At 48.7% G+C, this 140,426-nt stretch overlaps 5 protein-coding genes, 2 long non-coding RNA genes and 1 other non-coding gene across 23 annotated transcripts; 3 read left to right on the forward strand and 5 right to left on the reverse strand.

Moving 5' to 3' along the window:
- Positions 1–8,708: 8,708 nt before the first annotated feature.
- Positions 8,709–17,349, reverse strand: MUCL3 (mucin like 3). The gene is made up of 3 exons (XM_043908773.1): positions 17,197–17,349; positions 9,523–10,571; positions 8,709–9,015 (listed from the first exon to the last, which is right to left on the reverse strand). The coding sequence occupies exons 1-3, from the start codon at positions 17,276–17,278 to the stop codon at positions 8,869–8,871; spliced, it is 1,278 nt and encodes a 425-aa protein (XP_043764708.1). The 5' UTR covers positions 17,279–17,349; the 3' UTR covers positions 8,709–8,868.
- Positions 17,350–26,022: 8,673 nt separating this feature from the next.
- SFTA2 (surfactant associated 2) lies at positions 26,023–27,087 on the forward strand. Its single transcript, XM_043908774.1, has 3 exons — positions 26,023–26,403; positions 26,646–26,734; positions 26,872–27,087. The coding sequence occupies exons 1-3, from the start codon at positions 26,343–26,345 to the stop codon at positions 26,956–26,958; spliced, it is 237 nt and encodes a 78-aa protein (XP_043764709.1). The 5' UTR covers positions 26,023–26,342; the 3' UTR covers positions 26,959–27,087.
- An 810-nt stretch (positions 27,088–27,897) lies between these two features.
- Positions 27,898–28,004, forward strand: LOC122697957. Its single transcript, XR_006342277.1, has one exon. It is a non-coding gene; the product is annotated as a U6 spliceosomal RNA (small nuclear RNA).
- Positions 28,005–30,410: 2,406 nt separating this feature from the next.
- Positions 30,411–42,628, reverse strand: VARS2 (valyl-tRNA synthetase 2, mitochondrial). Of its 2 annotated transcripts, none has more exons than XM_043907998.1 (30): positions 42,483–42,628; positions 41,786–42,022; positions 41,570–41,651; positions 41,353–41,453; positions 40,962–41,083; positions 40,781–40,847; positions 40,594–40,691; positions 39,505–39,586; positions 39,217–39,336; positions 38,391–38,502; positions 37,607–37,695; positions 37,019–37,109; positions 36,683–36,810; positions 36,466–36,569; positions 36,200–36,281; positions 35,840–35,916; positions 35,658–35,733; positions 35,294–35,399; positions 35,038–35,108; positions 34,782–34,907; positions 34,462–34,566; positions 34,251–34,319; positions 34,057–34,135; positions 33,822–33,949; positions 33,538–33,705; positions 32,300–32,506; positions 31,481–31,592; positions 31,161–31,336; positions 30,861–30,989; positions 30,411–30,744 (listed from the first exon to the last, which is right to left on the reverse strand). In XM_043907998.1, exons 2-30 carry the CDS (start codon positions 41,984–41,986, stop codon positions 30,640–30,642), a joined length of 3,213 nt encoding a protein of 1,070 aa, XP_043763933.1. In that variant the 5' UTR covers positions 41,987–42,022; positions 42,483–42,628; the 3' UTR covers positions 30,411–30,639. The 2 variants fall into 2 exon arrangements, with proteins under 2 accessions (XP_043763933.1, XP_043763934.1); XM_043907999.1 differs by having other exon boundaries at positions 33,538–33,690; positions 42,483–42,627.
- Positions 42,629–42,740: 112 nt separating this feature from the next.
- On the reverse strand, positions 42,741–50,337 carry GTF2H4 (general transcription factor IIH subunit 4). The gene is made up of 14 exons (XM_043908000.1): positions 50,152–50,337; positions 49,378–49,520; positions 49,009–49,113; positions 48,533–48,664; positions 48,176–48,272; positions 47,995–48,083; positions 47,449–47,560; positions 47,235–47,303; positions 46,951–47,034; positions 46,567–46,699; positions 46,245–46,375; positions 45,140–45,187; positions 44,885–44,963; positions 42,741–43,057 (listed from the first exon to the last, which is right to left on the reverse strand). The coding sequence occupies exons 2-14, from the start codon at positions 49,515–49,517 to the stop codon at positions 42,885–42,887; spliced, it is 1,392 nt and encodes a 463-aa protein (XP_043763935.1). The 5' UTR covers positions 49,518–49,520; positions 50,152–50,337; the 3' UTR covers positions 42,741–42,884.
- Positions 50,338–50,501: 164 nt separating this feature from the next.
- Positions 50,502–54,634, forward strand: LOC122697320. 2 transcript variants are annotated; one of them, XR_006342040.1, is made up of 3 exons: positions 50,502–50,658; positions 51,616–51,728; positions 54,357–54,634. It is a non-coding gene; the product is annotated as an uncharacterized LOC122697320 (long non-coding RNA). The 2 variants fall into 2 exon arrangements; XR_006342041.1 differs by lacking the exon at positions 50,502–50,658 and adding an exon at positions 50,908–50,970.
- Positions 54,635–57,594: 2,960 nt separating this feature from the next.
- Positions 57,595–77,601, reverse strand: DDR1 (discoidin domain receptor tyrosine kinase 1). Of its 14 annotated transcripts, XM_043908012.1 has the most exons (21): positions 73,718–73,740; positions 73,031–73,132; positions 72,086–72,257; positions 71,411–71,497; positions 69,206–69,332; positions 69,013–69,115; positions 68,569–68,797; positions 67,172–67,319; positions 66,803–66,911; positions 66,111–66,297; positions 65,151–65,397; positions 64,157–64,252; positions 63,889–64,040; positions 62,928–63,093; positions 62,061–62,171; positions 60,768–61,012; positions 60,492–60,619; positions 60,105–60,320; positions 59,414–59,648; positions 58,704–58,853; positions 57,595–58,590 (listed from the first exon to the last, which is right to left on the reverse strand). In XM_043908012.1, the coding sequence occupies exons 5-21, from the start codon at positions 69,288–69,290 to the stop codon at positions 58,450–58,452; spliced, it is 2,748 nt and encodes a 915-aa protein (XP_043763947.1). In that variant the 5' UTR covers positions 69,291–69,332; positions 71,411–71,497; positions 72,086–72,257; positions 73,031–73,132; positions 73,718–73,740; the 3' UTR covers positions 57,595–58,449. The 14 variants fall into 14 exon arrangements, with proteins under 14 accessions (XP_043763947.1, XP_043763943.1, XP_043763939.1 ...); XM_043908008.1 differs by lacking the exons at positions 71,411–71,497; positions 73,718–73,740 and adding an exon at positions 75,536–75,553; XM_043908004.1 differs by lacking the exon at positions 71,411–71,497.
- A 12,282-nt stretch (positions 77,602–89,883) lies between these two features.
- LOC122697322 lies at positions 89,884–109,210 on the reverse strand. The gene is made up of 3 exons (XR_006342042.1): positions 109,148–109,210; positions 101,998–102,075; positions 89,884–90,160 (listed from the first exon to the last, which is right to left on the reverse strand). It is a non-coding gene; the product is annotated as an uncharacterized LOC122697322 (long non-coding RNA).
- Positions 109,211–140,426: the final 31,216 nt, after the last annotated feature.

The following is a 140,426-nucleotide window of genomic DNA, read 5'->3' on the forward strand; positions in this document are numbered from 1 at the left end:
TAGATTCTGTGCTTCACAAGAGAAGCCACCGAAATGAGAAGCCCGAGCACCACAACTGGAGAGTAACCCCTGATCTCCACAACTAGAGCAAAGCCGACACAGCAACAAAGACCCAGCACAGCCAAAAATAAATAAATAAAATTATTTTAAAAATTCTTATAAAAGAGAAAATGTATATAATTAAAGTTAAATCCTTTTCTTTCAGATCTTTAAAACTTGGATTGCCAAAAATCACACATTTTCTCTTTTTATCCATTCTTTGTGTGTGTGTCTCTTCCTCTTATTTATTTATTTTTTTCAGCATCTCTGAGAAAGCAGCCTTCCTGATTACTGCACTTATATATTCTCTATGTGAAGGCTACAATCATTGCTCTCTACCTTGGCAAATCCACAGCCAAGAGTAGAGTCTCCCAGAAATAGGGAGGCTTTCATTGTGTTTAGCAACCAAGAAAGTCACATGTTGATGAGGGCAGGTAAAAACAAGAAGCTTATGAGAGTTCATAAATTAGAAGTCAGAATAATACTTGGTTGGGCAGGTATTGACAGGGAGTAGACACCAGAAACTACTCAGATGCTAGGAATGTTCACTCTTTTGAATGGGTTGGTGGTTATTCGGGTACGTACACATTTTTAAAGTAATCAAGGTGTACATTTGAGATCTGTGCACTTCTTGTAAGTTACACTTCAATTATTTTTTAAGATAAAGGAAGGCCCATTAAGAGCTAAAAGTTGAAGAACCAGCTTTAAACACTGAGGCTAAGAGCACAGACTCTCCTGTGAAGTAGACTTGGGTTAGAGCCCCAGTTCTGTCACCACCTCGCCCTGTGATCTTCAACAAGCACCTTCAGTCTCTGACTCCAGTGTCTAGCCTGTAAAATGGAATAATAAGAGTACACGCCCCAAAGGTGGGTAAGCAGAATTAAGGAGGAACAACGCTTTCTTGTACTTTAGACCAGGACCTCGCACCTAGTACATAGTTAATAAAGTACTAGTTATTATTATCACATCTTTACCTTAAACAATTAGAGGATTGTCCATGGCTAGTAAGTCACAATTTGTTCTCCCCACTGGGAGGGATCAGAGAATCTGAAATAAGAAATGCAAGTATGTTGATTATAAATTATGCCAGCCATTTGTGGCTGGTGTGTGGATTTTTCATTTATTTATTGTGTATTTATTCTGGCTTATCCTACATACATTGAAGTATACTTCAGGAGTACATACTGCCAAAAAAGGAAAGTGTATATATGTATATATATATATTTTTTTTTTTTTTTTTTTAATTTTTCGTCTGCACTGGGTATTTGTTGAGGTGTATGGGCTTCTCTATAGTTGTGGCTCATGGGCTTATAATAGTTGCCCTGTGGCATGTGGGATCTTAGTTCCTTGAACAGGGATCGAACCCACATCTCCTGCATTGGAAGGTAGATTCTTAATCACTGGACCACCAGAGAAGTCCCCAGAAAGTATAAATATATTTTTAAAAAATAAAACAAGAGAGAGATATTAGAGGGTTAAAACTAGGATGGAGAATAGAATGCAGAAATGCCGTCTGCCACTGGCATGTGGCTGTCACTCTTGTCCCACCCCCAGAGAACTGTCGGGGGCTTTAGGCCTCCAAATAGGTCAGCTCTCAAAGCTCAGAAGCCTCCTCTATACAAGAACGGGTGTTTCTGGGGCTCTGTCCTTGCTAAGGGTATTTTCTTGTTATCCTCCCTTACTGTGTCCAACTTATTTGAGGTGTGCTAAGAGGTACCCCCTGGTGGCTCAGACCGTAAAGAATCTGCCTTGCAGTGCAGGAGACCCACGTTCGAAGCCTGTGTCGGGAAGATCCCCTGGAGGAGGGCATGGCAACTCACTCCAGTATTCTTGTCTGGGAAATCCCCTGGACAGAGCAGCCTGGTGGGCTACAGTCCTTGGGGTCACAAAGAGTCAGACATGACTGAGTGACTAACATATACACACACAAGAGGCACCTACAAAAGTGAATTTCTTTTCACTTGGGTAAAATCATAAAACAGGAGAAAAGAGCCCCTTACCCTCATCCTGGGAATTAGCATGTGGGGATATCTATGACAGTGAAAAATCTGTTGGGGGCCAAATGTTCATCCCTTTCTAAAGATCCCTTTTTTTAGTGCATAGTTCCAGCTCTTTTTTTTTTTTTTTTTACTGCTAAATGTTATTTTATTTACAGTCACACTCTTGGATAGGTGTGTTCAACATGAATGGCAGACACACTTGAGGATCTACCTGGGAGTACCAAAATGAAAATCACAGCCAAACATCACCTTAAAATTACTGGGATTCAGGTCATAGGGAAGATGTTTTGAATTTATAGTGCTTCATACTCCATTCTAGACTTGCACCCAGATTTGTGCATAAAGGCCAGGTCACATCAGTTATTAAAATATTAAAATTCTTCTCTATCAGTTGATAAATAACCACTGTACACAGCCCCCTGAGCAAAGTCCCTCCAATCAAAGACCTTCCCCCAGGACCCCAGGACTTGCCACAATCAGATGAAAGAAATAACCCTGACACAGTAGGATTCTTCTCAGGCTCTGCACCAAAACCAAGGCCTGTGCCATTCTGCTGGTAAATATTTTAAATATTGCTCCTGAAATGAGAAATGGAGAACTTGAGTGGGCTGGATTTTAGATAAGATCAATTTAAGAAATGCCCCCTTTTTATATGTGCTTTGGATCCTTTACAAAATCATAGTGGAAGACAGACTCTATTATGAGTCTACTGTCTCATTACAGGATTCATGTGATAAATTTCTTGATTTCTTTGAGAGTGCCTTTTTTCTGGAAATGCAATTTGCTTCTCAGGAAATCTCTTGTGTCTTTAGTTTGGCAGACGGAATACATTACAGTGTAGTCTTCTTGCTTTGTCTTTTAGGAATTACAGAATTAAAATTAATACTCAGTTTTAGTTCCAGCTATTTTTTAAAAAAAGATATGTTTTCCTTTGTCCTTGCCTCTATCCACACCACACAGACCCACGTACTTACCTCTCTCTTGGGCCCCCACTTCATCTTTGTTTTCTTTTTTTCTACTTCTTGCTATATAATCTATCATTTATATTTTCTGTTTTGCTCCCTCTTGTGGCCTTTGTATTAAGTCATGTGAGAAAGTAAAAATCTGATGGAGAAGGTAACAAGTCTATCTTACAGTTCACCAGGCTGGGATAACAATGTAGATCAAATGAGATGCAAAGATCACTGAAAGTATTTTTCCCAAGGACACACTGCAGCTATAAAGCATCAAAACACCCCCCTTCTTTGAGTGACTTACTCACTTTCGATGATTTTGTCAATGAAAAATTTAGTTTTGTGAAATCATAGACTATTGCAAATTTGCCATTTGAAATTTTATCAGTAAGAAGGAAATAGCCCATTCTTATCTGGAGAATTTAAGTTACTCTGCCGTAGAGAAGCAGCCTGGAATTCCTACCCCTGGGGGAGATGAGACTTTCTGAATAACATTCCAGGTCTCTTGTAACTTTGTAGTTTCCAAGGAAACCGGGTCTACTTCACAGTCTCCAGTTGCTGTGGATCCTCAAACACACAGTCCTGCTTTGTTCTAAGCTTATTAAAACTGCTTGATTTAACTTGCACCCAAATTCCATGCTTTCCTCAACACTACAGTGCCTCTTCCTTAGTTGGTAAGAAGCTCCTTAGTCCCTCTAGTGTACAGTCTCCTTTGGTGCAACAAGCCAATAAATCTGACTTAGTGAGAATACAAGTTTGCTCCTGCTGCTCTCCCGTGTTGATGAGGCTAGCATTTGTGTGCCTTGCCACACACTGCTTTCTCATTCTGAATGTCTTACTGGTCCCAGTTCTATTATTCCATTCCCATTCATGATTCATCTTCTAGGTGGGTCCCCTCATTTCCATGCACAGTAATTCACCAGACAAAACTCAGTCCTGCGTTAGTCCAACTCAGCCACAGTTGCAGCCAGAGAAATGAGGGTGATGCCTCAGGGCTGCAAATATCCACTTGGTTGAAGCACATATGTTGGCATGTGGATCACACTAACTGTGTTTGTGCCCGTGCTGACAGGGCTTGCTTCATGGGAGATGGTGCTGGTTCCAGGACTGGTGGTTGGCTCATGGGGACATCCTGTCCTGGTGGTCCTAGTCCTTTCCACTGTGGTGGTGGATGATGCTCCAATAATGGATGTGCCCAGGCCAGAGGTATATGGGGCATCAGGGCTATCCCAGGGATGTGGAGTTCTCTCCAGGAGCTGGGGTGACAGCGATGGGGGTATCTGGGTTTTGTTGCAGGGATCCTAGTGCCTAGGAAATAGATTACCCAACATGATGCACTTGTAGTGGAGAAGATTAATGGAGAGGCAGGTGTACTTAGAGCAGAGGGGTTGACTCTAACACAACTGTGGTGCTGGTTTGAGGGGAGGTGTTGTGGTGGGAAGAGAGACAGCAGAAAGTGATTCTCCCAAGGCCACAGTCCCCAGAATAGAGACGAGTATCTTACAGAAGAGGAGGTAGAATACGTGCATGGATGGTACTGAGGATGGTGGAGGCAGAAGATTGAGGAAATGTGATCATGGCTGATGGAGAAGTGGGAGATCTATTCAATTATGGAAGTGGCCACCCACAGAGTAGAGGGTGTGCTGGGATAAAAGGAATAGGGTCTGATATTCTTGTGATCTAGTCACTGGGTATAAGGATGGTGCTGGAGGAAGAGATGACAGAATAAGATTTATCCAGGGATGAGGCAATGGTTGTGACTTGGAGCAGAGGTGATATAATTGTGCACAGTCGTGGTGATCAACAAAGTCGAGCTGAGTGTGCTCCAAATATATGTGGAAGAACCTGACCCACATGAAGAAGATGGTGACCCCAGGGACCGGGGTGGGAGGAGGGGGGACTCAGACAAGGAGGGAGGACCTGATAACAGAAGAGGCATTAGAGATGGTGGTGTCCGCAGCAATGTTGTGTTTAAATGAGAAGTGGTACGCTGATAGAACAGTCTCAGTCACTGGAATAGGAGAAGGAGTCGGAACAAAGTGGGTAGAATCAGTTCCATTATGAGTGCTGATGGCAAGTGCAGAGATGGGTTTTTTTTACAGCAAGTGCCAGAGTATGAAAAAAAACTAGTTTTGGTCTTGGACTAGAACAAGGTTGGCAGACTCTTCCTGTAAAGAGCTAGATGGTAGATTTTTAGGCTATTTGGTCACAGTCTCTGTCACAATTATGCAAAGTAACTGGAAAGCAGCTATAGATGTAAACAAATAGGTGTGGCTGTGTTCCAGCACTTTATTTGGAAAGACAAATAACAAGCAAGATTTGACTTGTGAAGTATCCTTCACATCCCCTGGACCAATACCAATACTCAGTATTTTGAGATGGCCGCAGTAGTTTCAGAGGCCTGGGTGGGCACAGATCCCACAGGGGTTCCTGAGGCTATGGAAGAAGCGATGGTGGGTGGTCTCAAAGCCTGTGGTGGTTTCATTGGTGGAGACCGTGATGGGCACAGATGCCACCATAGAGGCTGTGGTGGTCTCACTGGGCACTGTGGTAGCTGTGGAGGGCACAGAAGTTTTAGTGGAGACTGCTGTGGTGTTAGAGGCTGTGTAAGCAGCTGTCCTCCTCAGGGTTGAGGACGGAGGCCATGGTGCCCTCAGATGTTGTGGTCCTGATGGTGGAGGCTATGGCGGACACGGGCGTTGTTGCTGAGGCCCAGTAGTCTCAGAGACTTTGGAGGAGGCCTGGGTGGATTCAGAGATGACGATAGAGGGTGCTGGAACTTTCCTGGTGGTCCAGTGGTTAAGACTCTAGCGCTTTCAGCACAAGAGGCTGCGGTTCGATGCCTGGTCAGGGAACTAAATCCCACAGCATTCCCACACAGCCAAAAACCAAGTAGAGTATGTCGTGGGCACAGATGTTACGTGGAGGTTGTGGGGCTCTGAGAGACTGTGGATGAGGCCAGGAGAGGGGACTCGCCTGAAACAGCCCCCTGCCCATGTTCTCCCTGGTTAGAGGGGCTTCCGGGCGGTTGGAGGGCATCGGCCGGAGCCCACCAGGCCGGGCGTTCAGCTGGGGGAAGCTAGGGTGGTGAGTCTGCAGCCGGGGACTGTCGTCCTCTGGTGCCGCCCACCGCCAGAAGGTGAGCCGGATTCGATTCTGCAGCCGCAGGTCAAGTGGGGCCTCCAGAGACAGAGGCCTCCATCAGCCCTCCCCGCCTGGGGCACCCAGCGCCCCAGCTGCTCAGGTTCCCCCTCTGCTCTCGCACCCGGAGCCCCCTCCAGCCCTTGGGGTCTTGGGCGCCCCCGGCCAGGGCAGTGCTCTCCTCTCCCCCAGGACTGGGGCCCCGGGAGCGGGGGCAGCGATGAGCCGGGAGCCGATTCCCTGGCTTGCCACTCATTCCGTAAGTAATTTTTCCTAACCCGAGCCCAGCTCCAGAGCTTGTTAAAGGACTTGTCCTTAGATTTCCAAGTGATCATTATCCTGGTAGAGACAAGTGGGAAGGGAGACATTCAAGGCCACACCTTGGGGCCCAGAGTCCCTGTTTGCTTTGGGGAGATGAAGAACTTCCCCACTCCCCCAAACGGGCGCCCTTTGACCCCTAGTGCTCCATTTTGGTGCCTTGAGGGGGAGGCATTGGTCGGGTTGGCTGTTTTGTTTTATTTTGTTTGAGTTCTTTGATTAGGGTCCGGGCTGGGAAAATTCAGTGTTTAAGAGTCTGGGGTTAGCGGTATCTGCTTTCTTCCCAGGGCGGGTGACCTCCTGTCCTGGCAGCTGTCACGTGATCAGTCACCATCTGCCAAGAGGCTGGAAACCTAGCTGCCTCCTCCTTTTTTCCTACAGCACCCCAGCCTTCTCTGGGAACCAGGCATCCCTCTCTGCCTCGAGGCTCTCTCTAGGCACATATGTTGGGGCTCCCTCTGCATCTGGCTTGCCTGCTTTTCAGAACCCACGTTACGGATCTGCAGCGGGAGATACAGAGAGCTCCTCAGGCCTGAGGGCCCTCCCAGCCCAGAGCTGGGTCTTGGCAGATGATCCAGTGACAGGAGGATCCAGACCAGGACTGGTGTCCGTGATGGCCTTCCAGCCTCCCACAAAGGGGGTTGCCAAAAAGCTGCCCAAGACCCTGCTGCTTGATTCTGGACTGAGTCAAGGTTGGAAGGCCTTTGGCAAACTAGAGAGCCTTTCTCTTGCCTTTCTCTTTCACTCTTGCCTTATCCTCTTCTAGCAAGGGTGAGACTCAAAGCTGCATGGATGATGGGCAGGTGTTCTGTTGTGACCTACGTCTGGACACAGAATGATTTTAAAGCAGGGCTGCTGTCTTAATGAGTACCGGACGTGGCAGATGTGCATAAATTTGGGCTTAATTCATTGGAGTCTTATTTTATTTTGTGTAGTACTGCCTTGTGATAACTCTTATTGAATTACTTAATTCCTACTTTCCTGTTTTGGTGTCTCAGATGAGAGCAATGTCTTATACTTCTTTGTAATCCTCAACAGAATGTATAATAGGTACTTAGAAATACTTGCTTACTAACCCATTTTCTCCTCATTTTGTCACCATGCAAATGAGCCAAGCATGAATTCAGACTGACTCTTCTTGAAATCCAGGAATGAGCCATTTTAGGAGAAATGGAAATTCAGCCTTCTCTTCCTCACACTCCAAAGAATCCCTGACATCTAGCCATTCCTGCTTAAGGTTCTCTGCAAGGTCACAGCTAAAGCCAGGCACATGTCAGGACTTTCTCCCAACTGATAGTCCAGTAATTATTATGCTTTACTTTATAACTCTTTTACACTTTATTATAGAAAGACCAATGGATAGAAAGAAGCTATCTGTCATCAGCTGACTCTCCTTCTGCCCAATCAGTAATAGATGAAAGAGCTTTAATAAATTGGAGAGAAAAACCCAGATGAAATGTCTGTAAGGAGAAAAATCAGAATCTGGGGTGAAGGTGTGAGGAGAGAGGATAGGGGCAGTAGAGAAGATGGGTGACTCCTACAGGAAAAAGCCAAGACTTTGGGGCTTTAGGGGAAGAGATAGGAAAATAAATGATGAGTGGGGAACACTGTCAAGGAAGGCGTGGGGTGGAGATTTATGGAAGAGGCTGCAGGCCAAACAAAAATCCCTCCCTACGTGCCCACCCACAACCCAGCAACAGGATGCCCACTGTAGAATTTAGAAAAACTAAGGGATTCAGAAGGAAGAGGGACGAGCCATCTGGGTGGGAGGTATCATTCTGTGGAGTGATCTTTCCTGGAATTTTTCTGAGAATGTAGAGGGTGGAAAAGGAAATTCTCTTTTCTTCTCAGATCTTTTTTTTTTTTTTATTAAAAAAAAAATCAAGGGCCCTGGGAACTGAGAGACAAACCTGTCCACACACAAACTCTAAGTGAGAGGTGGAAATAGCATAGGTTGGTCCTGAAACCCAGAGGCTCTGTCTTTTGACTCCCCCTGCCTGTAATCCTGACTCGGTCAGGTCTGGAGCATTGCTTTCTAAGGCTCCCCAACTGTGCTGCCCCTCCCAGGACTCAGAGTCCTATATTGATCTCCACCCCATACATCCATCAAACACCTTTTCATTTTCAGATCATCATCTTCTTCAGAGAACACTCGCTGGTATTATTCATTCTTTCTTTTCTATACCCCAACCTCACATCCTTTTTGCTTTATCACCTTGCTCCTTGACTGGTTTAAATAAGCACAGCAGTTGAAGTGTTAGCGTGTTAACTCTCAGTTCTTTGCCCTTCTTGGAGTCCAGGGGATAGAAATGTGGGTCTCACTTGTGGGACTCACACTTGTGGGTCCCTGTTATATGGGTCTCATCCAGGAAAGGGAAAGGTCATGGAAAAGCTGGGGGTGGGCAACTTCTGAATGATCATCGTGGGCCAGGGGTCTGGGATGGGCCGAGAGTCTGTTGCTCCATCAGGTAAACTGGGTAGGAATTGGAGCCCCCAACATTCTCCGAGTCATTATTCTCAGTGTTCTGGATCAATGCACGGCGTGTTCGAGCCAAGTAGCAGGCCTGTGATTGGGAGGAGAAAAGAGAAGTGAGTACCATCTGCCATGCCATTTGCTTTTATCAACACCCATAACTCAGGTCCTCAATTCTGTTCTCCCTGACTTTGAACCTTTGACTTGCTCCTTTCCCAAGATTCCATTCAAACCCTAATCCTTATTCCAGTCCCAGATTCAGTATAGAATTCCAGACTTCATTTCCAGTTTCCTCTTCTGTCCTATTTTCTTTATCCGAATGTTGCCTATTCTCACCCCCAGACTCTGTCTCCAGCCCCTACATTTTCCCTGCTTCACAGCTTTTTTTTCTCAGTCACTGCTTGCTTCCCAATTCCATTTTTCATGTCCCATGCATCTTTTTTTTTTCTCCATTGTTTCCACCACCACACTCCCTCTATTATCTTTTCCCACACCATGCCACTTTTCCTTGACTTATCATTCCCTCTAGTTCTGATCCATAACATCATCTCAGCTCCCTGTTCCATGGATTCACCCCCTGGGCATTACTCTCTCTTACCAGGACAATCAGGCCTATGAACACCAGAAGGAGAATCACACTCAACAGGATCACAACCACTATGGCCCATGCGGGGAAGGAATCACTCCCTTCTGTTTCTCCCTCATGGACACCTCCTTGTAAGTCATCTTTGTTCTGCTGTGGATGGCTCTTGTTGTTGGGGACTTCTGACACAATCGACCTGGTGGGTGTAACAGAACCAGTGGATACACGCCGAGAAGCCTCAGTGTTACTGGTACAAGGAGATATAGTGCTGACGGATGCGTCTCCTGTGTGTTTCACTGGAGGTCTTATGTTCTCTGTGGCTGCTGTGTTCTCATGGCCCGATGTGATCTTTTCTCCGTGTCCTGTGGGGCCTCCAAAGGTTTCAGTGGTCCTCTCATGGTTTGATGTGGTCTTTCCTTTGTGTTGGGTGGACTTTTCTGAGGCTCCAGTGGCCCTCTCATTGTCCCCCGTGGTCTTTCCTTCATGTTCCGTGGACTTTTCTGGGGTTCCTGTGGTCCTCTCATGGCCCCCTGTCGTTGACTGCTTGCCGTCAAACCCTTTTCCTGGTTTTTGTGTTGCCTTTTCAGTAGTCTTGTTTGAGGTGGTACTTGATGTGACAACTTTGGCTGGTTTGCTTGTCACTGTTGATCTACTTGTTGTGCTCTTAAGACAAGTGATATTCTTTTTGTTGGATACTGTAGTTGTAAGTCTTTCGCTATCTGACCTTTTATCTGTTTTAGCGGTGGCATTAGACTCAGAAGCATATTTATTCTCGATTCCTTGTTTGCTGGAGTTCTGTTCAGAAGCAGGAGGAGCAACTTGAGTTGTGGCGCTTTGGGAGTTGTTTACAGCGCGGTGAGCCAGCTTGCAGCGGCGCGTGGTAGTGCATCGGTGCTTTGGCTTATGGGTTTCTGTAGATTTCAGGGGGTCTGGAGAGCTGTGTTCTGAATGAAGAGTCGTGTGGTTAGAGGGCGTAATGGAAACAGGGGCTGGAGTCAGAGAGAACAAATGATCAGATGTGGAGGATTCGCCAGTTTTCCGGGGTTCTTGAAGTGTGGCAGCACCTGTGAAGGGAGAGAGGCAAATAAGAAACTTCCTCCATGCTCTCCCCTGCTTCCCTTCCTATGTCATCTGTAGGGCTCCCTTTGTTATCCCAGATGTGTCTCCCCAGCCAGTCTCTTTGGAATACCCTGCTATCTAATTCCCGTTCTCACTTCCAGTCTCTGGACCTCTGTGTGTGGCTGTGCTTTCAGCAGGAATGCCGCCTCTCTCCCCTCCACCTCTGCTCCTTACTCTTCAATTTCGATCTTCCTAGCTTTATGGCCTTTTTCCTGATCTTTCTCAGCAAATAAGCTCCAGCTTCATCTCAGCGCTCAAAAAATTCTTTGTTAGTTACTTTTTCCTGCTACCTGCAATGTGACATGCCAGTTGTTTGTGTGACTGTCAACTTCTACCCGGGCTTCCCAGGTGGCACAGTGGTAAAGAACCCAGCTGCCAATGCAGGACATGCAAGAGACATGGGTTCAATCTCTGGGTCGGGCAGATCCCCTGGAGGGGGAAATGGCAACCCACTCCAGTATTCTTGCCTGGAAAATTCCATGGACAGAGAAGCCTGGTGGGCTACAGTCCAGGAGTTGAGTAGAGTTGGACACAACCTAGTGACTGAGCTTACAACCTCTACCCCTGTCCAGTTTATCGCATTGTAAGATTTTGAGAGGAATTATTGACTGGTATTTTGCTTTGCCAGTGTTGTGCTAGAGTTTATATACTTATGGAATAGAGTTGTCTTTCCACGGCAGAGCTGAGCGGAAAGGGAATAAATGTCCTAATCTCCATCTTTCCATAATAGTCCAGCTCCATTCCAGATGTAACTGTGTGAGAGACTAAGAAAGACTTCTAGCGAAACCTCCCACAGTAAGTAGACACCGGTGACTCACGAGAATATAAAAAGAGGGACAGAGAGTGGGCAGAAGAGGGGGCTGGGAAACTTTCATTATGGTGATGAAGGTGGATCTGGATCCCAGGAAGCAGAAGAGAGGACTCAACCCTTATGGTTCCCCACTGGCTCCCCCTTCTCACACACCTGAAGCCCTCTGAGACAGATGAAGGTGGCCTTTTTGAAAGAAAAAGAGGTTTACTTGGGAGTCCTAGGAGGTGTGAATGAGGCAGCTGGATTGGCAGGGACCAAGTATGTTTAAGGACAGGGTGTGAACCCCATCAGTGAACAGATATGGACCTTAACTCCGTGGAAGAACAACCAATGGAGACAGAGGAGATGTCTCTGATATCTAACCAGGAGAGTAAGGGCCAGGAGAGCACTGAAGAGTGAGAGATAGCATCGTTACATAACTGAGATTTCCAGGCTCTGTTAGCTCAAGGTGGCGACCAGAACCTGGACGCACTCCCAATCACAGGAAACCACAATCCACCCACCTGCCTGCTGACTGCTTAGGAGGGCTGATGGTTGAGGAACTCAGTCCTTGAAAGAAATACGGGTGGACAAGAAAGGGTCAAGAGCGGGAAGGAAGCCCAAGTCCTTTGATGGGATTCGAGGTTGGGGGGAGAGAGGAGGGCTGAACCATCAGGCCCTCTCTTCACTGGCTGGAGTCATTCTCCGACTTTCTTGGCAGCAATACTGATCATGTGTGTGTATGTATGTGCTCAGTCACTCATTGTGTCCAATTCTTTGCGACCCCATGGACTGTAGCTGGCCAGATTCCTCTGTCCTTGGGATTCTCCAGGCAAGAATGCTGGAGTAGGTTACCATGCCCTCTTCCAGGGGATCTTCCTGGCCCAGGGATCGAACCCATGTCTCCTGTGGTTCCTACATTGGCAGGAGGGTTTTTTACCACTGAAGCACAAGGGAAACCCATGGCTATCATTTACTGGGGCCCTTCTTGGGGCCAGGCACTCTGCCAGTTACCTCATAGCCATTCTTTCTGGGTTGTCTTCTAGGGTAATTGATCTCCCAGCTCCCCACAGGCATCTCAGAAACTGTCAATGTCCCTGTTTTACAGCAAAGAAACTCAAGTTTCTTGGAGAAATGATAACTTACACACAATGGTGACTTGGCCATGGCAATGGTCAACCTTTCTAGAACACTTACTGAGAGACAGGCAGGTCTTATGAAGGAGGACATGTATTAAACCATTTACTTTTCACAGCAACCTTTTGAGATTGAGAATTTATTATCCTCTCCTTTTTATAGATGAGGAAACAAGGTTGAGAGAAGTTAAGCAATCTCCCCAAGGACACTCAGCAGATAAGAGGTTGAGCCAGAACTGGAACACATATTCTGGGCTCCCAGGCCAAGGCTTTTACTGGTGAAGACCACACTCAGTTCAGTTCAGTTGCTCAGTCATGTCCAACTCTTTGCAATCCCATGGACTGCTGCATGCCAGGCCTCCCTGTCCATCACCAACTCTTGCAGTTTACTCAAACTCATGTCCATTGAGTCAGTGATATAGCCCATAAGTCAGCCCAGTATCTTGGGGAAGAAAGAACACTGACATTGGTGGGATCCCTGAAGGATGCTGTTCACGTACTTGTTCATTTAATCTTCACCATGAACTTGTGAGGCAAGTATATGATCTTGTTATTTTACAGGTGAGAAAAGGGAGCTCAAAGAGGGTGAGTAATTGGCAAAGATAGGCTTTTCACTACACCCCAGATGCTTTTAAGTGTGATAAGGGATGATTAAATATCCATGGAGTGAAGAAATAGGCAGATGGGCAGTTCAGAACAGCCAATTCCACTGGCCTTAAGGAGTCAGAGGACAGGATGGAGTCCAGGCACTATCCCTCACTAGCTTTGCATCTTCACTCAGGCCACTTAAATGCTCTGAAGGCTCATGGCCTGAACAGTGAATAACGATGTCAACCTACCAGTTTAGTGTGAAGACTATAGGAAGTATGGAGCACTGAAGATTCTGAAGTGTAGAAGACTCTTTAGTAGTCTTTGAAATTGTAGCCTTTGAAACAATCTCAGACTTTCCTGTTTTTCTCTTGGTAGTAAGGGAAGGCTGACCCTGTGGCCTTGCCCTCCAGCCTTCTACAGCCCCAGGTGTCTCTCCTACCTGCCCTGGTTTCTACACCTCTGTGCCTACCTTGACCACACCTTCAAAATGGCAGCCCTCCACATTCCTGAGCTGCTTCCTGTTTTATCTACATAGCACTCATCACCTTCTAACATATATTAAGTGCAGTTTACTTCCCCCAGTGGCAGGGACTTTTATGTGTCTTATTCATCACTATGTCTCTAGCCTAGAACAATGTCTGGGCCATAGGCGGCACTTCATAAATATTTGTTGAATAGATAAATGAAGGAATTTTTTAAGACTGATGAAAACTTTTCAGAAGCCATGCCAATAGATTTTCATTATGCCTATTGAGTAAAAAAAAAAAAAAAAGTAATTGTGACCTCCAAAAGTTGGGAGACTAAGGGTTAACTTCTACTGTGTTAAGTAATGGAGCCCTGAGATGAAAAGATGTTGAAAGAAGACCTCTCACTGACCAGTTTTGGGATATCGCTTATTTAACCACAGGAGCCACATAGTCAATAACTAGACCTAGATAACTAGATTTTAGAATTCCAGATTTACATCACATAGCTGTGGAACCGTTGCTTATAAAATCTGGAGCTGAAGCTCAAGGTAACCCGTGGTCCTGAGTCTTGAGGCAAATCAGTGACTAAACCTCCGGGTTGAGATGATCGTGTCTTCTAGTAGATCTACCATTGGTAGCAACTTGATTTTCCTAGGAAGTTTTCACCATGAGATATTCATTTTGCTGACTATGAAAATGATCTAAAGAGAACTGTTTTGGTCACTGAGGTATAGACAAAGATGAAAATCTGGCTTTAGCATAAGACACTGGAGGTAGATACTCACCCTGGATAAAAGAATGAAAACAAATCTTACAATATCAAAACTGTGTGTACAGTTCCAAAGGTCTGTTATATCTGCTTCTTTCACTAGTTTGAAAAGAATATGGACATCCTACTAAGTAACTTGTGCCATGGGGTCTCTGTCATAACAGCCTCACCCAAAAGACTATTTCTGATATTTCTTAATGTCCCATCCCTCAAAAATGGCTTACTCCATTTGCTTGCTTGTTAAAGTGTCTATATAGTTTAAGCACAACATGTGACCTAAAACACAGACATAGTAAAAAGATGAAAGAGAAATACACTCACATATTTGACTGAGCAACTGGGGTTTATTAGAAGAGATTTTCTATTTTCCCCATTTTTCAGTTTCTAGGATGAGACTATATTATTTTTGTCATAGAAATTAAATCAAATGACACTTACTGTAGGAAAATGTCTTTTTTAGATTCTCCCTAGCACCTCAGCCCTATCTGTGCTTTCTGCAGTGATGATTTAATCTAGATCCTGCACCTGTGGTTCTGTGGCGGCATGATGCAGACTCTGGGGTTCTAGGATCTAGTTATCTGCGTCTGAGTATTGATTGGTCCTGTGGGTAAATGACAGGGCGTTGTGGGCTAAAGGTCTTCATCCACTCCTCTTGACACCTCTCCCTCCCCACCCTGGCCTCACTCTCTGCTGGACACAGCCATGTCCTGGCCCTGACTCACACTCCACTTCCCTCCCAACCTCACCCCAGCTTCAAGCCCTCCCCACCCATTACCCGCTTGTTCCACTCTGCAGGATCCGAGCACCTGGGGGACCTTCCTTCCCCACCATCCCCTCGGTCCCAGCCAGCCAGGCTCTAGCATGGCCGTCTCCCAGACCTCACCCACAGAGCCCCGTGTCCTACTCCAGAACTCACATTTCAAGGGTGCCCTGCGCCTGTCCTATGCCCTAGAGCAGGGGTCCCCAGCCTCTGGGATCTAAAGCCTGATGACCTGAGGTGGAGCTGATGTAATAATAATAGAAATAAAGTGCATAATAAATGTAATGTGCTTGAATCATCCCGAAGCCATGCCCCCTCACCATCCGGTCTGTGGAAAGATTTTCTTCCATGCAACCAGTCCCTGGTGCCAAAGAGGTTGGGGACCACTGCCCTAGAGTAAATCTCCCTCAAAAGTGAAAGTGAGAAAAATAAAATAAGTGAATGTGTGCAGAGCTGATTCGAGACTCATTCCCTCCTGCCTCTACAGGATCCTCTCCCTGGGCAGGAGCATGACAGAGGGAAGGAGAGCAGCAGGTAGGACAGTCAGCCTAATGGGAAGGGGAAGAGAAGGTGGGTGAGACCGGGGTGATGGCTCAGGGCGGCTCTGGTGCCTCTGAGGTGGGGGGGGAAGGGCCTCCAATTACAGCGCTGCGGAGACCTGGTGGAGACGCTGAGAGATTCCTCGGCCCCTGCACCTACTGTCCACCATCAACCCCATCACCTGCTCCTGGCCCCTCCAGCCTCAACGCGACCCTGAGCTTAGGGAAGGAGAAACGTCACCGTCGGTCAAACACCTATTGGAAGGAAAAGCTGCTGCCTCCCCTGCGCCAGAGTGTCCATACTCAGGTCTTTCTGGGCCCTGGTCTGGGATCATCAAGGCTATTACTGTGAATGACTCTATGCAGTACCTAGAGAGTCCCTCGGAACCTATTTCTGCCAATTGTCTACCTTGTAAAGACCCTCCTCTGAATTGCCCAGGCCCCTCCAAACCGCCCCGGTGTTTGGGTCTCCACTCCCCAGTTTCGGTCGCAGAACTCTCTCTTAATTAAGTGAACTAATTTTGCAATTTCACTTTACCTGGTGAGGTCTATTTGGCTTGTCAAACTTTTCTTTTTAATTCTTATTGGAATATAGTTGATTTACAATGCATTAGTTTCAGGCGTACAGCAAAGTGAACCAGATATATCTCCATTCTTCTATTTTTTTTTTTAGATTCTTTTCCCATACTGGCCATCGTCAAACTTTTCTATATTCACTTTCTGCCCAAAGCCTTGGGATGTTTCCCAACTGTAAGATGGGGATAAAACCACACACACCTTATTGAGTTGTCATGAGGATTAAGTAAATAAATGTAGATGAAATGCCTAGAATGACACTTGGTGTGCAGTAACCAGTTGGCCAGGTGCATCCTCCCATTTTACAGAAGCCCAGACCAAGTACCTGGGCCAGAGCCAGGGCTGGAACGCAGATCGGTGCAGAACAGGGAAAGAAATGCTTTTTATGCGCCCTGAGGACAGTGGTGGGGGTGGCATGGCAGGATCCCAGCTTGCCTCTGCGATATTAGACAAGAATTTTACCTCTCTGAGTCTCACTTTCCTCACTATAAAATGGGATATCATTAATCACCTCAGGGGATTTGAGGACATGAAACGAGATGAAGTACTTTGAACACCCGTGAATTCCTTGCACAAAGCAGATGCTCAGGGAGTGTCAGATCCTCACTGCTGCCTGCCCAGGACTGCCAGCAGCCAGTGTCTTCATCCAGACGGAAAGAAACCCATCTTTGGTGTCTGCAGCCTTGCAGGTCAAGTTTTAGCAGAGCTAAGCAGAGCATTGGCTGTGTTTCATCTCCAACATGCCCCTCAGCTGGCAAATTTGAGCAGTGTACACCCTAGACAACCGTATGCAGCAGCTCAGAACCCACCCCTCTTCCCACCACATATTCACTTGCTGTTCATATCTATGATTGGTCAACCATATGCATGCTAAGAAACAACTCCTCTCTGTTTTCTATGTCCCTGTGTGATGGTGACCCCTCGCCTCTGAGGGCATCTTACCTGCCTCCCAAGAGGTGAGAAGGAAGAGGAAGAAGCACTGGAGGCCAAAGACGGAACGGATGCAGAGGGCTGGCTGGGCCATGTCGGAGCTGGATGGCTGCTTGAGGCCGTGGGTTGGGGTCCCCTCAGCTTATATGGGCCCAGCTTTGACGTCACGGGGGCTGGGGCTCCTCAGATTGAAATCTTAAACAAATGGAACTGCCCCGCCTCGCAGGGGAGCCCTGATAACCGGAGACCACAGCGGCTTCGTCATGGAGCAGGGAGCATGGGTGTCTACCCAAGGGGTGGGATCTGGGGGCAGGGAAAGGCAACTGGGAGGGACCGACTCTTGCCCCAGCCCCAGCAGAGGTTGAAGGGGTTAGGTGGGTGGTGTCCAGGGTTCTGGGCTGGTGGGGAGCAGACGGTGGCTTCTAGAAAGACTGAGATCTGGCTGGGGCGGGATGGGGAGGGGGACGGTTGCATGCCTGGGTTTGGGGAGAGATTCAAATTCTGATTCTTCAGCTGCACCCTCCCCTTCTGACTTCTCTTACGTCAGGCCAGCTCTCCACACCCCTTACTCACACATGGTCACTCTTTTTGCCCTGGGTGGAGCTGCCCATGAGTATGAGGTGAAAGAGCAGAGATGGGGAAAGCCCTCCAGTGGCTGGCTCCTGCAAAGACAGGTGTTTCCAGGTGTCCAGAGATGACACATCAAGAAGTGGGGACAGTGGGGACGGAGACAAGGCAGACATGGAACCCCAGGGACTGACGTATCCCTCAGCAGGGGTGGCCGCTGGTCCAGGCCACCCAGAGGCACTGAAGCCAGGGTCTTTGGCAGAGATGCTCAGCAGACAGATGCTCAGCAGACACTCCCCAGCCCCCTCCTCTCCCACCTCAGCACAGCCAATGGCAGGCCCGCTGCTGTCTCTGCCCGCAAGCCCTCTTTCACCCCTAAACAGAAATGCAGATCGCTCATGTGTAGGAGTTCCCTGGAGTCTCCCTCTCCCCTATGTCCTGATTCCCTGCCTGAAGCAAACGTTAGCTCAGAGGTTGTCAAAATTCATACACTGCGCTCCCAGGAGACAGTGCCTGGGGCTGGCATAGGGGGAGGACAGTCTCCCTGGGATTCTAAGGAGAGAGGAAGCTGTGGGTCCGGGGCTCTTCTTGGGTCACTGCCCCTATTGCTCACTTAATTTCTTCACGGTGAGTCTTCTCTACTGGGGAATCAGCAGCCTGCCGGCGAGGTCTTTACCATGATCGCTGCTGCAGCCCCAGCACCAGGGCCAGGGCCTGGCACATGGGACTCGATCAGTCGTGTTGACTCGGCTGAATGGAGTGGAAGCCAGGGCTAGCTCCTACCTCTGGGGGCGAGTGGAGCAGGCAGAGGGGGTGGAGAGGGCCGGACCCGGAGGGCAGGGTGCCAGGGCCCTGGGGCTGTGGGGCTCATGGAAGGACTAGAGGGCCGAACTTGTGAATCCATCTCAGTATTGATATGATTGGTCCCTAGGACCTAGGCAGGGCTGGAATGGAAGGGAAGAGGAGAGGCCACCTGCTCATTAACGCAATTAGTGGGAGAGTAATTAGGCTCCATGGAGTCAGACCAAAGCCTGACTGCTCAGAACTGGGCAGCCTGCCTCCCAGGCAATGCGTCCTGCAGGGTGGGGAGACTCCATCTGGATCCGGGAGGGACTGAAAATCCCCCTTTCCACTAATCTGGCCCCACCTCCATGCTTTCCTTCAGGGACCCAGGTTTCCAGGAGAGTGATTCTCAACAAGGAGGGGCAACTTTGCCCCCTGGGGACATGTAGCAATGTCTAGAGACAGCCTTGTTCCACCTTGGAGGGGGTTGCTCTTGGCATCCAGCGGGTAGAGGCCAGAGGGGCTGCTGGCCATCCTGCAAGGCACAGGACAGCCCCACGGCTAAGAACTCTCCAGCTCACATCAGTAGTGCTCAGGTTGAGACTCTCTGCCTTCGTTGTGTAAATAAACATTCCCCATTCTCTTTTAGCCACAACGTCCCCCAGAGGACACACGCACCAGAGGTGGAGGAACCTAGAGGTATGTGCAGGCTCTTGATGTCAGAAGAAGTTGTTGTGTCTGAGCTATAATAGGTTGTGTGTACATAAGGGCTGTCATGTCCGACTCTTTTGCAACCCCATGAACTGCAACCCACCAGGCTCCTCTGTCCATGGGATTCTCCAGGCAAGAATACTGGAGTAGGTTGCCATTTCCTCCTCCAGGGGATATTCCTGGCCCATGGATCAAACCCGTGTCACTTGCATCTCCTGCATTGCCAGGAGATTCTATACCACCGCACCACCTGGGTTGAGAGGGTCACAAAACAACCCGACCAGCTACTGATGTCTGACCTGTTCTAGGTACAGAGAAACATGCTGAGCACCTTACCTTGTTGTAACCTATGAGGTTAGCAATGTCAGCCTCATTTTACAGCTTGAGAATAAACAAGCTCGATTCAGGGAAGTGATTTAAATGCCTAAGGTCACACATCTGGTAAGAGGCAGAGACCAGACCTGGCCGGTACCTATCCAACGGCGAAGCCCATGCAGTTGGACAAATACACAATGTCTGGGAGACCAGGGGAGCGCTACTGTTTTATTTAGCAAGAGTCGTGTCCACCAGCCACCTGGAGCAGTCTAGGCAGGGGGCGTCACAGAACAGGGTTCCTCACCTGTACTGAGGTGAGAGAATTGAAGGTCTCAAGAGGGTCAGAAGCCAGCCCAAGGGGGCTCCTTATAGAAAGGGGGACCCCCATCCTGTTCCCCAGGGGTCCCAAGCAAAGTGTCCTCAGCTAAGTTCTCTGATAGTTGGGAAAGAGGATGGGAATAGGAAGAAAGGGTGAGGAGAGGAGGTTCCAACCACCCAAATAGGGATTCCATGTAGGCTGGAAGACCCCTGGAGACCATGGTGCCCTGGTCCTTTCTTCAACAGATGAGAAAACTGCATCAGAGTCTTGAGTGACTTGAGTGAGTCTGCTCAGGGAAGGAAGGAGGAAGGCCTTCGGGAGAGGGGCATAGGCGATCCCGGCCGCGCCCCTTCACTTGCCAGAGTAGCTCTGGCTAGTGGCATCGTGATGGCAGCCATAAGGGGTCACAGAGCCACAACCACACCCCATATTCATCTCCTTCCGGAACTCGCAGGCCTGTGAGATGAAGGATGGATAGGAAGCTTAACTAAGCTGCCCAGCTCCCAGCTCTCCCCATGGACTGCGGCCTCCCTCAACAACTCAGGTTCTCAGAGCTCCTCTTTCTGCAAAAACAGTAAGGATAATGAACCAGACTAATTTGCTGAGCACTTACTATGTGCCAAGCACCTAAGCAGTTTACATGTGTAAGCTCATTTTACCCCCCAACAGCCCTTTGAGATGGAATTCTATCAATATCATTCTCATTTTATCCAGGATTCAATTACCTCATCAGTAGAATAAGAGACACTTATATTGCTTATATCACAGGGCTGCTGTGAGCTAAAATATGTACAATACCTGGTACAGAATAAGTGCTATTTGTGTCAGTTATTACTTATTGAGTAATATAGAACACAGAGAGGCTGAGTAACTTGCACAAGGTCACACAGCTGTAATGACAGAGCCAGGATTCAAAACCCAAGTTATAACGTAATTCCATGAAGTTGACTCTTCACTGCCTAGAGCTGAATGTAGTGCCTCCTTGGGCTAGTTAGCCTGCAGCGTTCCCCTGCCTCTCTTTCAGTGGCCCAACCCCCCCATCCCTGCCCAATCAATGTCTCCTCTCAGCCACCCAGACTGTGGCCCTTTTTCCCCTCATCCCTCCCTAAGTGTGGTAAGCTGTCATTTTCCCCTGAAGCCCCTGTCCTTCTGGGGCACCAGGGCCCAGCCCCACTGGCCTCAGGGACTCACACATTTGGACCACAGCTTCACTCACCTTTTTGATACCATACAGTAGGCTGACAATTGCTGCCACCAAAGAGAGAGTGATCAACACGATGGCCCAGTCGGGGACAGAGCCCTTCTCCTGTGGCTTCGGGCCTGGGGACCAGAGGGGGACAGTGATCGAGGCAGGTGGGACCTCAGTCCCCCGACTCCCCACTGCCCTCTGTAACATTGCATCTTTCCTTCTGTGACTCTGATGTCTACGTGACTCTGAGACCACGTTGCTTGGCGGAGTTCTGTCTTGTCATCTTGGGAACAGAATTTCAGTGGAGGGGGTTTCAAAGGGCATCACACCAAACCTCACTCACTTCTTTCCTAACACCTGTGGACGTGTCTGTCAGTCTCTAAAGTCCTCACTGACATCCATGCCTCTCTGTCTTTCTGAACCTTCCTCCATATTCCAGGCTGTTGTTATACCTCTCTCATCTGCAATGCCTCTGCACTCTGACAGTCCCCCGGAAGGTCTCTCAGCTTATTCAGAGGCTGCCCCCTCCGCCTTCCTCACCACCCCACCCTGACTCTGATCTTTAAGGGGAGCCAGAACCAGTCCTCTTGCTTTCCCTTCGCTCATTTCCTGCCCTCAGACTGCCTGGTGGGGAGACTTGGATTGAACGGGAGGGAGGAGGGAGACAGAAGGAGGAGGAGGACAGGCTCTCGGGAGGGGATACTTGTTGCCTGGCAAAGGCAAGTTGGGCCACGAGGAATAAAGTCGAAAACCTTTTGAGAAAGTCATCAGGTGACAGCCATCCAGCTTCTGGTCTGACCAGAGGCTTGAGGGGCACTGAAACCCTTTGAAGAACTGGGGATGTTCTTAGGTGTACTCAAAACACAGTAGAGTGGCAACCCACTCCAGTATTCTTGCCTAAAGAATTCCATGGACAGAGGAGCCTGGTGGGCTACAGTCCATGGGGTTGCAAAGAGTTGGAAATGACTGAATGATGAACACTTTCACACTTTCACACTCCTCTCCAGGAGCTGGGGTGCCTGCCTGTCAGTGACCCAGTGCAAACAAGAGCGCCTTACTGGTCGGGACGCTGAGCCCAGAGGAGGCGGTGGCTGCTCCAGCTGCGGTGGCTGTGGAACCACTTGAGACAGCCACACCTGGTGTGGAAGCCCCAGGCACGGGTAAAGCAGTTCCCAGGGCTGTTGTTGGGGAGACAGATCCTAGAAGTGCAGAGGGGAAAACAGGTGGAGATCTGAGCAAGAACGGAAGCAGAAATTCCATCCAGTGCCCTCTCAGTTGAAATCCTGGCAAGTGTTTGGTAAATGAAAATAAAAGGACTGAGAAAAGCTAAAATAGTCTTAAAAACGGAAGTGGAAGGTTTATACTACCAGACCTTAAGACTGGCTGCAAAGTTGCAGACATTAAGGACTGTGGCCCTGGAGTAAGAACAGACAGAAGAGAGCCCAGAAATAGACTTGGTCACTTTACTTTCAATAAAGGGACTCACACATTTCAATGGTGGGGAGAGAGGAAGAGTCTTTGAAATGAATAGTTACAGGGCAACTGGTTATCTGTAAGAGGAAAAAAGGGATCTTGACCCCTACCTCACTCCATACACAGAAATTAATCCGAGATATGTCATAGGCTTAAATTTGAAAGCTAAGATTCTTAGATTCAAAGATTCTAAATTTGAAATTAAAGTTTCTGGAAGAATGCATCGGAGAATATTTTCATGACCTTGAAGTAGGCAAAAAAAATGTCTTAGGCAGGATATAAAAACACTAACTACAAGAGAAAAAGTTGGTAAGTTGAAAAGCAGAAGGGGGTCCTTTGTATAGCTACCAAAGCCAGGACTGCTTCAGTGAGGCTCTGGGAGCTAACGATTTATTCGTGGCTGAGCACAGGAAGCCCCCACCCAGAGCTGCAGGCAAAGCCAAAGAGCTCTTCAGAGACGGACTGAGCAACAGAAGTGTCACCTGGCAACGCTGATGCTGCTCCTGATGGGCTCCCAGAAATGGTCGGAGTTAAAGTCTGAGGATTACTGGGCAAAGCCCCAGGTGTTGAAGAAACTGTAGAGAAACTCACAGAGACAGTGGGAAGATCAGCAGAGATATCCCCAGAGACAGTAGAGAAGCCAGCAGAGACAGTGGGGAGACCTGCAGAGACAGTGGGGAGATCTGCAGAGACAGTAGGGAGACCTGCAGAGACAGTGGGGAGACCAGCAGAGACATCCCCAGAGACAGTGGGGAGACCAGCAGAGACAGTAGAGAGGCCTGCAGAGACAGTGGGGAGACCAGCAGAGACAGTGGGAAGACCTGCAGATACAGTGGGGAGACCTGCAGAGACAGTGGGGAGACCAGCAGAGACAGTAGGGAGACCAGCAGAGACATCCCCAGAGACAGTGGGGAGACCAGCAGAGACAGTGGGGAGACCAGCAGAGATAGTGGGGAGACCTGCAGATACAGTGGGGAGACCAGCAGAGACAGTGGGGAGACCAGCAGTGACAGTAGGGAGACCAGCAGAGACATCCCCAGAGACAGTGGGGAGACCAGCAGAGACAGTAGAGAGGCCTGCAGAGACAGTGGGGAGACCAGCAGAGACAGTGGGAAGACCTGCAGATACAGTGGGGAGACCTGCAGAGACAGTGGGGAGACCAGCAGAGACAGTAGGGAGACCAGCAGAGACATCCCCAGAGACAGTGGGGAGACCAGCAGAGACAGTGGGGAGACCAGCAGTGACAGTAGGGAGACCAGCAGAGATGGTAGGGAGACCAGCAGAGACATCCCCAGAGACAGTGGGGAGACCTGCAGAGACGGTGGGGAGACCTCCAGAGTTAGCTGTCCCCGATGGGATCAGCAGAGCTGTTGGCAGAAGAAAGATGAGAAGATGGAGTTAGAAGAGCTGGCCCTCTCCCTGGATCCTGAGTCCACATCTTGCCTCCTACACCCGCCGTGCTCACCGTAGCCAGTGAAGGCCTGCAGGCCCAGGAGCAGCACCAGTGCGGCAGCCATGGTGCCCGCTGAGATGCACTTCCAGGACCGTCTCCCTGGCTCTTTAAAGGCTTTAAGGCCCTATTAGAAGACTCAGGAGTGCCAGGTGTGCCAGGGCCTCCATCAACACCAGGATCTTCATTCCCAGGGAGAGGCCACCCAACTGTCCCCAGGGGATTAACCTGTCCCAACTTGATCCCAGGAAGCACTGGGTGAGGGGGAGAGTGAGTAAGAGCCTGAGGATTCTCCTTCCAGGCTCTCAGGCTCTTTCCGGTTTGGGATCTAACCCCCAGGTCAGAGTCAGTCCCCAGTCCAGACCTTCTCTGAAGCGGAGAGACCCAGGTCTCCTATCCCAAGGTCCTCGTGCTCCTAGAAATATGACCATGGCGGGGGGTGGGGTGAGGTATATGGGTCCCTAGGGGACGCAGTGGGTGGAGAATGACTGATGCTGCCCAGGGACCTCATCTGACTCTTCGGAGAGTCCAGGGCAGGGCAGGAGGGCGAACACCTGAACCATCCCTCCTTCACAGTGGCTGCAGCCCATAGAACTTTCCATTCCTTTGGCGGAGAAGGGGTGAGGAGAGGAGAGGGGCACCAGGCAAGACAACCATCTGTTCAAGGGCAGTGGGATGAGCAAGTTCAGAACCCAGCTCTGAATCCACTGCGCTGGAATCCACCACTTCCAAGCTGTGCACTCTCGGGCGAGTCATGTGACCTATCAAAGTCTTTGCCCCTAAAACTGGGGTAAGGCAGTGTCTACTTCAGAGGGCCATAATAAGGATTAAAGCAAATAATGTTTCTAAGGTGCCCAGCACACAGCAGCCTTAGCTATGATGACATGGAAAGAGGAGCGCCCGCTGGGAAAGGCAGAGGCACGCTCCCACTCTCCTCTTAGGAGGACTCAGATACCCCGAAGCACCTCTCTGTGTTCCCTGTTCCTCCCTGACGCTCCTGCCTCCTATGTCTGCTGATCCTTTTGTCCATGAATTCCTCCCAATCTGGGTTCCCTGCGGTCCAGTACACGTCTGAGAGCCCCTGGGTTGCCCGTTATTTACATTTATGGTATAGACAGTGTCTCCTTCCATCTCTCCATCTTACTGGTCCTGGTTTTGGCTTTTCTCCCTGACTCTGCCCTGTACCCTCTCTGTCTCCATCCCTCTGCTCAGGGGCCCACTGGTTTTGGGGGGAAGGGAGATAAGACACATAGGGAGGCAACTAAGATGATAAAAGGGCATGTGCCCGTGTGTATTCTAGAGGGTTTACACGACTAGTTTGTCAGTCTGTTGAGCTTATCCCTGTGTCTGGCTAATGACAGCCTGGTCTGTGTCTAATCTCTCTGCTACTGACTTACTGTGTGACCTTAATAAGTCATTTACCCTCTCTGAGCCTTAGTTTCCTATTTTTTTTAAAGAAAGAGGGTAGGGACTTCCCTTGTGGTCCAGGGGCTAAGACCACACCCCCATTGCAGGGGGCCTGGAGTTTGATCCCTAGTCAGGGAACTAGATCCCATATGCCGTGACTAAGACTCGGTGCAGTCAAATAAAATAAATAAAGAAGAAAGAAAGAAGGTAAATTAGACAGGCTCCAAATTCCCTCTACATCCTGTCCTTGTGTTTGCCATTCTGAGTGACGTGGGAAAGGGCTTTGGCTGGGAGGATGAAGGGATTTCTTTTGCGTGAGCACATGAGGCAGGACGTGGTGGGGATATTTGATGAAACTGCGTCTCCGCCCAAGTAGCTAGGATATGTTAGACTAAAACAAAAATATTCAAAGGTGAAAGTTCCCCCTCACCCAGAAAGTCACTGCGGCTGAGGGAGCAGGACACTTGGGTTTGGGGAGAACTCCGTGTAATCTGCCCCTCCCTTTTGGGCCCACATTCCTGAACCCTTGGGTGGCATGGCCGATAGAAATTAATCACAGTTAATAATTAATCCCTAAAGAGCAATGAGAAGCCCAGGCGTGGGTGAGGCCCAGACACCAGCACGAAGGGACGCCTCCCCAACTTCCCTCCCTGGGGCACCCACTCCCTCTCAAGCTTTGAGACGTGGGGGAGAAGTGGGACACGGGATTGAGGAAAGGGGACCGCCCTCCCTTTCCCCAACAGCCCAGTGAATGGCCCTCTCCTGGGTCCTCAGAGCCTTATTGAAAGAACTGGAAAATCCAGTTGCCCAGCCCCCCTCCCATCACCCCACGCGCACCATTGCTGGGACTGAGTAGGGAGCAGGAAGGCAGGCCCAGTGAGGAGAGGCCAGCAGGCCTGCAGACATCTCTTCCACCATCTGAGAAGCGAGGGGATAGAGCCGTGATGGGGACTGGGCTGCCCCTCGTCCTCCTCCTGACCCTCGTCGGCAGCTCACAGGGGGCAGGTGAGTCTGGAGCGCTACACACCTGGTTCCCCAAGACAAGAAGAGGCCGAGAGGGGGTGAGAGAGAGATGGAGGCGCCCTAGTCCTGAGGTCCTGAGGGCTCAGGGCTGAAAGGGTCTGGAAGGGCATCGTCTGGAAGGGCCGAAAGACCTCGGGTTGGGGGTGGGGCAGGAGGGGCACCCGCACCCCTGAGGGAGCCTGTTCCTGGCAACTGGGTCCTCAGTTGTGCATCTGGATCCCTAGGGCCGGGAATGACTTTGCAACTGAAGTTGAAGAACTCCCTTCTGGCAAATTCCTCCTACAATTCCAGCTTCCTGAACTTTCTCCAGAAGGTAGTCCTTTGGGAGGGAAACAGAGGGGGCTGTGTGAACTTGGAGTGCGTTTCTGAGTCGGTTTGGGCGGCTGGCCGCCCCCAGGTGTGAGTGACAGCCATCTTACACCTCACCCTCTGACCCTCTGCCTCCCTCAGTTCTGCCTCCTCCTCCACCTCCCCCTGGGGACCAACGTCACCCTGCATCAAGCAGGGTCCTCACAGCACGTCACCTGCAGAGTCTGAGAGCAGTCGAAGCCTGTGCCCGTCTCAGCTGGGGCATCCGGTCCCCGGGGAGCAGGCACCACACCCTGACCCTGCCTTCCAGCAGGCCCTCACCCTGTTAAGTGGCAGTAAATATGCTGAATTCAGTGACCTGACTTTGTGGGTTCATGAGAGGAGGGGCTGGCAGGAAAAGGGAACTGGATACTCAAGTCTCTGACTCTCCCTTGTTAAGCAAAGGGTTTCCCCGGTGGATGCACCAGGAAACTTTGGCATTCTCCTAACACCACGCCAAAGGCCTACTTGGGGACACACACACACACACACACACATATACACACGCGCGTGCGCGCACACGTGCACGTGCAGTTGAGTTCCTCAGAGCACCTGGGAATAAACCTTTACTGAATTCCTGCTTTGTTCCAGGCAAGAGGCTTTCCCATGTCAACACCTGCAGCAGGTTCCCATATAGCATAATAGATCTCATTATCCCATTTTACCGATGAGGAAATCGAGGCTTAAAAGATGGTAAGTCACTTACTTGAGGTCCATTAGCAATGGAGACGTCTGACACCAGGCAAATGCCTTGGCTTAAGCAAGATTTTAATTTCCTCTCCCTTTGCTTACGCTTTCGGGCTGGGGGCTCAGGAACCTCAGGCAGGGATGTGGGCAGAACACGCCCAGTCAGGGTAGCAGGTGGGGTGGGGGACTTTTGACGTGAGAGACGAGAGGTTCAGCTTGTGAGAGGATGGCCAGCCTGGCAGAATAGGAGGGGAGACAGCATGGGTGCCTATGGGAACATGTAATCCCACAGGCCCACGCTTATGTCGTGGATGAGTTCCTTATTCTCCTAGAACTTCCTTTTTTTTTTTTTCCTGCTCTGGGTATTAGGTGAGGCATGTGGGATCTAGTTCCCTGGTCAGGGATCAAACCCAGGCCCCCAGATCAGAAGCTCGAAGTCTGGTGCTTGCTTTGGCAGCACATATACTAAAATTGGAACAATACAGAGAACATTAGCACGGCCCCTGTGCAAGGATAACACGCAAATTCGTGAAGCATTCCTTATTTTTATTCATGTTGAGGTTTGACAGAAAACAACAAAATTCTGTAAAGTAATTATCCTTCAATTAAAAAAAGATTTTAAGAGCCATTAAAAAAAAGAAGCTCAAAGTCTGTTAAGACTGGACCACCAGCGAAGTCCCAGTCTCCATTGCTTTACCAGCAAAATGAGGATAATGGTAGTACCTGCTTCCTTGAATTGTCCTGAGGATTCCATGGACAGGCTACTGAGGACACTTGCCATGGTACCTGTCAGATAAGTGGGTCTGGACGGTAGGAACTTTTATTAGGGTGGAAACCTGGCCCCGTATAAAAGTCTTAGACCCCTGGGGCTCTGCCTTCTCCTGCTTTTCCTTTTTTTTTTGGCTGCATGACATGTAGGAGCCCAGTTCCCAGATCAGGCGGTCGAACCTGGACCCCTTGCAGTGGAAACACAGAGTCCCAACCACTGGACCACCCGGGAAGTCCCACCTCCTGCTGTTCTTAAGGCAGGTACTCATCTTACTCCACACTCAAGATGCTCTTGACTTCTTACTGGCTGACTCTAAATGCAAGCATGCAGCCCAGACTTGACCATGAAGGGCTATTGGTATGATTGCTTCCTGCTCTCCACAGTACCTGTCCTACCAACCTGCTCCAACCCCGCACAGCACCACCACCACATGAAAATAGAGACTGGCTCCTTTGGAGCAAGGGAAAGGTAACAGCTCCAAATGGAGTATCCCTGAAGATAAGAAAGCATAACAAAACAAAAGTTCTTTCGTTTCCTTGACAACTGTCCTGGGACTATTACCACTGGAGGAGGAGAGGTAGCTGGGGGCTCTGTAGGACCCCAGTATTTCATGACTGACCTCTAGGCTGCACCAGTGGGCAGATGGGTCAGGTGAATAGATCCCAAACAAGTTGAGGGATTAAATGTCTGGATCTCCAAAAGGATGGAGGAGCAGACAGTGCACTGTTTTTGTTGCTTAATTTTTATTTATTTTACATGTGTATTTTTCTGACTGTCTCTGCTAGAATCAAAGTAAGAAAAAGTGTAAGTGTAGTCACTCAGTCGTGTCAGACTCTTTGCGACCCATGGACTGTAGCCCACCAGGGCTTCTCTGTGCATGGAATTCTCTAGGCAAGAATACTGGAGTGGGTTGCTATCCCCTTCTCCAGGGAATCTTCCCGGCTCAGGGATCGAACCTGGGTCTCCTGCATTGCAGGCAGATTCTTTACCATCTGAGCCACAAGGGAAGCCTAAATCAAAGTACAAAAGAGCAAAGATTTTTGTTTCTCTCATTGATAAACCCAAGGGTTCAGAATAGAGCCCTGCATGTAATAGGTGCTCAAGAAAAAGGAAGGTGCTCACTCCCTCCTTTTCTTTCCCCTCTGGTGGGATGTGGTATACTGGTGGGAGCATTCCTTAGACCCAGAGTTGGGAAGAGTGTATTAAGATGGCAGGAAAGTAAGAACAAAAGGGATACGGACTCCTCCATTGCAGAGTCCTGCACTGCTTCCGCCCAGCAAAAGAAACACCTATCTCATCTAAGCCATTATCTTTGTTGCTTTTTAAAAATAACTCTTATTTTTTATTTTTTAATTGAAGTATAGCTGATTCATAATATTAGTTTCAGATGTACAACATAGTGATTCAATATTTTTATAGATTAGCCACCACTATCTCTGAAGCTTGGTTAGAGCAGGCAGATAACTGGCACCTAACTTACTGGGCTGAACTCCAGTAATTCCAGCTGATACTGTGGACTAATGCCTTTTATTCCCTGAGCAAGTCTCTTCAAATCTAAAATGGAGCAAACACCCGCCTCATGAGGTTCTCAGGAGGAATAAATGGCACCACAGAGGATCCAGCCAGGCCCAGCACACACAGTAGGTTCTCAGGGCTGCTGGACAGAATGTCACTTGGGTGGCAGGCCCCTGAATTCCACCAATGGGACAAGGTGTGTAAGGTGGCTAGGAGGGCATCTGTGTGTTTCTATGTACCCCGTCTGAGGCTGGGCGGTGTGTCCCTAGCACTGTGGTCTCAGGTACACAGAAGCGGGAGAAGCTCAATCCCCAGCCCAGCCTGCAGATCCCCAGGCCTGTGGGAAGTCCCCCATCCCCTCAGCACCCCTGGAGAAAAGGCCAAGAAGCAGGGAAGCTCCCTTTTGGTGAAAAGCAGAGGAGAAAGAGCCTACAGAAGTCGGACCACTGTCAGTAAGTGCAGGAAGTAAGTGGAACCCGGGTCACTGTGTTCAGGCCCTACTCGAGAGCATCTCTCCCGTCCAATGAGGGAGGCTCTGCCCAGCACCCACACTCCCACCATGGCCCAGAGCACTAGGAGGCTGCCCCCCTTCTCCCAGACCAGAGTGTCAGGAACAATCAAGAGGCGGGAAAGTCATGGCTAAGGGAAAGGATAAAAGGACCACAGCAGACATGTTTGGGATTTTAAGTTTATCTGAGTGTCCTCCTTCCCAAACTTCCAGGTGGGACCTCAGAGGAGGGGGGCTAGGGCAAAAATGTGAGCGTCTCAAGGTCACCCAGTCATCTGACAAGCCAGTGTGTTTCCTCACTGACAAAACGAAGGGGCTGGACCACATAACACCCCGATGCTGCCCGGTCTGTCCTCAGAGGTCTCAAAGGCGGGTCTGGGAGGGAGGAAAGTCACGGGGATGGTGAGCCCCCAGGGCTTGGAGACGCATCCATCAGCTGCCGGAGGTGAGAGGCCGCCTTGTCCAGTTTTGACAATTCCAACTGGAGGGAAGAAAGCTGAGCGAGGAGAGAAGTGGGTGAGAATGGAGGTGGGGGGTCACCCCGCCCTGCGTGCCCCTAGCCCTCATTCCTTCAGGGAGTCCGGCGCCCTGAGTGGCCTCCCCTAGCCTCACCTTCTGCTGCCTCTGAGTCTCCACCTCTCCCTCTGACGGGGGCCGGGCTAGGAGGCCATCAAGCTGCTTCTGCAACTTGTGTCTTCGGGCAGCCAGCCGAGGTAGGTGGGTCTGGGGGTCCACCAGGCCCTGTGCAATAACAGAGGAAGAAGGCTCAGCCCTCTGCCATCCACCCAACACCCCCTCTCACTCACCCACCACCATTCCAAGACCCCTCCTCACTTTTAGAGAACCCACCCCTTGCCCGCCTCCCGACATCCTTTCAGCCCCTCCCTGCCCCCTCCAGTCTCCTCTGCTCACCTGCAGCTCCATATACACCTGACTGGTGTCACTGAGGGGGGCCTGGACCCAGCCCGAGGGGGCTGCTGCACCAGTGGGTAGAAGGCCCACCGCCCCACAGTGGCCCAGGGTGCCCAGCGGCTCCAGGAAGGCCTCAAAGAGGCCCTGCTCGCCAGGCTCTGAGCTCTGCAGCAGCACTGGGGAGGAACGGGAGTTGTCAGGTGGAGGGCCCAGGTCCTCCTCCCACACCTCCTAACTCGGGGCCCTGCCCTCCAAGCTCCCCCTCTTCCCCATCAGACCCTCCCGTCTGCAGGGACTCAGGAGCGTGGGGCCCGCCTCACCTCGGGGCCGGGCCTTGGTCAGCTGGTAGGTGGCGCGCAGAGCCCTGAGCGCCTGCACGGACTCCTGAACCCGGGAGAAGCGCCGCTCCAGCTCAGGCTGGTGCCAGTGCTCCTGGAGGTGTGCAACCAGGGTGGGTAAGCAGGCCCCCCCGAGACTCGGTCTCAACTCTCCCGGCTCTGACCTCCATCCGCCCGCCCACCCCCATCTGCTTAGAGCAATGACCTGCTCTCTCCACCACACACACAATTCACCACCTCAAGGAACGGAACATGGCAAAAACTAGGGCATCATCTAAGAAGGTCTTAGATGATCCATAGACAATGTTTAGATCCACGGACAATGACAAACAACCAAAAATACATAGTAATTTAAAAGGTATTATTCAAAGCTCACAAAACCAAGAAAGCAAAAAAGAAACTTGGTTAAACTTGAAAATGATTTTTGGGTGAGTTTGTGGCATTTGAAAGCTTAAAACTACACTAAGATTTTTGGGATATCCTATTACTAAGATCTAATCCTCATCACAACCGTGACACGTACTATTACTGTCCTCAGTTTAAAGATGGAGGAAATTGACACATGGTCACACAGCTAGTGTCAGTCTGGTGACAGTATCCTGCTCTTAACCACTTGCTAACACTGCCCCTGACACCCTAGAGTTATTCCTGCCCTGCAGGAAAAATCCATCTTCCTCAAGACTCCACGGCAAAGTACAGACCAGCACTGTCAATGACCCCACAGCAGCAAGTCCTTCTAGAAGACTTGCCCCCGAGTCTTTACCAGTAATCCCATCCCAAGACTCCATGGGCGTGACTCACCAAGCTGCGGGCACTCGGGTAGGGGGCAACACAGATGCTGGGGGCAGGGGGACCACCAGGCCTGGGGGGCAGCCTCTGCCAGAGCTCTTCAGCCAGGAAGGGCATCAATGGGGCGAGGAGGCGGAGACCGATGTCAGCGCAGAAGAACAGGACCTGAGGCGGCTCCGGGGGGCGGGGAGAGTGCAACAGTACCGGCTTCACGGCCTCCTAGGGAGGAAGCCAATGGTCAGGGGGCAGCCACGGCCACCTCCCTCCTCCACACACTCGCCACCCTGCCAGTGGGGATGCTGTGGGTAAATGGGAGCACCCAGCATCTCTGAGACCATGAGCTGTCCCCAGACACAGAATGGAGCATGTGACAAGGGGAAATCTAGGGCAGAGATTCAGGGGTGGGTGAGGAATAAAACTGTCAGGGATGTTTGTAGTTAGAATGAAAAGCATTGAGTTTTGTGTTTTTTTTAACCACAGAGACAGAAATTTTTTTTTTTTTAGTTGAGAAACAGAAATCTAGGAAGGGGTCCTCAGCCAACAGTGTCAGGATCACCTGGGACAAGAAATGAACACTTTTGCCACCTACCCCCCCGGCCTGCCTGACTGAGCTGCTCTAGAGGTGGGACCTGACACTCCATGGTAAACAAGCCCTCCTTTTGAGAGAACCCCTGGGTCTAAAGACCGGTACTCTTGCTCCCTGTCTGCTCCCAGCCTGCCTAGGGTCCAAACGCAGCAATTACAGGAACTGAAAACAATCTCCATCTACAATGCGAAGAGCTGACTCACTAGAAAAGACCCTGATGCTGGGAAAGATCGAAGACAAAAGGAGAAGTGAAGTGAAAGTCAGTCGAAGGGGGTGGCAAAGGATGAGACGGTTAGATAGCATCACCAACTCAATGGACATGAACTTGAGCACACTCTGGGAGACAGTGAAGGACAGGGTAGCCTGACGTGCTGCAGTCCATGGGATCGCAAAGAGATGGATAATACAACTTAGCAAGTGAACAACAAGCCTCCCAACCCTGTGTTGTCAGACTCAAGTCTTCTAGAAGTGTCCCCTCCTCCTCCCCACTCCTCAGCTGACAGGCAGGGAACAGTGCCCAGGCCAATCCCAGGGAAGAAGGGAACTGGGATTTCTCAATCTCACCTCTCTTCCTATTCTGAGGGAGGAATTAAAAATCCAGTTCAGAGCTCTCTGCCAGGGGACAGGAAGCAGGGCTGCAGGGGGACTGCCCCGTCTCACTCACCAAGTAGACATCGCAGAGGTTGTGCAGCCAGAAGTGGTGCAGGGCATGGGTGACGAGCGAGAGCTCATGGGTGAGGAAGCCCCGCTCACAGTCCTGGGCCGTGCGGGCCAGGCAGCTGAGGATCCAGGCGTCCATGCGGGAGGCAGGGGACAGCTGCAGCAGAAGGGGCTTCAGGGTGGGACGGCTCAATTCCCACCCCTCTGCCTCCTTTCCTTCCAGATGCCTCCTCCAAGACTCAGATGTCGGACTACCCAGCTCCCAAGCATCTCCTCTTTATCTCTTACCTCCTCTGCAGGTTGGGGTATGAATTCCTCCCCAAGAGCATTCAGGATAAAGCGCAGAGCATTCCAGATCTTATTGCAGAAGTGTCGGAAGCTCAGGACCTCAGAGACGGACAGGTGCAAGTCGCCCCCTGGGAGGGAGTGGAGGAAAGGAGTGTGCACCGTTCCCCGGTGGCAGCTACAGGGGAGCCCTTGGCCCACACAGAGGCTGCTGCCCGCTGCCCTCGCCCAGGCTTACCCAGGGCCCCGTGGGAGCACAGGGTGAATCTCAGAGCGTCTGTCCCGCACTCGGGGATCCCATGAGGGAAGTCCTTTCTCTGCAGCAAGAGAGAGAAGAGGGGTGGCAGCTGCCTATGAGGCTGCAGGGCCAGAAGGCAGGTTGCAGAGGGAACTGGTGGCCATGAGCTAGAGGCTGGAACAGGTCAGACTCACCTGCGCCGTGGCCGCAATCGCCAGCTCTGCGGGGTCCAAGTTTCCATCCCTCAGCTTTTCCTGCAGTACCTGGGGTGGGTGAGTAATTCACTGGGCTCAGTGGAAGCCCCTTCCCCTACCAGGGCCCCTCCCACTGGCCCTCCCAGCTCCAGCCCTCCGCCAGCCCCTCCCTTCAGCTCCCCTTCCTTTATCTGGAAAACCCCATCCTGACCTGCAGCTCCACCCCACTGATGATGTCCCGTGGGTCCAGCACATTCCCCAGGGACTTGCTCATCTTCCGGCCCTGCCTGTCCCGGACCATAGAGTGAAGCAGGACCTGGGGGCACGGAGGGGGTCAGAAGTGGGGCCTGCAGAACTTTCCTCTGGAGGGCCTCTGGCTGTCCTTCAGGGATTAGGGGTTAGGTTGGAACGTGAATCAGGATCAAGGAACTGGGAACCCAGAAAACCCCATACGAGGGGTTAGAACAGAAGACAAGGCTTGGAGGAGACTGGGGAGTCTCAGAGAAGGGCAGGGCACCAAAGGGTCGTTACCTTGCTGAAGGGGAGCTGCCCTGTGAGCTGGGTCCCCAACATGACCATGCGGCCCACCCAGAACAGCAGGAGGTCACTGCCCGTTTCCAAAAGTGACAGGGGGTAGAAATGAGCCAGGTCTGGGGTCTAGGAGGAAAGAGATAAACAGTGAGAGGCTCAAGTCTGGGGCCTCCAGCTCTTCATAAGACCCTCTGAGGGGCCGTGGGGGTCATTTCTTCATTCCCACCTTGACTCTCTTCGTCTCAACCCACCTCACCTCTCGGGGCCAGCCCAGGGCAGAAAAGGGGAAGAGAGCCGAGGAGAACCACGTGTCCAGGACATCAGGGTCTGGGAGACAGAATGGGAACAATTGGAATCTCAGCGTCAGGACCTCAGCCCACTGCTGCCAACCTCTACAGCCCAACCCTCACTCATAGAGACCAGGGCTCTGCCCCATTCCCAGCTTCCCCGACCCCACCTTGTCCACCTCAGTACCTGTTCCCTGCCCTGCCCACCTCTGGTGGAGTACCCACCCCTCTCCAAGGTCAGCTCCACCCCTGGTCTCCCTGTTAATTCTGCAGCTACTTCTCTGGCCTCGGCCTCTGTCCGCCCGACCACCCAGCAGTCCTCTGTATCACCCTGCGGAAGTAAGGAGTAGAGGACGTGTATGGGACAGCACGGGGTGTTCAAGGTTTCTGCTGGGCTGAGAAAGGCTGGCGCCCTCTGGTGGTGAGATGAAGAAATGCCAGCTCAGAAGCTCAGCTCACACAAGAGTGGTTCATAGATCAGAAGCACAGCAGGGGCAGGGAGCCCGGACCAGCGCTGGAGGCCCTCTGACTCCTGCGCTGAGGCTCTTCTGGCCAAACCCAGCCCTCCCTTCCGCTTTCTCCTACCGACCTTTGTGTGCTCCTCTACAACCAGGTAGGCTGGAATCCGATGGCCCCACCACAGCTGCCGGGAGACACACCAGTCCCTGCCGAGAGGATGCGAGTGATTTTTTTCTTCCTTTTTCCTATGAGTGATTTCTTAGCGTGACCAGTGGGCCCCCGTCCGCCTCCCCTGAGAGCTCCCCTGCTTACCCAATGTGGGAAAACCAGTGCTGCCAGTTCTTCTGGTGGAAGGAGGGACTGAGCTCCAGGGCCCCGGACTCCACGGCCTGGAGGAGGAAGGACCTTTAGAGGGTTGTTCCCTACCTGCACCCCCGATCCCCATGAATGGGACCAGTGGTCTCTGAGGTGGTTCTGAAACTCAGAAAGAACCTCCCAAGCCTCCTGAGAAGAGTCTGGACTTGAGTGAAGATGCAAGCCAGCCCTTTCTGGGCACCCTGCCTCCACCCCCACAGCTCTCCCCTCAACGAGCACAGCTAGACAGGGCCCCAGCCTCCCTGTTTCTTCATTCCCACCCAGGCATGTCCCAGCTTCCCCACACTGCAGCCTCACCTTGGCGGCTTGCTCCCCCATTTCCCGGCAGCGGACAAACCACTGGCTCTTCAGTAGGTATTCTACCACATCCCCGGAACGGCTGAAAGGGACACAGGACCCGACTCTGTGGCAGGCCCTCAGTGCCCAGGATATGGCAGCCAACAGCACAGACACAGAGCTTGTGTTTTAGCGTGAGGGGTGCACATTCCATCTTGTAGTCACTCTTAAGCTTCGCCCATCCCCTTCCGGGGGCGGTCAAAGGAAAGGAGTGAAAACGGGCTTACCTGCAAATGGGCAGCACCATGGGGTGGTTCTGGAGGCCCCGGAACAGGCCCCGCTCCCTCAGTGCGGACAGAATCTTTTCCCGGGCCACAAATCGGTGAAGACCCTGTGGAGAAGTAGCAGTAGTAAAGCTTTAAGGCTGCTAGAAAAATAAGAGTGTGGGGGAGGGGAGATGGGGCAGAGGGTGCCCCCAAAGGACAGGGTATCACTGGGTATCACCTGCAGCCAGTCCTCACAAAGGGTGGTCATGGTCCCATCCTCTGCAATGACACTCCGGGGGCTCAAGCCGTGTCGGGCCCCCAGCTCAGCATCGGCAGGGCTGTGCGCTGGAGTCACCTTCACTGCCCCTAGGGGAGCAGGACTGCCATTAGCACTGGACCCTGACCAGTGCTTTTCCAGATGTGTCACCATCGCCCACGCTACCCCATCCCTCCCTCTCATCCCCCACGATCCACTGAGACTACCCTTCCCCTACTTTCTGCCTCTTCCTGGTTCTCTCCCCTCCCCTCACCCCCAGAAGCCCTGACTTCCTGTCTCTCCCCTGCCCCCACTTACCTGTGCCCACGTGTGGCTGAACAGTGCAGTCTGTGATAAGGGGGAGAAGCTGCCCCGTCAAGGGATGACAGAGTTGTCGCCCATGTAGATGCTGAAGGGAAGGGACAGGGATCAAGGACAGACACAAGTGTCAGGTGGAAGGGTCTGGGCTGGGCATGTGAACCCTGGGAATACGAAGGTGAAAACCAGAAGGTAAAGACCTAGAGCAGGGCGCAGTAAACATTTTCTTAAGGGGCCAGAGTGTAAGAATTTTAACCTTTACAGGACAGGAGGTAAATTCAGTCTCTACAACTCCACTCCGCCGCCATGGCAGAGTTAGATAGCATATGATGGAGCTGCAGACGATACATAGAGAATGAGGGTGGCTCACACAGGAACAGGAGGTCTGGCCCACGGGCCACTGTCTGCCAGCCCCTGAGCTGAAGTGGAACATCAGGAAGAGAAGGGAGCTGACTCAGAGCAACTGAAGAGCCGAGATGAGGGAAATTTCAGGAAAAGGAAGAGGGAGCAGAGAGGAGGAGCTGTCCTAAAAGGAAGGGAAGAGAAAGTATAGGGGTGGAAGGCCAGGCCGCAGGGAGCACTTATTACCGTGTACCGGGAGTCATCAGGATGGACCGCCACAGCCACGTCTCCAGGCAGCGTCTCTGGCCTCGTGGTTCCCACCACAACCTCTGCACCTGAAGACAAAATTCAAGCACTTTAAGGTGGTCCTCGCCCTCACCTTGTACTCTTGACACAGCTAAAGTCAGGAGAACTGGAAAAGGTGGGAGGCGGGGATGGTCAAGGTAGAACAGGCCCCCAGGAGTAACTGGAGAAAACTGGGACCAATGTCTATAGGACCCTGGAGCTTCTGCTAAGCTAATGACCAGAGGCCTAAGGGGATGTCTGGTGCTACAGAATTCCTCAACAGTCTACTTGGGAGACAAGAGTAGAATGTTAATAAATACAACTAGAATCTTTGCTTGGTGCCCTGATCATAAATGCGGTGCCTTCTTGGAGGCAGCACCAGTCCCTCCTATAAGAAACCTCTGACTATTCCAGCTCATCCATCTTCCCTTCTCCAAACTCCTGGGAATACCTACTGTTCAAACCACACTTCAGAACTGATCCTTTGTCTCTTTTGGGGGTAGCAGCCTGTTGTGGAATTACACTAAGCTCCCTCAGGGCAGTGACTGCGTGCACTTTTCTTACATGGCCCAGGATACCCAGGGTGAGTATCACCAGGACGCAATACTTCCAAGGTTCCCTATGCCCCTCCAACCAAGTCACATGGAAGACAGGCTGGTGGGTTGCCTCCATCAGCCCAAAGTGGGCTCAAGAAAACAGGGGAAGCAGAGGTTAAGTGGGTGACCCTTCCAAGGACTACCCTCACCAGGCTCTCCATCCACGGGGAAGGCCACGGAAAAGAGGAGGCCAAAAGACACGGGGGTGGGACAGCCAGGCAACTGAAGCTCCGTGCGGCCAGGGAGGGGTCGACTTTCCACCTGGGGGCGTGGAAAAGGCAGGGTCAGAGAGCAGCCTCTCTGCAAGGCTCATAACTGGTTTCCCACCTCCACTCATCCACAGCCCCGGCCTCCCTGACATCCATCAAAAAGCCACTCAGAGGACCTGGGAGCCACTTCCTTCCCCTCACCTAATCCTTGTGCAGTCACAGTTAAAGAACATATTCACTGGACTTCCCGGGGTTAAGGGTTAAGAACCCACCTGCCAGTGCAGGGGACATGTGTTTGATCCCTGGTGTGGGAAGATTCCACATGTTGCAGGGCAACTAAGCCCATGCACCACAACTACGAAGCCTTCACTCTAGAATCTGTGCTCTGCAACAAGAGAAGCCTGTGCATCGCAACTAGAGAGTAGTCCCCACTTGACACAACTAGAGAAAGCCCACACACAGCAATGAAGACCCAGCACAGCAAAAAATAAATAAGAAAATATTCACTGAGTACTTAAACCACACACAGGTATTACGCCAACCTCCTAAGAGTTCTCACAACACCCCCGTGATGCAGGCATTTCCATCACCCCTGAATTTTACAGACTGAGGAAACTGAGGCTGACAGAGGCTAACAGCCTGTCTGGAGCCACATCGCTGGGAGGTGGCCAGATTCAGATGTGAATCCAGGCAGTCTGACTCCAGAGTCCAAGCTCTCCCCTGGGCTCAGAGCTCTCGCAAACCCGCCTCTCCTTCTCTGCCTCACCTCAATATCCGAGATGGCGGAGCGCAAGGCACACGACCAGTTGACCAGCTGCCGGCTCCGGTACAACAACCCAGCTTTGTAGAGCCGCACAAAAGCTTCTGTCACGGCCACTGAGGAGCCCTAGAATGATCTGAGTGTCCACATCCAACAGCCTCTTCTCAGCCCACCCCCCCACCAGGGACCCTGGCATCCCCCTGGCCACCCTAACATACACAGCAACCCGCCTCCCCACACAGAACTCTGAACACCTCCCTGACACCTACAGGGACCACAGCATGGAACACTCACGGTATCCATAGTAAAGCATTCTCGGTCCCAGTCCAGGGAGGCCCCCAGCGCTCTGAGCTGCTCACAGATCTCGCCACCTTTCCTGTGCCCAGAGAGATTTGGGTCAGCAAACATGTCCCAGACATCAACTATGTCCCGGGCCCAGTGAAGTCCCAGCAGTGCTGGATGCTGGAGTGAGTTCAACACTGATCTAGCCTCGAGAAGCTAAAGGAGACACACAGACCCAGTATGGGGCTTTCCATGATATTGAAAGAAACATAACATTTCTAGTAAAAGGGGAAGGGGCAGCCGATTTGTGGGAAACACAAAGAAGCATTACAGAGAAGACAGCATGTGATAACAGACCTGGAAGAAAAAAGGTAATTTCAAGAGGATGCAAAGTGGGAACAGGTGAGGAGAGATGATGAAATCCAAACAAAGGAAAATGGGATAAATGGAAGAAAAAACATATATATGCTGCTGCTACTGCTAAGTCACTTCAGTCGTGTCCGACTCTGTGCGACCCCACAGAGAGCAGCCCACCAGGCTCCGCCGTCGCTGGGATTCTCCAGGCAAGAATACTCGAGTGGGCTGCCATTTCCTTTTCCATACATACATATAAATATATGGGGGAGCACATGCATGCTTAGTTACTCAGTCATGTCCAACTCTTTGACACCCCATGGACTGCAACCTACAGGGCTCCTCTGCCCATGCAAATTTCCAGGCAAGAATACTGGAGTCGGTTGCCATTTCCTACTCCAGGGGATATTCCCTAACCAGGGACTGAACCCGTGTCTCCTGTGGCTCCTGCATTGGCAGGCAGATTCTCTACCACTGAGCCACCTGGGGAGCCCATATGTGTGTGTGTGTATATATATATACACTTACACATAAATATATGCATTTTAACATATATAATACACAACACATGCACACACACCAAGCTTGGAGATCCCACCAAATGCTAAGGGACTTCAGAGCTTACACTCCCACAGGAAGTTAGAGCTGAATGGGAAAAGCCCTAGCTACATGTTAGGAGAGAGGAGCTGGGAAGCCAGGGTCCAAACCTGCTGTCTCAGCCCCTCCGGCCTTGCCCGCCATACTCACCCCTCCTTCCACTTCCACACCTCCCTAAGGAAGTCTGCCCTGCTCAGCTCATGTCTCCTCACTCCTCGCTCCTTCCACAGCTGTTTCTCCACCACAGCCTACAGTAAGATGAGGGGGCAGAGAATCAGGTCACTTTGGGGGAAGAAATCTCTCCCTCAAGAAAAGGGACGACTGGCAAAAGACATACTTGGGTCGCAATCCCTGCATGATCTGAGCCAGGGACCCACAGCACCCGATCCCCACGCATCCGGTGCCTGTGAAAGAAAAACCCTCATGGGAGTCCATGGCCTTACATGTTCATTTAGCCTCATCCCTTCCCAATTTCTCTTTCTCCTCCAAGAACTCAAGCAGCCCCATTCCCCTCTCACCAGCGCACGAGAGCATCCTGTATGGCCACGGTCAGCGCATGCCCAATGTGCAGGGAGCCTGTGACATTAGGGGGTGGGATACACATGGAAAAGGTCTCCTCTGTGGCCTGCGGCAGCCTGGCCTAAAAGGAAAGAAAAGTCAAAGGGCAAGAGAGGACTGGATGTTCCCTGGGGAATAGCACCCTCTGGTGTCTCCAAAGCAGAAAGAACTATAGGAAAAAGTCCCGCCCTAGAGAAACACCTGAGACACCAGGGGGAGAAGACAAGCTCTCCCTGCTTTTCGGCAGGCTCTGCAATGTGGTTGGCTGTGAGCTCCAGACTCATGCCCGCCAATCTTACAGGCCATCCTGTCCTGGGGACCATTTAGCACTCCTCCCTGCCAGGTACTAACCTGATATTCTGGTTTGAAGAAGCCCTCTCGCACCCACCAAGGGTACCAGGCAGCCTCAACGTACTGGGGGCTGTATGCAGGAGGCAGGGGCCGGGAGACATCTATGGAGGCAGAGGAGAGCCCCACTAACTCTTGACTTCTGTTCCCAGGTTGCATTTCAGCAGACCGAATGGGCAACCAAAATGTGAGGGAAAAGGCCTTCAAGTTTCCTAGTTACCTTTCTTTTCTCCATGTTCCGTGGGGATTTCATATAACACTCTCTCCTTAGAGGTCCAGGCCTTACTGGATTCTGCAGGTGACTGCAGAGAGGAGGAACCAGAAGGTGGGCTGCAATTTCAGGATACCCCAGGCATCTGGAATCCAGCCAGTCTCTCCTCCAGCGCTCTCCCAAGATGTCTCAGAGAACCAAGCACCAGCTGTCGGGACTCCTAACCTTGGTCTTGGGGGCTATCCCAGCCTCCAGCGATGCCTGCTTCTCTCGCAGACGCTTCTGTTTGGCTTCACGGTTCCTCCGGGAGATGGCTGATCCATCGGGCTCTGACTGGGTGGAAAGGGGACGGGACCTGCGGAGGCCCCGTGAGGGCCTCAAGCCCCAAAGCGGTGGTCGAAAAGAGGTCAGAGGCAAATGAGGCATCGGGAGTGCTAGGCAAGGGGCCAAAGTCTGTTCCAGCTACAGCACATTGGGAGAGTATGGTGGTGAGGGAGGGTCACACTTCCCAAAGTCACACCCTCCTCCCCCCGCCCCTCCCCGACTCCCTCCAGCACTGGTTGATAAAATATCTAGCCCAACCCTCACAACCCTCCCTCTGTGAGGACTAGAGTAGACAGGGTCTTGTCATTATCAGCGCTCTTCCGGGACAGGGTAAGTCTCAGGCCCTCAACCTATTCAGCTGCGACGTGGGGGGTGACCGTGGACACAGAGGAGGGTAAAGGACTCAGGAATTCTGGCAGATGATGGACATCAGAGCCAGCAAGAAGTCCCACCTGGACCACTACTTGTCCGCCTGCTCAAAGGCCATTTGCACTGTCCCCAGCCCGCGCGCTGATCCGCCTTCCCGCCCGACCCACCGCGTGGGTCCTAAGCCTCCAGCACTTCCCACTCCCCGATCGCCGGCCCGCTGGGCGCTCACCCGGTGAGCCCGCCGCTATCCCAGGGCGCCCCGCGCCGGGGAGCGTAAGGGGGCGGCGGCAGGTGCTGGGGAACCAGCGATCCGGGCCCGAACGTGACCCGTGAGCCGCGCGGCGCTGGGAGGCGGAGCCCCGCCCGGGCGCATGCGCACTAGCTGGCCTCGGCCACACCTCCTCCCTCTCGCGGGCCAATGGCTGTCGACGCGGAGATGAGCGCTCCCGGCGCGGAGAGAGGAGGCTTCCCATGGAGGTGGCGGGGGTCGTGTGGTTCACTTTCACAATTTTATTAAACTAGAAGAGTCCTGACGTGTGAATTAAAAAAAAAACACCTGAGTTCTGAGGCTGCGCCAGCCCACGCAGCCCGCCTTCCCGGGTGCGCCCCGCCCAGGTCCAGTCCCGCACTCTCAGGAGTTGTGCTTCTGCCGCTTCCAGAAGCGCTTGACGTCGCTGTGCCCGGCCGGGGTCACCACCATGAGCCGCTTGGCCGAGTTCTCGAACACCAGGACGCCCAGCTCCCGCGCGTGGGCCAGCAGCAGCTCAAAGTCCACTTGTGACAGGAACTGGTTATACAGGACGCCTGGGGTCCGCAGGTCAGGGGCAGCGGAGAGAAAGAGAGAAGGTAAGAATGGGAGGCGGGAGCCCCTTGATGGTAGCCTTAGGGAACCAGGGATCTTGGTAAATCCTAACACTAGTATGACCCAGCCATATTCAGAGAGGCAGTATAATACAATAAGAAAACCCATTGCTTACCAAAACCAAGGAAATTATCCCTATGAATTATCCCTCAAATCCTAAAAGATGATGCTGTGAAAGCGCTGCACTCAATATGCCAGCAAATCTGGAAAACTCAGCAGTGGCCACAGGACTGGAAAAGGTCAGTTTTCATTCCAATGCCAAAGAATGTTCAAACTACAGCACAATAGCACTCATCTCTCATGCTAGCAAAGTAATGCTCAAAGTCTTCCAAGCCAAGCTTCAACAATACCTGAACTGTGAACTTCCAGATGTTCAAGCTGGATTTAGAAAAGGCAGAGGAATCAGAGATCAAATTGCCAACATCTGTTGGATCATCGATAAAGCAAGAGAGTTCCAGAAAAACATCTACTTCTGCTTTATTGACTATGCCAAAGCCTTTGACTGTGTGAATCACAACAAACTGTGGAAAATTCTGAAAGAGATGGGAATACCAGACCACCTGACCTGCCTCTTGAGATATCTGTATGCAGGTCAAGAAGCAACAGTTGGAACTGGACATGGAACAACAGACTGGTTCCAGATCGGGAAAGGAGTATGTGAAGGCTGTATATAGTCACCCTGCTTATTTAACATATCAGAGTACATCATGAGAAATGCTGGGCTGGATGAAGCACAAGCTGGAATCAGGATTGCTGGGATAAATAATAACCTCAGATACACAGATGACACCACCCTTATGGCAGAAAACGAAGAACTAAAGAGCCTCTTGATGAAAGTGAAAGAAGAGAGTGAAAACGCTGGTTGGAAACTCAACATTCAGAAAATTAAGATCATGGCATCTGGTCCCATCACTTCATGGCAAATAGATGGGGAAACAATGGAAACAGTGCCAGACTTTATTTTTGGGGGCTCTAAAATCACTGCAGATGGTGACTGCAGCCATGAAATTAAAAGATGCTTGCTCCTTGCAAGAAAAGCTATGACTAACCTAGACAGCATATTAAAAAGCAAAGACATTATTTTGCCAACAAAGGTCCATCTAGTCAAGGCTATTTTTTTTCCAGTAGTCATGTATGGATGTGAGAGTTGGACTATAAAGGCTGAGCGCCGAAGAATTGATGCTTTTGAACTGTGGTGTTGGAGAAGACTCTTGAGAGTCCCTTGGACTGCAAGGAGAACAGACCAGTCAATCTTAAAGGAAATAAGTCCTGAATATTCATTGGAAGGACTGATGTTGAAGCTGAAACTCCAATACTTTGGCCACCTGATGGGAAGAACTGACTCATTGGAAAAGACCCTGATGCTGGGAAAGACTGAAGGCGGGAGGAGAAGGGGATGACAGAGGATGAGATGGGTGGATGGCATCACCAACTCGATGGACATGAGTTTGAGTAAGCTCCAGGAGTTGGTGATGGACAGGGAAGCCTGGTGTGCTGCAGTTCATGGGGTGACAAAGAGAGTCGGAAACGACTGAGCGACTAAACTGAACTGAATCCCTTCCAATTTCCCTCTTCTAGTTGAATCCAAATCACACTCATTTGAGAATTTATTTACTGCCATCAACTCATCCCAAAATAAAACATGCATGGGTTTACTAGCCCATGCAGAAAACAAAAAATAAAATGTATGAACAGCTTTTTCAGCTCACCAAGACTGAATTGTCCTTCTTCTGGCTAATGACCAAAAACACCCACCAGAAGCCACTCACCTTCGGTGAACCGGAGCCTGTCCCTTTCCAGCTCCCAGAGCCGAATCTGGTCCGTGATGGTGGGAGGCAGCACTGGTGTCTGCAGGGGCAAGGGATGGCCCTTGTAAGATTCAGAAGCATTGCTCTAGGCAGCCCCAGCCCTCCACTCATTCCCCAGATTTGGATGTCCATTTCTCTTTTCCATCACTTCATCACCAGGTACCAAGGGCTCTCAGCCTCCTGCAGCTGTTTGTCCCTCCAGCCTCCTGTCTGTACCTGTTTAAGCATCACTGGGTGGGCCCTTGTCCTTAGGAAATGGATGATCTAGGAAAACAGACAAGAATTGGGATCAGTGACCGTAAATAAAGTCTCAAGTGAGTGCAACTCTCATTGCACAGAATTCTCAAATAAGAAAGCAGGAAAGCTACCTGTCTCCTAATGTCACTGAACATCAACTGATTGTTTAAAAATTCATAGGCATATGCCTATCAATTCAACACATCCCAGATTAGCTGTTGTCCTCAGGTGTTGCTCCCATTGGTGATGTCTGCTGCTCCTTCTTTGGCATATTTGCCCTTTCCATAGTTTTGTTTTTTTTTCTTTAAAGTAACAGCAACTATTATTTTTGAGCACTAACTGCATGGCAGGCTCTGAACTAAATGCTTTACCTCTATTTCATTGACTTCTTTCAACAACCCTATGAAGTGAAGGTCGCTCAGTCATGTCCAACTCTTTGTGACCCCATGGACTGCACAGTCCATGGAATTCTCTAAACCAGAATACTGGAGTGGGTAGCCTTTCCCTTCTCCAAGAGATCTTCCCAACCCAGGGATCGAACCCAGGTCTCCCACATTGTGGGCGGATTCTTTACCAGCTGAACCACAAGGGAAGCCCAGGAATACTGGAGTAGGTAGCCTATCCCTTTTCCAGTGGATCTTCCCGACCCAGGAATCGCACCATGGTCTCCTGCATTGTAGGCAAATTCTTTACCAACTGAGCTATCGGAGAAGCGCTGATAGCTGAAGTGAGAACTGTCAGAAGCCCTGAAGCAAGAACTGTCATTATTTCCGTTTTCCAGATGAGGAAACTGAGGCTCAAAGAAGAGAAACAACTAGGCCATCTGTGCAGCTAGGAAGTGGTGGTGCTGAGACACAAATCCAGAGTTATAGCTCCTCCTTACATGTGTCTTTTCTGCAGGAAGGTCTACCTCTCCCCACACTGAGAGCCTTGACTTCTCATGACCTGACACTCACACACAGACAACTTACCACCACCTTCTGTAACAGACCCCATGCTAGATTTCCAGAAGGTGACCACCCCTGACCCCACAACCCAAGTACAGCCTTTCTTTCCAGCCACACCTTCCCCAAGCAAGGGATACCTGCTGGGCTGTGATGCCACTGGCAATGGCCTGCTGCACACTCTCCCGGGTCACCTGTGCCACCACCATGTTGGGAAAGCGATAGAGCATCTCAGAGAAAAGGGCAATGAGGGCGATCTGCAGCTCTGACTCTGACCAGAAGATAGGAGGAGAGGATTAGGAGGCTTCCCACATCTAGGCTCCCCCGAGCCTCAGAGAGCTCTGTAAACCACCAAGTCACAAGTGTATGTGACCAGAAACTGGCAGTCCCTCCTGCTGCTTTCCCCTTCTTCCTCCCCTCCCCACCAGCCTGCTCTCCCAGGGGCCCTCTGTCCAGCCTCACCCGTGTAGGCATACAGTCGGTAATTGGTTTCCACAACAATGAAGCCTGGCTGATGTGCGGTGCCCCCGGCCCCAGAAACACCTGACGAGAGATTGATGGCCAGGCGTGTGGGGTAGTAACGCCGAGATTTCCTCTGAAAAGGAGAAGGGAAAGGCCACAGGCCCTCTCTCAGGCATCACTGCCCTACATCTTCCTCCTGAAACATCAGATTCCTCCCAGTGCCCAGGACCTCAGCTCCCAACTTCTCTCCCTCAAGGGAGAGAAGTATTCAGTCCTGGCAACTGCTTCCTGTGACTGCCTCCCGAGACCCCACTCTCCTTTAAAGGCCAAGGCACCATCCCACCCCACCTCTTCGGTAGAGGCCATGTGTCTGGGTGCTCATACCTTCCTCTGGAAAACAAGCCCAAACTCACGCAGATGTTGCAGGAAGTTCAACAGAGAATCACTCATACCTTCCACAGAGTAATCCTGGGGAAAAGGAGTGGCCAGATGGGGTCCAAAACACATCCCATTCTCCCTTTCCCAATCCCATAAACTCACTCCCTCTTTTCCCATCTCTGCTTGTTCTTTGTTTACTCTTATCCTCCACTGTATTGCCCCATTACCTCATTTCACCTTCCCACCTCTTTACTCTCTTCCCATCTCGCCCACTCAAGCCCTCTGCTTACCTTGCCTAGAGTGGAGAAGCTAAGCTGGAAAAGGAAGGAGAGAATCTCCACTAGGTCCATGCCCCGACTCTAGGGAGGAATGGGCAGAGACAAAGGGGGAGGGGTGAGAGGGAGGAAATGAGAGAAAATCAGGGAACAGAGTCTGCGGGCAGCCGTCCGTCAGTGGGTCTGGGGAAGAGTAGAGCGTGCTGGTGGGCACCCCTGACCTGCTCACCTGGGCTGTCTGCAGATACTGCAACATAAAGTACCAGAGCTGGGCTGGAGTGTCCAGCAACAGGAACTGGAAGCCAGCAGAGGTAATGCAGGGCGGCTCTCCAGGTTCAGCACTGGAGACAGAGAGGGCTCATGGCAGAGGTGTGCAGAGAAAGGCCACCGTCCCACCTGTGTGCCCATGTTTGTTTTTTTGGTTTATCTCTTGCCATACTCTGCTCTACTCTCCTTTTAAAAATATTTATTTATTTGGCCATGCCAGGTCTTAGTTGTAGCATGTAGATCTTCCATCTTTGTTGAGGCAAGCAGTATCTTTAGTTGTGACATGCAGACTCTTGGTTGCAGCATGTGGGATCTAGTTCCCTGACCACGGATCGAACCTGGGCTCCCTGCATTGGGAGCATGGAGTCTTAGCCACTGGACCACCAGGGAAGCCCCTCAGCCCTCCTTTTTCAGTCAACCCCCTCCTATCCTGACCCAAGGTGGACTCAATTTAGCAGGGACTCAAGAACGTGGCAAAACAGAGCCATTGTACCTCCGGCTTCCTCACCTCTTCATGAGCCCAGCCTGGCTGAGGAGCTGAGCCAAGTCCTGGCTGACGGCTGCGCTGGGGGATCCCACCATGAAGTGAAGGACCACCTAAAGAATGGAAGAGAACAGATTTGGATGCCTTAAAGACTGTGGGAAGCAGGAACACAAGCAGAGACACCCACAGGGTCCCAAGTCCTCACCTCCCATCGCTCCTCGGCGTACTTGTCAAGTGAGGGGACGTCCCGGGCATGCTTGTCTGGTCCCAGCTGACTTGTGTCATCAGACCAGGCCTTGCCCCTATGCCAGGATGGCCAACAGTAAGGAACCCTACCTGTATTCCCCACCCATGCTTCTGCCCTTATTCCTCCCTCATCCCCAGGGACCGTGAGTGGGAGACATTTCCTACAGCATGTAGCTCCATCTGGTCCAACTTACTCATAAAGGAGCTTCCAAAAGTAGAGCTCACAAGGTTGAGAGAGGCCCCTCAGGACCTCCCCGGCCAGCAATTCAATCACTATGTCCCCTACCTAATTTAGGAAAAGACGGAAGAGACATACCCACCCAGAAGGGCAATGCGGAGGTTTTGGCGGAAGATGGGGTTGAGGATGAGGCCCTGGAGACCACCAGGGAGCAGCTGGGTGTGCCAGATACGGAGGCCGCTCAGCAACCCCGTGCTTTCCTCCTGAGCTCTGGAACAGAAGCAGAGAGGTAAGGGAGATGACTTGAGAACAGAAAGGAGACTCACAAAGGCATCAGTTTCTGCCTTTTCTAAACTGGTGGTCCTCGGAACGCTGTTTCACAGAGATCAGTGTCTTAAGGCAAATGTCTTTACTGTAACACCTACCAGAGCCTTGTTACAGACATCACAACTCTCTGAGAGGCAAAATACAGTAATGAGAATTTCCCAAATGTGTTCAATTACAAGTTGTTGGTGTCCCCATTAATGTTTCCTAGAAGTGTTCCAAGAACAACAGTTTGGGAAGCCTGGCTGTTGAGAAATTTGTTTCTGGCTAAAAATGCAGGAGAGACTCACTTGCTGAATTCCTTCTTCACCCACAGGGCTACAGCAGCTTGTGGCAAAGGCTGCTCCAGAAAGAGCATCCGCATCACCCAGTTCTTAGCCAAAGATGGGAGCTCCCTGTAAGCGGGGAGAGGGACAATGTTAATATCAGAAACTGTCTTAGAACTGCATCCCTGCCCTCCATGGCCTCTCAAACATCTCACATTCACCCTCCACCCTTTTACCTGTCTTGCTGCCACCACATCCTCCATCTGGTTTGGCCTGATAGCCTTTACTCTCCAAGCCCACCAGGGCTAAGCTTCTACCCACAATAACTTATTTCAGTCTGCAGGCCCCATTACATTTCCCCACCATGGACCCTACCATGAAGGGGGTCCTCACCTGAAGACAGCCAGGCATGTGGCAGGGTGCCCATACAATCGATCTAATACTCCAGGGCTCAGGCCTCCTAGGAATTCCTGCAAATTCCTGCATTGTAGGTGTACTCGATTCAGTCCACCCCTGGAAGGGGTGCTCTCCATCACCTGAGAAATGCAAGTGTTAGTGTACCCCCACAAGCCATACCAGTGTCGCCCCTCACCTTTCTAATTCTGATTCTCGATCCACTGGCCCCCACGAAAACTCATCTATGGTTTCCTTTTTCATGTCACTCACCTCCTCTTGTTTCTCCCAATCCTGACCAACCTCCCCTCTTTTCCTGCCTTCTCACCTCACTTCTGGCCTAAACGCCAGTCTTCTCTCAATTTCTAGATGACAGAATTGTCAATTGTCCTATATTTGCAAAAACATTTGATATTTCAATGACTTGTCTCATCTTTACCTAAGCAGTGACAAAGATACTTGTTTGAGCCCAACCCTCTTTCCGTTCTGCCTCTCTTGGTCTGATCAGCCTATAAGTTCCAAATTTGCTTGTTCTTCCCATCTACTTCTTGGCCCCACCTCCTGCTGAGCACGGCAGTACTATTTTTCCCCTCCATGTCTCCCAAATCCAATTCCACTTCCTTCCTTTTCCCTCCCCGAAGACCAACTCACCTCATTCACCCTGATCTACACCGCACGATCTCCCAACTTGTCCCCTACTTTCCTCCCAGTCCTCCCTCTCACTCAACTCTCTCCCTCGTATCTCCGCCACCCCTTCTCTCCTCGCACCCTTACCGTAACTCAGTGTCGATCCCCTCCTCGTGCACTCCGAGTCACAAGCCGTCGCTTAAGCGGAGCCAGTGGCTCTCGGGAAGAGGAAAAAGGATGGCGGAAGTTGACAGGGAAAAAATGGGAGAGAGACGAAGAATTTCACCGACTGGAGTCCAGAGTAGGGGATTCAGAAGATAAGGGAAGGAGTGGAGAAGTGGGGAGGATAAGAATCGGCGCTGCACTCGCCCACGGCAGGGCATGCCGGGAACTGGAGTCTTGCCCTTCCTCATCCGGGAGCAAGCCGAGCTACGTCTGACTACAACTCCCAAAAGGCACAGCGAGGAAGCCTAGCGGAGAGAGGCTGGCTTGTACTTAAGAGAGCCGGGAGCTCCAGAGGTCTGGCTGCTTCGTTCCGCCTCCCTTTACACCCACTCGGCTAACGGCGAGTCTAACTGACTGAACTGGAGTGGGGACTCTGGGAGTAGAAATACCCCGAGGGCTTCCTTGCGGAGGTGCAGAAACTGCTTGATGGTGAGGCGCTTACTTGTGGAGACGCAGGAAACTGCGTTCCTTGAGCTCAGTTCCTTTCCGTAAAATTGGAATAATGCACTTTGCAGAACATTTTCTCGAATTAGGACTTAATTCAATGCATTGCGCCTTCCTCGGTACCTAAAGTGAAGTCGCTCAGTTGTGTCTGACTCTTTGCAACCCCATGGACTGGGGCCTGCCAGGCTCCACCATCCATGGGATTTTTCCAGTCAAGAATACTGGAGTGGGTTGCTGTTTCCTCCTCCAGGGGATCTTTCCGACCCAAGGATCGAACCTGGGTCTCCCGCACTGCAGGTAAACTCTTTACCGCCTGAGCCACCAGGGAAGCCCAAGTCCTCCACAAATGTTGTCATGGTCTGCATGATTCCACCCACCTACCCAGTTCAGTTCTGTCGCTCAGTCGTATCGACTCTTTGCGACCCCATGGACTGCAGCCAGGCTTCCCTGTCAGTTACCAACTCCTGGAGCTTACTCAAACTCATGTCCATTGAGTCGGTAATGCCATCCAGCCATCTTATCCTCTGTCGTCCCCTTCTCCTCTCTCCTTAAATCTTTCCCAGCATCAGGGTCTTTTCCAATGAGTCAGTTCTTTGCATCAGGTGGCCAAAAGTATTGGAGTTTCAGCGCTTCCCGTGTAATTAGAAGATCCTAAAAATAAATGCAGTTTTTAAAAGGAAAAATTGTTTGGCCTGATTTGATTTATGAAACTATTACGGGGTGAGGGAACTCCTTCAGTAAAAGCTAGAGCTACACGTTCCCCCAAATTCCTGTAAGGCAAGTTTTATTGGGAAGATCACCTGGAGAAGGGAACGGCTATCAAGTTCAGTATTGTGGCCTGGAGAATTCCCTGGACTGTATAGTTCATGGGGTCGCAAAGAGTCAGACACCACTGAGTGACTTTCACTTTCACGTCCAAGCTTTGTTATTCCCACTTTGCAGACTAGAAAACGGAAACTCACTGAGATTAAGAAATCTGTGATTGCAACCAGACAGCTAGAAAGTGCTGGAACTGGGATCTGAAGTACATTTGCAAGTGACAAGGAATCAAAATGGTAAGACTAAGCCTTTGTTACACTTTGTAGCCAGCCCATGCATGTTCTGTTGTTCCGTTTCCTTAGCAATGTTTAAAATCCTCAAAGAGTGACACAAAACTGGCAAAGCTTCTTTATAACAGATGTTAAGTAAGGTTAAAGGACAAATTATAATCTTTTGGGGGGGGCGCTCCATGATCACTGCAGATGGTGACTGCAGCCATGAAATTAAAAGACGTTTGCTCCTTGGAAGGAAATTTATGACCAACCTAGACAGCGTATTAAAAAGCAGAGACATAAAAAAAAAAAAAAAGCAGAGACATTACTTTGCCAACAAAGGTCCATCTAGTCAAGGCTATGGTTTTTCCAGTAGTCATGTATGGATGTGAGAGTTGGACTATAAAGAAAGCTAAGCACTGAAGAATTGATGCTATTGATCTGTGGTGTTGAAGAAGATTCTTGAGAGCCCCTTGGACTGCAAGGAGATCTAACCAGTCCATCCTAAAGGAGATCAGTCCTGGGTGTTCATTGGATGGACTGATGTTGAGGCTGAAACTCCAATACTTTGGCCACCTGATGCAAAGAACTGACTCATTTGAAAAGACCCTGATGCTGGGAAAGATTGAGGGCAGGAGGAGAAGGGGATGACAGAGCATGAGATGGGTGGATGGCATCACTGATTCAATGGACACAAGTTTGGGTAAACTCTGGGAGTTGGTGATGGACAGGGAGGCCTGGCATGCTGCAGTTCATGGGGCTGCAGAGTCGGACAGACTGAGCGACTAAACTGAATTGAACTGATAATCTGGGAAGAAATGGTTGATTAAATAGCCAAAATACAAGGAGCACTTATCGCTCAAAAGCAGTAAGAAAAAGAAACAATATAATAGAAATACTAAGAAATAACAGGCAGTAAACGGAATAAACACAAGTGCCTTGTAACCAAATGAAGAAACTCTCAAAAGTGATTCTTTGCAACCCCATGGACTATATGGTCCATGGAATTCTCCAGGCCAGAATACTGGAGTGGGGAGCCTTCCCTTCTCCAGGGGATCTTCCCAACCCAGGGATCAAACCCAGGTCTCCCACATTGCAGGCGGATTCTTTGCCAGCTGAGCCACAAGTGAAGTCCAAGAAACTCTCACCTTCACTCTTAATTGAAACTGAAAGTGAAATCACTCAGTCTTAGCAATGCTATGGACTGTAGCCGCTCAGGGTCTTCCGTCCATGGGATTTTCCAGGCAAGAATACTGGAGTAGGTTGCCATTTCCTTCCTCAGGGGATCTTCCCAACCCAGGGATTGAACTCAGGTCTCCCTCATTGCAGGCAGACTCTTTACTGTCTGAGCCACCAGGGAATTCACTCTTAATTAAGGAAAAGTAAATTAAATAAATAATGTCCAGTTAGCAATGACAGTAATAATGACAACCTCACTGTTGGCTTCAGTATACATGAGCACTTGACCATATTCATAATACTTTCGTGGAAAGTTGACATAGGCATGCCCTTCTAAGGGTAATTTGGTGGTATGTACCAATGGTTTTAATGATTACCCTTTGACCTAGCAACTCCCCATTAGGCAGGTAGCATACTGAAATTCTCCCACATGGGTAGAGATATATACATGCAAAGATATTTACTGAACTGTATTTGTTGTTGTAGCCTGAAAACATTGGAGACAGCCCAAATGTTTATCACTGGGAGCTGGTCAGATAAAATGTGGGTCATTGAAATACAGAATACCAGGCAACACTTGCAGAGGAGGTCACTGCCTCCTGGTCTGAACTGTGGACCACTTATCATGATAGGGAGAAAAGGAAATTACAAAGTGGCACACCTAGTCCAATGCCATCTTTTAAGTAAGCATTTATGTTTGTGTAAAACTGAAATAGGCCATATGCTTCATTTTGATCGGAGCAAGCAAGGGGAGCTGGGTGGACTAGATCACAGTTCCCTACAATGTAGGGAAAACTAAGTCTGCACTGTCCGTAACAGGAGCTGCTAGTCACCTGTGGCTATTTAAATTAACTAAAATAAAATTTTTAATTCAGTTTCTCAGTCACATTAGCTGCATTTCAAATAATAGCTGTATGTAGCTACTTCTGCTGCTGCTGCTGCTAAGTCGCTTCAGTCATGTCTGACTCTGTGCAACCCCATAGATGGCAGCCCACCAGACTCCCCCGTCCCTGGGATTCTCAAGGCAAGAACACTGGAGTGGGTTGCCATTTCCTTTTCCAATGCATGAAAGTGAAAAGTGAAAGTGAAGTCGCTCAGTCGTGTCTGACCCTTAGTGACCCCGTGGACTGCAGCCTACCAGGCTCTTCCATCCACGGGATTTTCCAGGCAAGAGTACTGGAGTGGGTTGCCATTGCCTTCTCTGGCATGTAGCTAGCAACTACCTATTAGATGTTGTGTGTTGTAGACCATGATCACAGAGTTCTCTTGGAGAGCCCTGCTTTAAGGGATGCAAGGGGTCTGATGTCTGGCTGAGCACAGGCTGAGTTCCTAGAACTGGCCTTCAGGAAGAAAATCAGCCTGGGCTCCTAGGAGCTGAGATTATGGAAAGCGCTCCCTGACTAGGGCTATCCACCCTGTGTATGAAAACATCCTGTGATGGGTAATGGAGAGCTCATGTCTTCTCCCCCTCAGGCGTCCTGGAAAGAAGGAAAAGAGCCATGAGCTGACAGGCTGTTCGCCATCAGTTTTTCCATTTCCCAGCTGTGCTGCCCTGGGCATATTGCTAACCTAACAGAGGTTTTTTTTTTTCTCTGCAAAATGGCAATAACTACTTCCTATGTTGAATCAACTAAGATATAAAACTCCAGAAAAACATATACTTCTGCTTTATTGACTATGCTAATACCTTTGTGTGGATCACAACAAACTGTGGAAAATTCTTAAAGACATGGGAATACCAGACCTCCTGAATTGCCTCCTGAGAAACCTGTATGCAGTTTAAGAAGCAACAGTTAGAACTGGCCATGGAACAATGGACTGGTTCCCAACAATGGACTGGGAAGGGAGTACGTCAAGGCTGTATATTGTCACCCTGCTTATTTAACTTTTATGCATAGTACATCATGAGAAATGCTGGGCTGGAGGAAGCACAAGCTGAAATCAAGATTGCTGGGAGAAATACCAATAACCTCAGATAGGCAGATGATACCACCCTTATGGCAGAAAGCAAAGAACTAAAGAGCCTCTTGATAAAGGTGAAAGAGGAGAGTGAAAAAGCTGGCTTAAAATTCAACACACAAAAAATGAAGATCATGGCATCTGATCCCATTATTTCATGGCAAATAGATGGGGAAACAATGGAAACAGTGACAGACTTTATTTTCTTGGGCTCCAAAATCACTGCAGATGGTGACTGTAGCCATGAAGTTAAAAGACGCTAGTTCCTTGGAAGAAAAGCTATGTGCAACCTAGACAGCATATTAAAAAGCAGAGACATTACTTTGCCAACAAAGGTCCATCTAGTCAAAACTATGGTTTTTCCAGTAGTCATGTATGGATGTGAGAGTTGGACCATAAGAAGGCTGAGTGTCCAAGAATTGATGCTTTTGAACTGTGGTGTTGGAGAAGACTCTTGAGAGTCCCTTGGACTGCAAGGGTATCAATCCAGTCAATCCTAAAGGAAATCAGTCCTGAATATTCATTGGAAGGACTGATGCTGAAGCTGAAACTCTAATACTTTGGCCGCCTGATGGGAAGAGCCGACTTATTGGAAAAGACCCTGACTCTGGGAAAGACTGAAGGCAGGAGAAGGGGATGACAGAGGATGAGATGGTTGGGGGGTATCTCTACTCAATGGACATGAGTTTGAGCAAACTCCGGGAGATAGTGAAGGACAGAGAAGCCTGGCATGCTGCAATCCATGGGGTGGTAAAGAGCTGGACACGACTGAGCGACTGAAGAACAGCCTGGCACATAGAGGTGCTCAGTAAGTAGCATTGTCATTATTTTCTAAAAAATAACTAAAAACATGTAAATTCATACCTGTAGTAAGTGCTACAAAGAAGAGCCATGTGCTCTGAGAGCATCAGGAGGGAATTTGACCTGCTTGGGCAAGTCAGGGAAGGTTGCTGAAGGACAAACAGGAGTTAACAAGGCAAAAACAGTAGGGAACTATGTTCCAGGTGGAGGAACAGCAAGCTGCAAATGCCATGTGGCAGGAAGGACTGTGTTCATGGGAGGGACTGAAAGGCGGCCAGTAGTATACAAGGTAGGGGTAGGGGAGCAAACTTGCCCAAGAAGATTTTGTTCTATTTTAAGGTCCATGGAAAGCCAATAAAGGGTTTGGAATAAAGGAGTAGGTTTAGATTTGCATGCCTAAAGATCACACTGGCTATAGGACTATAAACAAACCAGAGAGGAACAGAAACAGATCCTGGGAGATTGCTGCAGTGGTCCTGGCAAGATGGAGGTAGCATGTGCCCCAATGGGGATGGAGACAGAAATGATGAATTTAAGGGGAACTGGGGAGCCAAGGCAACAGAGCTTCTTGGTAGACTGGACTTGGGAGGTGAGAGTAGGGGAAAAGAGGTGTAAGGATGATCCCCAGGTTTCTGTCTTGTGCAGCTGTCAGAGAACCACAGATGAGCAGCAGGTTTGAACCTGCTGAGACTTAAATTCAAATGAACCCAAGGTGATTGCATAGGTCTAGAGCTTGAGTTATACGGTCAGAGGTTTGGGAGTTCTTTGTCCTGTCAGTGCTTATCTTATATTGTGGGTCATAGTGATCTGACCTGTGTAGTTTCCAGCAGGTCTCAGATCTGTGACCTGGAACCCCAAGGGCCTATTAATACAACCTAAGATTAAATTATCTTTATTGTCACTCTCATTTATCCAGTTGGCTCTTTTGTGAATGTCATCAACTGAGACCCAGGGTCTTTATTTCACATGAACTGCCATCAAGATGGGTCTGCCTTTTCCAATATTTGCAGTGAATTTTTTTGTTTTCATTCCAACCAAATTTGAACTCTTTGTTAAACATTTTCCTGGTGGCTGTGGCTCATCCTTCCAGGCCTGAGATCATTTATGCTCTTGGTTTGGCTCTCGAACAATTCACACCTGTTGGGTTATTTGCACACTTGATCAGTCTAATCCAGGGCTTCTCCACCTGTGGCTTCCAGACCCAGGGATCCAGGACGTGGGAGGGTTTCCTAGAATTTTGGCAAGAAAAAAATTACACCTCTATTTTTATTATCCTCTAACTGAAACTTAGCATTTCCTCCAAGTATGACTGAGCAAAAGCCCCAGTATATTAGCAGTACCTGTGACTTGTCACTGATAGACACCATGGCTATTTTCATATCCCACTACAGCTGTAAAAATCTCAGAATATCATTTATGCTCATTACTTTTCTGAAAATGTCAGTAATTATTACACCTGCTGCTAGGTCTTCTTATTAAGCATTTTTTAAAGCAGCACACGTTACTATATCTTTTATTAACATTTTGGCCAACTTTCTATTGCTTTCCTGTTTTATATACATGTAGTCATAATTGTATATGTGTATATATATTACATGTATGTGAGTACATATATATGTAATGTTTTTTAAACAGGTTTTAAAACACAATTCTGAGGAAGAATCAGTAGACCTCTCCAGACTGCCAAAGGGGTCCATGGGTCAGACAAAGGGGTCCATGGGTCAGGCCTCCCTCTAGGCCTCCTGCAGAGTTCCATATTCATGTGGGACCTTGCCTTAGGTCCCACAGGCAAGGGTCTGGCTTATGCAGAAACAGAACACTCTGCTGGGCAAAACACATTAGGAAATGGAATGGGGAGAAGAAGGAAAAAAGGGGGGAAGGAAGAAAGGAAATGGGTTGATGGGGAGCGGGAGGCCGATTTCGACAAAACCCCAAGAAGCCCACTCGCAGCTGTGGAAAACTCAACCTTTATTATTACCTGCCTAGTGCAGGGGATTAAAATAGCATTGAGCTAGATCCATATATTAGTGTAAAAATCTGTGTCTCTCCCCCCCAAAAATGTACAAACCCCAAGTGATTATAGAAAAACCAATGTGGCAGCTACGATAGAGATGTCCAACCCCAGGGCCACAGGCCGTTGCTCTCTGTTTCCCCCCTAATCCCAATACTTATTCCACAGAAACATACAGGCTTGGAGAAGTTCTAGCTACAACACGGCAGGTGGGAGGTGGGGAGGCAGAAGGGTGGGGGTAGGGATCACCCCCAAGTCCAGTGTTTCAGAGGATGGAGGAGGGAAAGGCCAAAGCTGAGGGCAATTCCGGGAGGAGATACAAGGGAACCCCCTTCTCCCTTTCTTGTCCTCCTCACTCCCCAAATTCTCAGCCAGTGGGGTCCAGTGTGTGACGGGGAGAGAGAGGCTGGGGGCAGCAGTCTCCTCTCCAGGTACCAGTGTTGTCCAGTGGGGCCCAGGTGCGCCAGTGGGCCAGGTCCAGTGTCTGCCCTATATCTTCTCCCAGCCTCCCCCAAGGGATGGCTCAAGGAGGTCAGAGAGGATCCCATCCACAGGGCCAGCTGGGTGGGTGGCAGGGGCTTCTAGGGGAGGAGCAGGAAGGAGGCATGAGAGCGTGTCCGGGGAAGGGAGGGCATCAGCTCCCTGGCAGGCCCAGCCCACCTTCGGCCACACTGCCTCTCAGAGGTGAAGGGAGGTCGGGAGGGGGAATGGAGTGGGGGTGCCGTAAGCTCCTCTTATTTAGTGCCACTGGCCTCCCCTGAATCCTCCCTGAGGGGGGCGGCTGGGTGTCGTGAGTCACACTGTGTTGACTGCATCTTCTGCCAGGAACCGATGCAGCTGGGAAAAGGGTGGTCGCTGCTCAGGCTCCCGGCTCCAGCACCGGAGCATCAGCTCATACAGGCTCAGCGGGCAGGCCGGGGGCCGGGACAGGTACACCTGCATTGTGGCAGCATGGATGAAAGGCAGGCAGATAGTCTTTAGTCCCTAAGAAGACAGGCTCTGGCCCTCCCGGCCCCCCGGGGCCCATCTTCCTTCCCCTCTGCTCTCACCTGCCGGCCCTGGTCCCGGAAGAACTCCCCCGCGTTCTCGATGACTTGCTCATCGGTGAGCTGTCCAAAGGGCTGGGCCCTGCAGAGCATCAGCACCTCCCATAAGGTGACCCCAAAGGCCCACACGTCACTGGCGGTTGTGAACTTCCCCTGGTGCATGGTAAGGCAACAGAGGAGAGAAAGCCATCAGACAACAGAGACCCTCCTCCTCTCCCCACTGGGACCCCATGTCCACTCAGCATCACCACCCCCCACACTCACCTGACTCCATCCCCTCCCCGACACTCCACCCTCCTTAGCTGGCCCTCTTTCCCATTAAGCCCACTCCTCTCCTCTCCTCTGGCTCTGCCTGCCTTCTCTTGCTTTAGTCCTCACCTCACTTCTTCCTCTTTCTATCCATCTTTCTTTCCATTTTCTGGTCCTGATTCCCAATCTGTCTCTAGCTTCTTTATCTTCCTTTCTCTCTGCTACCCTGACTCCATCTCTCACACTCGATCTTGGCTCCTGGACTGTTTCCCATCACACCATAACTCTCTGCTTCCTCCAGTCCTTTGAGACCTTATAGAGCATTAGCTCAAACTTTCACTTTAGTGATGAGGAAGACTACAGTCCAGGGAAGGCAGGTGACTGAACAAGATCCCAGAGCTCCGAGTGGCAGTCAGTGCTGCCCCAGCCTCCCCTCCCTGCCCGCCTCTCCAGGGGCCTCTCACCATGAGGATGCACTCCCAGGCCATCCACCGGATGGGCAGCACCGCCCGGCCCTGCACGCGGTAATAGTCCCCAGCGTAGAGGTTCCGGCTCATGCCAAAGTCAGCGATTTTGATGGTGAAATTTTCCCCAACCAGGCAGTTCCTCGTGGCCAAGTCCCGATGCACAAAGTTGAGTGTGGCCAGATAGCGCATGCCCGAGGCGATCTGGGCCGCCACGTGCAGCAGCATCGGGTAGCTGGGTACGGGAGCCAACAACAGAGGGTCATGGGGCAGCCCTAGAGTCGTGCCCACCTCACAGATCGCTGTGCATGCCTCACAGATTGCTGGGAGATGAAGGAGAGCCCACTTCCCAGGCCTGGGTTCTCCTGCGTCCTGGTGCAGAGATGGAAGGTGGAGGCCCATTCAACCCTTCTTTATGCTCACCCGACCCCAAAGAGGTACCGTGTTTGTTATGCTCCCCGGTCTGCACTCGGGGGCAGTGAGGGAGAGAGAGCACAGGGAAGTTCCTGACCTGCACCCCCTCACTGTCGTCATCTCCGGCCTTCCTGCCCCTCGAGCTCTAGATGAACACAGCCACGTGTGTCTCATCCCAGGCCCCCTCCTGGAACCTCTCCCTGCCTGCCCACCCCATGCTTCCCCTTCCCCTCTAAGCTGGGGCGAGGGGAGCAGATGAGGCCCCCTGTGTGTGTACCTGATGGTGGGCCCCTGGGCCGCCTCCCCATCCCCGGCCCCCTCCGTCGCCTTGTCCTCTAGCTGGTGGGCACTGAGGAACTGGTTGAGGTCGCCGTTCTCCATGTAATCGGTTATCATGCAGAGCGGGTCGTCCTGCACACATACGCCCAGCAGCCGGATGATGTTTGGGTCCTTCAGCCTCGACATGATCTTCACCTCCTTGAGGAAGTCATTCCTGGAGAAGCAGGGAGAAGGTGGCAGGACACCGAGGGGCTGCCCTGCGGCTTTTAAACTAGCAACCCTGCTCACAAGTCCCCAGCCACTCTCCCCTCTGTTGGTCACCACCAGGTTTCTCTCTCGATCACTTCTCACTCTTCACCTTCCAGACACCATCCCTGGTCCTCACCTGGCGTTCTTGGTGGCATCTGGCCGTAGGATCTTGACCGCTACCAACAAAGGGTGTCCCTTGCGCACATTGAGAGGGAAATCAAGACTGACTAGATCTTGAGGGCTCTCTACCTCACACAGGTGCACCTGGAGGAAGAAGGTTCACCAAGGTGACAGGGTCAACTGGGACAATACAGTCACAGAAGACAGGCTCCTGGCCCAGGGGGAGGCCTGGGTATGCATGGAGCCCCAGAGAGGCAGACACTACAGATGGCTGGAAAGGAATCCTACTTACCTCCCCAAACTGACCCTCGCCAAGCTTCTCCTTGAAGCGGAGCCTCGACCGAGGGAAATCCACTCTGGGGGGCCCATCCCCAGCCGCCCCTGGGGGCAGCGCGGGCACAGCATAGGTGTTGCCCCCAGTGACACCCTGCAGGGTGACAATGTCAGCCTCGGCATAATGGGGGACGCTGTTCTGGGGAGGTGGGGGCAGAAGCGGGGCACCTGGCTTCTCAGGCTCCATATAGTCCCCACTGCAGGCTGGAGGGGTGAGGGAAAGAAGACAGGAAGAGGCATCAAGAACAGCCCCTGAGAGCCAAGGTTCTCCACATCCCCCGCGGCCCAGAGGCCCCACCCCCTGCCTCCCAGGTGGGCAAGAGATGGGGTCTACCCTCTGCCTCCTGGTTTTCCACCCAGCAGCCTCAAAACAGAAGAGGTGTCAGCACGGGATAAGAGCTGCTACAGAGCTTTCAAGGCAGTGGAAACAGATAAGCAAAGAAGGTCATAAACTCTTGTTCTCTAGGGATCCTAGCACAGTCCAAGACCATGAAAAAGTCTTGGCTGAAAGTGGAATTCCTCTACCCACCACTAGAAGGATGGTCCCAGCCATCTGGTGACTCTCCAATTTCCAAACCCTTGTCCCACTCACCGCCGGCCACTGCCATTCACATTGCTGGGATACCCCCTGCTTTCATCCTTTCATCCTCTCTGCCATGGTTACCCAAACCCCCCCTGACCCAGCACACCAAGCTCAGAGACAAGGAAAGACAGGGGCACATGGAGGGAGAGGAGAACAGCGCCTCACAGCCCGCACAACATGGGGTCTACAGACAGGAGAGGAAGCAGAGCTGTCCCCGCTTAGCCCTGGGGAAGGGGCGACAAGAAGGCAACACAGGGGAGAGGAGGAGCAGACAGGAAGGGTGGGGGTGTGAGCAGAGAGAGGACACATGGGGAGAGGGCCTCCTTGCGGCTCTAGAGAGAGGGGAGGGTGAAGGAGGGGCTACAGAGAGCTTGGAGCCACCCAGCATCCTCCTCTCTGGCTCTGGGAGCTCAAGAGATGGGCGCGACAGGAGGAGGGGAACCGAGCTGAGAACCAGGGAGCTTTCTACTCCTCAGCTCAAGGGGGTGGCCTTAAAAAGGAGCAAGCAGCAGCAGAAGAGCGCTATGGGCATAAAAGCTTCCTCCTTGGGAGCTCAGGAGAGCGGAAGAGGCCACAGTGGGGAGAGGAGGGAGAGCAAGGTCTGAGGATTTTCCCTGCCCCAGTAGAGGTACCGGGAGCCTGGCAGAGCCTAGGGGTGGAGGGGCTTACCCTGGGTGTTGGTGGGTTTGGCCCAGGCGGGTGTGGGGGGGCCCGGGCCTCGAGGGGGGCGGGCGTAAGTGGCCAGAAGGAGACGGTAGGCCGGATTGGAGAGCAGCAACGCTGTCGGGAGAAGGAGGGGGGGAAACACGGGGAAGGGGTGAGACTCAAGGCTAGACAGAGGGCGGGCGGGGGAGACAAGGGGAAGGGATGAGACTCAAGACTAGACAGACAGGGAGACACAGAACAGGGCAAGACTAGGGCTGATGAGAAGGAATATACTGAGAGAGACGGTGTAAACAAGGATCTGGAGAGTGCTGGATAACTGGATGGATACGTGATGGATGGATGAATAGATGATGAATGGCTGGGTAGATGGATGGATGAATATATGTGGATAGATGGAGAGTGAGTGCATGGATAGATGATGAAAGGACAAATAGATGGTTAATGAATGGATGATAGATGGCCAAATGGATGCATGAGTATATATGGATGGATGGACAAACAAATGGAAAAATGATAGAATGGATATATAAATACAGATAGATGGATAGAATGAACATGGTAGTCTAGGAGAGGAGAGGAGCCAGAAAGACACAGTGAGAGGACACAACAGAGAAGAGAGTGGGATGTGTGTGGGACACAGTAACAGGATGAGAGCACTGGAACTGTGGGAAATTCCTGAGGGAAATTATATGGTAGGGATATGAGTAACATAGAGGGCTGGGACCAGGGACACAAAAATAAGAAAATGAGTTGAAACTGGGAAAGACAGTTTGGTAAAGGAAAAGAAAGGAACGGTAAAGGAGAGAGGAAAGGATACACTAGGAAGACAGGCAGAGGATGGAGGTGGGACTGGAAAAAGGCAGGTCTTACCGGAGCTGTTGGGGACACTAGGAGCAGAGTGGGGTGGATTCCCACGAGGCCGTGGCTCCTGATAAGGGGGTGGCTCTCGGGGGCCTGGGCGGTTGTTGATGAGGATGGTATCCCCAGGGACAGAGAGATGAACCGTCAGCTCCTCTTCTAATACCCTACGCTCGGCCTTGTCATGGGGAACAAGAAACGTTAAGTGCAGCTACTGCTCAGCTGTTTAAATGCTCTACCCGTGTTCCCTCCTCCAGTCCTCACTACAGCCCTGTAGTCGTGTCTACTATTACTCCGTCTCACTGGTAAAGAAACAGGCTCCAGTGCATTTAAGTCCCACAATGGGATTCCAACCCAAATCCTACCAGTTCATAACTCAACTTTAACGCGTTATCATCACCACTGGACTCTCGCCCAGAAGACATGGGCAGTGGGTGGGGGGGGGTGCCCCACTTCTTCCAGTCGCCCCTCTAGCTCCACTTGCCACCTTTTCCCACTGGGCTTCTACCCCAAGAGGTTGATGTGTGGGCCACATCAACAGGCTGGGTCTGGGTTGGCCAGAGAGGGTACCCAGCAGGAGTCTGGAGAACAGGCAGGAAGTGAGGTCAGGGTGTTTAGCCTCCCAGCCTCGCCCCGAGGGATGGACCCAGGTGAGCCGCCTCCTGGAACCCACATCCATTGGCGGTCTCAGGCACCCTCTCCTGACTCCTCCTAGATTCCTCCCGGGTTCCGGTCACTGCCTCCTCCTCTCACCCACAGGCCCAGGGATGGGGGAAGCGCTGCTGAGCAGGCCCGAGGAACTGCACTACTTCTCCTGATTTGCATACCCCCTGCCCACGTCTCTCGATGTGGGCTCCTTACTAACCCTCTAATTATTCTCATCCGACTGCGCTCTCTGGTCCCTGCTGAACCCGAACTAACACTGGAGCCCCGCTCTCCGCCCCCGCATCCCACCCGTCCCCCCATCGCCCACCTTGCTGAGGAGCCGGCGCCAGTGCAGCCGCCATAACATGAGGGCAATGATGAGCAGCAGCAGCAGGATGATGGCCACCAGGCAGCCGATGAGGATGGCGGTCGGGCTCCCCTCGGCCTTGGCCACAGGCTGCTGGCCCCTGGGCTCCAGCTCTGGCAGGGGGGAGCACAAGGGTCAGGACCATGGGAGACCCCCCACCCATGCTGTGGGGGCCTCAGGGAGGACTGGTGGCACAGGACCCACACGCCTTTGAGGGGCCCGAGCTCACCCAAGCTGCTGAAGTTGGTGGGAGGGGGGCCGGGTGGCCACCAGGGGGCTGGTGGGAAGGTGCCTCCCAAAGCCAGGGAGGAGTCATTCACAACATCTGGGGAGAAGGGAGTAAAAAGAGGGAGTCAGATAACGGGGCAACCAAAGGGAGGCACACATGCACGAGAGCCCAGGAATTATCTGTTATTTGGTTAGAAGTAGGAGCAGGGCTTCCCTGGTGGCTCAGCAGTAAAGAATCTGCCTGCAATGCAGGAGACCAGGGTTTGATCCCTGGGGCAGGAAGATCCACTGGAGAAGGGAATGGCAACCCACTCCAGTATTCTTGCCTGGGAAATCCCATGGACAGAGGAGCCTGGTGGGCTACAGTTCATGAGGTCTCAAAAGAGTCAGACACGACTGAACAACTAAACAACAGGCAGCAGGGCTGACACTCAGTGTATGCAGCAACCCACTGGGATGGGTGGTAGAATAGGATCCTGGAGGGTTGTGGCTGTGGTCGGTGTTAACCTTTCAGTTGCTGGATTGTGGGGAGAAGTTGGATTCAGGGGGAGCCCAGAGTGGGGCTCAGGAGGCTCAGAGAAGAGGCTGCTTCTCAACCAGCACAGAATATTTCAATATTTTAACAACCACACTGTCATACTGCTCACCATCAGTCAAGAGTGAGGAGCTCATAAAGGAAAGACCGAGATAGGCAGGGAGAAATGGGGAAGAGGGGTTCAAATTGGTTAGGACCCCCTTCTGGGTTCAATCCCTGGGTTGGGACGATCCCCTAGAGAAGGAAATGGCAGCCCACTCCAGTGTTCTTGCCTGGAGAATCCCATGGACAGAGGAGCCTGGTGGGCTACAGTCCAAGGGGTTGCAAGGAGTCAGACCCAACTGGGTGACTAAGCACAGCCCTCCTTGGAAAGGCTTGTCAGTGCCAAGAGTTGCTATTTGGGGTCACTATGGGTTAGCAATCCCAGGGGCCCGGAACTGGGCAGAGAGCAGGGGCTTACCGGAGATGAAGGAGATTTCGCTGAAGAGTAGCCAGGGCCCCGCAAAGAGGAAGCGGCATTGCAGGAAGCGGCCCATGCGGCCGCCCAGGGGCACTGACACAGTCCGGGCTCTGGGGTCCCCCAGACTGCCCCCCAGAGCATGGCGCACGGGCTCCCCTTCCCAGGCCATGGCCGGGCCCCTCTTGAAGCGACACTCCACCCCACCGGGCAGGCGGGCTCCCAGCGTGTGCATGTTATTACAGTGGACCTGGGGGAAAGGGAGGAGGGACACAGAGTCAAGGCCAGGAGAGCCCGAGCGAGCGCCCCAGGCACCCAGCCTGGTCTGAGCCCTTCCTGGGAGCTGGCCGCACCCACCTGCATGGCCTGGAAGGCCCTCAGGCCAGGAGAGCCCAAGCAGGCACCCCAGGGAACCCAGCCTGGTCTCAGAGCCCTTCCTGGGAGCTGGCCACACCCACCTGCATGGCCTGGAAGGCCCTCAGGCCAGGAGAGCCCAAGCAGGCACCCCAGGGAACCCAGCCTGATCTCAGAGCCTGCCCTGGGAGCTGGCCACACCCACCTGCATGGCCTGGAAGGCCCTCAGGCCAGGAGAGCCCAAGCAGGCACCCCAGGGAACCCAGCCTGACCTCAGAGCCTGCCCTGGGAGCTGGCCACACCCACCTGCATGGCCTGGAAGGCCCTCAGGCCAGAAGAGCCCAAGCAGGCACCCCAGGGAACCCAGCCTGGTCTCAGAGCCCTTCCTGGGAGCCGGCCACACCCACCTGCATGGCCTGGAAGGCCCTCAGGCCAGGAGAGCCCAAGCAGGCACCCCAGGGAACCCAGCCTGATCTCAGAGCCTGCCCTGGGAGCTGGCCACACCCACCTGCATGGCCTGGAAGGCCCTCAGGCCAGGAGAGCCCAAGCAGGCACCCCAGGGAACCCAGCCTGATCTCAGAGCCTGCCCTGGGAGCTGGCCACACCCACCTGCATGGCCTGGAAGGCCCTCAGCCGGTCAAACTCAAACTCCATCTCCACGTAGCCACTGGGGAAGCTGTGGTTGCTCCAGCCCACATAGTCATAGCCCGGCCAAACCCGTAGCTCCTGGCTCTTCCTAAAGTCATCCAGCCCCACCACACCATCTGCCAGTTGGCCCAGCCCTCCGTACTGCAGCCTGGCAAGCAGGGGGCCGAGGAAGAAGAGGTTGGAAGAGAAGAAAGTATCACCTGTCTGGGTGCTCTACAACCCTGCCTCCCAGTGGTCTGGCCAGCCTGGCCCAGCAACCCCCCCACCCCTGTCCCAACCTCACACAGCTCTCTCTTCTCCACCCCCAAGGAGGGGAATGGGATGGAGCACCTAGCAGTCACATGCTACACAAAGGCACCGCCTCTAAGGGACACCGCTCAACCCACAATGTGTATTTACTGTGACAATTTACAATGGATCTAAGTGTCTTCGCAGAGGCAGGCCTTTTCCTAATTCACACCAAGTATCACATGAGCTAGTGGGCACCCTGCTACCCCTCAATCCTGGTCCTGTCCCTGGAGGCCCCACCCAAGCCATCCCTCTCTGCAGTTCCGCTCTCTCCCTGCCCAGACAGCTAACCAACCCCCTCCCCCACCCACCCCGTCCACCCTCCCACCCCAGGCTCCATGTCCTATGGGGCCCGCTTCTTTCACCCGCCAACAGCGTGCGTGGTATATCCATCGTAGGTGGAGTCATTGAGGTGCACGGCCTCAGATAAGTACATCGTCTGCCCCACAGGGGCCGTGTAAGACAGGAGTCCATCTGGGGTGGGGGTAAGAGGGGCGTTAGGGGCACAGAGCTTCCAGCCTCCCTCCCCCACCCCTCTCAGAGGGTGGGTTTCAGGCCCCTCTCTCAAGTGTTGCCATAGGCCATTGGCATGGCGGAGGCAATGCTTGCCTGTCCCCTCCTCACCCATAGGGACAGCTTCCCAACAGGAGAGAGGATTCTGGACGCCCCTCTCCCCCCTCGCTGCTCCCCCCTCCCCAGGACAGGAATGAATCCTCGGGGGTCTGAACACTCACCCTTCCAGAGGCAGCCATACAGCTCCACCCGCAGACACACGCTCATGACCCGGTCCGCCCGGGGATAGAAGCGAACCAGTCGGGCCACCATGGGAGGCCCAAGGTCCTTCAGCACCACTCCTCCAGGATCTTCATTACCTAAGATCACCTGTGGGCCAGGACACAGGATGGATAGAAGAAGGCTCCAGATCAGATCTAACTTCTCAGCCCCAGCGGCTTCCTGGCCCAGCCCACAGTGGCCACAGAGAGACCCACAAAGGATGGCACTGAGCACCCGGGGCTGTGGAGTACAGCCGGGCCTTCAGCAAGACAAGGGGCTGCAGCAGAGCCCTCTGACACCCTCCCAGCCTGAAGGTCTGTCCTGACCTCCAGCGTCAGCTCTCCCATCCCTTCCTTGCCTGGCTCCGCTCATCCTGTTGTGCCTGGATTCTACCCAGTCCCTTGCAGCTCTGCACCCCTGCTCCAGCTTCCCTCTTCCTTCACCCCAATCCCTCTGTTCACTCAGCAGCCACTGGCTCAGCACCCCACTCTGCACCAGCCAGGCACAGCCTCCAGGGGGTGAGCATCCCTCCCTCCCCTGTAGGACTGACAGTCCAGGAGGAGAGACAGTTGTACTAGCAAGAGGCAGCAGGAGGTGGGGAGTCCAAAAAGGCTCTGAGGAGCTGATATCTTGGGGGAGAACTGAATGGAGGGAGGAGAGCCTGGGCACAGCCGGGGAGGGAGAGCTTTCCAGGCACAGAGACCGGCAAGTGAAGGTGTCCTGAGACTGTGGGGTGAGCCCTAGGGTGTTTCAGGAATAGCAAGAAAACCAGCAGGGCCTGCATGAACAGGGAGAGGACTAAGGGGTGCGGACAAGAGCCAGGCATGAGGCATCTTCTCATGGACCCTGGATATAGCCTCCAGGTGAAGATGACTTCAGGAGAGAAAGCAGCAAGGAGAGCCATTTGGAGACTACTGCATTCGTCTAAGCAGGAGATGGTGGGGCCTGGCCTGGGGCAGTAGAGATGGAGGTGCTAAGAAGTGAGCAGATTTCAGGAAATATCATGGAGGCAGAACAGACTTGCCTTGCTGATGCTTTAAAGTAGGAGGTGGGAAGAAAAGCAGAATTGGGGATAGCATCTTAGCTTACAGTGGTACCATTTCCTGAGTTGGAGAATGCTGGGGGCGGAGCAGGTTTGGGGTGGGAATGGGGATCAAGTTCAGCCTGAGAAGTTTATGGTTAAGTGTGAGAAGTCTATTACACATCTAGGTGGGAAGTGGTCAGGTTTGCAACACTTGATGGAGCTCAGGGGAGATGCCCAGGCTAGAGAGGGCACACACTGCAGACTCATCAGTGTATAGCCCACAGCTGGGGCAGAGGGGACCCAGCCTTCCTGGGCTATCCCCTTCAGCCTCACCTCCTGGCCCCAGCGATCCCTCCAGTCCATCCAGCGGTGGCCGTCCCGGGAGTAACGCAGTCGATAGCTGGGAGAGAACTCCTTGCCCAGGCCCCCCGCGTGCCGTCCCTGGGTGCCCACCAGGGCCACCAGGTGCAGCCGCCGCAGGTCCACCTGGAGGTACTCCTCCTCCTTGGGGAACACCGGCCCTGCAGGGCACCAGGCACCATCTCCATCGCTGCTTTCAAGCCTGAGAGGGGGCAGGAGATCACAAGGGATACCTGGCCCTAGGTCTGCCTCTGTCTCCAGTATTTAATCCCCACCCCGACACTTGAAACTGGGGGGGAGGGTGGTTGCCATTGGCATTGGCCCTCTCAGAAGCCTCTTAACTTGGTCAGAGGGCTGGAAGCGCAAGCAGCAGCCCCAGGGGTTTCCCTCTAGGACAGCCCCAGGTGTGCCAGCTACCTGCTATGGCGAGCAGCAGTGGAGTCTGACCAGGAGCTGGAGGCAGAGATGTCACCATCTGGGATGGTCCGGTCCTGCATGCCCAGGGCATAGCGGCACTTGGCTGTGTGAACACAGGCGTATGGAGGGTCAAGGCCACTGACTCAGTCTCCCAAGCCCCATCCATCAGGGACCCAACAGCCAGTCTCCTCACCAGGGTCAAAATGTCCCTTCATGTCAGCATCTCCAGTTGCCACCAAGAGCAGCAGCAGTAGAAATGAAAAGGCCCCTGGTCCCATTGCTCCAGATCCCTTGGGCCTATGGGGGTGGGGGCAGCATCTCTGCAAGGGACATAATGGGGTGGCGGGGAGGTTAGTGTAAGGGCAATCAGGGAGACTGGCTCACGGCCAGCAACATGAGAGACACAGAATGGACTGCTCTGGGGATAACAGCAGTAAAATGACCACAACAGTCGCTGTTTAACAGCATCAGCGGTATTTTTAGAATGCTCCCCATGTGCCAGACACAGAGCTAAACCCTGGTTTCCCTCCCCACTTAGGAGACCAGAATTCTCAAACAAGTGGGGGACCCCAGCACCTTCCAATCTCAGTGCCCTCCACAGCCCTGCTGGTCCCTGACCCAGCAGCTTCAGCAACACCTGGGCGCTTGGGCGAAACGCAGAATCTCAGACCCACACAATCAGAATCTGCACTTTAACACAATCCCCAGGTGACCTGTGTCTGTTACAGCTCAAGAACCCTAGCTCTTCCTCACTGGGCCCCAGGCAGCTTGCCCCACCCCACCCCTGAAAACCATTTCAACTACAACTCCTTACGAACCCAGGTACCTACCCTCCCCAGCCTCAGTCCCAGGCCCAGAGCCAGACCAAACTATCTTGACCTGTCTTCTTCCCAGTAGAGGTCAGCACTCAGTTCTCCAGGCCGTGGGATTCTTTGGGACCCCTAGCGCCACCCCTCCGACCTTTACCCTCTCTGCCATCAGGTCCCAAGCCTCCTATCCCCTCTGCCTGCTCTGCCTTCCCTTCCTAAGATCTTGACATCCTATTCCCCCAGTTCCCAGTTTCTGAAGAGGGCTGCCTCAGAAGAAGAGCCCAGGGCAGAGGGAAAGGCTGAGTTGCCTTGGAGATGAGGGCGGTTCTCAAGACAGGGAAGCCAGGTCACCCCAGGAGGTAGGAGGAGTGGGGGGACACTCCCCCATCCCTTTGTCCTCCTCCAGCTGCTCCCACAATGCTGTAGGGCAGGAATGTAAGAGGCAGCTGAGACCCCACAGCTCCGCTGCAGCAGCAGCTGAGGGGCTACTGAGTTGTGGGGGGACCCGGCTATCAAAGGACAGCAGGAACCAGAAGCATCACACCTGGTCCCTTGGGGGTCGGGGAGCCGACACCCGAAGCAGACTGCCGGAACCCCAGGCAGGCAGCCTGGCGTTCCTGGGTGCTGCTCTCCAACACACCCCCCCCACCTCCCCAGGGAACAGCGGGGCCCTTGTTCCCCTGAGTAACCTTCATGCCTACCCCAGATGAGTCATCGGAGCCAGACGGAGCAAGCAAGAGGAGCCTGGGGCAGAGATACAAAGACAGGCAGAGGAAAGAAGGCAGGGGGAGACAGGGCGAGAAACACAAAGCAAGAGGTAAACAGAGCAGGCTTCGAAGTGCGCAGGGCACAGAGCCAAGCAGAGAAATGCACAGAGAGACGTCTGGGGCAATCTGTTCTCTGACACCCTGTCACCCCACTTCTCTCCACTGGGTCAGAAGCACCAAGGACAGGCCCAGAAGACCTTTCCCATCCCCATCACAACCAATTACACTCTGCTGCAAGCCCATCACCCTCTTCTCCCAACCCCAACCCCCGCTCCAGACAACACCCACAGAGCTCTGTACACACACACACACACACAACACACACACGTGGTCAAACTTACAGAGCCAGATGTAAACACTGGGGTTAGATGTAGGGTGCACGCACACACATACACAAAACTGTCTCACAGACTTTCAGAGACAGTCTCATAAATCCATTACACACATAGACACCCCCCAACCCCGGGGCAAACAGAGACACTTGTGTACACATCAACTCCATCCACACCTCTGCATTCTTTCAAGTCCACTTAGTGAATAGCCATCCTCCGACACCTGTGAACCTGACATGATAGACATGTTCCTATGATCAGAGGACAGTGTGACAGACACACACACTCAGGTCCTCGGGCACAGGATCCCAAGAGAACTGGAGCCCACCCCCTAATACTCAAGGTGACCAGGTCAGAAGGAAGTCAAGAGAGTGGGGAACCGAAGAAAACTTGGGTGGCTGGAGTGACAATAAGAAAAAAGCCATTTCTCTGCTTTCCCATAGGCTCAGCCTTCACCTGACTCCACAGTACCACTCAATTCTGGGCATACCTATGTGCCATCAGCAACAATGAGTCTGGCAGGGGGTGGAGGTGCTGGAAAGGACTGTCCACCCAGCAGGGGACCTGTAGGGGAAGGCTGGAGAGGAGGGAGTAGGGAGGGACACTGAGGATGGTGCTCACTGGGCAATGACCATATCTCCTGGCAGAACCAACTGACCATCCAGCGTGAATGAGCGCCGGTGGCTCAGGTTAGGGTGTCAGGCCCTCTCTCTGCTGGGCTGAGGCCAGGCTGCCCAACTGGGAGCTGGTGGGGTGAACAGGCTTAACAGTGAGTAGATGCCCGCAGAGACTGGGCCAGTGGGAGGACAGGCCCCCTTCTCCAGGAAGCTGGGAGATGATTGGGGGGGGGCGGGGGTACACATATGAACACCTGTTTTCCTGGGGTGCAGTTCCTTCCAGACTGAGTTAGGGGGTCCTCCCTCAAGGCTAGACACACACTTTCTCGGAGGTCAGGGGGCCCCCCGCCCGCATTTTCAGGCAGTAAGCCAGAAGGCTGGGGAGGCGGACAGGGACTGACTTAGCAACGCTGGACAACCAAGTCCAGCCCAGGAACGTCCTGCCTCCCGGCCAGGCCCTCATCCTTGGGCCACCGCGCGCCGCCGGAGCCCCGGGCCGCCGCCCTCTCCCCTCCACCCCGCCGGGGTCCTCCCGCCGCTCTCCCTACCTCTCATCGCTCTTCGCCACAGACCCGGGCGTCCGACCCCGAAGCGGGGCCTCCTCGGCGGCGGCGGCGGGGCGCGGGGAGGGGGAGGCAGAGGGAGCCAAGAGCCGGGAGCGCGAGGCGCCGGCGGGGCTCGGGTGTCGGGAGGCGGCTCCCGCGAGCAGCTGTCGGGGGCCTGTTCCGGGGAGAGGAGCCAGGGCTGGGGCGGCTCGAGCCCAGGCGCCGCCTCCCCCTCCCCGCTCCCCCGCTCCGCCGGCTCTCCGCGCGCCCGGGCCGCGGCCCTCCCTTCCCCCGCCCGGGCCGGGCCGTCCCCGCCCGCCGCTCCCACGCCCGGCACCGCCCTCCCGGCCCCGCGCTCCCCTCCGCCCCGCCACGCCCACCCGCATTCCCCCGCGCGCCGCGGCCTCCCCCAGGTAACCGGCTCGGCGCGCCCACCCCCCTCCACCCGCCCACGGCCCACCCCCGGAGCCCCACAAAGGAGGATCGCCGCAGGGAGGGCCAGCTGTGGACCGCCCAGGGCCTCCCACACTCCCTGCCCCCACGACAGGATGGCCCCCCCTTTCCACCCCACCCCACCCCCCTCCCCTTTTCTGGGCTCGGTTCCTAGAGAGGGAGGTGAAGGGGAGCAGCCCCAGGGCACAGGGAAGGAGCGCGTTCCCACAGGCCCGGCGCTGCGCCGGAGTTTGAATGGGGGAAGGGAGCGGGGCTCACCTGTCCAGCCTGGCCTCCTAGACCTACTCTTTTCACATCACCAGCCTCAGCTTCTCTCTGACCGCTCTGAGTCTCCGGTCCTCTACACCCCAGCCCAGCCTGGGGGCCAGCTCCCCCTCTCCCAGCCCCTTCCTCGACTTCCACCCTCCAGTTCCTCCCCATAAGCCCGCAAGGCCCTTCCCAGTCTCTCTCAAGGACCCTAGCGTCCAGACTCCGAGGCCCTGGTTCCTTGGCTACCTGCTCAAAGCTTCGGCGTCCTCCTCAGGGCAGGGCCCCCTCAGGCCCAGGCAGCTCTGACCCTGGTGGGGTCGGAGGGTCTGATGGCTGGCAAGGACAGGCCTGGACAGGTGAGCGGCGGGGTTGAGGAGGAGGACAGAGAGGCAAAGAGAAAATCACACAGTCAAAAAGGAGGGGTACAGACAAGTTGGGTGCCAAGAGACTGCGTAAACAGATCCAGTGTGAGAGAAAGAGCAGAGAGCTGCTGGGTGAGGTGGGCAGGACAGAAGAGCTGTGCGGGGAGGTGTTCCACCCCGCTCAGGGGCTACCGGGGGGCCCCACCACCTCTCTCCACACCCACACCTGCCAATCACCTGCAGGGTAGGGTAGGGCCTCACGCCGCTGCAGATCTCTGCCCCATTGCACCTCACAGCAGGTAGATAGAAACTCACCCTACGTGCAGACCCAGACAACAGTCCCAAGAAAGAAACACGACGTCCCGAATAAGAACACAAGGGCACTACCAGGAAGAGACGGGCCCTCGGGAGAGGCGAAGGCACATATGGGCACGTACTGCAACCCCGGGTCAACCCACAAACCTTGGGGAACCCCAACTGCTAAGGGACTCACGAACAGACAGCCCCGTGGCCACCCGGAGAATTGCCTCTCCGTCCCCTCCCACCAAAACCCCAGGGCGCCCCGGCGCACCTTCCCCCTCCGGAGTCGGCCGCAGGGGAATCTGGGCCCGGAGAGGCCGGGCCGGGGGTGGGGCCCGCCGGGGGTGGGGCCAAGGTTTCCGGAGTAACCTCACCTGGGTGGACTCTCGGCCCCTCCTTCCCGGGGCTGTGGCTCCCGGGAAGCCCCGGGCGGGCAGCCGGGCTGAGCTGCCGCCAGATCCCTCAGGGAAGGAGCCACAGCCCCTCACACCCCAGTGGGACATTCCACACCCCAGGCGCACGCTGACCCTGGCCAGGTGGCATGGCGGTGCCAGCCAGAGGAGTCCACTGCAGAGAGTCAAAGAAACCATAGACTCCTGAAACCCTTGCTCCCTCTTGTCCCCCAGGAGACATTCCTAGTCGGTGATGCCCACCTCATCCCAGCCCAGAGCTAGAGGAGTGGGAGGGATGCGGGACTGGGGCCCAGTGGAGTCAAGTGACAGCAGAGAGGGGGCTGGAGCCGGCTGGAATGCAAGGCTCTGAGCTGAGACTGTCAGGGGCCAGAGAGGGAAGTCCCAGCCATCCAGGCCCCCAGAGTAGTACCCAAGACCCAGTGTATCCACAGACCTAGTGTATCCACACGCCCGTCGGTGGTCCCCAGAGCCCGCCCACATCTCCCGAATCACTCCCAACTCCAGTAGGCCCCCATGTCCTGCTGAGCCCCCAGAGGACCCTCTACCCCTCCTCCCTCCATGTCCTCCCATTCCCAGCTTCCCTCCCCTCCAAGCCAATGGCCTCCTGCTGCCCAGGAAAAAGGAGGAACAGCTGGGGAAAATGTGAGGAGAGGCACGTAGGAGAGAGCAGCTCCGGTCTGGCCCGCAGACCGCCGGGCCACTACAGGGAAGCCCAGCAGGACCAGTGAGAGAGAGGATGGGCCCTCCACACAGGTCGCTGTCCCCTTCCTGGGAGAGGCAGCTGCCTTTGGGACAAGCAGGCTGGGTCAGCAGCTGGGGAGAGTGAGAATCCTCTGGGGGGTGGGGGGCAGGGTGAGGGGGTGGAGAAGGCCCCGGGTGTGAGACAGGCCTTGATGCCAGCAAGTCCACTTGGGGAACTGAGGTCCGAGAGGAGGAGGAAGAGATGATGTAGCACAGGGACAAAGATGAGACAGCTCAGCTGTGGGCAGCCTGGGGGATGGAGAGAGATGAGGCCCGGCGAGAGAACTCAGCAGGGTATAAACTAGACTGCGGTAGAGGGGAACTGGGGATCAGAGAGAGGAAAGGGAGAATGAAGACAGAGGGCGCACAGCAGAAGATGGGAAGACCGGAGTTTGGGGAGAAGGGCTGGGCAAGCGAGAGAACTGGAGTGGAGGCAGGAAAGGGTGGGAGGGATGCTCAGAGAGGAGGACAGAGAAGAGAGGGGCCTCAAAAGGGGAGCAGATACATCAAGGGGAAAAGAGGCAGTTGTGGAACCCAGAGATGGGAGAAGAGGAAGGTGGAAGCATAGGGATTGAAAGGAAGGGACCTGGGAGAAGAGAAGAGTAGGGGCTGAAATGGGAAGGGAAAACTAAGGGACAGGCTAGGGGCACAGGGGCCCCAATTCCAAAGGTTGAAGCGAATCTGCCTCTGGGTGTCAGGGCAGGAGGGTCCCAGAACTCCCCTTAGAAACAGCCTAGCCCTAGCCCATCTGCCACACCTCGGCCCCAACTCTCTTCCCCATCTTTTCCCTCCTCCCCACCCCCGGGCTCCACCGTACTCCCCTCCTCCCACCACACCTCCAGCCTGGACCTCCTGGTCCCTCCCTGAGAGGGGAGGGCCCAGCGCCAGTCCCCACTCCTGCCCTGCCAGTTGGGCTCTGGCTTCCTCCCTCTCACCTCCAGCTCAGGGTTCTCTTGGGTCGCAGTCCCCCCCTGTCTCAGGGCTTTGGGGTTCCGGCTCTGGGGCTGCCAAGGCCGCCTGGCTTTGTCCGCCCATCCGGAGCCCCAGGAGCAGCTGCCTGGGCCAGCTGCAGCCGGCTTCGATGTGACCATGGCAACCCAGCCCGCTCCCCTCGCCGAGCCTCCCGGCCCCCGCAGAGAGGGAGGGAGCAGCCAGGCCGGGGAGAAAGGGAGGGGAGGCCGAGGACTGCGGACCGCAGGGACCACAGACAAAGACCCCAGACAAAGGGAGGTGAAGGGAGGCCGCGAGGCAGCGAGGGAGAAAGCAGCGGCGGCAGCCTGAGGCTGAGAGCTTAGGCAATAGGCATTAGGTCCTGCTGAGGGGGAGAATCCAGGCAAGAGGGACAGACAGACAGGAGGTGGGAGAAGAGATTAACAGTGGTCCCTCCAAGGCCGCCTCCTGGATCCCTAGCAATTCATTTCCTTCCCTCAGGAATTCTCTCTTCCCTTCTGGGGAGAACAGAATACCAGCATCCTAGTTGGCTACCCCCAAAGTATTATACGGTGAGTGCCCCTCACCGGTTACACCAAAGCATAAGAAGCACTCAGGCCCTATAGTCACACTCAGTTTTCAAGAACAATCTGACTTTCAGACATATTCTGACCGGTCATCTCTGAAGTACAAACATCAACATCAGACAACATGTACTCCGATTCTCGACTTGTAAAATATGCTCCCCAAAGCCGAAGGGGCCTGATTATGCCTGGAGGGAGTTGAGGCAGGAGGGAGCAGTGATGAGGTCTCACATGAGATGAAGCAAAGTACCAAAAGGCTAGGAGAGAGAGCCAGGCTTTGCTGCTGAGAAGCAAGGATCGAAACTGCCATCCACTATCTAGCTCCTCTGGCTGAGTCCTACAGCCTCCCAGTCTCCTCATCAGGAGGAGGGCACTAAGTACCCACTCCCAGGGTCTGCTGGGATGATAATGTGGGATGGCATACAGGCCCCAATGATGGAGACAACTATCGAAACCCCACTAACAGGATCTCCATCTGTGGCTTTTCTCATGGGTCACTTGGGTCCCTGAGTTCCACCTCCCAATTCATCCCACAGTTATGAAAGGTTTGTGTAGGGCAGGGTTCTAACAGAGCTGCAAAGGATACATTGAGGAATACAACCCGCTCCACATCCTCTGGGCATTTACAGTCTAGAGGGGGAGCCAAGCAAGTATATGCATGTGTAAAATATGTATTTATATATGTATAAGTATGTGTACTTATATATGTACAGAATCACAGAAGACACCCTGACCTGTGCTATAGTCAGAACTGGAAGGGGCTGTGGGAACCCAGGAGAGGACCAGGCCAGGTCCTCCTGAGTTCTGGAGGAGGCAAGATCAAGGACAACGTCATGGATGAGCTGGAGCTTGAAGTGGTTTTTAAATCAGACAAAGATCTGCAGAAACCAGTCCAAGCCATCCCCAGCCAAAGAGACCGAGGGAACAATAGCAGAGAGACCTCAAAGTGGGTTATGTGAAAATGCAGCTGTGACTGGAAGACAGAATCTGCCCATGTAAATCCAGAGAGGCAGAGTGAGGTGGGTAATCTCAGTAGCAGTTTGGTTTACTCTGAAGGTGAGGAGGCAGGGCGTTGGGCTTTTGAGCTGGAACACGGCATGGCATGATTAGATGTGAGGTATGTGGTTTCTGGCAGCAACATGTCGGATACACAGGGCAGAGTAACAGGCTGCGGAGGAGGAGGAAGGAGTTAACACCTTTCTCCTGTCCACCTCCATTTGGGATCCGCGCCCCCACCAGGCCCCCAGCCGGAATGCCATGCGCAAATGGTGAGATCCTACAGAAAAGCGCATGCTAGCCCCCAGCCAGGAATGCCATGCGCAAATGGTGAGATCCTACATTAAAGCACATGCTAGGCACTCTCCCAGCGTCTTCACCGATCACTTGGTTGTCTCCTTGGGGTCTCAGAGGTGCATGGGGCAGAGCGCTTCATAAAAAGGCAACCAGGCCCGGAGAGGTTGTCACTTGCCTTAGATCTGTGGCGAGTGGTTGCTTCTCACCCAGGATTTCTAGATTCCTCCACCTCTCTCTTCCAAGAGCCGGCGGGGCGGGGGCCAGGAGGGAGGTGCAGAATGGCTCCCGGAGTGGCCCAGCTAGGCAAAGGCCGCAGGCGCTGGAGTTCTGCCCGGCCTTGAAAACCCCACCTTCCTTCAGTCTTCTGTGGACCCCACGGTCCCGGCAATGAACAGGAAGACCACGGGAGGGCGCTCGCCGCACAGGTGACCAACACTAGAATACTTGGGAAGGCCTGGAGGGAAGGAGTTTCAAGCCCGGGCGCGGAACCGGGCGGGGCAGAGCTCTGGAGAGACAGCCAAGGAGGAGAAAAGACAGAGGCTGAGCGGAAGCTCAGGGTAGCTGCGGGGCTCATTAGGGCCAAATATCTTGACAGTCACATAGCAGAAATATTGTTATAGACAGAATCTTAGAATCTTCACTTACTCTTTGCTATCATCCTTTGCCAAAGCCTGTGGCGTTCTCAGCAACCCCTGGCCTCTTTCTGATTAGAGCTGATTCCTGAGCCTTGCCAGGTAGGTGCCAGGCTCTGCCCTCGGCACCTGCCAGAATCATCTCTCTTGGCCCTCACCGCAGCTCTGTGATGTGGCATTTTGAGATACTTCCACTTTTACAGGGGCTGAAACAGGATCAGAGATGTAAGGAACTTGCCCGCAGACACATACATTGCAACTGGCAGATCTGGAGTTCAAACCCAAGTCCTTTTGATTGCAAAGTCAAAGTTGGATTGGAGTGTCTCAGCTATCATTATTGGTTCAACTCTAGGGATCTGTCGTAAACCCTCACCCCTTCCTTTATCGCCCTTGAAGACCCTGGGACATTGTCCTTAATTCCTCTATAACTTCTTCATCTGCCAAGAATGTTTCTGTTCTTGGGGCCCAAATTACTCTCGTTTGTGCACAAACAGCATGCAGAGATTGAACAATGGCTAGATTTGCGCAAGGTCATACTGGAAGTCAAGGTCAGCCATAGGAGAGTGTTTCTCAAACTGAGGTCCCATGAATTGTCTGTGAAGATTATTAAATCCCATGTTTTCGTCTCATTGGTAATTTTTGGTAAAGTGTTTTAGGCATGTTCTGGATACTATGTAACTGATCTAGGGTCCTGCGTGCTAGTATCTGCATTCCTGTTGTGTGTTTACCTGCTGATGGTCAAGTTAGCACTTCTTTAATTGTCTGGGTTGTGTTTGTACCAAATGAAGTCCAGGGGGCATGTACTGACAAAAATGTCTTAGTTATTTGAATAGACACAAGTCGGGGGAGAACTGAGTCATGCTGGGCACACAGTGGAATATCGTGTCAGCTGCAGAAGAACCAGTTAGGCAGTACCTGTATATGTTCATGTTGCCAACAGCAACTTCATTTCAGAAAAACACTGTTTATCACATCAAATTGCTATGCTGTGCTTTGTCGCTCAGTTGCGTCTGACTCTTTGTGACCCCATAGACTGTAGTCCACCAGGCTCCTCTGTCCATGGAGTTCTCCAGGCAAGATACTGGAGTGGGTAGCAGTTCCCATCTCCAGGGGATCTTCCCAATCCAGGGAATGAACCCAGGTCTCCCACATTGCAGGCAGATTCTTTACCATCTGAGCTACCAGGGAAGTCCCCATCACATCAAATTACTTTTATTTTAATTTATCTTTCTACTTGTGTTTGTATTTATTGCAGCTTTGTTTTGGGTTTATGACTATTTAAGTCCTGAAGCATGAAGAGTTCATAGCTGGCTGCATTTGCACATAATTGTAAAAAAAAAAAACTTAAGTTCATGAGAATTATATTTCTTCCCAAAAGGTCCCTCAGAGCAGGGCTAAACTTGACTTGGCCCTTCAGGAGTCTCCAAAGGAAAGCTATAGCTTTGGAATCTCTGTTAAAGTCCAAACTCTCCCCTCCCCTGAAGATCCAGAGCAGGAAAGTTAGAGCCTGGGACCTCTGGACTTCTGAGAATTGAGGGGAGAACATGAAGGTGTGAGAGAGACCACCACAGACCTCCACTTTCTTTAAGTAGAAGGAAAGGTAAATCGTGAAAGATGATGCTGGGTAAACAAAAAACCAAAAGAAACAAAGGTTCTGAGTTTAAAAGTTCCCCAGAGAAAAGAGCTCTCAGTTAATTAATGTAGTGGCTTTATAGTATCATCAGGACCAGCTTTTTTCCAGCTGTCTGCTTTCCCATCCACAGTGTGTCAGGACTCAGCATCGTAGACTTTGGCTGCCCACCTCAAATGTAGATACTGCATCCTCAACAGTGTCCAGAGGGCTTCCCTGGTGGTCCAATGATTAAGAATCCACATGCCAATGCGGGGGACATGGGTTCGATCCCTGGTCTGGGAAGATCCCACATGCTGAGGAACAACCAAGTCCTCGAGTAACCAGCTACTGAGCCCGCTTCCTTAGAGCCTGTGCTCCACAAGAGAAGCCACTGCAGTGAGAAACCCATGCACTTCAGTGAAGCGTAGTTCCTGCTTGTGGCAGCTAGAGAAATCTTGCTTGCAGCAACAAAGACCTAACACAGCCAAAAAAATTTAACAATTAAAATTTTTAAAAAAAAGTAATGTCCAGAGGCATAAAATCTTTCCTGGAAGTACCCCAGCCAACTCCCCACTGAATACCCACCATGTCACACTGGGTCCAGAACCCTGCACCTAAATCCACTGTGGCAAGAGGAATGACATGGCTGGCTTACAGCCATCATAGTAATGTAGCTCTTTTGGCTGTGAAGAGACCACCTTCTCTGAATATATGAAAGGATAATACTGAACCAGTAAATAAATAAAATTTCTAAAAGGTTTGCCAGCAAGAAATTAGGGTGGCCGTTTTGTGAGTGCCAAAATTGTCCTCTGCAAAACGTGTTCATGAGATTGGACAGGCTTTCTTGAAAGGACTTGCCCACCACACCTAGAGATGTGGATCTTATCCAGTAGGTTCTGGAAAGCGTTTTTAAGAGTTGAGTCTGGACATGATCAGATTTGCATAATAATAAGTTGCCTTAGTCGTGTCTGACTCTTTGTGACCCTAAGAGCTGTAGACCCCCAAGTTCCTCTGTCCATGGGATTCTCCAGGCAAGAATACTGGAGAGGTTTGCCATGCCCTTCTCCAGGGGATCTTTCTGACCCAGGGATCAAACCCGTGTCTCTTATGTCTCCTGCATTGGCACACAGGTTCTTCACCACTAGTGCCAGCTGGGAAGCCCCCATTGCATAATGTTATAAAGAATAAAGGGGCTTCCCAGGTGGTACAATTGGTAAAGAACTTGCCTGCTGATGTAAGAGATGAAGTTTTGATCCCTGGGTCAGGAGAAGGAAATGGCAGCCCACTCCAGTATTCTTGCCTGGGAAATCCTATGGACAGAAAAGCTGAGCGGGCTACAATCCACAGAGTCAAAAAGAGTCGGATATGACTGAAGCAACTTAGCATGCATGCATAAAGAATAAGATAAAGGCAAAGTGGAATTAGAGGCAGAGTTGCCTCTAAGGCTATTTTTTTATGTGCTTCTAATTCTAAATTATACACATACCAGGAAACGGGAACTGGCAGATGGATGGATAGCTCATCATGCCCTCTGGATCACAAGGGCAGCAAAAACTGCCCCTGTTGGAGACCTTTCACCGTGAACTTCACAACTCTTCAGTCATGGGAGGGGCTAAGCTGAGTACAAACAGTGGACTCTCAGTGCGTGACTAGGACCCAGAACCACCCTCTGTGTGTGTGGAGTCAATCAGAGGTTGGGGTGGGAGGGAGCCTGTAATGTTTTAATCAAAGGAGGCTCCCACAAGTGCTAAATTGTGCCACTATGCTCCTGAAACAGACCACTGTGTCCCATTGAGGGTGCTAAATGTGATACCCTGAGACTCCTAACTGCCTAATTTTAAGCATCATGCCATAAACTACATTCCCATCTATGACATATTCATGGGTAGGGGGAAGCAGTGTTCAAGGGGCATCTCATGCCCCTATCACCTAGATTCCAAAGAACCCACTGGCAAGGGCTGCATAATGAACTGTGTCCTGAATGGAGGGCAAATAGTGGTATAGACAAAGCGGCTTATGTCATCCTCTGGGCTAGCTGACTCCCTCCGTTCATCAGATAAATAGTCTGCCTCCACCACACAACCACGTGACCATCAGCTGAGGCTTGACGTTCACATAACTCTGGAAAATAGCATTCAAACTTCGCCTGTCCACTTGCCACTGCCCACAACTGGTGGCCAGATGCAGTGTATTAGTCACCTTCTGGAGGTTTCCTCCAGCCTCAGCAAGCCTCCCACCTGGAATGATGCTTGTGCTTCCTGAAAACCCCAGTCTGAGGAGTAGGGATTGGAGGTGGAGGAAGAAACTTTTCTGCAGAGATCTGTCCTCCCCATCATGGAATCAGCCTTTTAATTTGTTGAACTGACATTATAACATCAGTTCCAGAACATTCTACTTGCCAACACAGTGAAAACGTTCAAAACGTGAAAGAATCTCACACTTGATAAAAGAATCACAGGATCCCATTAAGCAGTACCTTCTCTTAATGTTTCCATAGTGTGTGTTTTCACATCCATAAACACTTCACAGAAGGAGGGACTGATTGTTTCTGTATTCCAAGCAACAGAACAATTAGAAAGTAAGCAAATGAAAATGAAAATCTGAAATTCTAACTGTTAAAAAAAACCAAACAATTTATGTAGCTGGTTTTCCTGGACAGGAAGCTAAATTCCTGGGCTGGTATTCGACCCTGGTTGACCTTCAAATGGAGCAGGAACCTCAGCTGGGTGTCTCTGGGATGCACAGCCGGAGGGGGCTGAGCAATGGGGAAGGCCCAGGAGAGGGTGAGAGACAGGCCAGGGGCTGGGTCTTGCTGTGTGCTTGCTGAGTCCTTTCCTCACCTGGGCAGGTGGGGCAAGAACACATTTCCTTTAGGTGTCATTTGGGAGCTGAGGAGACTCTTCACCTTCACAGAAAACCCCGAGGAAGGATGGTTCTGAAGGTTTTTCAAGACCAGATCCAAAGAGTACCAAGTCTCTGGGGTTTGCACCCGCTGCCCAGGCCTTGGGGCTATCTCTGTTCTAAGTGACAGATGATATTTTGATATGGTTTTCTCACCATCAAGATACAGACAAATCCCTTTCTTTCTTTTTTTCCAAATCCCTTTCTTCGTCTTAAAATTCCTAAAATGGGCCTCCTAATCCTATTTAGTCCTGGATTTTTCTTCCCTGTTTGTGTATAGAAAGCTCCAGGAGTAAGAATTGGAAATGGGTTGATTATACCTGCATCTGACATTTACTTCCTTTTGCTATGAACTCCTCACTAGTGAGCCATTAAATCTCCGAGTGGGTGAAGAGATCAATGAGGAGTTAGTGCTAATCTTAACATTATTGGACTAAAACATGAATCCCACCTGTGAAGAGAAGCCCTGAGAGTCCTGCAGGCGTCTGAGGACGAGTACAGTTGATCCCTGCGTGTTAAGCTGTCCCTTCTGGTTGCATCTGGGTGTGACCTGGTGCTTGTGAAGTTTGGAGTCCGAGGTAAGGGGTGCCCGAAAGTCTGCTGTGGGTCTTTGAGGCTGAGGAGGTGGGAGGAGGAGGGGGCATGAGAGTGGTTATGACAAGAGGGAACTGAAAAAGTAAAAACATGCAGTGCTTGTTTTGTGCTTCTGTACACTTTTGACCCTGGGGAATCTTCGAGGACTTTTTCTAATGTTTATTTTAGATGGATGGAGTCACTCATTCAATAAATATCCCAAACACTGTGTAGGGGTTGGGAATAAACAGTAAATGAGACGAAGCTCCAGCCTTCAAGGGGCTTTCTAAGTTTGTTTTTTAGCCCCCCAAGGACAAGAGTGAAATCCCAGGAGAGGTTTCTTTGAGGCCCCAGGGACCACCCAATGTCCAGATGTGTGAATGGAGACACAGCTCCAGCCAAAGCAGAATTCCTTTAAAACTCTGCTGATTGTGAGTAGTACGTCAAAATAGGAAACCTGCAGGATAACATCTTAAGTCATTTCTTTCTTCTTTCTTTCATTTCATTTTTGCCTTGATGCACGGCTTGCAGGATCTCAATTCCCCAACCAGGGATTGAACGCAGCCACGGCAGTAAAAGTGCAGAATCCTAACCACCAGGAAACTCCCACTGGATTATTTCTTATGCAAAAGAAATCATTGAGGGTTTGCTGAAGAAAGGAGACAGTAACACAATGGGTACCATGTGGCAAAAATGTAAATTGCTCCCTAGTGATAGCTAATATCTTGATGACCTGATAAAATGGTGTATAAGGCAGAGCAAACACACCCTTGCAATAAAGCCGGAAATTTCATCCACAGTGAAAGATGCTAGAGGCGTGCCAGGGTGGGTTGGAGAAAATCAAGACTGGTGTCTGGAAAAATAGTTGAGAGGCTATTGAAACTGTCTCAGTGAGCAGTGTTGAACGCTTGAGTAAAGACAGCCGCCAAAGGCAGGTGGGGACAGATGGGAGACAGACTTCCAGGCAGGAAGGACCTATGTGGGGGAGACTGAGGAAGAGGACTACAGAGAATACCTAAGGCCCATGTTATTTCCTCACATATCATGTTGTCTTGTCATGGAATGAGGACCCGACTTCAGTCCAACTTTTCCACTTTATAACAAAAGGAGGACAGTAAAACCCAGGAAATGGAAACTGTCATCTATGGCTGAACCGCAGGTTGAGGGAGGGGTCCCAGTGGTAGCCGGGTCTCCTTTCCTGATCCCACCCCTTCTGCAGGTGCCCTTTAGAGCCAGCCGGGCCCTCTTCCCACACCCCTCCAGCAAATCGGAATCCCAGGGCTGGGACCACAGACTATCCCAGGGCAGTGCACAAGCTTTTACTGCTGTGACCTTGATACTGCATTCTGCTTGGCCCACACTGTTTCATAACTGCAATACATGATTGCAATACATTACATGTTCCTGCTGATAATTAGAAAGGCGCTGAGTGTTTGGATGAAGAACTGTATGCAAACAAAATCCTTCTTTGTAAGCCCATTAGTGGTAATAAACTGGAATTAATTTGCAAACATCTCATTGAAACTGCAGGAGAGGGAGGACTTTGGAGGCCGCCTTCCAATAAGAGAGGGTTAATGGACAATCGTTGTTCGGTCAGCAGTTACTCTGGTAAAATTTGTAATCTTTTATGAGCTTATTTTAGTAAAAATAAAGAATGATTTTTAAACATAAAAAAAACAAAATCTTAAAAAATTTTAACTGTGGTAAAACACACATAACATGAAATTTACCACCTTTACCATTTTTAAATGTACAGTTCAGTAGTGTTAGGTTTGTTCACATTGCTGTAGACCATCACTACACCCTTCTCCAGAACTCTTTTCATCTTTCATGACAGGTTCTATACTCATGAAACAACCCCTCATTCCCCACTTCCCCTAGTACCCACCATCCTACTTTCTGTCTCTACAAATTTGACTACTTCTTATAAGTGGAATCTTAGTATTCGTCTTTTAGAGGCAGCTTATTTCACTGCAAAGAATCGGACATGACTGAGCGACTTCACTATTTCACTGAACATAATATCCTCAAGGTTCATCCATGTTGTAGCATGTGTGTTAGAATTATTTCGTTTCCTTTTAAGGCTGAATAATATTCTACTTTCTGTACAGACCACATTCTGATTATTCATTCATTCGCTGATGGACTCAGGTTGCTTTCATCTTTTGGCTATTGTGAATAATACTGCTATGGATATGGGTGTGTAAATATCTCTCCGAGACTCTGCTTTCAGTTATTTTGGGTATGTCCCCAGAAGTGGAATTGCGGGATCATCTGGTAATTCTGTATTAATTTCTTAAGGAAGCACTACTGTTTTCCACAGCGGCTCCACGATTTTACATTCCCACCAACAGTGCACGAAGGTTCTGATTGCTTCATCTGCTCGTTAACACTTATTATTTCTGTTTTAATAGTAGCCATCCCAATGGTGAAGTGGCATAAAACCTTTTCAGAACGTAGGTTTACTAAAGATTTTGATCTCGCCTCTCCCAACTTTGCATAAAATCCTAAATTCTTTAATCACAGTGTTTTCATTCAAGGAGACTTTTAGGAACAGAACCCCCATGGTTAGAGAAGGAATACTATATTGTCATCTTAAAGTCTTTATCAACTAGAAAGGTAAAATTTGAACTCTATTTTAATTTTCTTTCATTATTAGTGAAGTTGAACTTTTCACTAAATTGTTAGTTATGGTTTCTCTGTTGCGCATTGTTTGTGTCTGAATTTCTTACATGGTCCAAAATAAAATGGAAATAGCTATTGGATGCTGTGCCATAGCTACTGTTCTAAGAGCTTCACAGGTAGTAACTGAATAGTTACTGGGTCAGTTAATCTGACCCACCATGAGGCTGGTGCAATTATTACTTTATGGAGGAAACAGAAGCGTGGAGAAGTCAATGAACTTGCCTAAGGTCCTACCCAGAAAGTCTGGATTCAGAGACTGTGTCCTTACTTACAATATGGCCAGTATTTTCTTTCTTTCTTTCTTTCTTTTTTATAATATGGCCAGTATTTTCTTAAGTTATTTGTTTGCTTTTAATTTTTTTCCATCAACTATAAAAATGAAAACAAAATTGTGGTTAAATTTATCACTATACTCCTTTTTTTTAAAAAACTGGACCATTTAATTCTTTTAGCCAGCTTAGAACATCCTCTCCTTTTCAGATAATAGAAAATATTTGGATTTTTGGTATATTAGATGTTTCACATGTGTATGTATTTTCCCAAATAATCATTTCTCCCCAAATAGTTATTGAATTACATTTTTTTCTTCCACTGTTTTGTGATGGTACTTTTCTGCTAGTCTTTATTTCCTAATTGCTGTGTTGTTTTTTTTTCCTAATGAACATTATATGTTCAATCATTTCCTTGAGGATCCTGAGGTCTCTTTCTGGTGTTTCTATTCTTTTCATCTGGCATGAATCTGTCTCTGGAGTGTTGATGTTGCTGCTGCCTTCCTCAGTGTTAGTTTTCATGTATTCTGGAATTTTAGTTTATAAGTTCATTTCCAGGTTTTCTCTCTCCCTTCTCTGGTTCCCTCGACCAGCAGAAAATAGGCCTCCAAGACTGCCCTCAGTTTCTCCCATACCTCCTTCTTCAACCTGACCCCTCTCTCTGTACAAATTCCCCTTCATTTACCTTCTCTCAAGGTCTTACACCTCCCCGTGCCTGGTCTGTGCTGGCCTGACCCCTCTTACCCCAGGACTAGAAAATCTCTGGCCTCCTTTTATATTTTTGAAGTTATCACAGTGGCCTGGCCAGTCTCTTAAGCAGTTTTACTGCAGGGAGTGGAGAGTTTCAGACACTTACAGCACAGTAATGGTTAACCTGCAGCGCTGGGCCCCAGGGGTGAGGAGGAGTGCCGCCTTAGGTAAGGCGCTGTCAGCGTCTATTTGCCTGAGGGTTGACAGGCTTCATGCACAGAACTCACCCAAGCAGAAGCAACAGCCAAGTACAATGAACTTGACCCAATAATAACAAAGTCTTGAATGTTACATTTTAAGTGCTTTATTTTGAGGGGTGGGGGGATGGGGGTGTTTGGTTTTCAGTTTTGCATCAGGCTGAAAGCTCCTTGGTTTCAGAGACCACATTTATCTTGTTCACCATGTGACTAGCTCGTACAAGGAATTCAGGAAATTTCTGGTGACTAAGAGAGTCAGTGGATGTTTGTCAGCATCCTTGGTCCAGTCCTGCCTGCATCCCAGGCAGAAAGAAGGCTGAATGGCAACCTGGAAGCTGTAGTCCTAGAAGCTCTGCAAGATCCCGGAGCCTACAGGCATTGCAGAGACATTGCACTAATGAAGTGGATCACAAAAGAGAGGAAAAGCATCTCCCCTCTAGGCATAGACACCCCCACCTCCTGCAGATTTGGCATCTTAAGGGCTCCAGTTCAGTGAGTGATGCTCAGCGGGAGATGGAGACAGTTACCATATACTGGATGACTAGATTTGTGAGACATATGAGACCTCACTCAGACCCCCAGAAATACTTAGAGAAGGGGACTTTGCAAGAGTTGAAAAGAGAAGCTAAAACTTGGCTTATTATCTTAAGATGACCCTATTTGCATATCCCAGGTGGCTCAGTGGTAAAGAATCCATCTGCCAATGCAGGAGATATAGGTTTGGTCCCTGGGTCAGGAAGATCCTCTGGATGAGGAAATGGTAGCCCACTCCAGTATTCTTGCCTGGACAATCCCATGGACAGAGGAGCCTGGTGGGCTACAGTTCATGGGGTCACAAAGAGTCGAACACGAACGACTAAGTGACTGAACACACACCCCATCCATAGGCTAGTGAGACCCAGGGACACTCAGGCTACATGTTTTAACTCAACCTTGAAATACTGCTTGTGCCACAGACTAGTGACTACCGCTGGGGTAAGAGAGGCCCTTGTTCTGCCGGGGACAGTGGCAGTGACAGAGGCCCAGGCGGAGTCCTGCTGCAGTGGCCTCGGGTAAGGCGGGCTGGAAGTTCAAACAGAAGGAGAATAGAATGCAGTTTCACTAGAGCTTCTGGACGTGTTCATTTCTCCATGATGCCCTGGAAGATAAGAGGTAAGTGGGTGGGGTTGGTGTTTGGAAAGCAAAGAAACAAGACAAATGAGCTCTTATTCAAGACAAATGAGCTTCAAAACAAACAAAAAATTTTGAATCTCTTCCTCAATAAGAAGGGAATCTTGAGGAAGGGGCCAGACCTCCTTTACAGTGCCAAGCCGGGATTGTCTCCATAAAGCTGGGACCGTAGGTAGGAGAAGAAAGAGCGCATCCCTTCAGTCTCTTGAGGAAATCTGAGACAGGCCTTTCTTTCCCTTCAAGCCCAGGGAAAGGGGCTTCATAGTATCCTCCAGAGAGTTTACTGTGTGTTCCCTGCAGTGTGGAGGACAGGGTGATCTGGTGGCTGGCTCAATCCGAAAATCATAAAAAATAGACTGGCTAGCTGCCCTGATGGTGGAACAAGAGAGGTTGCTGGGCTGAGAGGCTGCCAGCCTTCCCAGATTCCAGCACTGAATTTATGACGTTTCCTGTGGACCAGATGTGAAACCTGATGCAGTATGATGTTAGATCCTGTCCAAAAGCATTACCCGGAGGGATTTGGTGAGCCTGATGGAGTCCTGCCCAACTCCTAGAGACTGGAGAAAGAAATATAGTTTACTAGCCTGAGCAGGGCACTTGCCCACATCAAGCAATCAGGGAGTGAGAAATCCTAGCAAAGGGAAGGCGTTGTCTCCTAAAGAATCCACAGAAGTGCCTAATGAAAGGAAGAATCAGCTCTGCCTAAAAACTTAGACAATCTCACGGGAGTTCTAGTCAAATAAGTCCTCTCCTGGTCCCTTTCAGCCTCTCCCTCTCACCACTCAACCCCGTTGGGGTCCAAGGTAAGCTAGCAAGATGATGCAGAAAAGACAGAAGCATGCATACAAGATGAACTGAATAGTTAGTATAAAAGTGCAGCTGCTGGGGGCAAAAGCTTCTGTTAAAAAGAGACAAAAGTTGAAGTATTTTTCATGGAATGTTTCTGACATAAGGATTCCTGGGCTGCATATGGTAATTCCACCAGGTTGGGGACAGTGGATCTTTCTATCTGGCTGTTCTGCCATACACTAGAATGCTGTTCTCACCTGAAAGGTTGAAATGACCCATCACCACATCTTCTGGGTCCTTGTTCCAGCCAGTGGGAAGAGGGAAAGGGGAAGGGGAGCACCACCCCCACTGCAGTCCAAAGCATTACCAAAAAGTTCCTCATGCACTTTATGTGCTTATGTGCTTAATCACTCAGTCATGTCTGACTCTGCGACCCCATGCACTGTAGCCTGCCAGGCTCCTCTGTCCATGGGGATTCCCCAGGCAAGAATACTGGAGTGGGTTGTCATGCCCTCCTCCAGGGGTTCTTCCCATCACTCACTTTACTCAGACCCTTTTGCCCAGAAGTTAGTCACGTGGTCACACCTAGCTTCAAGGGATGCTGGGAACTGTAGTCTTTATTCAGGGTGGCTACAAGTCCACCAAAAATTTGGGAGTCTTAGTAGTAAGGAAGAAGAAGTGAATGCACACTGAGGGACAATAGCAGTTTCTGCCACAAAGCAAGAAACAGGAAACGAGGTATCACCACACACTTCAGTTCCTGGTGACAGCATCTGGCCTGTTTGTGGCACAAAGAGAGGAAGAAGCCTTGAATTTAAACAAAGTTTGAAGTTTTTACTATTACATGAAACCAGACCATTTAATTACTGAATTTTGGAGGAAATTAAACCAAGTGACCTTTGATTACATATGTGGAATCTGTTTGTTTCTTTTTTAAGATTTTTCTTTTTTTTTTTTTGGCTGTGCTGGGTGTTTGTTGCTATCCACAGGCTTTCTCCAGTTGCAGCGAGTAGGGGCCACTCTCTCGTTAAAAGGCGCAGGCTTCTCACTATGGTGGCTTCTCTTGTTGCAAAGCACAGGCTCTAGGCACTCAGGCTTCAGTAGTCGTGGCGCATGGGCTTAGTTACTCCACAGCCTGTGGGATCTTCCTGGACCAGGGATCAAACCGGTGTCCCCTGCATTGACAGGCAGATTCTTAACCACTAGACCACCAGGGAAGCCTGGAACCTGTTTCAAATGTCCATCAAGGAGCAGAAGTAGAATGAGTCCCACCAAATGGGTTTAAAGGGACAAAGAAAAATGAAAATAAAATTGCTTTGTCATCCTCCCTTCTATTAGTTACAGTAGATTAAGCTGTGGTAGTAAAAAAAAAAAAAAAAAAAAGCACTTAAAGTTTTAAAGTTAATATAATACAAGTTTTTTCTTATATAACAGTCTTGAGAAGGTTTGTATTCCAAGAGCAGCTGCCCTCCTCGTGGTCTATCAGGCACTTGGACTGATAGTGGCTCTGCCAATTTCAACCTACGGCTTCCAAGGTCACCTTGGGTGTCAAGCTCCCCGTCAGCCATAAGGGGGAAGAGAAAGGAGAAGGAATGTGGGAGATTTTTTAACAGAGCAGGCCTGGAGGTTGGTATCTACACTTCTGCTCCCATTCCATTGGAGATAATTTGGTCTCCATTGGAGATACCTTGGTAGTGTACCAAACCTGTTTGGAAGGGTGTCTGGGAGATGTAGTCTGTGTACCCCAAGAAGAGAGGAGTTTGTTGTGTAGCTGATGGTCTCCACCTTTATGCCCCATAATTTTTCTTACCTAGTGTATAGTTGTAACAATGTAAATGGTTATCACGAGTCACCAAAAATCCAAAGCCTTTGGACCAAAGATGATTTCTGGTTGTACTATGCCAGGTCTAGAGAATAAAGCATTTAATATGCTAGCTAGAACTTTCCTCTAAGACAGTGGAGGAATAGTAGAGTCATAGGAGAAAGAGAAGGGGACTGGTACAAAGCTTATGGGTGCTGCACCAACAGTATCCGTGGGCTCAGGGGCAGGATGCTTGGGGTGGTACATACACAAGGTTTAGAATTGTGGACAGCTCCAGAAGCATGCCAGTAAATTTCACAAAAAAAATGTTAGAATGGAAAGGAGAATATCATGTGTAAGTGTTAGAGACCTCTTGACAGAGAGAGGGGGAAAAGGGACCCTTGGAAAGTTCCCTGGTGGCCTGGTGATTAGGATTCCGGGCTTTTACTGCCATTTGCCCAAGCTCAATCCCTGGCAAGAGAACTGAAATTCTACAAGTTGCATAGCCAAAAAGAAAAAAAGAAAGGGACCCACCCGTGAAAAGATGGCAGTTCTGGCTCACCCCCTCAAATCAGGAACAGTGGGCAAGACCCAGTCCTATGATTAGTGACGCCAAAGAAGAGAGAACGCAAAGAGGAAGCCTAAAACATTTGCAAGGATGGCCAAGAACTTGAGCCAGGGGTATAGTGCTCAGTAAAGCCGGGGACCCAATGCCTCAGAGTGACATCCAGGCAGTGACTTTAAAGTCCGCCACTGCTAATGGGGCACCAGGTCCAATAGGGGAGCACTGGATCCACGTCTAATTACTGCTGTGGCCAGGCTTGCCTTTTCCTGGCAAAGTATAACAATGCCACGAACAACTCCCAGCGACTGAGAAAATCCTGCTTCTCATTGTGATGGCTTCTCTTGTTGCAGAGCACGGGCTCTAGAGCATGCGGGCTTCAGTAGCTGTGGCAGGAGGGCTCGGTAGTTGTGGTGCATTGTTAAGTTTTTGCTGGAATATATAACCTTGAACATCACCCCCTCCCTCCAATTCTTATCAAAAACTCAGTTAACGGAAACCAAATTCATGTAGGGTTCCTCAAAAAGTACACAGTCCCTCCAGTTCTGTGGACTGTGCAATTACTGACGTTCATTGCACTATGAATTTGGATTGCATTGTTACAAACCTTTACAGAATCTCTTATAATGAATTTTGGTTTGGCATTTTGCTGTCAGCTTCTAGGGACACAATATAAGTTGAGCATAATGTTGAAGAATTTATCAATGAAATGATATGATGTTTGGGATTTGTTTTAAAAGATCCCTGGGTGGGGTTGGGGCCGGGGGGGAAGTAGTATGGGTAGATTAAGTGAGTATGACCAAATTTTGACAGTTGTTGAAGCTTTGGGAAGAATACAAGACTCACTGTGCTCTTAGTATTTTTGTGTAGGTTTGAAAATTATCATCAAAAGCAGAGTTGGTTTGTTTGTTTTTTTTAACACGGCTCATCTCAGAACTTAATGAAGCTCAGGTTCTTTATGTCTCAGCACAGAAGGAATCCAGTGAGAGGCAAAATGATAGGTAAGTAGATTTAGTAATATTTTTTATAAAGGGGTTGCCGGAAAATGGGGCACAAGAGGGTGGTCATGTCCCAGGTCTCCGGCAAGTTCCTGGGATGGGCCACCAAGTGAGGGTCTTTGGCTTTGAGCGGAAAAGACTTCAAGATCAGAGCCATAGAAAAGTGAAAGCAGAGATGCACAGTCCATAGAGGGTGGTCTGTCTCAGAAGGTATACGTGGCCTCTAAATACGGGGTGGTTAGTTTTTATGGGCTGGATAATTTCATTGGCTAATAAATGGAAGGATTATTTCAATTATTTTAAGGGAAGAGGCAGGAAGTCTCAAGCCCACTTTTCAGCTTTTTATGATCAGCCTCAGAATTGTCATGGCAACTGTGGGTGTCATTGTGTTACTGAAAGTAGGCTTCAGCCAGGCTGCTCCCCTCTCTAAAGACAACACTAGAAGGGCAAGGTTGGTGGGAAGTTTGCTTTATTTCAGAGGCCAGCGATGGGGGGATGGGGGAGGGGGAGGGGGAAGGCGGCAGGCAGATGTCTGTCCTTGAGGAGAAACTAAAGGTCCTTGACTTTCTTAATGACTAAACTGTTATTGCTTTGTCCTGTTTGACTACTTTGCTTTGCTTTCTTACTTCTCTGATTAAACTTATTCTTTGGCTAAAGTTTGACAAAAGGCAGACTGAGGACGTGGGGTGGGGGCTGGGGTAGGAAGAACCATATATTACAATGAGCGTGTAATGAAGCTCAAGGTCTACTGGAAGTTGAATCTTGCTGCCATCTTGGTCCTAGTAGGTTCTAACCTACTAATTTTGTCATAGACTCAGTGGCTATGGCATTCTTTTAAAGGTTGTGCCCTGCCCTCTTCCTTCCTGTCTCAACTACAGTATACTTTTGATGAGAAACTAAGGGCAATTTTAAGGCTTAGATAAAATAATATTTATCTTAATCCAGTGCCTAGCACTGAGTAATCACTTAGCAAGCAACAGTTGTTTATTGTATGATGATTTTATCAGAACTGATTTGTATTAGTAGCCTGACCTACTTGAAATTTGGAGATTTCCTTTGATATTGGACAAGGAACAAAGGGGAAAAATAGCTTCTTTCTGAGAGGTTAGTCATAGGAGGTTTTCTGGGAGCTGACTGGATATATAGAATTTCTGGAAGAAATTTTAAGGTTTCCAGAGTCTCGATCCAGAAGATGAAATTTTAGTATGAGATATTTTAACCAAAAATGCAAAGATAGCTTAATATTTTAAAATATATACAAATTTATCATATCTGTAAGCCAAAGGAGATAAACCACAGGATCATCTAGATTATTGATAGCTAATAAAACTGAACAATTAATACTATAAGTATACAAAAAAAGAATTCTTAGAACCTAGGAATAAAAAGACATTTTTTTTTCATGCTAAAGAATCAACAACCCAGATAATATATACTGAAACATTCCTATGATTAGGTAAATTTCCCACTATAGACACTATCATTAGCTATTATTTACATTTCCTAGACAAACATATCCAAAACAATAAGATAACATAAAATTAAAGAGCTTGAATGTATATTGGATATACAGGAAAGGATGAAAAAATCAAAGTATTCTTACTTGCAGCCTTGATTATATTCCTAGAAAATCAAAGAGTATCAACTGTAAAACTAAATGCAGATATGTGGACAATTGCAAAATAATATATAAAAGCAATAGATTTTCTATTTATCAGCAACAACCTGTTGGAAAATATAATTCAGAAAATTCTTCTTCACAATATTGATATATAAAATACATAAGAAACATACTCAAGAGAAACACATCCATTCACATCCCTGGAAAGAAGATTAAACATTTTTGAAGGACCATAAACATTAATATGAATACCCCAAGTTCTTGAATGTGAATCCTCAAAATTATAAATACATCAATTTTCCCCAAGTTATCTTTGAATATAAGATAACTACAATAATAAGAGGACTTTTAATGTAATAAATTTTCAAGAGATTTTGAGGGGAAAAAAAAAAGGAATGAAAAGGTGTCAGACCTACTAGATGTTAAAATACACTGGAAAGACCTGATAGTAAAAATCAAGTCTTGCGGTACTAAAACCGCTTAACCAATGAAGCTGACTAAAGCCCACAAAGAGCTCTAAGTTGTATGTAAAAATTTGGTATATTGGGACTTCCCCGGTTGCCCAGTGGTTAAGAATCCACCCTGCAATGCAGTGGACACAGGTTCAATCCCTGGTCTGGGAAGATCCTATATGCTGCAGGGCAACTAAGTCCACGTGCCACAATTACTGAGCCTGTGCTCTACAGCCTGCAAGATACAACTACTGAACCTACACACCCAAGAGCCCGTGCTTCCCAGCAAGAGAAGTCATCACAGTGAAAAGCCCACACACCGCAACTAGAGAGTAGGCCAACACTCACGGCAACTAGAGTAAGTCTGTGCAGCAATGGAGACCCAGTGCAGCCAATTAATTAATTAAAATGTTTAAAAATATAGTTTGATATATAAAAACTGATAAATGGAAACCTCAATTAAAATAGTCAATAGGCCAGAAGGGGGAGCTCTCACACCCCATTACAATAGCAAAGCCCAACAGGAAGAAGAAAGACTTCCTCTTCTTCCTGGCAAGAGTTTGGCCAATGAGAGGCTGTCACAACTCAGCCAATGTCAAGCCACTATACTCTGAACTCTCAATTTCTCCAGTGGACTCTCTATTTACTAGAGCCCTCCCAACTTCCTTTTCCTGTTTTAAAAAGAGTTTACCTCTCCTTCCCTCCCACTCAAGGACTTGCATTCGGGCTTGCTGTGGTTACAGGCTCTGAATTGCAACTTTTTGCTGATCCAGAGTAAACTTACCTTTGCTAGGGAAGTAATTGGCAGTTTTAGGTCAACAGGTATATGGTAAAATATACATTTCAAACTAGTGGGAAAAGACAGTTTTATTATATTACATAACATAAATGGTATTTTGTTTCTGACCATATGAAATACATTAACGATTAGGATTTTCTCTCTATACTCAAAATCAATTCCATATGAATGTTAACATGGAAAATGAAGACGTGGAATTGTATAAGAGAGGAAGCCAACTGTACTATATGCTTCCTGGGTTAATCTTTCATCTTGTTCCATCCCTAAGAGAAGGCAAAGAATAAGTAAATTGTGACACTCTTTCATGTTTGTATCTTGACATAGTCCTCAGCTTCCCTCATCTTTTGGAATACTAGTTCCCTTACAATGGCTGGACCTTTATTACACCCAATTTCAATTCCTACAATAACTGGAAGCTTGGATCCTATGCTTCTGTGATAAGACACTTGCACTTGGTTGATTTCTTTTCATAATGCTTTTGCTAAACAGTGAAGTTTTTATGATAGACTTCTCAAAATATGTCAGCATCTCTCATCTCTATTTTATAATGGAGTTGTACCACAGTAGCTGCAGGGTGTTGGTTCTAGTACCCCTTACCAAAATCTGATGATGCTTAATTCCCGTAGCCAACTCTCTGTATTTGCCAGTTCCACATCCACAAATTCAACCAACCTCTGGGGGTAAACATATCATGTGAGCCACAATTGGTTGAATCTGCGGATGCAGAAACTGAAGATATGGAGGGCCAACTATATTACTAGACAGCCTATGCATGTGCTAAGTCACTTCAGTCGTATCCGACTCTTTTTGACCTCATGGACTACTGTAGCCTGCCAGGCTACTCTGTTCATGGGATTCTCCAGGCAACAGTACTGGAGTGGGTTGCCACTCCTTTCTCCAGGGGATCTTCCCAACCCAGGGATCAAACCTGGGTCTCCTGTACTGCAGGCAGATTCTTTACCATTTGAGCCAAGGTTGGGGACAACAATGGAATAGTGTCCAAAAACCAGAGGAAGAGTTTTATGTGCTCTGACATGGAAAGATACCCAGAGGAAGCAGTTCAATTTTTAAAAAAGAAGGAGCAGGATATATATAATATGTCTTTTTGTATAAGAAAGAAGATAACAGGGCTTCCTTGGTGGCTCAGTGGTAAAAAATCTGTCTGCCAGTGTAGGAGACACAGGTTTGATCCCTGGCCCGGGAGGAACCCACATGCTTCAGAGCCTGTGCTCCACAACTATTGAGCTTGTGCCCTAGAGCTCGTGAGCCACAACGACTGAGCCCATAGGCCACAAGTATTGAAGGCCACGCACACCGTAGAGCCTGTGCTCCACAGCAAGAGAAGCCACCACTATAAGGAGCCCACACACCACAACTAGAGTAGCCCCTGCTCGCTGCAACTAGAGAAAAGCCTGTGCAGCAACAAAGCCCCAGCACAGCCAAAAAGGTATTTAAAAAAGAAAGAAAAAAAAAGTACGTTTGCACAAAGAAACTTTGGAAGGATAAAAAAAAAGTCACTATTATATTAAAAATGGTTACTTACAGGGCAAAGTGAGGGAAAACAGAGAGAGGGACCTAAGTGAGAGTGATATTTCTCATGGACCTTTTGATATGTTTTTCATTTTAAACTACATAAACGTCATCTCTTTAAGATTGGAAATTTTAAAAATCCATACATGATTTGTTAAAATCAAAGAATACGGAGACCAGATGTTCAGTAAGTGAAAAACAAAAGGCATGCATCAGAAATATTTGGGTTTTACTTTTCTGCACAAGCCCCTCCTCTGTTTCCATGCCCTTTTTATCTAAATGATTAAATAAATCCAAACCTTGGAGACGTTTCACGAAAATCCTGCCAAGGAAAATACCAAGAATTCAATGGCCAGAGGAGCCCTCAGTGCAATAAAGAAAAAGCCATGAAATGTTCTGGATGGCTTGAGAAGCATGTTACATTTATCATTTTTGGTTACAAAGTGTGCATGAAATATCACATTCCTCATTTTTTTCTCAATTAAATGGAATCTGCTCTGTGTCCCAAACTGCCAGACTGGAAGGAAATTCAACCCTAGTCATTAGTGGGGCTCCCTCCTCCCTTCAGGAGACTGTAAAACATCAGGGGTTTAAGCAGTGCCAGAAGAGCTGAGAGCAAGTCCCTGGACTTGCTAACTAGGGTAGCTGGCAGCTCAGGCTGCTGCAACAAAATACCACAGACAGGGTGGCTTAAACAACACACGTCTCTTTCTCACAGTTCTAGAGGCTGGGGAGTCCAGGTGCTGGTAGCTTCAGCGTCTGGTAAGAGCTTTCTTCCTGGTTTGCAGATGGCCACCTTCTCACTGTGTCCTCACATGACATGGTGTTAAAGGGAGGCGTGCTCTGGTCTCTTCCTCCTTTTACACCGGTTCCACCCTCATGACCTCATCTAGACCTGATTACCTCCCACCCATTACAATGCCGTCACACTGGGGATAGGGCTTCAACACAAGACTCTGGGGAAGGCACATTCAGTCCACAGCAGTAGCCATTGTTTCTGTTATTCGCTCTGATTTCAAAGGTTGCTGTCAACCCTGGAGCCCCCTCCGTCAGGCCCAGCATTGCCCCTTACAGATGTCCATATCACTGACTGCAGGGTTTCCGCTGGGCACCCTGGCCTATGTGCTCCCGCCTGGGAGCAATCATTTCTGTCCTCTCTCAGCATTCCCCAGCTATCATCGTCCTCTCTGGGTATTCTCTGGACACAATTAGGGATCTAGGACTCCCCCACTCATTTCGGGGAGGGCACCACGCTTCCACACCCCAGAGATTCTCAGCCTCTGCTGCTCAGCACATACCCACAGCCCACTTCTTTGCCTCTCAGTCTAGGTGTTTGCACATAATCCAAATGCCAACACCCACCCACTCTCTCTGTACCCAAAACAGAAGCTCAGAATTGAGAGCAAAAGCTTCATAACTTTCTCAGTGGGGGAAACATACATAGCACAATAAGAAAAGAACAAAAAATAATTCCACAATAAATTAGTCTGCCACAAGCCTGGCAACAAAAAGAATTCCAATGGACTGAAGAGTTGGCAAGTTCTGTAGTATCCTCATTGGCAAAGTGAGTCAAGGAGATGGATTCTTACAGAACCAAGGACATGGAGGCTCTGGTCCAGATAGCAATTCAGATGTTTCAGTTACCTATTGTTGAATAACTGCTCCAAACCTAGTGACTAAAAACAGCTTCGCTCATGATTTTACCTGTCATTTTAGCAATTCTACTCCTATCAATGTGGACTGGGATCACCCTCAGTTGGCAGATGGGCCAATCCAAAGTGTTCAAGACAGCTTCCCTCACATTTCTGTCTCCCTGGGGGGACAACTGGGCTCTTCGGGTGTGACCACAGTGCTGAGCATGTCTGCTCCAGCATGCAGCCTCAGGGAATCTGGACTTCCTGCATGGTGGCTTGGGCTCCCAGAGAGTGTTCCAAGAGACTGGAACTGGAGGTTGCCTAGGTCTGGGAAGTAGCTCAGCATCACCTCCATCAACTTCTGTTGAACCCACTCAGATTCAAGAAGACCCCATTTCTCAATGGGAGAAGTGGCTAAAAGCATTTATGGCCATCTTTAATCGCCAGCAGTGGATAGAATTAGTCCCCTTCCTCCAAGTGAATCTAGGTGAGTTGAGACTTGCCTGCAGCAATGAAACTGGGGACATTGGAGACGATATCAGGAGACCAGGAGACAATATCAAGGAGACCTCCAGCTTGATCAACAGTGTCTGCCTGCTTGATGTGAGTGGCCCACCGGTCATGCTGCTAGATTTACAGATGCTGATGCTCATATACTGGAGGTCCAGCTAGTATTTTATGAAGGAGGAAGCAAATTGCAGGCTTACAATAACACAAACCCCATTTTATCCATTTTAGTTTTCGCAGGAGCTGAAAAATGCATGAGATCAATTCAGGATGCCATTAAACAGTTGGTCAAATATATATATATATATATATATATATATATATAGATTCACAGAAGATGTCAAAAATGAAAGAGTAAAAGTCCTTCACAATTTAAATTCTGCCCTGCCTCCCCTACTCTTAATGAGACGGGAGCAAAGATCCTACGAGGAGGGCTTGGAGCACAGTGGGCACTGAAATAATAGAAACGCGTTCCCACCCCCTCACTCTGTTCTGGAGTCTCATTTTTTTGCACTTAAATTTAAAAAAAAAAGTTTTACACAAATATAACATCTGTATAGAACGGCACACAAATCCCAGTGAACTTTCACACACCGAGCAAGCACATCTATGCAACCAGCACCTAGACTAAGGAGTAGAACATTCCCCAAATGCCAGGGGCCTCCCTAATTACTCCTTTTAGTCACTCCCCTCCCCTGAGGGTAACCATTCTTCTGGCCTCTACAATTTTGTCTGGACTTGAGCTTTTTATAAATGGAATCATACACTATGTGCCCTTTCAGATGTGGCTTCTTCTGTTGGACTTTTTGTCTGCAGAGTCACTCTATGTCACATGGGGCTATAGGATGATATGTTGTCTTCACTGAGAAGTATCCACCACACGAATCTGCTACAACTTTCCTTCCCATTGCTCCCTGGGGGACACGGCGCTTTTGTGTGGGGAGCCGCTCTCCTGCCTCTAGCTGGGGCCAAGGGCTCTGCGGTGAGGCAGCTCCACAGGCTGCTTCCTCCTCAGCGACTGTAGGCTCCAAGAAGCCAGACTGAGGTCTCCTCTGCTATCACAGGCTTTTCTGCCATCTCTGCCCTTTTCCCAGGGCTCAACCTAAAGACCCCCATCCTTTAGGACCCACAATGTCCACAGCCTCATCGAGTCCGCTCACTCTCACTCCAAGGGAATCCCTTCCCTTCGGGAGTCGGGGGGTGGTTCTTAGTCTCTAAGTGCTGGGCTTATGTCCTGAGTCCACTCATTTCCCTCAGGGGAACTAGTGTTTGAAACACAGGAGCCACAGAGGATCAGCAGGCCTACCTTCTGCCTCCTCTCTCCACTTTGATCCCTCCCTCCTTCCTCCCATCTCTTACGTACAACGTGGGCAGGACTATGTTGGACATGGTTCTTTTTCTAGAAGAGCCTGGCCTTTTCTCAGCCTGCACCAGAGGATAATAAGGCCCCCAAGACCCTGAAATTCCTTCAGACTTACTCGATGGCCTCTAACAACACCACCCTGTGTTGTGACCCAGCCAGGGAACATGAGGTGCTTTACACAGAGCCCAAATCTAGTTGTGACGTTCATGTTGGAACAATCCCCTTCGCTCCATCTGGCCCGGCTCAGCCCCTCTTTTCAGCGCCTTCCCCAGTGGCCCTCCTGCACACCAGAAGCTGGGTCAGCCACTGCCCTCCTCAGATGCAGCCACACTCTCTTCTCAGCCAGGCAGATTCTCCCCTGAGCCTCCCTGAACCACTCGTGGCCCCATCTGCAGCCTCCAGAGCATCTAAAAAGAGCAAGAGGGATTTGCCAGCAGGCAGGGCTCTCCATCCTAGCAAAGATGCCTGCTGGAGGGCAGTGCAGCAAACCTAGGCGCCCTCCCTACATTGATGCCCCTCTCCACCTGCTGCTGGGGCCACTTTAGCTTCAGGGCGATCTCAAGACCTTGGTTGCCAGGTGAGGTGGACGGGGAGGCGGGGGGGACGGGCGGGCGGCATTTGGGAGTCAAAGACACATGTAACCTCTCTAATTTCTCTCCGAGCCCACACTGTGATGTGTGATTTCAACATTACATAACTACATCGAAGTAAGTTAGAACCTGAACCGTGGCAGGAGACGAGCTTGACTCTACATAAATTAGGAAAATGGAGGCACGATTCAGTATGGTCATCATGTAGAAACTCAGGTGTGCGCACACCGGCACATCTATGATGTGGAAAGGGCTCCCCCTGGTGGCACTCCCAGAGGTTCCCCGCTGCAAGTCCCGGCTCAGGCCCAAAGCCCAAGCCCAACAACCTGCAGTCTCCGGCCGGATTAGCCAGCTTCACTTGCCGCGAGGCCAAGTTATGACTCCTGATATTCTCTGTCCTGAGATGACACCCAGTTCCAGGAAGAACGTGTTTCTGGGGCAGACTTGCACAGGCATCTCAAGAGACAGTCTGGCCAGGCAGAGAGCCCTGTGTGTCTGGTACTGGGAGAGCCTGCCCCGCGTCCACACCTCTGTCAGCCCCACTGGGCCTGATCGCGGCCGAGCGGCAGAAAGGGAGCCAGGGCCTCGGGGTGGGGCAGAGGCTGCTGCTCCCTGCCCCTGAATTCTTAGCCATGAGGGCCCTCAAGCCGGTTCTGTTTATGCTGCAAAAGAGGCACCACTCTTGTATGCAGCTCTATGTTAGATCACCTTGCCTGTGGCATGAGAAATATTCTGGTGCTGCAAGGAGAGGGGGAGGGACCCGGGGCCACGGATGTGCCCTCCTCTAGAGTGGAATGTTGGACAATTTATTTGTGGTGTCCTAAGAACATGGTGCAGGTAGGTACATCCTCAGGTACATCCCGGCGGCTGTATACACCATTATTTTCTGCAGGAATCCCTCAGATTCTCAACTTCTGGTTGTCCATCTAGGAATCACCAACCACCACCAACGTTCGCTCTGCTATACTCCTGGTGCTGGATCTAGCCTGGCTGGAGACCCCTGGAGACTTGTTGGCATGGAACTCCCAAGGAGAAACCTTCCTGCTGTTTCAGAACAGCAACCCCAGGGCTCCACTGATGCGTCCTCACATTGAATGGTTAGACAGCACCATTTCCTCCTCTCTCATGTCAGATTACTGCTTTAAAGCTTCCTACCTGATCCAGACTGGAGAAAGTGACCAGGACATGATTGGAGGAACTTGTGAGACAGGCTCCTTAACTCATAGCAGAGAGCTACAATGAAAAAAATAAGAGAGAGAAAGCAACAATGAATGCTTGTACGTAAAGACATAGACACACGAGTGAAATCAAAAAGAGAACCCAAAGCTTCCAGTACAAAGCAATGGTGGATAAACTATAAGATAAAATAAAAAATCCATTTTTCACAAGGGGAGACTATCCTCATGGGTATTCCCAGAAATTGAATATAAAAGCGCAAAAGATGAACAAGGCTGATGCTGTAGGCTTTTTGGAGTCTGGATACAGTCAAGGGCAGCTGGTAATTCAAGTCCTGTCGATTGATGACAAAGAATTGAATTGCCCACTTGAGCTGGGGGACCAGAGTGGTCAATTCATATCAAAAATTCAGGAGCTGTGATTGGTCTCTTCCCATTATCTCAAAAAAAAAAAAAAATAGATTGAAATAAGTTGCTACTGACTTTGCCTGGGACTGTGGCCTACAGAGCATCCAGTGCTACACATGGCTGTAACCTAGCCTCCTTCAGCTGTGGGACTGGACCTGATTCATCGGCAGGTCAGGCCAGGGCAGGAGCCCTGGATGCCATAGAAGACTTCACACCGGTCAGGGCCCTGGGGAGGGCAACTGCTCAGTCACTGGACAAGAAGGAGTGAGGACCTGGAGAAGAAAGATGGAAAACCTGGAAGTGACCTGGAAACTAAAATTCCACAATACACAGAAACTAATACTAAGAAAAGCAACCAGCAGCATCAATACCCCAGAGGCAGAATCACGCCTGATGAACTGAAAAAAAACAGAATGACCAGAAAGAGACTTCAGGATCCTCAAAGAGATGACTGAACATATAACGTTTATTAAACAAACAGCTATTAGGAGATAAGATCAGCAGAAAGGAACCATCACGAAATGATGGAACAAAAAGTATAATTCAATAAATGGTTTCAGAGAGAAGATTATTTGGAAAATACATACAGGGGCTTCCTCGGCAGTCCAGCGGTTAAGACTTTACCTTCCAATGCAGGGGGTAGGAGTTTGAACCTTGGTTGAGGAGCTGAGATCTCACATGCTTCAGGGCCAAAAAAAGAACCAAAACTTAAAACAGAGACAATATTGTAACAAATTAAAGACTTTAAAAATGGTTTGCAAAAAATAAATAAATAAAAATAAAAATGGTTTGCATAATAGTCTGCATAAAAATGAAAAAGAAAGGAAAGGAAATACATATTAATACATATATAAACATCTAATATAAAAATTTTTCTATTATCTGAAAAGGACAGAATGTTCTAGACTGGCTGAAAGATAAAGAAATGTACTAGGAATTCCCTGGCGGTCCAGTGGTTAGGACTCTGCTTTCACTGCCCAGGGCATGGCCAAAAAAAAAAGTAACAAAAGAAAGGCATAGGCTGATAATTATTTTTTAATTTTATAGTTAATAGAAAAAAAATCAAGCAGGTTAGGAAAATATTGGCCATCCTGCAGCTAAGGGCACAGACTCTGAATCCAGGCTTCCTGGGCAGGGCCTTGGACAAGTTCCCTGACCCCTCCATTCTTCTGTTTCCTCCATAAAAATGAGATTAATGGTTGCACCGGCCTCATGGTGGGTCGGGATTAACTGCACTACTACATGTGAAATTCTTAGAACAGTAGCTGGCACACAGAAAACATTCAGTAGTTATTTCTCCTTTATATTGTACCATGTAGGAAATTCAGACCCAATTCACAGCAGTGAAATCATAACTAATTAACAATTACAGTGAAAAGTTCAACTTCATTCATAATGAAAGAAAATTAAAATAGAATTCAAAATTTTACCTTTATATGTGGTAAAGACTCTTAAAATGACATAGAATATCCTTTCTCTAACCGCGGGGGGTATCGTTTCCTAAAAATATTCTTGGATAAAAACATTGTGATTAGGGAATTTAGGACTTTATGCAAAGTTAGGAGTTTGGGAGATCAAAATTATCAGACAACCTGTGTTTAAAGAGGTTTTATGCCACCTCACCATTAGGATGGCTACTATCAAAATAGAAAATAACAAGTGTTCGTGAGGATATGAAGCAATTAAAACGCTTATGCACTGTTGGTAGAAATGTAAAATCATGGAGCCGCTATGGAAAACAGAGTAGTGGTTCCTTAAGAAATTAAAAACAGAATTACCATATGATCCAGCAATTCCACTTCTGGGGACATACCCAAAATAACCAAAAGCAGAATTTCAAAGAGATATTTATATACCCATGTTCATAGCAGCACTATTCACAACAGCTAAAAGGTGAAAGGTGAAAGCAATCCAAGTGTCCATCAGTGAATAAATGAGTAAACAAAACATGATCTACACATATGATGGAATATTACTCTACTTTAAAAGAAAACAACTCCTAAACCTGTGCTCTAGAGCCCATGCTCGGCAACAAAAGAAGCTACCACAATGAGAAGCCTATTCATTGCAGCTAGAGAGTAGGCCCCACTCGACACAACTAGAGAAAGCCCCTGGGTGTAGCGGGGAGACCCACCACAGCCAAAATAAATAATTAAAAATAATAAAGGAAGAAAGAAATGGGAACTCTAACACATGCTCCAACATGGATGAACCTTGAGGATATTACTTTCAGCGAAATAAACCTGCCACAAACAGATAAACACTGTAAGATTCCACTTACAAGAAATGGTCAAATTTGTAGAGACAGAAAGTAAGATGGTGGTTGCCAGGGGCTAGAGGAAGTGGGGAATGAGTTGTTTCATGGGGACACAGTTTGTCATACAAGATGAGAAGAGCTCTGGAGAGGATGGTGGTGATGGTCCCACAGCAAAGTGCAATTTATTAGCTTGTTGAGCAGTGAACAGTAGGAGCCTGGACTCAGTAACGATCTTTTTTTTTTTAAATTGAAGTATAGTTGATTTACAATGTTATGTCAATCTGCTGTACACCAAAGTGACTCAGTTATACACATATAGACATTTTTTTATATTCGTTTCCATTATGGTTTATCACAGGATATTGAATAGAGTTCCCTATGCTACACAGTATGACCTTCTTGTTTATTAAGACTTTCTTTTTTATATTCTTTTCCATTATGGTTTATCACAGGATATTGACTATAGCTCCCTGTGCTGTACAGTAGGACCTTGTTTATACTCGGTAACAGACTTGATTTCCTCCAACTGTCTTTGGTAACATCTTTCACTGTGGATGAAAATTCTGGCTTTAACACAAGGGTGTGTTTGCTCTGCCTTATGTGCCATTTTATCAGATCATCAAGATCTTAGCTATCACCAGGGATCAATTTACACTTTTGCCATGCTGCTTTCTCTTCCTTTCTTCAGCAAACACTCAATGTATTCCTCTATATAAGAAATGATTTAGGGTATTTTCCTGAAGGTTTGCCATTTTGACTTATTCCTCACAATCAGCAGTTTTCAAGAAAACCTGCTTTTGCTGGGAGCTGTGTCTCCATCCACACATCTGGACCCTGGATGTTTCCTGGGTGTCAAAGCACCTCTCCTAGGATTTCCATGTTGTCCTTATGGGGCTAAAAACAAACTTAGGAAGCTCCTTGAAGGGAAACTCCCTGGCAGTCCAGTGGTTAGGACTAGATGCTTTCACTGCTGGGGCCCAGGGTTCAATCCCTGGTTGGGAAACTAAGGTTCCACATGTTGCTCAGCACAGCCAAACTGAAAAAAAAAAAAGAAAAGCTCCCTGAAGCCTGGAATACTCTGCGGCATTTACTGTTTATTCCCAACCCCTACATAGTGCCTTGGATATTTACCAAATGAATGACTCCATCCATCTAAGATAAATATCAGAAAAAGTCCTTTAAAATTCCCCAGGGTCAAAAGTGTACAGAAACACAAAACAAACCCTGCATATTTTCACTTTTTCAGTTCCTTCTTGTCATCACCGCCCTCATGCCCCCTCCTCCTCCCAACTCGTCAGCCTCAAAGATCCACAGTGGACTTGGGCACCCCTTACCTCGGACTTCAAGCCCCACAAGCACCAAGTCATACCCAGATGCAACCAGAAGGGACAGCCTAACACTCAGGGATCAACTGCACTCATCCTCAGACTCCCATAGGACTCAGCACTTCTCTTCACAGGTGGGATTCGTGTTTTAGTCCAATAATGTTAAGATTAGCACTAATTCCTCATTGATCTCTTCACCCACTTGGAGATTCAATGGCTCAATAATGAGGCGTTTATAGCAAAGGGAAGTACATGTCAGATGCGGTATAGGCAACCCATTCTTGCTCTCAGGGGGCTTTCTACACACACAAGCGCACATACACACACACACACACACACACACACACACACACACACACACAAGGGAGGGGAAGAAAATTCAGGAGGCCCATCTTAGGAATTTTAAGGTTAAGATGTCTTCATGAAGAGGAAACCATATCAAAATATCAACTTAGAACAGACACTTGGAACGTGCTTTCTTGTGGGCATTTTCAGCAATGATTATCTAATAGTGTTTTGTTGGGGTTGTTTAGGGTGGCAGCCTTCCCCCTTCCTTTAAAAAAAAAATGCACTCAGTTTGCCCTCTGGTGGCCAAATAAATTAGAAACAGAATTACACGGTTGGTGAGCTGGGGCGCTGCCTTTGCAGTTGCTGGGGAAAAAGTATGCATGCATCATTTTAGAGTAATTCCCTTTTGTCTTTTACTTTCCTCCCATTTTCCCATTAGAATTATGATTCACTCTGTTAAATGGCAGGGTGTTGAACTTGATGGTGTCCAGATCACTGCAGGAAATGATAAGGAATTTTGCTCTCGGTAGGAGGGGAAGCTGGTTCCAACGAAAGGAAAAAAGGACATGCTAGGAGTTAGTCCCTTTGCTGGCCAAATGTGTCCTGTTTCCAGAGGATAGAGGAAAAGCAGAATCTTTTTAGTGCATCCAGCTTCTCAGTGAGAAGCATGGCGTTAGAAGAGAAGAGGGCAGAAAAACGTGGTAAGCAGGATTCAGAAACAAACAGCTAAGAAAGAACGTAAGAGAAAATATAGCTGTTCTAAAAGTGTTCAAGCTTGCTAGTCTGGATGGATTCCACTCCAGAGCTCTCAAGAAAAAAAAAAGGAATTAACTCAGAGTGTCACCAACTCACTGCCAACAGTCTTTGAGGAATCACAGACAGGCAGACAGAGGTTACAGAGAATATAACTTTGATTTCCTAATATGGAAAAGAAGGTGAATGTTAAAAACTACTCATCAGTGACCTTGAAAATGACCTTTGAGTCCTTTGAGGAAAAATCCTCAAATGAGATACAAAAAGGTGTTTTGTGAGCCTTTGGGAGAAGCAAATGTGGCTGCTAGGGTCTCACGGGGGCTCAGCAAGGGCAGGTGATGCTAGATTCTCCATATGTCATGTTCTCTTGTCAGGATTATAGACCAATAGAATGAGGCAGTATAATTGACCAGAGTCTGCATTTGATTAATGTATCTCATGACATCTCAAATCACATCCTCCTGGAATAGGCGATTGTACAGTTAGGAGAAATTGGAGCTGTTTAAGTGATAATAACCCAAGGTAAAGAACTTTCCTGCCGATGCAGGAGACAAAAGAGATGCGGGTTCAATCCCTGTGTCGAAAAGATCCCCTGGAGAAGGAAATGGCAACCCACTCCAGTATTCTTGCCTGGAAAATTCCTTGGATAAAGGAACCTGGAGGGCTACAGTCCATGGGGTCGCAAAGAGTCAGATATGCCTGAACACACACAGCACTTCCTAAGGTACTGGAAGGTTCTCACCACAATCCTGCCGTGTTCAATATTTGTATCATGTCTTGTGTGTTATATAAACACACAAGTGTGCGTTTAGCAACTATGTGGATGGAGCAGAGTTTTAAGACATAGAAAACTCATTGGACTTCAGAATCAGTACCCAAAATCCATCTGGACAGGCCAAACAGATTCTGATGGAATGAAGTGGATCTTTCCCCTCTGTCCCAGATCCCATTATCTTGTTTAATGAGTTTTGCCCAAGGTTTTTCCTCTGTTTACAGCTGTGCTAAAATTTGCCTCCCCCAGAGCCTCTCTCACTGTGGGGGAAGGTATCTCATCCACTTTAACCTCAAGGATTCCTCCTTCCATCTCTCCAGTACAGAGTCATCACCCAGTGCTGAAACTAAAGTCATTGGCCGTGTGTTCCGTGACCGACTCCCAAACGCTCAACATCAACCCATCAGCATGCCCTCAGCCTCAGTCTCAGGGACTGGGCAACATGTCCCTCTTATTCTGGGCCAATCACTCTCTTTAGCTTTAAAGTCCACCTCCCTCTTCTCCCCAGGACCTTGCTCGGTCAACTCTCCTGTCTCTCGCCAGTGTCTTCATGCAGTTCTTCTCCCCTGGATCCTTCCTACTCTTAAGTGAACAGAAAGGGGGAAAAAGAAACCTTTATTTTTGCATTTGCTCTCTTCTTTTACCTTCCCTTGTTTTCATCACTCTCTGTGGGCAGTTGGGCTCTCCGGAAACAGAAGCCAAGATGGAGTTTGGGATGCAAGATGTCATTTAAGGACCAATACCAGTGAAAGCAGAACAGGGCAGAGGCAGGAGAGAAACCCAGCTTCGGTCCCGCAATGCTTCCTCAGATAGCTCTGTGGAGTGCTTGGAGCAGGTATTCCCCATCGGAGCAAACCAAAATAAGCTGAAACAGCCAGGCCTTTATACCTCGTGGGACTGCTGGAGGAAGGAGGAGACTGTAGGAGCAGTTAGTGACCTCTATGTCTCTCCTATGCTGTCCTTATTTCTTACTCCTCTCGGCACCTGGAAAATTCACCTTCTGTCTCCACTTTTGTTCACTCACCTCATCCTTTGCCCCACTCCAAATCTAATGGACACATTTTGATTCTTACAGCAGGAAGTCTGTGCTGCATCCACTAAGGCTGATTCTCTCTCTCTTTTTCCCTCCCTCCTCAGTCTGGACTCCCTTCGCTTCCATAACCCCCTCCCTCACTTCTTCCTAGCATCTCTGCCGTCCCCTCCTGGCCTCCTCAGGGATCTTCTTCTCTCACCGTCTGACTGCTGGGACTCCATCCTCAGTCCACCCTCCTCCTCTCACCCTCCCAGGGTGACCTTGCCCACTGTCAGCTCTTTAATTCCCACTTACTTGCCAGTGACTCTGAAATCTACTCTCCAGCCTGTTGTCTCTCTCCCGCTGGTCCCATCTCGGTGCTAACACTGTCAGAACAGGGAAGTCCTGCTTCTCCTTTCCCACTGTGTCCCCACCCTGGAGAAAGCTCCTTTTTCCACTGCAAGGACTGGGGGATCCTTTGAACCTGCTTCATCACATTCCTTTTCTAGACAGCTAACCTTGGTCAGTCCTGTTTGGGCATGTGTATGAAACTACTTTGAACAATATCAAGAATTCTACATATGGAAACTTGCATCACTGATATATAAATAGCTGATTCTGGGTGCAGAAACTAAAAAAAAAATTCATCACTTCTTCCCTGACCACACCCAGGGCTTACCTAATCAGGTGTGAACCTCTGACTCAGCAAGTCCCCAGAAAAGAGTTATTCAGAATTTCCTTATTACAGGAAATGAGAGGTGGCAGTGATTTCTTTTATAGCTTGTGTTTCTCCTGAAGAAGAGAGTTCTGCGAGCAGGTGGTTTCTAGCCAAGCCTTTTATTCCCTGTCCTATATCTGAGTGGCAGGGGTTTCCCTGGTGGAACAGTGGTAAGGAATCCGCTTGCCAATGCGAGAGGCGCAAAAGACATGGGTTCCATCCCTGGGTCAGGAAGATCCCCTGGAGTAGGAAATGGTAACCCACTCCAGTATCCTTGCTTGGAGAACCCCATGGACTAAAGAACCTGGCAGACTATAGTCCTTGGGGTGGCAAAGATTTGGACACGACTGAGCCACTGAGCATGTACACACTTGTGTGGCAGAGGCATACATAGGAGGCCTTTCTCAAGAAAAAGTGGGAAATGATCTATTCTTCCTTTAAATGTATCATGCTTGCTGTCTGTCCCTTCTTCCCAAATTGGAACTTCCGGTTGAATTCAGTGAAACTTCTCAAGCAAGTACACTGTGCCAAGGGCAGGCCTCTGTACAAGACAATTCCTGCCTTAAGGAATCTGAAGGGTGGTGCAGGCAATAAGTCTAATGCAAGCACATGCCAGTTTGGTGATGATCTCAGAAGCCATGGAAACTAAGGGTGACGGGGTTCCGGAGAAGGGAAGCGTCTCTATCCAAGTGACCTCATAAAGGCATCCAAGACAGACCTTGAAGTACAGATCAGATTTTGGGAGTGAGCACATAACAGAAATAAGCAAGAAAAAATGAGGACATCCGGAAATAGGTAGAAAACAGTGACAGATGGCAAAAGTCTATTAGAAGAATACCTTCAGAGAATTGCAGGATAAACAATAGCAAGGAAGTTGTCTCAACTTGTCTCATGTTGTAGTTTAGTCGATAAGTTGTGTCTGACTCTTTTGTTACCTCATGTACTGTAGCCCACTAGGCTCCTCTGTCCATGGGATTTTCCCAGCAAGAATACTGGCGTGGGTTGCCATTTCCTTCTCCAGGGGATCTTCCCGACTCAGGGATCGAACCTGCGTCTCCTGCATTGGCAAGCGGATTCTTTACCACTGAGCCACCAGGGAAGCAAGTTGTCTCATACCTAAGGCCAAAAACGGAGACTATAGACATACCCTGGGAGATAGAGAGAGGCAAGGTCATGGGAGAACAATTATGAAAATATTGTTATTAAAAGAGGTGAACAGGAGAGGCAAAACCACTGTCCCTTACCCTTCATAGGCCCCCACTCAGCCCCAACCTCTTTGGAACTTCCCTTTCTCACCGTCATGGGTTTATGGTAAGTGGCTCCACCTCCATCGAGCTCCCCAAGGAGGACAGCGCTCACTAAGCAAGAGATCATGTTGTATCGCCCCATCTCTCCTGGTTTGGTAGAACATTGTCTGTAGTACCGCCCCAGGCCCACCTATTTCATGTGTAACTCAGTGAGAATACTCTAGTTCTTGATCTTTTTTTTTTAAATCTATTTGGCTGTGTTGGGTCTTAGTTGCGGCAAGTGAGCTCCAGAGCATGTGGGCTCAGTAGTTGCAGCACAGGGGCTTAGTTGCTCCTAGGCATATGGGATCTAAGTTCCCCAATCAGGCATCAAACCCATGTCCCCTGAATTGCAAGGTGGATTCTTAACCCCTGGACCACCAGGGAAGTCCCTAGTTCTCAATCTTAAATGCAGGACATGAAACTTCATGAAGGCAAGAATGATCTGGGCCTAGGGACCTCCCAAGGTGAACTTGGCAGCAAATGTTCCCAACTCCCTTTGGAAAAACCCTGAAAAAACTTCAGAGGAGGGAGAAATACTAATAGTGGTTATAATTGCTAATGAGGTTGGGGCTTTTAACACACTATGCCGGTTAAGTAGTTACCAATTCCTCAGTTTATAGAGGCTGCTGCTGCTGCTAAGTCGCTTCAGTCATGTCTCACTCTGTGCGACCCCATAGTTGGCAGCCCACCAGGCTCCCCCGTCCCTGGGATTCTCCAGGCAAGAGCACTGGAGTGGGTTGCCACTTCCTACTCCAATGCATGAAAGTAAAAAGTGAAAGTGAAGTCGCTCAGTCCTGTCAGACTCTTCGAGACCCCATAGACTGTAGCCTACCAGGCTCCTCTGTCCATGGGATTTTCCAGGCAAGAGTACTGGAATGGGTTGCCATTTCCTTCTCCAAGTTTATAGAGGAGGAAACTGGAAATTAAAAATGCTATGTCCAGGACTTCCCTGGTGGTCCAGTGATTAAAAATTCACTTGCCAATGCAGGGAACATGGATTCAATCCCTGGTTTGAAAAGATTACATATGCCATGGGGCGACTAAGGCCCTACACCACAACTAGGGAAAGTGTGGCAAGGAAGACCCAAGGAAGCCAATTTTTTTTCTTAATGCTATGTCCTATACCCCTACAGAGAAGCAGAGCCAGAGTCTGGTTTCCCAGGGGACTTGGCAGCTCCTGAGGGAGTTGGTAACTTGGGCATCTCTTGAATACATTTATGGATTTATGGATTTTGCATCTGGTAAGCATCACTGAAAGGCAGGAACATATCAGACACTGTTTACTCTAGCTCCAAACAAAACTACCCAGGGTAAGGGTATCCTGGTTAAAGTTATATTCGGCTTAATCAAATAGGAGTTTATTTTTCTTATATAATATTCAAGAAGACTGGAACAGACAGTCCAAAACTGATGCAGCTGCTCAAAGAAGTTACCGAGAGAAAAATAAATGACCCAATCAAAAAATGGACCAAAGAACTAAACAGACATTTCTCCAAAGAAGACACGCAGATGGCTAACAAATACATGAAAAGATATTCAACATCACTCATCATCAGTTGAGTTCAGTTCAGTCACTCAGTTGTGTCTCTTTGTGACCCCATGGACTGCAGTACGCCAGGCTTCTCTATCCATCACCAACTTCCAGAGCTTACTAAAACTCATGTCCATTGAGTCAGTGATGCCATCCAACCATCTCATCCTCTGTTGTCCCCTTCTCCTCCTGCCTTCAATCTTTCCCAGCATCAGGGTCTTTTCAAATGAGTCAGTTCTTCACGTCAGGTGGCCAGATTACTGGAGTTTCAGCTTCAGCATCAGTCCTTCCAATGAATATTCAGGACTGATCTCCTTTAGGATGGACTGGTTTGATCTCCTTGCAGTCCAAGGGACTCTCAAGAGTCTTCTCCAACGCCACAGTTCAAAAGCATTGATGCTTCGGCACTCAGCTTTCTTTATAGCCCAACTCTCACATCCATACATGACAATGGGAAAACCAAATCTTTGACTATATGGACCTTTGTTGGCAAAGTAATATCTCTGCCTTTTAATATGCTGTCATATTAAATATGACAGTGCCTTTTAATACGATGGTCATAACTTTTCTTTCAAGAAGCAAGCATCTTTTAACTTCATGGCTGCAGTCAACATCTGCAGCAATTTTGGAGCCCAAAAAAGTAAAATCTGTCACTGTTTCCATTGTTTCCCCACCTATTTGCCATGAAGTGATGGGGCTGCATGCCATGATCTTAGCTTTCTGAATGTTGAGTTTCAAACCAACTTTTTCACTCTTCTCTTTCACTTTCATCAAGAGGCTCTTTAGTTCTTTGCTTTCTGCTGTAAGGGTGGTGTCATCTGCATATCTGAGGTTATTGATATGTCTCCTGGCAATCTTGATGCCAGCTTGTGCTTCATCCAGCCCAGCGTTTCTCATGATGTACTCTGCATAAAAGTTAAATAAGCAGGGAGACAATATACAGCCTTGATGTACTCCTTTCCTGATTTGGAACCAGTCTGTTTTTCCATGTCCAGTTCTAGCTGTTGCTTCTTGACCTGCATACAGATTTCTCAGGAGGCAGGTCAGGTAGTCTGGTATGCCCATCTTTTTAAGAATTTTCCACAGTTTGCTGTGATCCACACAGTCAAAGGCTTTGACATAGTCAATAAAGCAGAAGTAGATATTTTTCTGGAATTCTCTAGCTTTTTCGATGATCCAGTAGATGTTGGCAATTTTATCTCTGGTTCCTCTGCCTTTTCTAAATCCAGCTTGAACATCTGGAAGTTCACAGTTCACCTACTGTTGAAGCCTGGTTGGAGAATTTTGAGCATTACTTTGCTAGCGTGTGAGATGAGTGCAATTGTGTGGTAGTTTGAGCATTCTTTGGCATTGCCTTTCTTTGGATTGGAATGAAAACTCATTATCGGATAATCACTCATTATGAGAGAAATACAAATCAAAACCACAATGAGGTACCATCTCACACCAGTCAGAATGGCTGCCATCAAAAAGTCTACAAACAAGAAATGCTGGAGAGGGTATGGAGAAAAGGGAACCCTCTTAACACTGTTGGTGGGAATGCAAACTAGTATAGCCACTATAGAGAACACTGTGGAGATTCCTTAAAAAACTGGAAATAGAACTGCCATATGACCCAGCAATCCTATTGCTGGGCATACCCACCAAGAAAACCAGAACTGAAAGAGACACATGTACCCCAGTTTTCATTGCAGCACTGTTTACAATAGCCAAGACATGGAAGCAACCTAGATGTCCATCAGCAGACAAATGGATAAGAAAGTAATGGTACACATACACAGTGGAATATTACTCAGTTATTAAAAAAAAGAATGCATTTGAGTCAGTTCTAATGAGGTGGATTAAACTGGAGCCTACTATACAGAGTGAAGTAAGTCAGAAAGAAAAACAGCAATACTCATGGCTGATTCATGTCAATGTATGGCAAAAACCACCACAATATTGTAAAGTAATTAGCCTCCAATTAAAACAAATAAATTAATTAAAAACAAACAAACAAAAAAAGAGAAAAACATGACTATAATATATTAACGCATATATATAGAATTTAGAAAGATGGTAACAGTGACCCTATATGCAAGACAGCGAAAGAGACACAGAAGTAAAGAAGAGACTTTTGGCCTCTGTGGGAAAAGGTGAGGGTGGGATGATTAGAGAATAGCACTGAAACATGTATATTACCATATGTGAAATAGATGACCAGTCCAAGTTTGATGCATGAAATAGGGCACTCCAAGCTGGTGCTCTGAGACAGCCCAGAGGGATGGGATGGGTGGGGGAGTGAGAGGGGGGTTCAGGATGGGGAGACACATGTACACCCGTGGCTGATTCATGTCAATGTATGGCAAAAACCACCACAATATTGTAAAGTAATTAGCCTTTAATTAAATTAAATACATTTTTTTTTAAAAAGTCACCTAGAATCCATTCTCCTGCTAGACGTCCCTCTGTCTATCCTTCTGCCTCATGGGTGCAAGGTGGCTGCTCCACCCTCAGGCATCACCTCCACATTTCAGGCAGAAAGGAAGAGAAAAGGACAAAAGGCATGTCACACCTGAATCTACTTTTTTAATTTTTTTCTCTACCTTTTAAAAAAGTCAATCAGAGAAGCAATTGAATTCCTAAAAGCACACTTCTAATGATTCGTTAGTCAAGTAGCCATGTGGCTACCCCTAAAAGCAAGGGAGTCTAAGGAAACGTTTTTAAGCATACTGACACCCAGGTAAAATTGAGGCCCCATTGCAGGAGAGGAAGGTAATGGAGTTTGAAGCGGCAATCAGCTCCACCCCCCCACCCCCCAGAGTATATCAAGATCCATGGGCAAATGAAGAGATGGAGGAGGCCGCTGAAAAAGGATATTCTGAGTAGGTGAGGAGGAGATCTTTTGGAGTAATTCCACATTTAAGCTCCAGGCACCTGCATGACTTGTTCTGCTGTTGCCGTGGGTGACATGAGGCTGACACGAGAGACTGAGTTGTTTCACTCGCCCCAGGCCTCTCAAAGAATTAGTAGAAAAGCAAGAACTCATGCCATTTCCTGGCTCCAAGCCTGGGTTCTCTCCACTGCCCTGCACACACGCAAACCATGCTCCACAGACCCTTAGAGAGACAGGGAGGTGCCTGAAGGGACTCTGATGAGTGTCTAGGCAGGTACACCATGGGCAGGGCTCCTCTCCTCCACCCTCCTCACCCAGAGACGCTCCCCCTTCACATTTTTGTTATACAGAAAACTTCTCTCTGAGATGTAATTTGACACACAGGCTAATCTGTCATTTAAAAAATAAAACAGCCTGCCCCGTAACTATTAATATTCTGTCCTCTCCTTATTCACTGAGCATTTTGAGAGCCAATTATTTCATACATTCACAGGTTCTCCAAGTTGGAAGGTGTGGCCCGTGCACACGGGGCTCCAGAAACAGCTCATCCCAGTTTGGTGCTAACATCAGCAGGTGTCACTTTCTAAAATAGAGTCAAGATGAGGGAGGCTGAGGTCAGACACCCGCAAGGCGATTTGGAAAGAGCTGTGAGCTAGGCTGGGATATTCCTTGACCTCCGGGGGAGCGCAGCACAGGCGGCACCCCATGTGAGCTCAGCTGCGTTTTGCTGAGGGCAGCACACGGGGAGACATCCAGGAGCCCAACCCTGACTCGGTGGAGGAAAGAAGGGAGAGAAGGGGTGAGCGGTGGACAGTGACAACTCACCCATCTCTCTGGCTTTCAGAACAAGCAGGGGCAAAATCTGCTGACCTCGGTAAAGGAGAGGGGCTGCAGCCAGCCCACAGGGAGACTTTGGGTGCATTTTAAAAACTCCTCCTCTGGTAATTTAAATAGGAAAGGGCCCTTCTTCTGGGCACAGGCAGCTGATAAGCATACACCCATGGCAAAGAAGGGCACATTTTGCGTAAACTAGTAAAAGGGACCCTTCTGGGCAAGCAGCCCAAGCCCTGTGCCAGGGTGAGAGACCAAGAGAGCTGAGCACAGGCTGGAATTCAGCCCTCCTCATCACCTTTGTGAGCTCACAGGCTGGGACCCCCAACTCTGTCCACACCTCCAGGTGTACCTGTTGGGGTCCACAAGCCTGCATTCTGCACAGTAAAGAGTTTTCAGTTCCGGACAACATCACCCTAGGAAAGGAGAATGGAGAGGCTAACACCCTCCTCTTTTTCGTGATGTGTGGACACAGGTTCGTGCACTCACACGTGCACACTTGTGCACACATACCCGGTCAGGGACCTGTAGGGTAGAGCTTAAGCCACTGAGTGTTTCAAAAAGAATAAGTGAAAGTGAAAGTCGCTGAGTCGGGTCTGACTCTTTGTGACCCCATGGACTATACAGTCTTTATAACTCTCCAGGCCAGAATACTGGAGGGGGTAGCCTTTTCCTTCTCCAGGGGATCTTCCCAACCCAGGGATGGAACCCAGGTCTCCTGAATTGCAGGCGGATTCTTTACCAGCTGAGCCAATGGTGCCTAAAAATAGAACAACTGACAGATTTGGGGGAGGGGGTTCTTACTACTCATACCTCCTGGAATTAAGTGTAATTACATCTTAGAAACTCAACAAATAATCAGTAAGTACAAAATTAAGGAATTACCATGTGGTGAAGTTCAAGGAAGCTGATGTTACTCATAAGAGTAAATAAAGTAGAAAGTCTAGGGCCAAGGGTCATGGTGAAGAGTCCCATGTCTCTGGAACTCCTAGCATTCAGAGAGGGGATCCATTCTCCCATTCCTCCTTCTAAGAGACCCTAGTTTTATTTCGCTTATTAATATTCCTGTGCTATAAACAAATTTTTTTTTTTTTTTATCAACCTGCCATTCAGCAGGAGGAGTGTGACACTTCTGGCTAAGGGGGTGTTAGTCTAAGTCACTAAATGGACCTGCAGAAGAGTTCTTCTGGAGCTGACACTCTAGGCTTCGGTCCCCTTTTGTCCTTTACTCTCCCACTTCTTCCTTCCAAAAACACAAACTCAGGGGGTGCTCTGAGTTCCAACAGCCACGCTGAGAGCATCTATTCATTTACTCAACAAACGCTCACTGTTTTCCAGGCTGGGGATTCAGAATGAAGAAAACTGACATCGGTCCAGACCCCCAGTGAACTTACAGTCTGGTGGGGAAGACAGATCGTAAACAAATAGTCAGGATGTGTAAATGTCATAAAGGAAAATAAGTTAAGAAATGAGGTACTAAATATAGGACAGACTCAGCCTTGTAGATGGCGGCTCAGGAAGCTAGAGGAAGCCAAGTTCCTAGTAGGAGACCTGTTCTCCCCTTGAGAGTTATTTAAAACTTTTATTATATTTATTTTCTTTATTTAGCGGCATCAAGTCTTAGTTGCGGGATCTTCGTTGCTTCATGCGGGATCTTTCAGTGAGGTGCACGGACTCTCTAGTTATGGTGTGGGGGCTTAGTTGCTTCGCAGCATGTGGTATCTTAGTTCTTAGACCTCCAACCCAAATCCCCTGGGTTGCAAGCCAGATTCTTAACCACTGGACCACCAGGGGAATCCCAAGAGTTATTTTAAATGCAGAAAAATAGAACACTTAATTTGTCATTGTTTTTCGGGTTTCTGCTACTACCCTCCGATTGCCATCCCCCATCTGATGATAACCCTAAAAGAAGGCTCTTTGGCCTGGCTCAGTGAATTTCTCAGATTTCACCCATATGAATAGGTTGTTAGCTGATGATACAAATGAATTCCTATGTTTTCTAAAACTGAAGTATAATTGATTTACAGTGTTGTGCCAGCTAGATTCTTGATAAAGTGACTGCTCTCATTTTCTTTCACACATGAAACTATTGCAGAAACACAATGGTTTTGAAAACCATTTCTGAAGACTGTTTCTAAAGGTCGAAGATCAGAACAGTTTCAGTAGTGGTCCTGAAGTTATTCAATGTCATAGCAATGCATTAAATACTAATCTTCATATGAACAAAAGGTGGGAGGAGGGTGTACAATGGAGAAAGAAAAAAGGAGAGTGACAGAAAGCGAGCAGGAGACCTGAGTCTTTGTTATAGCAAAGGTTGCAAGCTCAGCCTCCTCTTGGTCAAAGCAGGAAATGCAAATAATGACAAAGCATTCCCGGGCTGAGAAAAACAAGACTCCTGCTGTTTCTTTGTTTTCCCACTCTGGAGTAAACAAGTGGGTAGGGACTGAAATTTTTCTGCTAGAGGGAAAACAGCTGCTCAAGCTAAATGGTAAATGCCAGCTGACATTTTCCCTCAGTGTTAGGGAGGCCAGGGGACACTGAGTAGACTCTGGTGACCTGAGACGGGCAGCTCCATTGTTACCAGCAATGAATGTGGGCCCCTTCATGCCAGATAGCCTGAATTTTTAAAATCCAGAAATCTGGATTTTTATGTGCAGTCTCCCACTTTTAAATGTTGGGAATGCATTCAATATTTTTTGTAAACACGCTGCTAGCAAATTGCATGTTTCTATAGACATTCAGGCAGCAGGCCATCAGTTGGCACCCTCGAGCTTGCTGAATGGTTGGGATAAGAAGCTGTTTGCAAAGAGAAGTAGGGGGGAAAGCAAGGAGCTGTCTGAAAGTAGGTAAGGAAGCAGAGGGATGGAAAAGAAAAGACCAAAGACGGTAGAAACAAGGAACACGGATCATCAACAAAAACTGAGTTACTGAATGCTTCACACCTTTCCATCCCCACCCCACCCCACCCCGGAAGTCATTTTCTACCCCACCTCCAAGCAGAGCCTGCCCTTCTGGGCATCTGCACAACCTCTCCAGTTTGAACCACTCTCTGAACAGGTCTTTAGTCTGCTCTTTCTTCCTGAAGCCCAAAAGATCATAAATCCTTTGAATTGCTGGAAAAACACTGGGCAGAAATCACAGAGTCCAGGAAAGAAAAACAGACAGCAAAATGAAAACAAATGCAGGGAGCTGAAAAGATGTTTATTTTGATCTATGTCCAGTTTTGGCAAATCTCAAAAAGAATAAAACGTCCAGGAAAAGGCAAGCTGAAGGGTGATTGGGGGAGGGAGCTAATAAGATCAAATTTGAAATTGTATATATTAAAAAAAAAAGTCAAGGTTCATTTATCATAGCATGCTGCTGCTGCTGCTAAGTCACTTCAGTCGTGTCTGACTCTGTGTGATCCTACAGACGGCAGCCCACCAGGCTCCCCCGTCCCTGGGATTCCCCAGGCAAGAACACTGGAGTGGGCTGCCATTTCCTTCTCCAATGTGTGAAAGTGAGAAGTGAAAGTGAAGTCGCTCAGTCGTGTCCGACTCTTAGTGACCCCATGGACTGCAGCCTACCAGGCGCCTCCATCCGTGGGATTTTCTAGGCAAGAGTACTGGTGTTATAGCCACGCTTTCCGGGAAACAAACTCACTCAGGACAATGCAGATAGTGGAGTGCAGTTTATTACACCGGCGGGCCCAAGGCAGAGTCTCCTCTTAGCCAAGGACCCCGAACCAGCATTTGTGAAAATCTTTTATACCCCATGTGTACGCGTCCAAACCCACCACCCCAATTCCCTTGAGACTTACATAAACAAAGGAAGGGTAAATACAACTACAATAACCCCATCATTCACGTGTTATGTGTTCAAACAGTCAATAATCAATAAGCCCGCAGTTACATTCCAAATAGTTAATAACCGATAAGCCTGTGCTTACATTCTGATAGATAGTGTCCGGAGGCAGGGGTGATTAGTGTCTGTTTTCTCTTCTTCAACATTCCCCTGCCCAGAGGGGGGTCTTATCCTTCCATTGTCATTCCCACAGGCGCTAAGCACAGAGTTCAGAGTCCACTGGAGAGGTGGCCGCGCACGATCAGCACAGACAGGCCTGAGATGGAGTCCAGGCCCTGTGAATTCCTTCTTCACTGGAGTGGGGTGCCATTGCCTTTTCCTTATCATAGCATACAAGAGGATAAATTCTATATAGAATTTTTTAAGTGAAACCATTTAAGTACAGAGCAGTGGGGGGAAATGGGTGAATTTCTCTATTATTTGGGAGTGGAGAATACTTTCATAACTAGGACTAAAAATCCAGCTGCTATTGAGGGAAAAGATTGATATGTTTGGCTACATAAAAATGTAACAGCACAAAATTTTACAAGAGAAAACATTATCATAAGCAAAGTAAAATGACAAATATTTCACAGACGAATGGCTAACATCCTTAATATCTAAAGAGCTTCCAAAAATAGAGGGAAAAGAACCAACCAGTTGAAGGGGAGAAAAACAGGCCACCCCAAAATGGGCAACTTTGGCATATGGACCATTGACGTGAAGGTGATCAAGAACCAGCAGACTCGAGAAAAGGTTTTTACCTTTCCCTTAACTGCCTAAATAATTGAGGTAGGGGACCTGGCCCCGAGAGAGAACTAAAACCAAAGATAGTTTTCATCTGAAAGACTTACCTGCTTGGCAGGGCAAACATCTAATTACCAAACATCTACTCTTCTCATCCTCCTGTGAATTGACCATCTATCCTTCAAGCCCCAGGCCCCATCTCATTCTTTAGCTCAGGATGGCATATAAGCCTCAATTGCATGACTGCCTTTGTGTTTCTTATTTTTATGGGGCTCTTATATGTCCATCTTTTTCTCTTATTAACCTGTCTATGTCAAGTTAACTATTAGACCAGCTAAAGAACCTAGAAAGGAATTTTTTTTCCCACTCCCACAAACTCAACTTAAAAATTGCAAGAGGCATGAACAGTTACAGAAGGAAATGTAAAGGACTCCATATTGTATAAAAACATGTTCAACTTTGCTTCCAGTAAGAAAAATACAAATCGAAACTGTACTAAGTTCATAATTTTTTACCTCTCAGATTGGCAAAAATCCAAAAGCTTGTCAACACACTTTGTTGGCCAACCTCTAGGGAACAAGTACACTGTTGGTGGGAGTGCAAAATGAGACCACCTCTCTCGAAGGGAATTTGGTTGGCAGTAAGTAGCAAAGTTACATACACACTTCCTTTTTGGCCCATCTATACCACTTCTTGGAAACTATCCCAGAAAATCACTGACAAATATACAGAAAAGTGTTTGCACAAAGTTATTTATTGCAGCCCTGTTTGTAATGGCAAAAGACTAGAAATAACCCAAATGTCCCACAGTAAGAGGCTGGTTAAATTAAGTATGAAGTACTGAGGAGCATAAAAAAGGAATGAAAAAATATATATACTGCCATGGAGTGGTGGCCAGCACACATTTTGAAGTAGAAAGAAGCAAAGTGAAACTATGTAAACAGCTCACCTTAAAAAAAATAATACTTTGGGGGACTTCCCTGGTGCTCCAGTGGTTAATTAAGACTTTGCCTTCCAATGCAGGGGGCCCGGGGTTAAATCCCTGGTCGGGTAACGAGATCTCACATGCCACAGCAAAGATCAAATATCCCACATGCCGCAACTAAGACCTGATGCTGCCAAATAAATAAATGAATATAAAAAAAATAATACTTTTAAAATGAAAAGTGGGAGGAACCACTTACTATGCTACTACATATCTAAGAATATATGTGTATATATATATAGACAATGGAAAGATAAGCCAAAAAATTTTTTAAATGGCTACCTATGGGGGAAGGAGGAAATAGAATAGAGGAGATTGGGATAGAAACTAGGTTTCTCCGATATACCTTGCTTTGTAGATCTGAATTTAGAACTGTGTAAATATTTGACTTAACTACAAACAAAATTAACTTGAAAAAGCATTTCCTAAAAATCAAGAGCAAGATAAAAGAATCTATCTGCCCAGTGAGTTAGTGGTATAATCACAGAGAGAACTGTTTCAAACAACTTTAAACCACAGTAGTTTGACTGGATATCCATAGTGAGATACACTGAATCAATTAATGGTGACAATGTTGAGAGATAAGGCAAATGGCTTGTTTGGGAACTGAGATATTTGGTTGGGAGAAAGAACAGACGTAAGATAGATGAAGTTACATAAGACAGTAAGAGTCTTTATTTTATTTTTTCTTCTTTTTTGGCCACATAGCGAGGCATGCGGGATCTTAGTTCCCCAACCAGTGATCAAACCTGTGCCCGCTGTACAGTGCAAGTGCCAAGTCTTAACCACTGGACTGCCAGGGAAGTCCCAATATATATATATATACAATAGTACTCTCTATTTGGAATTGAAAGTACTAGTATACACAAAGGATGATATCTTTAAATATATGTGTACGTATTTCCTTTCCACTAGAAGGCTCTAGAAACAAAGATCAACCCAGTAGCAATGAGCATCCCTTGACCCCTGACTACGGTGTCTGGTTGTCATTTCCTTCAATAGAAACCTTGAAGAAGTGTTTGGTTCTTAACCTGGAAAAGGAAATGCACAAGTTGTGCTTGGATATTTGTCATATCAGAAATTCAGGAACTATCAAAATCTTTTGAGCCTACCTCAGAAGAAAGCGATGTTGGCAAACACTGGACAATTTAAGCATTCATAAGAATAGTAATTACAATGGACTACAGTGAACTAAAGTACATCAAATATGTTTAAACCCATGACTTTATAATGATTATTTTTAATTGGTCACTTTGGGAGTGTTCTTGGTAGCCAACTCAATAATTTGAAAACTGCTAATGAAGAGAAATCAACATTTATCCTGCCTTTCCTGTAGGAACCATACATGACCACATGATTGATGAGGGAATTTCTCTTAACAGAAGTAATCCAGTAGTAAATAAGCAGAATGATAGAATTTCAATATCACCATTTTGCAACCCCCAATGAAATCATGGATTAGTCAATAATGACTAATAACTGATAACATCACCAAAAGAAAGACAAGCAGATACTATATACGTTGTGTCGGAAGTTCTCAGCATTTTCTGAGGAATCCTGCAAATATAAACATTGAATCAGGAAATTACCAATGAAATTACCAATTTACAGGGAATTTGTTGGACAGAGGAGCGTGTTACATAGTACTTCAAATCATAATCAACCAAAACCAGACGGTGGGAAACTCTACAGGAAACCACCTCCCCATTTTCCCCACGCCACACACAGTTTCCTCAACAAATACCTTTCAAGGGAGAAAAAAAAAAAAGAATGAGAGAGAGATCCTGCACATTAAAAGAAACATAAGAAAAAAATAGCAACCAATATTTATTTCAATCCTGATTCAGAAAAAGTAAACTCATATGAAAGATATGAGACATTTGGGGGAATCTGAAAAAAAAATCGGAGGTTCCTAAATTCTAGCCTATTTTCCCACTGGCCTGAGCCTGAGCATCGCTGCTATTATGAGTAAAAACCACTTCAGAGCCCAGAACCACAGGACTGGGTTCTGTATGTGTCATAGGAAGAGTCTAATAGACAAAGCCAGCTCTCCATTCCCTCCCAGCCCAGCAGGCTCCCCCACCCTCCACCCCAGTCCCAGGCCGACCCACCACAGAGGGGAGAACCAGGAGGATAGAACATTCAACTACTCAGAATGAGGCCAATGAGGCCCCAGGCAGGCGATTGTTTTGGGGTGGTTCTCTTTCAGGCTCTTGCCCACATGGGGCATGGCTTTTGGCATGATTCGGGATATGCCAAATGAACATGTTCTGTTTGTGTGAAGTGAGCTGACATCTCTGATTGCGACTGGGCCTGTGTTTTGGAAATGGAGGTAGTTGGCATACTCCACCAAATACCACTACCAGTATCACTGCAGATGGGAGTAACTGTAAACTATACAATACATTGTTGTTGTTGCTATTTTTCAGTTGCTAAGTCGTGTCCGACTCTCTGTGACCCCATGGACTGCAGCACGCCTGGCTTCCCTGTCCTTCACTGTCTCTCAGAGTTTGCTCAAATTCATGTCCATTGAGTCGGTGATGCCATCCAACTATCTCATCCTCTGTCACCCCATTCTCCTCTTGCCTTCAATCTTTCCCAGTATCAGAGTCTTTTCCAATGAGTCAGCTCTTCACATCAGATGGCCAAAGTCCTTCAGCATCAGTCCTTCCAATGAATATTCAGGGTCAATTTCCTTTAGGATTGACTGGTTTGGTCCCCTTGCAGTCCAAGGGACTCTCAAGAGTCTTTTCCAGCACAATTTAAAAGCATCAAATGCAATTATGTACAGGATTCCATTTCGAAAAAGGTAAACCCTGTCCCCCAGAGCTCGAATGCTCTTAAGTCAGAAGGCTTGGGAATTATCCACTATCCCTATCTGTTACTTCACTTACACATGAGGTCCCTCACTGCTCCAAGCTCTGAAACCCCAGATGTGATGTGGAGAAGACACTCATTATTTTAGAGGTGAGAATAACTTAAGATAGGCAAAAGGACCCAAGGAAGGGCAGGAAATGAGCAAGTCAGGAAGTGTTGCTGGCACATGAAGTCAAGAGTGCCAAAACTGCTAAGTAAATAATAATTTGATATTTATTGAGTTCTTTCTCTCTGCAAGGTGCTGAGCTAAGTCCTTTTCTCTTTTTGCTTTTTTAAATTTTATTAAAGTATAGTTGATTTTCAATGTTATGTTAATTTCCGCTGTACAGCAAAATGACTCAGTTATATATATATATATTTATATACTCAGATATATATTTTTCATATTCTACGATTTGTCACAGTATATTCAATGTAGTTTTCTGTGCTATACAGTAGGACCTTGTTGTTTATCCATCCTATATATAATAGTTTCATCTGCTAATCCAAAACTTCCAATCCTTCCCTCTCTAGTCTCTTCCCCCTTGGCAACCACAAGTCTATTCTCTATATCTGTGAGTTTGTTTCTATCTTATAGACATGATCATTTGTGTTATATTGTTTATTCTGCACATAAGTGATATCTTGTCTTTCTCTCTCTTACTTATTTTGCTTAGTATAATAATCTCTAGGTCTATCCATGTTGTTGCAAATGGCACTATGTCATTCTTTTTTATGGCTGAGTAATATTCCACTGTGTATATATACACCACATCTTCTTTATCCATTCCTCTTTTGATGGATATTTAGGTTATTTTCATGTCTTGACTATTGTAAATAGAAACTTTATGAACACTGGGGTGCATGTATCTTTTCAAATTATAGATTTGTCTGGATATATGCCCAGGAGTGGGATTGCTGGAGCATATGCCAATTCTGGGCTAGGTCCTTTTCATGCATCATACCTTTTCATATGCTCAGAAACCTAATAGATAATGCTCTCAACCTCCTCCTCTCAAGTGCAGCCTCATTCCTTCTTCTCAGGAATACATACATCTCTTACCTATTTCCTATTTCAAACACCTGGTGGTTACATGTAATCGCTGCAGTTTCATATGTATAGCAAAGATGCTGGAGGGACAGTCTCAATCCAATATGGGGAGTTTGAGGTCTCTGAAGGGTCAAAGACCTCCCTGACACAATCAACAAAGCTTCTTTCATGCAATGTTTAAAAGGAATACTATCTAAAGAAATTTGTCATCTTTGTAAAGAAAAAATGTCCAAAAGATGCCAAACTCTTCCAGTCAGGGCTTTGTCTTTGACGTGACCCGTGACAAGCCATTGCTCCCTTCACAGCGAGGCATCTGGCCATCTACAATTTTGGATCCTTTTCCAGGAAATCCACCAGCTGAGCAAAGGCTATTGGACCTGTTACAATTTTATCATCAGTAAATGAGGCTGAAAGTTGGGTGCATTTACAAGCAAGAAGTTACAGTATAACTGGTGATGATAGAGTCATTGCATGTTTTCCATAATTTCCTAACAAGGGTCATGCCTTGAAGATTCAACAGTGATGCAATGACAGAAAAAGGAGAGGAATTTACATGGGAGGCAAAGATACAAACTGTGTCATGTGAGTTCTGTCTCTCCTCGGTGAAGGAGCAATATTTAAAATGTGTTCCCATTAATCTGCCCCCCACCCCAAACCACCAAAACACACTTAACAATGGGGCTTCACTCTGTAGCTACAATTCATCATATCTAGAATTATTTCAGTGAATCAATGGAATAATGGAGCACATGGCTTTATCACTTGTTTGTGTCCCTTGGTATGGATATTCGGTACAGTAAACATGTGGCATCTGCAGGTTTAACAAGCTGACTGCTTCAGTTGTCAGTGAAGACCCCTGACAGTGTGGGAACCCGCAGCTTTGCTGAGATACGGACAGGAACGGCGCCACCCAGCTGGGTGTAGCTGAGTGAAGACAGCAGACCAGCCCGCTTCCCAAAACAGCTTTGTGTTTCTCAGCAAGTGGTCCAGTAGGCAGAAACATACCAGAAAATAAAACGACTTTAAAAACTGTTGCTGGGAATTCCCTGGCGGTCCAGTAGTTAGGACTCGGTGCTCTCACTGCCAGTGGCCCTGGTTGGACCCCTGATTGGGGAACTAAAATTCCCCAAGCCACTTGGCTAGGCCAAAAACGAAACAAAAAAGTTTGTTTCTTTGCATATATTGCCACCAACACCACCCCACCACGCACACACCCACACACGAAAGAAAAAACTAATCATTAACACTGTTGCTGGAAGTAATGAAGATGTGAACAGTTGTGAAAAAGTAATGGTTTTTCAGAACTGTAATTTGGAATAAGTTAAAGATGGGTGTTTTGATCTTGATGACAGTTTAGCTTTCTTAATCCACATAATTGCAGATGTTTGAAAAGAGACTTGAGAAGCCATTTCAGGAAATGTTTTCAGGCAGCTCAAAAATCTTACACAGAGTAAGATACAAAACTTAAGTGAAAGAACAGCGGTTAACTTGTGGTAAGAGTCTATAGCAGAAATCATCAGCCTCTCCATGTAAATATGATTCAGAAAGACCCAGAAAATCTGGAGAAGTACTTATGGATCATCAAATTTGGAAATATATGAAGATCTCTGTAAAGGTCAAAAGGGTCTGCTCTTCTTTCTGTAAGCATGGCCAATGGATGAATACACATCCATCTTTTCGTTTCAGTATCCCTCACCCAAAATGTGCTACAAACGTGCCTTAGAGGTTGAAAAATTCTGAACTCCCTGGAACAAGATTTTCTCATGGGGAGGGAGGTAGGAAAAAGCAGCCAGTATGCCTCGAATAGCAGCCCTTTCCCATTAGGAGTCTTCTGATTTATCTTCCAAGGGCTCATCCTCTTTCTACACATATATTATCCAACACTGCATACTCATCCTCACTTCCCTCTCTACTTGATTTGTTATTTTACTCTTGTTAAACAATATCCAGGTTTACCATGTTTATATCTCATAACTATCAATGTCCTTTCGGATATAAGCTTGGAGCCTGGTGGGCTACAGTCCATGGGGTTGCAGAGTCGGATACAACTGAGTAACTAACACTTTCACTTTTGGTATATATAAACAACAAAGATAACTACCAAGTATTATAGTTATTTATTATATTAATAGTTGTTATACCATACTATATGTAAAATATATATAATATTATTCTACATATGATCTATAGTGTAATATCTATATTAGTTATACTATAGTAACAGTTATATAGTATTAATGTTATAGTATACTATAACATTCCAATTTGTATACATTATCTTTTATCTTCACAATCCTGGAAGATAAAATTTACAAAAAAACAAGGCATCAGAGTGGCGGGCAACTAGCTCATGTTATCATAGCTAATAAGTGGTAGATTCAGGAGTCAAACCCAAATGAGAAGGAATCTATGTCAGGGCTTGTTCTATTACTAAGTTGCCTCTAATGATGTACATCTCATTACCATCCCTTTCTGATCTATCATTAATCAGACAGAGCATCAGCAGTTTTATAAAAGCTGTTTACGAAGCAGAGCTAAAGCAGGGTTAACTACACACACACACACACACACACACACACACACACGATCCCTTTATGCAGTTAGATTCCTTCATCCTCTCAGCACCCCTTGTCACCCCAGACTTAATTAGGTACCTCATTATATTCTTGAACTTTTCCTTCATAACACTTATCTCCCTTTAATTACTTCACTGTCTTTCATTCCTCTGTCCCGTGACCCCCTTGGAGGCGAGACGGTTGTCCTGTTCCTGCCCTAACCAGTAGCACCTGGCGCCTAAGAGAAATTTAGTAAATATTTGTTGAATGAACGGATGTGAATAGGCAGTGTAGCAGGTTCTCTCAAAGGTTAGAGAAGGTGGTGCACCAGCTAGTAGTCAGCTGACTGTCGGCTTCCGTGGGTGCCGACCTCTCCTCAACAGAAACGAGCAGTCTCCCTCCCACTGCACACCTCTTCCGGTGTCCGCCTTGCCGTGAGCTCTGCCCAGGCTCGCCTCGCCTGGGAGCTGTACCAGCGGGTGGAAGTCTGCCCTGCAGAAAGGACTGATTAATCCTAACTGTCAAGTCAGGCTCACAGATCTTGCCTTGTGCACACCCATCCAACCTGGGTATCCCTTTGATCACAATCTCCGGTCCTGGGTTGAACCTCAGGAGAGTCAATAACTCCTGGAAGGAATGACCACACCCTACTCCACCCCTGGCTGTGTGTGGGTTAACTGGAGACCTGGTTTTCTGCGCCCTGTAGGACAAGATCATACACCTGGCGGTAATGTGGTGTCTGAAAGAGATGGACAGTCTGGCACCGATAGGCATAGGTGAGCGGGCCCTCAGGGTGGAGCTTATAACTCAGAAAGGGAGCCCTGAGGGCTTCCCTTGTGGCTCAGTAGTAAAGAATCTGCCTGCCAAAGCAGGAGACACAGGCTCAACCCCTGATCCAGGAAGATCTCACCTGCTGTGGAGCTGCTAAGCCTGTGCACCACGACTACTGAGCCTGTGCTCTGGAGCCCAGGAGCTGCAAGGACTGAGCCCTTGCCCCGCAGCTACTGAAGCCTGAGGCCCACAGGCCCTGAGGAGCCTGTGCTCCAGAACAAGAGAAACCATCGCAGTGAGAAGCCCGCACCCTGCAACTGAAGGGTGGTCCCTGCTTCCTCGCAACGAGAGCAAAGCCCACGCAGCAACAAAGACCCAGCACGACCAAAAATAAGTAAATAAAATAAAAAAGAAAGAAAGAGAGCCTTGAGCAGGCAGGGGTGGGAACTTCCACGTTCCCCCTCAAGACTCGGACATTAGTTTGGGATGGAGGCAGCAGGTCAGGAGCCAGGGAGGAGAGATCCGTGCCATCGGCTGAGGGCACAAGATGAATCAGCTGAGTCTGTCTGGTGAATCAGATCATCGGGTTACCTGCTGCTCAGTTCTTTGCTTTCCCTTCTCTTAACTCTAGGCCTTTACAGGAGTCCTGCTTAATTGTTTAAAGTCTCTGTGGTGCTGATGACTTCAGCTGTGGTTGTTCAGAAGCACAAAGGGACAGGGACAGGGAGACTTCTGGGGACGTGGCAGGGCTGGGAAGTCCCTTCCTCTCCCCATGGAGATGCTCCCTCCCACCGCCTCCCCTCAGAGGATGTATCTCTTCTTATTACGGGAGATGTCTATTTCTTTGCAGCATCTGAGCCAGTTAAGGAAGTCCCCTGACTTTAGGTTGTAGGTCAATTATATTTCTTTTTTTTTTTTAAGCAGTGGATAAAAAATAAATTAAAATTTCAGTTTCAGTTTAAAAAAAAGGTGGTACTTTGCCCATGTGTGAATAACCAACATTCTACAGCCTCATAACTCTCTCCCATGTGCCCACAGTCCCTCATTTTCCAACCCATTGTCAATCTTCCTCAGTCTACAGCTGGAATTTGTGACCACCGAGGGCAGACCCTGTTGTCCTCAGCCCTCAATCTGGGACTCAAAGTTAATGCTCTGTTGGGTCTTTGACAACCTCAGAAGGTTACAGAAGGCCCAGTTACAGTGGTATATTGGTAAATCTATACTGGGGGGCTACAGGGTGGGGGAAAATCCCTAATTTGTAGGTTTTCAGTTTCCATGGTGTAAATACTCCCTTCTACCATGACTGATTTCCAACTACCAATGGTTTAACAATCAGCTTGGAAAACTCCTGAATATTTAACATTCTCACCAGCCAGTCTGAGCTGACTCCAGCATACCACCAATTCAGGAGGGTTTCCAGTGTGTCTCTGGGCCCCTGAGAAGTCTTGACAAAGTGAGCAAATAGACCTGGTGGAAGTAAAGATAAGGAGAAGACCTCGTGTGCTATTTCTACCCCCTGGCTCCCTTGGCTCAGAGCCCTGGAAAGAGGATGACTTTAGGGAGTCAGAAGAGCTCTGGGTTCAAATACTTATGTGACTTTGGGCAAGTTTCAGCTTCCAACTCTGCAAATTAGGATTGATAAAAACTCCCTGAAGGATCACTTTGAGGATGAAATGAGAGGCCCAAATAAAATGCTTAATGTATAGCAAGCTCTCAAATGTTCTTTCTTTTGTTCCCCTATCTTTGTCTTAATTTTGCCTGTATTAGTTCAAATAACTATTTTTCAAGTCTATTCTGACTCTTAGCAACCCAGTTGACTGTAGCCCACCAGGCTCCCCTGTCCATGGGATTCTCCAGGCAAGAATACTGGAGTGGGTTGCCATGCCCTCCTCCAGGGGATCTTCCTGACCCAGGGATCAAACCTACATCTCCTGTGGCTCCTGCCTTGCAGGCAGATTGTTTACAGCTGAGCCATTGGGGAAGCCCCAGTTCAAATAATTATTTTTCAAAGGGTCCAACAGGGGGAGCCCAAACTCAACACTGTCAGAGTGGGGGCTGGTAATTCAACCCAACTCTCGCTACAGTTTGAGTTTAACTTCAAAAACTTTAAAGGGCATACCTATTTCTCTATTCAGGCTCACCCTTGTCTTCATCCCCAAAGAGGTGAGTCCATTTAAATGTTCCATAACTGGTGTTTATGCCAGCTGGCTTCGTTCTCCTTTAAGATGGCAAGCTACACCTAGAATCAAAAACCACAGCCCACAAAGGGGGCTCCACGTCAGGACCAGAACAAGGACAGTGGGCTTCCCTAAAGCTGGTCTCCATACAGTAGAGCACATAAAGCTTCCTGCGCACCCAACGTGCCTCCTGCATTAAACCAGGTCCCATAATATACCAAACATCAAACACTCAGGAGGATTCATGGTAAAATTGTGCAGCAGAAGGCTGTGGTTAGATAGCTAGAAAAACTTTCCAATTATAAAACAATTTTACGAGAAAGTGGAGTCTTTGGCTCTAGCTAGGAGAGGGGAGGCAGAGGCAGAAGAGGCCTGAGGCTCGCTAGATTTAAGAAGTGTGGCTGCTCACAAACACTGAAGTTATTGGCATGCTACAGGGAGAGACAGCAAATGAAACTTTGAGGAAACCTGGTGGTAAAGAGCTTTTGGTAACCTGAGAAACTTTCAGAAACTTTGACGCACAAAAACTCTTCATTAGAAATGAATGAAAAGTCTTGGAATTGAACAATGTGTGGCACTTTCCAGCTGACTGACCTACACAAGTTATTTAACCTCTTTGAGACTCAATCATGCATATATTTATTGACTCACGCTATTATTTATTGAGCATCTTGTATGTACATCAGGTATGGGGTTAAGTGAATCCTGAGGGGACTATGGTGGGCAAAATTAGGGACTTTCTTTTTTTCATGGGATTTACAATTTATTCATCTGTAAAAAGGCATACTGGTAATTACCTGGTGGTCCAGATGACACCACCGTTATCGCAGAAACTGAAGAGGAACTAAGGAGCCTCTTGATGAAGGTGAAAGAGGAGAGTGAAATATCAGGCCTAAAACTCAACATTCAAAAAAAGATCATGGCATCCAGTCCTATCATTTCATGGCAAATAGGGAAACAATGGAAACAGTGACAGACTTTATTTTCTTGGGCTCCAAAATCACTACAGATGATGACTGCAGCCATGAAGTTAAAAGACGCTTGGTCCTTGCAAGAAAAGCCATGACCAACCTAGACAGCATATTAAAAAGCAGAGACATTATTTTGCCAACAAAGGTCCATCTAGTCAAAGCTATGGTTTTTCCAGTGGTCATGTATGGATATCAGAGTTGGACTAGAAAGAAGGCTGAGCGCCGAAGAATCGATGCTTTTGAACTGTGGTGTTGGAGAAGACTCTTGAGAGTCCCTTGGACTGCAAGGAGATCAAACCAGTCAATCCTAAAGGAGATCAGTCCTGAATATTCATTGGAAGGACTGATGCTGAAGCTGAAGCTCTAATACTTTGGCCATCTGATGTGAAGAACTGGAAAAGACTCTGGAAAGACCTTGGAAAAGACTCTGATGCTGGGAAAGATTGAAGGCAGGAGGAGAAGGGGACAACAGTGGATGAGATGGTTGGATGGCATCACTGACTCGATGGACAAGAGTTTGAGCAAACTCCAGGAGATAGTGAAGGACAGGGAAGCCTGGTGTGCTGCATTCCATGGGGTTACAAAGAATCGGACATGACTGAACCACTGAGCAACAGCCAGTGGTTAGGACTCTGAGCTCTTACTGCTGAGGGCCCAGGTTCAATCCCTAGTGGAGGAATTAAGATCCCACAAGCCATGCAGCTTGGTCAAACAAAACAAAGCAAAGCAAAATAGACATAGTAACACTGGGATGACTGGCTATCTATGTGCAGAAGAATGAATCTGGATCCCTATCTCACACCATATAAGAATATTAACTCAGAATGAATGAAAAATCTAAAAGTGAAAGCTAAATCTATTAAGCTCTTGGAAGAAAGCATAGGCTCAAATCTTTGTGACTGGATTAGGTAATGGTTTCTTGGCTATGAAACCATATGCACAAGTAATAAAAGATAATATAGATAAATTGGACTTCACCAAAATTTAAAACTTCTGTGCTTCAAAGGGCACCATCAAAAAAGTGAAAAGATGCCAAGATATGAAATGGAAGCAACCTAAGTGTCCATCAACAGATTAATGGATAAAGAAGATATGGTATGTATATACAATGGAATATTACTCAGCCATAAAAAGAGTGAAATTTTGCCATTTACAGCAACATGGATGGGCTTGGAGGGCATTATGCTAAGTGAAGTAAGTCAGGCAGAGGAAGATAAATACTAGATATCATTTACATGTGAAATCTAAAAAATACAACAAACTAGTGAATGTAACAAAAAAGAAGCAGACTCACAGAAACAGAGAACAAATAAGTGGTTGCCAATGGGGAGAGGGAGTTAGGAAGGGACAATATAAGGACAAGGGTTTAAGAGGTACAAACTATTAGATATAAAATAAATGATAAAGATATACAGCACAGGGCATATAACCAATATTTTATAATAACTGTAAATGGAGCATTCAGTTCAGTTCAGTCGCTCAGTGGTGTCCGACTCTTTGTGACCCCATGAACTGCAGCATGCCAGGCCTCCCTGTCTATCACCAACTCCCGGAGTCCACTCAAACCCATGTCCATTGAGTCGGTGATGCCATCCAACCATCTCATCCTCTGTTGTCCCCTTTTCCTCCTGCCCTCAATCTTTCCCAGCATCAGGGTCTTTTCAAATGAGTCAGCTCTTCACATCAGGTGGCCAAAGTATTGGAGTTCCAGCTTCAACATCAGTCCTTCCAGTGAACACCCAGGACTGATCTCCTTTAGGATGGACTGGTTGGATCTCCTTGCAGTCCAAGGGGCTCTCAAGAGTCTTCTCCAACACCACAGTTCAAAAGCATCAATTCTTCAGTGCTCAGCTTTCTTTATAGTCCAACTCTCACATCCATACACGACCACAGGAAAAACCATAGCCTTGACTAGATGGACTTTGTTGACAAAGTAATGTCTCTGCTTTTTAATATGCTGTCTAGGTTGGTCATAACTTTCCTTCCAAGGTGTAAGCGTCTTTTAATTTCATGGCTGCAATCACCATCTGCAGTGATTTTGGAGCCCAAAAAAGTAAAGTCAGCCACTGTTTCCCCATCTATTTGCCATGAAGTGATGGGACCGGGTTCCACGATCTTAGTTTTCTAAATGTTTAGCTTTAAGCCAACTTTTTCACTCTCCTCTTTCACTTTCATCAAGAGGCTCTTTAGTTCCTCTTCACTTTCTGCCATAAGGGTGGTGTCATCTGCATATCTGAGGTTATTGATATTTCTCCCAGCAATCTTGATTCCAGGTTGTGCTTCTTCCAGCCCAGCGTTTCTCATGATGTACTCTGCATATAAGTTAAATAAGCAGGGTAACAATATACAGCCTTGACATACTCCTTTTCCTATTTGGAACCAGTCTGTTGTTCCATGTCCAGTTCTAACTGTTGCTTCCTGACCTGCATTCAGGTTTCTCAAGAGGCAGGTCAGGTAGTCTGGTATTCACATCTCTTTCAGAATTTTCCACAGTTTGTTGTGATCCACACAGTCAAAGGCTTTGGCATAGTTAATAAAGCAGAAATAGATGTTTTTCTGAAACTCTCTTGCTTTTTTGATGATCTAATGGATGTTGGCAATTTTATCTCTGGTTCCTCTGAAGCCGGTTTGACTATCTGGAAGTTCATGGTTCACGTATTGTTGAAGCCTGGCTTGGAGAATTTTAAGCATCACTTTACTAGCATGTGAGATGAGTGCAATTGTGCGGTACTTTGAGCATTCTTTGGCTTTGCCTTTCTTTGGGATTGGAATGAAAACTGACCTTTTCCAGTCCTGTGGCCACTACTGAGTTTTCCAAATTTGCTGGCATATTGAGTGCAACACTTTCACAGCATCATCTTTCAGGATTTGAAATAGCTCAACTGGAATTCCGTCACCTCCACTAGCTTTGTTCATAAATGGAGTATAATTGTTTTTTTAAAAAGTGAAAAGATGACCCACAGAATGAGATGAAAATACTTGTAAGTCATTGATCTGTTAAGGGGGTCGTATCTAGTAGGATATACAAAGAATTCTTACAATTCAGTAATAAAAAGACAAACCAACTTAAAAATAGGCAAAGGATCTGTATCAACATTTCTCCAAAGATATACAAATAACCAATAAGCACATAAAACGATTCTCAACATCTTTAGCCATTAGAAAAACACTTACATAAACCCACAATGAGATACCACTTTATTCCCTCTAAAATGGCTAGAATCAGAAAACAGATTGGAAGGGCTTCCCCTGGGGGTCCAGTGGTTGGGAATTCACTTTCCAATACAGGGACACTGTATTCCACCCTTGGTCAGAGAACTAAGATCCCACATGCCATGGGGCAACTAAACCAATGTGTCACAACTACTAAGCCAGTGAGCTCCAACAAAATACCCTGCATGATGATGCAACAAAGGTCCTGAGTGCCTTCAACTACGACTCGACACAGCCAAGTAAATAAATAAATAAAAATTAAAGCATAATAATAGTTCTTACCTCGTAGGGTCATTGTGAACAGTAAATGAGATGAATTTTGGCTGATGGAATAGCTAAAAACAACATTATTTATGAACCAGGCCTGGAAAAGGATGTTTGGAATGGAGGAGGGACACAAGCTTTCTACTTTACTTATCTATGGTTTAGATTTTTAAACTGGTACATTTTTGTAATTCAAAAAGTAAAGCAGTAAAGAGCTGCTTATTCTCGTGTTACTGATTTACTCAAGACTTAACAACCACAGAGCAGTGCATGAGGACTGAGAACAACATTCTATTCTTGACTTACGTTTGACCTTCTGTGTTTGTGTAACTTTTTCCAGATTTCCACAGCTTTGCTTACCTTTCTCCCCCACTGCCCCTCAATTTGCTTAAGTCCATTAGTCACAAAATTTTAAACCTCCCCGTCAAATCCCTGGATCCTCTGAATCGGCCCCAAGAAAGACCCCAGAATCCACACAGAGGGGGCCCTTGCCTATTCCTATTCAGTGCCCTCTGAACTCCTCTTTCCCATTTTTATCTCCCTCCCTATACCAAACCATCCTTGAGATCTGATTTAAAGTCTCTCACTTTGCAAACAGAGAGGTCTGCTCTTCCAGGAGGCCAGAGCTGGCTGGCTGGGAGTCTGCCCGGAAGTCAGTTTCCTGGGTGGGAAAACACTGGCTGAAACCCAGACGGCTGACGTCACCTGGTCCAGATGGTGGACACCATTGCCCAATCAGAGGAAATTGATGCCAGCAACACATTTCTCTATGACTGTCTTCCTCCATTCAGAAAAGCATTTTCCTCGACAGGAAGCAGCTGAGTAGGAGTAGAAAATGCCCTGGCCTTTGAACCATGTGGCATGTTGACCATGAGGCTGGCCGTGGCATTGACTGACAAATGAATGTGAGACGTGACACTAGACTCAAGTCTGGGTCTCTGCCACCTAAATTCTAACCTTTGACAAATCACCTCGGTAGCCTTTCTTAGCTGTGAGTAATAATACCTACTCACAGAAGCTACTGTTGCATGTCTGGAATGAGGTCATCCATGTGAAAGATTTCATAAACTCAAAGCAGGATGTCAATACATCATCATTCCACCTTCCAGAGGGCAGCAGACCCTGAGGAGGCCGGCTGATCCAAGAGCCAGGTAGCCTACACCAGAATGTGCAGCCGGAACACATAATTTAAACTCTCTGGGCCCAGTTACCTCGTGGTCACAATAGGGGATGATAAGAATACCAACCTCATCACAGGCTTGTCGGGAGGGTGAAGTACCTACTCTACTTGGAGCACATAGATCACTGCCCAGCTGTGGCAGTGCTCACTAAGACTTAGCCGGATAATCCTCCCCCAGGCCATCTTTTGCACCTGCAGGCCCTGACCTGGGTGTTCAGCCCAGTCCCAGGAGATCTCATGAAAAGAGATGCTGGGAATTCCCTGACTGCTCAGTAGTTAGGACTCGATGCTTTCACTGCCAAGGGCTTAAGGTCAACCCCTGGTTAGAGAACTAAGATCCTGCAAGCCTCTTGGCATGGGCCCCTCCCCACAAAATGAGGGGGATTCTGCTCCCACCCACAGTCCACACAGCAAGCAGAGCTCTTTAACTGAAATCTGACCATGTCACTCCCCTGTTTCACCACCCAAACCTACCCCAGCCCCACCCTCGCACCCAGGTAGACACCAAGCCCCAGTGATGGGCCCTTGAGCCCTCTCCAGCATCTCCCCTTGCCTGCTGCCTCTCATCAGGGGTCCAGCAACACCAGACTGCCTGGCACTTCTCACCTCCACTAGCTGCTCCAGCCTGCCTTTACCAGCCCTGCTTTTGCCAACTCCTAGTTACCTTTTGGGCTTCCCTGGTGGCCCTTTAGGACTCTCAGATTCATGTCTCCTAGAAAGCCCTTTCTGATTCTCCTGAGCAGAGCCTGGTGCCCCTTCTCCTATGTTCCTGGTAGGCACTTCCATCACTGCCCAGACCAAACCGTACCCTAACTGTTCAGGTGACTGCTTCACACCAGCCTGGGGGATCCTTGAAAGGAAAGGCCAGCGCTGGGTCTTGCACATCACTGCATCAGCAAGAGCACAGTGCCAGGCACACAGTAGGTGATCAGTAATGGTTGATTAGAAAGACTGAGGAATGGATGACCGGGAACTAACAGTGCACCGGTTCGCTTTGGCCATGCTGCATGACTTGTGGGATCTAAATGCGCCAACCAGGGATTGAACCTGGGCCATGGCAGTGAGAGCATGGAATCCTAGCCACTGGACCTCCAGGAAATTCCCTTGTTCAGCTACCTTAACAGATGATCCTGTTTGCCTGGGGTTGGGTTGAACATCTTGGAACAGATACAGTTTCCATCCTCAGCCATTATTTTTCTCAGAATCACCCCTATCTCTGTCTCAGGCATCCTCTGTGCCTATCTCTTTTCCCTGCTCTTATGCTTGGCCTCTCCTTCCTTAATACTTTGTTTCTCTTCCTTCTTCTGTGTCATATAACTCCACCCTTTGTTGCTCTGTATTCTTTTTTGTGCTTGAGTGGTGGAGTGGTGGTCTCTGTTCTCTTTACTCTTATCAAGCATTCCGGGCTGGTTAAGAGTATCCCTGGGCTCATGACTCCTCAGAAAGGAAGAAAGAGATTTTGAAAGGAAGGAAATCAATCCTTATTATGTGTCCAGAAGTCCCATACGTTTTATTTCATATAATCTTAGTAATAAGCTTATAGCATGGCGTGTCATTCAAAGAAGCTAGGTTATGCTTTTGTAACAAAGAACCTCAAAATCTCAGCAGTTTTTCATAACAACGATTTATCTATTTCGTTTACACAACCTACTTATCAACGGTGGGTTGACTGAGGCTCTGCTCTGAGCCATCGTTGCCTAACCTCAGGGCCCCGGATGACAGCATGTGCATCCTAAGTTACTTCAGTCATGTCTGACTCTTTGCAACCCTGTGGACTGTAGCCCGCCAGGCTCCTCTGTCCGTGGGATTCTCCAGGCAAGAATACTGGAGTTGATTTCCATGTCCTCCTCCAAGGGATCTTCCTGACCCAGGGATCAAACTGGCATCTTTTATGTCTCTTGCACTGGCAGGCGGGTTCTTTATCACTAGCACCACCTGGGAAACCCCTCAGGATGACAGAGCAGCTGCTACCCAGAACATCGCCATTTGCCGTCGTAGAAGGGGAGAATGTGGAAAAGCACAGCATATGCTAGCTTCTAACACTTCCGTGTAGAAGAGACACATTTTAATTGGTCACATAGCCATTCCTAATTGGTAGGAGTTAAATGACAAACCCTAAAAGATGATGCTGTGAAAGTGCTGCACTCAATATGTCAGCAAATTTAGAAAACTCAGCAGTGGTCACAGGACTGGAAAAGGTCAGTTTTCATTCCAATCCCAAAGACAGGCAATGCCAAAGAATGTTCAAACTACTGCACAATTGCACTCATCTCACACGCTAGAAAAGTAATGCTCAAAATTCTCCAAGCCAGGCTTCAACAATACGTGAACCATGAACTTCCAGACAGTCAAACCAGCTTCAGAGGAACCAGAGATAAAATTGCCAACATCCATTGGATCATCAAAAAAGCAAGAGAGTTTCAGAAAAACATCTACTTCTGCTTTATTGACTACGCCAAAGTCTTTGACTGTGTGGGTCACAACAAACTGTGGAAAATTCTTCAGGAGATGGGAATACCAGACCACCTGACCTGCCTCCTGAGAAATCTGTATGCAGGTCAAGAAGCAATAGTTAGAACTGGACATGGAACAATAGACTTGTTCCAAATGGGGAAAGGAGTACGTCTAGGCTGTATATTGTTATCCTGCTTATTTAACTTATATGCAGAGTACATCATGAGAAATGCTGGGCTGGATGAAGCACAAGTTGGAATCAAGACTGCCAGGAGAAATATCAATAAGCTCAGATATGCAGATGACATCAACCTTATGGCAGAAAGCGAAGAAGAACTAAAGAGCCTCTTGATGAAGTAAAAGAAGAGAGTGAAAAAGTTGGCTAAAAACTCAGCTTCAGAAAACTAAGATCATGGAATCTGGTCCCATCACTTCATGGCAAATAGATGGGGAAGCAAAAGAAACTGTGAGAAACTTTATTTTTGGGGGGCTCCAAAATCACAGCAGATGGTGACTGCAGCCAAGAAATTAAAAGACACTTACTCCTTGGAAGGAAAGCAATGACCAACCTAGACAGCATATTAAAAAGCAGAGACACTCCTTTGCCAACAAAAGTCTGTCTAGTCAAAGCTATGGTTCTTCCAGTAGTCCTGTATGGATGTGAGGGCTGGACTATAAAAAAAGTTGAGTGCTGAAGAATTGATGTATTTGAATTGTGGTATTAGAGAAGACTCTTGAGAGTCGCTTGGACTGCAAGGAGATGCAACCAGTCCATCCTAAAGGAGATCAGTCCTGAATATTCTTTGGAAGGACTGATCCTGAAGCTGAAACTTCAATACTTTGGCCACCTGATGCGAAGAAGTGACTCATTTGAAAAGATCCTGATGCTGGGAAGAAAGATTGAAGGTGGGAGAAGAAGGGGACAACAGAGGATGAGATGGTTGGATGGCATCACCAAGTTGATGGACATGGGTTTGAGCAAGCTCTGGGAGTTGGTAATGGACAGGGACGCCTGATATGCTGCAGTCCATGGGATTGCAAAGCTTCTGACACGACTGACCAACTGAACTGAACTGAACTGAAATGATGTGGCAACGTGCAGTCTTCCTAGGAATCTGGAAGGAGAGAGAGACTCACATATTGGTGAATAGTCCTGATAACATGGTGTGTATTCCTGTCCCCATTTTACAGATGAGGTTGAGGCACAGGAAGGTTATATAATTTATTTAAGGACATGTAGTAAATGTCAGGGGAGTAGGGCTGAACCCATGCCTTTTGATTCCTGGGACTGTGCCCTTGCCACT

The sequence above is a fragment of the Cervus elaphus genome, chromosome 7 (assembly GCF_910594005.1).
Source record: "Cervus elaphus chromosome 7, mCerEla1.1, whole genome shotgun sequence".
In the NCBI taxonomy this organism is placed as follows: Eukaryota; Metazoa; Chordata; class Mammalia; order Artiodactyla; family Cervidae; genus Cervus; species Cervus elaphus.

Coding starts and splice junctions, on each gene's coding strand:
- MUCL3 (XM_043908773.1), bottom strand. CDS start 17,278: ATGGCCCAGCCAGCCCTCTGCATCCGTTCCGTCTTTGGCCTCCAGTGC. Junction 10,572..17,196: donor TCTCACCTCTTGGGAGGCAG/GTAAGATGCCCT, acceptor CTCCCTTCACAG/GTGCTGCCACACTTCAAGAA. Junction 9,016..9,522: donor TCATAGGCCTGATTGTCCTG/GTAAGAGAGAGT, acceptor TCCCAATCACAG/GCCTGCTACTTGGCTCGAAC.
- SFTA2 (XM_043908774.1), top strand. CDS start 26,343: ATGGGGACTGGGCTGCCCCTCGTCCTCCTCCTGACCCTCGTCGGCAGC. Junction 26,404..26,645: donor CGGCAGCTCACAGGGGGCAG/GTGAGTCTGGAG, acceptor CTGGATCCCTAG/GGCCGGGAATGACTTTGCAA. Junction 26,735..26,871: donor TCCTGAACTTTCTCCAGAAG/GTAGTCCTTTGG, acceptor TGCCTCCCTCAG/TTCTGCCTCCTCCTCCACCT.
- VARS2 (XM_043907998.1), bottom strand. CDS start 41,986: ATGCCTCATTTGCCTCTGACCTCTTTTCGACCACCGCTTTGGGGCTTG. Junction 40,848..40,961: donor CAGGATGCTCTCGTGCGCTG/GTGAGAGGGGAA, acceptor TTTCTTTCACAG/GCACCGGATGCGTGGGGATC. Junction 30,990..31,160: donor AGGTGTATATGGAGCTGCAG/GTGAGCAGAGGA, acceptor GTTATTGCACAG/GGCCTGGTGGACCCCCAGAC.
- GTF2H4 (XM_043908000.1), bottom strand. CDS start 49,517: ATGGAGAGCACCCCTTCCAGGGGTGGACTGAATCGAGTACACCTACAA. Junction 48,273..48,532: donor CGCATTGCCCTTCTGGGTGG/GTATGTCTCTTC, acceptor ATCCTGGCATAG/GGGCAAGGCCTGGTCTGATG. Junction 48,084..48,175: donor ACGCCGAGGAGCGATGGGAG/GTGAGGACTTGG, acceptor TCCATTCTTTAG/GTGGTCCTTCACTTCATGGT.
- DDR1 (XM_043908014.1), bottom strand. CDS start 69,290: ATGGGACCAGGGGCCTTTTCATTTCTACTGCTGCTGCTCTTGGTGGCA. Junction 61,013..62,060: donor CAAACCCACCAACACCCAGG/GTAAGCCCCTCC, acceptor TCACCCCTCCAG/CCTGCAGTGGGGACTATATG. Junction 60,620..60,767: donor GCGAGGGTCAGTTTGGGGAG/GTAAGTAGGATT, acceptor TTCTTCCTCCAG/GTGCACCTGTGTGAGGTAGA.